The sequence below is a fragment of the Taurulus bubalis genome, assembly GCF_910589615.1.
Source record: "Taurulus bubalis genome assembly, chromosome: 5".
Classification (NCBI taxonomy): domain Eukaryota; kingdom Metazoa; phylum Chordata; class Actinopteri; order Perciformes; family Cottidae; genus Taurulus; species Taurulus bubalis.
The window spans coordinates 16,008,077-16,152,255 of NC_136593.1; the positions used below are offsets into that span (position 1 = coordinate 16,008,077).

The window sequence follows — 144,179 nt, forward strand, 5'->3', positions numbered from 1 at the left end:
AAAAAATGCCTCGACTCTCCCCTACATTTGCCCTGGTAAACAAAGTGTGTGGTCGAACCAGTAAAGCCACAGTGACAATGAAGGCTTAACCATTCTTAATGTGGCCTTTTGTCTCTTAATTGTTGTGTAACCACATACTCTCTTTTTCCTCAGGGACCAAACTGCTGCTCGGACGTGTCCGTGTCATTCCACTATGTAGACGCTTCACACATGTATTTATTGGAGTACTACACATATCACCTGCGTGCCTTTGGCTACAGATATCGTTACCAGCCCCCCACCCCGCTAGGGTACAATATTGAGCAGTCAAGTTCCCGGGCTGCTGCAGAAGAAAAAAAAGAGCTTACTTCTCAGGAGAAAGGGCAAGGCGAGGGGGATGATCCCTCCAGGACTGACAAGAGACAGGGTGTAGATCCCCCTCCTGCTGCCGGTAAGGACCCTCCTGCTGTTCCATCAGGCAAATAACAGTTTGACTGTGTGGGTGTGTGAAGGAAACTGCTTATTCATTCTGATAATCTTCGGTCCCAATTTTACATAAGTAGAAAAATAAGTCCACTTTGATTTGAAATGTCCCCCACACTCAAGTGTGTTTCTCAAGAACTGCTGCTAATGTGAATTGCGACTGCAAGACTGGTTTCAAGGCATAGAGGTGATTTATGACCTAATTTTTCAGTTTTTTTTTTTTTTTTTAAGGTGGTTTTACAACTGAACATATTTAGAAGTTGGGAATGGCTTTCCTCTTCACTCAATTGTTAATGAATTAAAGCACCTTTATCAATCAATATGAACCTAGTAAGTTCCAGAGCCAGTTAAATTAGATTTGTCAAATATTTTATCTTTTTCTCGACTATTGCAAATCCACCAAAACAACTTGACCTTGCAGTCTCTACAGCGAGGTAGCTTGTGGTTTGCTGGAGTGGTTTGACTTAATTTCACACAGATGATATGCCTTGTTAGTCAATATATTTCAAGAGCTGATCAGACAGAGCAGCAGTCGGATAACGTTTTTAAAATGAAATTTAAATGAAAGTGCCTCCCCTTGTACATTAATCAAACACCCATTTGTCACCAGGCATTTCTTTTGAGCATACTGTAATTAACTTGTTTCCATGTCAAAGTTTTCTGCATTCAGAAGTATTTTCACGATATAGGCAGGTATACACACGATCTGTGGAGGACTTAATCCTTTTTATTTGATTGTATGTTGCAATAGCTCAGAGAAGGAAAAAAAGTATTGTATTTATTTCAAATAAGTTGTATTTCCATGACTAGGACTGCAACTAACTAATATATTTTTTTCCAGAACTGAATTATCTTGCAATTAATTCCAAATACATTTCTCGACGAACTAATTGTTTGGTCCATACAAATGTCAGGAAAAAGTTACGATTTCCCAATTGACCGTTAAGATTTCCCAAAGCCTTCAAATAGTGTGTTATGACCAACAATGAAAAACAGAAAAATTATGAATGTATTACTTATTACAAATCCTCTTAAGAAACTGGACCTATGTGAATGATTGGTTGAGAAAAGACAATTAATGGATTATCAAAATAGTTGCATGTAAATTTTCTGTGGATTCCCCAATTGATGAATCGACTTATTGTTTCAGCTACATAAATGTTATTGTGAAAGTAAAGGCTCATTCAGCTGTGATCTTGCAGCCTAATCAAGTGTTATTGGACTAGAAAAAGTCAAACACGTCATATCCATACTTCTCCCAAAGCTAGGTCTTAAACCCCCCCAGCCCCCAATAACAGATATAAAGTTACTTTTAGCAGGAAACCATTGTTTGGATGCATTTATATTTCTCTATGACTAATATACATACATTGATGTGAACCTGATGCTTTTAAATGGAAAAATTAAAAGTCGAAATGACCAGCCAAAGATTTCCATGAGAGATGATAATGGACACACAGTATTTTGGCACTTGTTTTGATGATATTGGCATCAATCCAGGTAATTTTGTTGTTCAGTGAACTGCATACTTTCAGGATGTTTGTGCTCCACCCTCAAGTAATATTGATCTGGAATACACCTTCAGCCAGATGAGAAAATAGTTGTTCAAATATAATTATTTCATTGAAATGAACCTCAGACTTCTCTAACTCGTACCTGTGCTTCCTGAACCTTCCACTGGACACGCACACTTTACATTTCCCTTCATCTCTCCCGAGTGGGCTCATCAGCTTGTGCCTTGTCAATTTGAGATTGTATGATTCCTCAGCTGCACACATTACTTTGCACTGTGACATTACCATGATGAGAGTGACGCTTTCAGATGGAGTATAATTTTATTGAATCCTTCCAATGTAATGAATGTGGCCTTTGGGAAAGCCAGCGGATGACTTGTTCATGTCAGCGTTTTTTCAAAGAGCAAGAATCTTTCTCTCATTTTTTTGTTTCTACAATGTTGTGTAATTCTTACATTCTGGATGGATCAGACCTTTGGGTTTTTAGTTTGTACATTGTGCATATTTAAAAGCATTCATAACCGTTCCTTTATTACTTTGTAACCGAACAAAGAATTGATTTTGTGGGTGATGTAGTAATTACCAAATACAGAAACTGGCTTCAGGAATCAGACCGGATTCAGTGGTGATTCAGACAGAACAGATTAAGTAAAAACTGAATGCACTTTTGAGTGTTTATAATTGCTGTTTTTCTTTTTAACCACTTAAAATGTGTGAGGTAATGCCTTTTAAAAAAAAAACGTGTTTGCACTCTGTTTCCTTCTGTACATGAGCACAGAGCATGTTCAGTTTGTTTTCTTTATATTAAAATGGAAAAATCTAGTTTAAACCAAATCAGCATGTTTTCCACAATTGCTTCCTTTGAAATTAATTTTAATTTGTACAGCATTTCAGTAGGAAAGGACTTTGGTGCAGATTGTTCTGCAGGCCCAACACATCTGGTTTCTGATGCCAGTGATTCATCCAGTCCTTGACAATCTACTCCAACTTTCATATTGTACCTAAGGGAAAGGTGTACAGTACTGTATTTATATTTGAAATGTATTCATGTTGGTATTGATGTCTAAATTGAGTCGTTACACTTAAGTGTATCAATGAGTTTTGTGACCAGTGTGCAGGATCGTTTAGTACTTTAATCACTATAAATAAATGCATATTTTACTGTACTTTTGTTTTTGACCCTCGTTTAGATAACAAGTCAGAACAATTTCCATTGACAGTAGAAAGGTATTCATGCATGGTTAATATGGCTTTTTCACAACTTAGTAACTTTGATACATTGTCCTCTTACAATAAGCAGTGAGGATTCATCAGCGTGTGAGAGACTGCAGGTTTTACAGTCTGGAGGAGGCGTGACATCCCATTACGGAACACGTTGAAACCTAAGTCAAGAAAACAAGGTTGGTAAAAGATAATGTATTTGATTTTAGGGAGGATGCAGGATTCCTACCTGTGCCTGCCATAATTGATTAATTGGCCTCTCTTCGTTTGTAAATACTCCTCGACACATGGACACGCCATTCCTGTTCAGACAAAGAAAAAGAAAAACATTCCAACAATTTAATAATAAAACATTCAAGTAGTTATCTTAATAACTACGTTAGTAGTTGCAACTTTTTTACTACTGTAAGACTGTGAATTAATAAAGCTCACTCTTTGGTTGAGCAACACTTCTCCTTCCCATTAGGCCCACAAAACTGTCATAGTCGATGTCTTTAGATCTCTTCATCTCTGCATCTTCTCTGACGCAGCACTCCGGTTTAGCCTGAAAGACAAAAACATAATTTAGCCTGTTGGAAATGATTGGGCTTTTCACCTTCCCACTGTAGAAATGGATCAGGCCATAACTCACTTAAATAAATAAAAGAATAAATGAAACCTTTATTAGCCTATGAGGCATTGGCTTTGCATATGGATCATATACAAGAATATTCAACAACCATACATGACAGCACATAATGTAATTAAAGCATAAGTATCATTCAAAACAATATAAAAAGCTTCATATGGGGAAATCAATAAAGGAAATCAAGTTTTAAAAAAAAGGTTCAGAGCATGTGATCAAAGCTTGTTAAGCAGCAAAGGATGGGAAGCCTCTTTGTCCGCATCCTGCGCATATTATACCTTCTTTATCCTGAAGATAATATAAGACGAAGGGTCCCTTTATAGCTCCTATGGCAAACCTCTTTGATCCTAGAAATGCAGGAGTGCTCAGATCGATTTCCAGGTAACCCCAAGTTAGGGTGAGGCACAAAATCTAGAAATGAGAAAGGCCCTAAATGTATGTAGTCTTACCTCTGGCAGTGATTTGTAATTGTGTTCCATACATCCAGACCTCCCAGGAAATATGACAAAGACGATTAAAGCGACCAGTAAAGCACGAGTGCGGCTGCAGTTTGAAGTTCTCTCCATCATTCTGAAACCAATCAGGTGAGCGTAAACAATTAAAATTGTAAAACTAACTGAATGATGAATACAAGGCTAGTTGGATTTAACAATTGCTTAAATAAAACCTAAAGGTGCAAGAAATCAGGAGCATTTCAATTGCCTCTGATTGGCTCTTAACATGTCAACGATGAGCTGGCGGCTCATAGCTAACGGTGTTGACAGCGCTGTCGGTCAGGACGATGTTATTAGTCTCAACTGCCGTATGAGAGCAGTGCAGAGCAGCAGCCGGGACCGAACCGTTGGGGAATGCTTAAATGCACTAACATGCACTAACATGTGCTAATAGAAATGTGCGGTCTTCAGTTCTGATGAATACACACAGGTAGAGCTATTCTACTCTCTGCTTAAATTGACATTACCAAACCTGCAATCAATCAATTTACTCGCTCACCCAATAAGTCATGCAAGTAATTTGATAAATCTGAAAAAAGGCTGCGAAAAAGCTCCTTTATCACAATAATCTATTTCAAATGAATGAAAACAATATCTCTCACCTGTGTTGAAAAATCTTGATCCAACCGACAGTTTACTTGGTATCAAAGGAACTCTATGGCGCCTGAAGATGCTCTGCTCAGCAGCCTCTTATCTCAACTGGTATAGTCCTTGAGTTAATTTGTAATCCAATTAGAGCTCCACCCACCACCCAAACTCCCCTCTCACCCTTATATATATATATACACACACACACACACACACACACACACACACACACACACACACACACACACACACACACACACACACACACCCTTTCTCATTAGTCTTGTCAAATAATTGAAAGGCTTCGGGCCAAACCTTGAACGTATGTGTGTGTGTGTGTGTGTCCCAGGAGAAATTGAGCATATTATGTGCCTGTGTAAATGGACTGGACTTGGAAACAGTGTACGCCCTGTCAGCGGATATTGCTGTTTTGTCTACACCGTCAATAACTGGTGTGTAAGCAGAGCGCTAAATAACTCCCACACTCTCTGAACCAATGAAAGGACAAGCGGAAGCCTTCCAGCTGACCCTTTCCTTCCACAGACAAATACCCGAAAAGTTTCATTACACCCACCTGAAATTAGTACGGTCATATTGGAACAAAAATCATTCTGTCCAACAAAACAACAACTCATCCTAAAACATACGGTCTTCATGACGGCATTTACAGTGGCAGTTGTAGATGTCCTTTTTTAACCAAGCTATTTGCATTGAACGGATAATGAAACACGTTTTCTGACGGTCTTGAAGCTTTGACTTTTATCAGGAAACTACGTGTCCGTTGTGGCTGAAGCGTTCAGAAGAGCAGCCTGGAAAAAACGACTTAAACTTACTAAACTCTTTATAGCACCACTCTAATCCTGGTTTCTTGACTCTGTTGTTCTGTTACACTCCTCTCTTTCTTAATTGCTCCATTTAAGAAGATTTACATTGCAGTAAATATCTTACTGAAGTGCAAGATAAAACAAAGTGGGCCCGAGACATCTATTTACTAAAACTTGACATCCTGTCAAGAAGAAAGAAAAGGCCACATACAGGTTTGTATTTTACTACAGTACATTATGTGGTTGATACATTAAAAAGTGTCAAACAATACTTATTCCAATTCTGACACAGTTTTTAAAGTAACTTTAATTTCACATTTATTTCACAATTATTTCTGGATTCTCAAAATACTTTGTAAACTGCATAATACAAACGTTAAAACATTGTAAGTCACTCAACTAGTGCAACCAAGTTCACGAGTAAACTTTGACTACAGACGAAGACGTGATAATTGCACTGGGATTATTGGTGTGAGATCATGAGGCCCACAACAAATGATCTGATACTCCCTGGTGGTTAATGAAACATCAACTGTGTGTAGAGGCTCTTGCAGTCATTCCTATTTATTCCAAGAGTTAATTAAACTCAGCTCCTGACAGAAATTAATGTGTAAATCATCATACTTTATGAATCACACCTGCAAATTTTCAGATTGGTAACTTGGTGAAACCCAGAGGGCTGCTTTCTTATATCCAGGCTCCCTGAATAAAACAGGTGAGAACACAACATCAACCAACACCTTTAACTTTAACGTCCACAGTGTGACGCTTTAGTGTCAGTCTAAGGATGTTCACGATTTTAACTTTTTTTCTTCGGAGTGGCTGAGACCAGCTGCGGATTAGGCCTCCATACCCCGAGAGATCACATCCTTTCCTCTCCAGCAGGGGACAATGGAGGAGCAGCATCTCCCCCTGGATAAAATCTATAGAGAAAGATTTCCTTACCTTCCTTTCTCATTTTGGAGGAACCGAGGAAAGGAAAAGAGTGAGAAAAAGTGACCAAATTATCAACTAAATAACTGAAAGTGACTTTCAAAGACTTTCTTCCAATAGGTTTCTGATATTATCTCATATGAAATTATCATCATATATATATTTTCTGTATCTGATCGTAAACAGAATTGCCGACCTAAACAAGATAAGATAAAATAAGATAATCCTTTATTAATCCCGCAGTGGGGAAATTACAAATACAAATTTGTAATATGTCAAATTTGTATTGTTCCTGCAGTTTCCTGCAAAAACTCTTCAAGAAGGAGAATTTATTAAGCAATAATTTAACAATATATCACAAAAAGTAAATATCTATATACGCATTATGCACAATTACCATTTAAATCAAGCCAGTTCCTGATATATTTTTGTTAAAATGATAAAGCAAACAAAAGCGGACTTGATAGCAAGCAGTTGCCTTTTTACACATCCGGCAGTTATGGTTTAATTGTTTAAAAGTGCTGTGTAGTTTTATTGAGATTTTTCTATTTACTTTTTCAACTGATTTGGTCTCCACTAACTCTTTGGAAATATCTGTCTCTTAAACTGGAAAATGTTCACCAGCTACTTACAACCTTGTCTGTTGTTTGGTGCTGATGCTGCACCCTGAAACAAGCAGGGTGACACATAGAGGCTCTGACGTTGGCTTCAAATTTTCCTCATTTTGAGCTAATTTAAAGACCCATTGGATTATCTTAAAAATGCACGGTCACAAATCTGAAAAAAGGGCTGTTTTCATGTGACTTTCTTTTTACACAAGATACAAGGTTTTCATTGGACAGCGACAGCCTGCTCCGGGGCAAAGTCATGCTATTCTGGGTGCTCTGATTGCGAAAGAGATGGACTTTTACCAACAGCTTCTATGGTGTGAGTGAATGGGGCTTCAGAGAATAAAAGACATCCTTTTCTTTTATTCAGGAAAGTCTGTGATGTGTTAAGATGGAGCAACTATACATCAAGTGGAGTTGTGAATGAGTTTAGTCTTTACCTTAAATAGCCCCTCGTTTTCCTCACGTATCACTTTTCCTCACATGCTCACGGCATGAGGGGAAATTTCTTTCACATATTTGGGTCAAAAACAAAACCTAACGCCTGAGAGAGCAGCGGGACGGGGAGGGATGAGAGGATAGCGGGGCAGACAAACAAAACTGCTTTAGAACACATGGACTTTCCCCACGTGAATCAATATTCAAGCCCTGATCTCCCCGTTGAGCAATGAGGCCAAAGAGAAGCAGCAGCTGAAAGACAGATGAGACGGAGGGAGGGCTGTGGGATGTCATGTGTAAAGGAGAAGACTCTCATTGGAGGCAAAGAGAAAGAAGACTGCTGTGCATGTTTTGAGGGGAAAAAGGGAAACGCAAAGCATCCTCCTACACGCTGAAGCCATCTTGGTCGCACTGCTCCATTCTGGAATCCACGTCTGATTGTTATTAAGGTAGGTGCTGAACACACAGCTGCCACAGGATTTTAAAAAAGCAATTCAATTATGAAGTTGTGGGTGGAACAACATTTCTAGTTTTAGTTGTAGTGCAGGGTAAAGAGGACACGCTCAGTGTAGAGGCCCATTGAGGTATGCAGCTCTTTCTTGCACATTTTAAATATATAGATATTTTGTTTGTTTGTAATGGATACTACTGTAATTCACGCTCCTTTTTTGAGAGGGCTTTTTTTTGCAGGCTGAGTAGATTAAAATATACAATTTTACAATATAGACCAATAATGAATTGTGCCACTAGAAACATTACAGATATTTAGTTTTTTGTTGTCTAGTTTGAGGTAATGTGTAACTTGTATTAACTTAAAATAAAAATGATTTAAAGAAAAGAAACATTACAGAATCAGAGTCATGAGTCATTTCATATGTTCTTAATGTCTGCAGTGAAACAGGTGGAGACACAAAAATGGATAGCCAAAACTAACCATGAATCATTGCGGGAGAGTAAAAGACATACTCGATCAAAGGGTCAACAGTATGTGCAACAAGGACTTGTTTGTTATGTTGTTGGGTTGTTTTTCTTATTCTTTTCTCCTGTTGTAGATTTGGGGTGGGGAAAACTCAAACAAGACTGGAATGATGTCCTCCAAATTGAAGTGGCTGATTGTGATCCAGCTCCTGCTGAATGAACAGGCTTTGTGCAGAATCCCACCTCCTCTGGCGCTGAGAAACACTCTGCTTCCAGGAGCTGACGTCAATGAAGCGGGAGAGGAAACAACCAAACAGGATCATCCGTCTCTCCTGGGACCCAAACTCCAGCACGGTATCCCATCCGCTGTAAACCCTGATCCTGCACAAATAGAGGAGAGAGTTTGCTCTTCCGAAAATATAATATCAGTCCTCAGGGCGAAGCTTCCGCAGCAGATTCAAGATCACCTCCACATTCAGGGGAATGTCAGCTGTGAGGAGCTTCTAGCTGCCAGCACTGTGGACGACCCATCGTCCTCCATGTTCCCCCAGGAGCTCCTGGGTCTCTCTTTGGTGCCTGTGTTGGTGGTGGCAGGCTGTCAACAGGAAGCACAGACCCTGGTGCTCAAGCTGTACGACCTGCTGGGAGTGGCGGACACGGAGGAGCTCCTGATGGAGGTGGAGGGTCTGATAGAGAGGAGGGTGAGCAAGTCTGCATCCACGCCTGCACCTGCATCATCGCCTTCAGGGAGGAGTCAAGCGGGGCGCCACATGGAGGCTGTGATGTTTAACATCCAGCAGCTGACCATGGTGGGAGACGGTTCCACCCAGCATGAAGGCCATTGTGAGGACTGGACCAGGGTGACTGGAACCACACTGGCAGGAACAGCTATGGAAGGAGTCACAGGTGATCTAAAGGAGGCTGTGAGCGCCTGTGAGAGACTGGGAGTCCTGTGTGCTGGTGTGACCAGCAGTGGACCACTCAAACCTGGGAAGTACCAGGGAGTGTTGAAGAAAGGCAGCCACATCTTACCCTCCGAATCCCCAGAGTCTGAATGTTGGATCCGTCAGTGCAGAGTCGAGGAGGATGTTCTGACTGCCGCTGCTTCGGGCCGCCGGGTGAGGCGAAGCTCCCCGAGAAGCTGCATCAACAAAAGCGAGGAGCGTGTGTACAATGTGGTGGAATGGATTCCTGCAGTGAGCACCCTCTACAACCTCGGCACAGCTGTGTATTATGCCTCAGTCAACTGCTCTGAGACGGCCAAGGAGAGAGCGATCCTCAGTGCGGTAGACCTCGGCACAGATGCTCTCATGGTGGCCACAGGGGGGACTGCCGGGGTGGCGGGCTACGCCCTGGGCGCAGGGGTGAAGACCGGTGTGAAAGCGGGCGTCAGGTATCTGCTCAACTCCATGAAGCAGCAGGAGGACGACGTGCTGGTAAACCAGGTCAACTGGGAGGATGGCGTCATCACTGTCCAGTAGACTGAAGGGTCAATACATCAGCCTGTGAAGCTTTAGCAATAAATATCTTCATATTTAGTTTATACATTCAATAATAAAAGACAGTAACACAGGATCCATGTTTTTTTAACTGATACGGTTGATTTGGATTTACCAGGCGTTACATAATCTAGATTATTTGAAAAACAAGATTACGGTACATTTTTGTATTTTCTCAGTGGATTATCAGAATCAAGTTTTGAAATGGGGAAAAAGCTTTTTATTTGTGTGACTACACAAACTTCATTTTACACCGTTTGACACTGATTATTCTATATTGAAGATTTTTGTCATGAAAAATGTACTTGCAAATAAGGTTTAACAAGTTAATTAAGTAAGCTTTTAACCTGTTTTGCTTGTAGAAAAATAGCTAATTTGTGTATAATTGGTCAAATAGTTGAACAATGTATTATTAAGCATTAACTTCTGAAGAACCGGTCTCAGGAAATTAAACCTCCAATCCCTCAAGACTTTAATCCGGTGTCTTTTCTTCCGGTCATTGTCCTTCATCACTCTTGTTATTTTCTTCACTTCCATGAAGACGTTTCTCGGGTCAGTCACATTCTCAGCCCTGGTGTTAATTGCAGGGACAAGAGACTGAAAACTAAGTTTTGTAGTTTTATAAGGTTTTTTTCTTTCTTTAAATGTCAATAAATTGTATATTAAATCTATGTGTGAGCATTCAGTGACTCAGTATGGTAATTGTGCACACTCATTATTTGTATTGTAAATATTGTTTGTATTGTAACAAAGCACAGTTCCAGTTTGGCTGCTTTGGTTTCATGGGCCTTGTTCCTGCTGCTCACTGTCACACTGACATGACTACTTCGAGATTTAAAACAAACAAACAGACATTGTTAATGTTATTACTATCTAGACTACCGTACAATGGCAAGTCACAATTCGGCAGGGAATATTGCCTGTGAATGTCTATTTGAGGCCTATTTGAACCCAGGTGGCTGCCATCTCTCTGTTTAATTTGCATGCTCTCTTTGTTTCTATGTGATTCTTCTCTCAAAGTCCAAAAAGGGGGAAGTTACTTAGTGATGGCGAGATGAAGCTTCCTGAAGCATTAAAGCTTTCCATCCAATTGGTTCGCTCATGTGCCGAAGCTTCATAGAGCTTCATCTGCTCTACTGCGCCACCAAGTGGACAATACATGTAAAACAAGCAGAGTGATCATAACGACACCATGGCTTTGGTGTGTGAAGCTTTAAATTGAATAAATTATGTTTGTGACGCCAATACATCAATTATTAAGTTATTATTATTGTGTCTATCTTTATGATATAATGGCGGGGTCAAAATCAAAACTCGAAACAAATTGAGCGAGGGTTGTGATGTGACTGTGGGTGAGTGGTTAGAATATCCGACTTTCAGTCAGAGCATCGGTGTTTCGAGCCTCGGCTCTGCTAGTCCATGTTGATGAGTACAATTTTTAAGTAAAAATAAGAACTTTTCCACAGTGCTGGGCTTTTTGAGACTATTTCGCCTGCTTTATAAAATACCCTTTCACGGACACACATGAAGCTGGTACAGAGAGGAAGGGGTAAATCCATTGAGTTTCGCTGCCCCTTATATTTCAATTCGCACGGCAAACACACAAACCATTTTCTGAATCAGTCACGTGGTGCGGGCGGCTCGCGAGGCTTCGAATGTCACCACATACGTCATCGAGACAAGCCTCAATACGCGCTTCACCAAAATCTAGCCTCGACACGAAAGGACACATCACTAGAAGTTACGCAAACTCAAAGTGTTTGTTTGCATGTTTATGTGTGTGTTTGTTTTTGTGTGTATGCAGCCTTCTTCTTTTCCAATTCACACCAGGAACAGCACCCGGAACAAAAATAATTACATATGGATAGTTATGTATTTAGTTATCTAAGGAAATTACATGTTCGTAAACGGTGAACTTTGCTCTTTGTACACATATTTACCAGACATATATTTCTACACTTCTCAATCCAAGCTTGATGAATACAAAGTCAGTAGCCCCCAATAAAATATTATGTCGGCAATGAACATGCCGCAACTCTTCAATAGTGGAACAAGATTAGGAACAAACATTGTGCTGTTTAATCAGATCAACCCAGTACAGAACAAATAACAGCCTGCTTCCTGGTAGTGGTTAGGACTTTGATTAAAGGAGCTAGACCAGTTTAAGATATATTAAATAATGTTAAATATTATGTATTTTTGTCTAGAAGGAAGAAAACCTACATTTTAAACTTTTAAATGTGTTTCCCCATCTATCCACAGCACAGAGATCCCAATGTTTGTTTTTGATAGAATCAGGATCGGACCTCCGGGATCTGGGTGAGGTGTACTGTACAACAAACAAAAGGGGATTTAAAGCTGCCATTAGGACTCTGAGATCACAACCGCTGCATTACTTTTGAGAATGTGAATATTTTAACAACCTGACAAGGAGTTTACATTATACAAATTACACTTTGTTGACACTTTGTTGGTATGATAATTTGTATGCTCAATATCCTTAAACTGCCTTTCAAACAATACAAAAGGAAGATTGAGTTTATGGAGAATATTATTGTATTGTTAAATTAGTAATTATGCTGGGAATTAAAATAATTAAATAGTAAGTACTGTATCTGGGGTCAGGTTCTGGTGGGCAACTTCTAAAACAAGACTTTTCTCCAGCCCTATATGATGAAGTGATTAGTTTCTCCCTACCACATCTTTATTTATTTTCTATAATAAATAATTAACTAATTTAAACTAATGTCTGAAATGGTGATACAAGTCTGACATCTACTGGTGAGAGTGGGAACTGAAAGGATGAAGAACAAATGCAACTGTTCCCACAGAGGACGGGTAGTACCAGCTTGGTGGACAACATGCATTCCCAAATAATAACCCTGGAAAGTAAATATTTTTAAGTGTTTATAAAAAAGAAGATTAGATATTTACCTGATATCTATTGTAAAGACACACATTAATACAACATGTTAATATTTACACACATCTTTACAAACGGCTACTTAGTGGTGGTAAGTGATAGATTTTATTTACCGTTTTTTAAGTTTAAGTATGTAATAGTTTATTGTACTTTTTGCTTCCTTCTTTTATTGGAATTTTTCGTACAAATACCAATATTATCAATTAAAACAAACAATGATTTGGAATAGTTTGTTCAGGAATGGAGGACAACAGGAACTAATGTACAGGGCCGCAAGTTATGGTGGGGGCCAAATAAAATAGGAGGTAAACAACTCTTCACCACGTTCTCTCAGAAGAAAGGTGAGCAATAGTTTTGCGCTAGAGTTTGTTTTTGGAATTTGTCCGACAGCTGGGAAGCCAGCCTGGAAGGGAGGTTGAGAACTCCCTCTTCCTGTGTGATAATGATGAACCTCCCATAACAAAGAGATATGTGTGTAGAAGTTTGATAAGTGCAGCTGGCATGCTAAAGATAAGAGAAGATATGAAATGACCTTGGGTGAAAGCATGGGAGCCCTTAAGCTACAGTTAGTGTGTGTTATATTTCCTTGTGTAACAGCGCTTCCAAGTGAGTAAAATTGTAACTTAATACAGTTTTTTGTTTATACCTAATCAGAGACCCCCAAGTGAGTAAAATTGTAACTTAATACTGTTTTTTATTTATAACTAATCAGAGACTCTAGAAAGTAATGGTACCAAAGTAATGGTTTTGAGTCGGCTACACTGCCAGGTGTTTATATTTCCACCTCTCCACTAGATCTGTGCAAAAAATATATTCAGATGTTCAGATCGTCAACAAATCTTCCAAAAGCTTTGCTTCCCTTGTTGATTCTGAAGTATATACATAATGCATAGGTGAAGAAACCGTTAAGGTGAAATGAAGAAGTGGAGGATATTTATTTCTCAAACCAATGGGGGCATATAACTGTGTGTGAGTTTAAGTGGCTGCAATGGTTACATATTAGGCTACACACTAAATAATACAATTATATTCCAGTCTTGTTCACTGATCTTTCAGGTTTTTAAAGGAAAGGCTCCTCGGGCACAGCAATCCGTGCTCCGCCCTTGAGTGCGTCACACGCTCGCTGCGTCACTTTCACAACATCATTTCTCGGGAAATGTTTTATCCAGGACCGTAAGTTTCTATTTTGCTGACCACGCCCCTCACGACAGATTGACGTGAAAAATGTACCAATAGCAAGCGCGGATCTGTGAGCGGCTCGACCAATGAGCTGTCAGCTCTGCGCTCACTAGGAAACAGTTTGACCCAATCCGGGCATTTCAGCTCCGACGTGCTTTAACGGCAATTGTTTTAGAGCCAAAATGGCGCCCATGGTTAGTTTGAGGAGAACCAATTGGGAGGGATAAGCAGATATCCAATGAAACAGACAACTAAGTAAAAACATATCAAGGAAATAACACGCTGTGACTGCTCGGCAGTTGTTTTGTTTTAGTAACGTCGAGCAACGGCTGCAACTCACGTTAGCTGTTACGGAAGAAACACGAGATAGCAATGCGCCTGTCTTAAGTGACCAGTTAGCTGACGTTAGTTACGAAGATATTTCTAAGTGGACTCTGACAGACAGCATATAAAGTGAGGTAAGCGAACTTGTCGTTACTAATGGGCCCTTTCTACGCTGCTGACTGACAGTTCGTTCAAAACAAGCTAACGTAACATACAAATTAAGTAGCGTTATACTCGGCCTCAACCTCCGAATGGCGTTTTCAAAAAGATAATAAACACAATTTGTAGGCGATAAGTCACATGTTTACAGTCATAAAACGTTAGTTGTCAGTCACAGGGTTTGCACATAACTCCTTCAACTTTTGATGACGGACTTGTTTGAACCTGCCCCTTTTTAAATGCAATGACGCTGTCTTTTAATGCACACGCATTTAACGTGGCTCTCTGTTTGTGTGCATGTTATAGTTTCTTTAGGATGGCTCAGTGGAACCGACTGACGGACCTGCCTGCTCCTTACACACAGCAGCTGCACGAGCTCTACGACAAGGATGCTCTGCCTATGGATGTGAGGCACTACCTGTCAGCCTGGCTAGAGAAGCAGGAGTGGTAAGGCAGCACTCTCATCTCTTTTGCCCCTGATATCATTCAACCCATATTATACCATTCAAAGATTACAGTAAATTAGCATGTTTGTAAAACGTGTGCTATTTGTATCTGGTTGATTTTGTTCTTTAGGGAACGAGCAGCACGGGACCGTGATTTGGCCATGGCGCTGTTCCAGGTCCTGCTGGAGAATCTGGATATACAACACAGCCGCTTTGTCCAGGAGGAGTCTTTCTTGATGCAGCACAACATTAAACGCTATAAACAGAACTTTCAGGTTTGTCTGGGTGGTATTAAGGGAATCTTTTCCATAATGATGTCTTCGACTCGGATATCCATCTGATCTCTCTCTCCTTGCAGCAGAGATACCAAGAGGAGCCGTGTGTCTTGGCAAAAACAATCCTATGGTTTTTGGAAAAAGAGAAGGATATCCTGCAAAGTGCTGATCTGGTTGAGCAGGTTAGGGCAACATTTCATCAATGTATTGTGACGTAGATGAGTAGATGCTGACACCCTGCTGCTTATGGAACATTTCAATGAACTGCATATGCACTCGTAACAACTGCACACATAGTGCACAAGAAAAAAAACATTGCAGTTGTCACAGGATATTTTATACAAACTTAACAAGTTGTCATGTTTTGGCTGTTGACTCAAAGGCCAGCCACTAAGGGTGGATTTGCTGTGTGTACTGTTACTTAATTAATTAAGTTTATAAGGATATGTTCAAGGTGTCCAATGAGAATTTCCGTTATAGATTTTGTTTGCATTCAGTTCTGAAAAAAATTATTGCCAGGTATTTAAAAAGTGTCACATGTACGGAAAACAAACTTCAGGACTCAGTGTGTGGTTTTCCACCAAAATATTAGATATTGTAATTAACTGCCACTTTCACTCAGACTCTATACCTGCTCGTCCTGCTCCTTTGCTTTTCTCAGGTCGAGTTCCTGCATGTAGAAGAAGCCATGGAGACAAGGAGCCAGCAGGACCTTGAACGTAAAATGGCTGGCCTTCGGAATGACGTGCAGGTGAAGATTATGTTGCTTTATGCCATTTGTTTTGTGCTTTGTAATTTAAAGATATCACAGTTAATTCATTATTGTTGTTCTTGGGACTTTTGGGATATAGTGCATGGAACATACAATGTTTTGTCTGGAGGAGCAGCAAGACGAGTTTGATTTTAAATACCAAACTTATAAAATGGAAGGTAAGCAGATTCAAAAGTTCTGATTAAATTTCCATGCTGTGACAATGTTCTCTTAAGATGAGTAATAAAGTGCCTGAATCACAGCTATATGTTCTCTTTTGTTTTGTTTTTGTCTTATATGGAAACGGTGATCCCTCTGTGGAAACGTTTATGCAGCTGTGGTAGATGAGGCGGTGAAGAAGGACCAAAATAAAGTTTTTCAGTTACTTATCAACAGACTGAATGAATGTAAAAAGGTACACTATTCGCAATTAACACCTTCATCTCTCCTTAGTCCAATTCTTTTCCTAATTAAAAAACAATAATAATATTTTTTGTGTCATACAATTATCTTCTTAGAGCACACTGTCGGACCTCAATAAGCTCCTCGACAAGACTGATCACCTGGTCGATATATTGGTGAAAAAGGAGCTGGTGGAGTGGCAGAGGAGGCAGCAGAAGGCCTGCATTGGTGCTCCAGACAATGTGTTTCTGGATCAGCTAGAGAAGGGGTATGTTCATCTCCACCTGCTTCACACAGTTTGGATCTTTAAGGTTGACTGTAACAGTTATATCAATGATCCTTTGTAAATGAAGTGCAAGGCTGAAGAAATAATGACTGTTTTCTAGGTGGATTTTGAGACTTTCCTGATCTCACCGCTATTATTATCACATTCGTTGTAGGGCTCTTCTCGACTAAAGAAATTCCTAGTCGGGGAACACTCAGAAAGATTTTTTCGCCTAATCAATTACTTGATTTACTCGAGAGATCTGTAAAACTGAGTTCCTCTACAAAGAATCAAACAAAGCATCACTTTAAAACCTGTGTTAACCAGAGATGTGCTCACGTTCAAGTTTCTTGGAAATATGTTGATTAGCATGACTAAGACCGAAAGGCGAGGCGGGGGCAGCTCTAAGTCATGGTCTTTGTCAATTTGTCTGTGTTTTTTTTCCTTTTCTTCTTTTTCTTAAGACTTGTGTGGACATCATCACTTTTGCTCTTTCCCTCTTGTTTTGTAGGTTCACCTGTGTGGCAGTGTGTCTGTTCCAGGTGCGGGAGTTTCTTGGTAAGCTGGAGGAGCTGGTAGGAAAAGTGTCCTATGAAAACGACCCGGTGAAGGCCCAAAAACCCACAATGCAGAAGAGAACAGATACTCTTCTAAAAGACTTACTCAAGAGGTCTCTCTTTTAGGACACACTTTTGTACACATTCTTGCTCTCGTGTGATTTCCTTGTTAAATTTCCTGACATTATTGTCTAACTGTTTCTTGAAGTTCCTTTGTGGTGGAGACTCAGCCCTCTATGCCTCAGGGTAAAGGACCCCTGGTGCTGCGCACAAACGTCCAGTTCTCTGTCAAGACCAGGTCAGTGTGCCACTCCAGGAAATCACTACAATGCTGTGTATTCATTTAAATGTACTTTTAGTAAATGTTTGACTTAATCTATTTACATGTACAGACTTTTCTTCAGTACATTCCGACCAATGCCTTCATTGTGTTGTGGTAATCGGCATCAGTTTTCAGAACTACATATGCAGTTATTAGTACGCTAGTTGTGCATGTTGGACCACTGACATGAAGCGCCTTTTTGAAAGAGCGCTATCTACCTGTACCAAAACAAAAGGTTGCAATGGAGCTAAACCCACCTAAACTCAGTTTACTGGCTGTAGTGGGGTTTCATTCACCACATAAACATTACAGCAATTCTGATCTCATATGAACACAATGACCATGAGAACAATTATCATTTAATGCTTTTCTTCAAAGCCGTCTGTTATCCTTTTCCGAAATGTGACTTATTATTATTATTATTATTATTATTATTATTATTATTATTATTATTATCTTCAAGGCAGGATGAGTAGGAGTGTGAGGGTGTCTGTATTTGCAGATAATACTGCCTGTATTATATTGAACAACGAAGCGACCAGGTGTCAGAAGCTCAGTTTTTTTATTTGTATATTATAAACAAGGCGAAACGTCAAAAAAACAAAGCTTGTCCCAAAACAGGAGAGAATCTGGGTTTGGCTTCAACCCACTAGCGCACACCCTACCCTAGTCAGGGGGCGTGTGCTTCTGGTGTCCTTGAGCCAAGAAAGAGAGTTAAAAAACTGTCAACTCCTACTCATTCAGACTTTTAATTTTTCTAAAATCTTGCCCCTGATTTAATATTTCCAGGCTTCTGGTTAAGTTCCCTGAGCTGAACCACTCAATGAAAGTGAATGTGTCTATGGACAGGTGAGGTCCTCATTTACTTTGAGTTACTTTCATCACACACACAACAAACCTGCAACTTTAACATCTGACAAAAGATGTAGATGTTTTGTTGCAACCCTGTGGTCACTGCTCTGTTTTTCTCACTTTTTAAATTAGGGAGGCTCCTCAGATCAAAGGGTGAGTATTTGTTTTGCATAACTTTAACTTTCATATGAAGTGGCATTTCAAGGAGAACTGTTTTAAACTTTTGCATTTGATATGAATTTGTTTTTACAAAACCTTGTATGTCTGCAGATATCGGCGTTTTAATGTCCTTGGGACCAAAAGCAAGGCTTTGAACATGGCAGAGAGCCAGAATGGAGGCATGGTAGCAGACTTCAGGCATCTTGTGAGTGATGAGGATTTAAAAAGAGAATAAATATTAAATGACAATGGATAAAATCAACAATAAGTTAAAAAGCCTTTAATAATTGCGATATCTGAAGGATAAATACATAACTGACATTTTCAAGTGCACGCATAAAGGAGTCTACAGAAGCTAAACTGTAGTGATTAAGACAAAACATTTAAATTACAGGTGGAAATATTTTAGTTTGATTTATTTTGTACTCTTATTTGTCTGTAGACTCTGAAGGAGCAGAAGTCTGGAGGTGGCGGTAAAGGAGTCAGTGATGTGAGTAGACGTTAGCAATCCTGAATTACATTACATTGAATATATCTGTGCTTACAGTTTAACTCAAGTCATAATTCAAGGAGATGTGAACAACCAAATAATGATGTGTTTGTGTGTGTGTTTTTTGGTGTTGACAGATTTCTCTCAGTGTTACAGAGGAGCTGCACATCATCTACTTTGACACTGTCTTTGAGATGAAAGGCGTGTCGGTTGAGTTGCAGGTGGAGTTTCTTCTGCTTCTTTTCTTGTTATACGGCTGGCTTTATACAAATACTAACAATTACCTTCATGTGCTCTGTCTACAAATGAAGTATTATGTCCTTGTTTTTATTCTCTTGAGTATGGAAATATGACCTAAATAAAGGTTAGCGTTCCCTGTCACCCAATTTAGGCCTCCTCAATCCCGGTGGTCATCATCTCTAACTCCAGCCAGCAGCAGAGTGCCTGGGCGTCTGTCCTCTGGTTCAACCTGCTCAGTGTGGACACAAAGGTGAGATGGAGCTGTAGCCGCCAGCGGGTCCCTAGCGACCGAAGATCAAGGGGCTAGCTAGGAAGAGACGAGATATTATGACAAGTAGCGGGTAGATATTAGACCGGAAAAGGACCAGGTGGGAGACAATCTGCGAAGCAGCTACTTACTTTAGGAAAACTGGCGTGAACTGGTGTACGTGATGAAAGTGATGTGCCTGGGCACTAGTTACGAGAAATATTAGCTATGGGGATGGACTAAGGGGTTGGACGGTGGGCCGCACCTAAACCAAATCTTACGTTATAAATACTATGTCTGTTTGTTTGTTTGTTTGTTTGTGGTCGTGAGTTGTGGTAGGAGTTGTTGTCGCTGATACTTGCCCCAACTCGGTTTATTTGTGGTCTGTGTGTTACAAATAAATCTATGTGAATTGAACTCTGATCCAACCTCTCTTGTGTTCTGTGGGTGTTTGATTACTGAGATCCCGTTTGTGAGTTCCTGTGGCGCCTCACCAGCAGTCAGATAGGAGATAGCTACTAAGTTTATACAGCATCAGGTTTTAAGAAGATTATTCATCATCGATCCATAAAAAGAAATCAGCCACAACAACACCATGAAGCATGTTGCAGTGCTATGAGAAGACATTAGAGATGTATTGTGTATATATTTGTTAATGTGCGTCTGTTTTCTCCAGGATGTCGTGTTCTTCGCCAACTCTCCTGCCGCTACTTGGCCACAGTTTGGAGAAATGTTGAGCTGGCAGTTTCTCTCTGCCACTAAACGTGGTCTGGATGAGGATCAGCTGGAAATGATCGCACACAGACTCTTTGGTAAATGCTGCTTCGATATTCTGCTTCAGTTGCTTGCCTTTGCATATTTTCAATGTTGTTCTGTCTAAAAATAGGACTGAATTTGTTAATCAACCACTATATCAGGAAACACCTTGGTTACTTCAATGCACCTGTAAGACTTTATAAAGATGAAAAAAATAACTCAAGCCTCAGCAAAACTTCTAAGCTCCAGAGGCATTGATATAAAAACGTTGAATTACTGTTTGGACCTTTTTGGATGCCATGTGGAAGGATAGACATTATTTAACCCCACAAATCCCTTCATCAGTTTCTCAGGGTTTTATATTTTATCTATCCAGTTTCTCATAAGAACAGAGCGGATCATACATATTGTGTCTCTAATAATTTGGGATGATGGTAAATTGGTACTCTTTTACCATTTTTACCCAGATCAAACAAAAAGGATGGCCAAAACTTTAAAAAAATGTATATAGTTTTTATTTCATCATTTAGAGCAGGGGTCGGCAACCTGCGGCTCTTTAGCACCTCTGTTGCGGCTCCCTGAGGATTTTTTTTCTTTCTTTCTTTCTTTTTTGCCAGACTGTCATGTCAAATAGCTTTTGCGGCTCCAGACAAAAAAGAAATTGGTGGAAAAAAGGGCAAAATAGCTCTTTGGATAGGAAAGGTTGCTGACCCCTGATTTAGAGCAACCACTTGAAGTGAAAGAAGACACATTAGAAAAAATCTCAAAAGTGGTTTTGCAACTTTATCATATTTACAACAGCTGTTTGTGTTAAGAGTATCTTTAAAATAATGATGACACCCAGCAGGACTTATTGATTTGTATTATATTATGATCAAAAGGATTGCCCACTATAATTCAGTGTATTTCATGGCTTGTATGCATGTTTTATTTGTGATGATGTCAGTTAGTGAGAGTATAATGCTTCATTTATTTTCCATCCCTCCAGGAAAGCAGCAGAAATATGACACCTGCAAAGTGGCTTGGTCAAAATTTAGCAAGGTAAGAATACTGAATCCTAGTTTATGTTTTTCAGCATGGTTTAAGGGATTAGCATTAACCCTAATCACTTGACTCATAATATCTCAATTAGGGTGATCCCCAGACTTTTCCTCTATTGCCACCATCAGGTCAAAATGTCAGTTTGTTGGTTTATGACCAAATACCTAAAGAAATGAATGAATAGGGTCATGAATAGGTCTTGTTTGCCTCCTCGGACCGTGACCTCCAGCATTCACTGGGGCGTTTTGCAGCCGAGTGTGAAGCGGCAGGGATGAGAGTTAGCACCTCCAAATCTGAGGCCATGGTGCTCTGCCGGAAACCGGTGGATTGCTCCCTCCAGGTGGGGACAAACTGCCTACCCCAAGCGAAGGAGTTCAAGTATCTTGGGGTCTTGTTCACGAGTGAGGGTAAGGTGGAGCGGGAGATCGACAGGCGGATCGGTGCGGCTGCAGCAGTAAAACAGGCGCTGTACCGGTCCGTCCTGGTGAAGAGGGAGCTGACCCGGAAGGCGAAGCTCTCCATTTACTGGTCGGTCTACGTTCCAACCCTCACCTATGAATGACCTATGGTCACGAACTCTGGGTCGTGACCGAAAGAACGAGATCTCGGATACAAGGGGCCGAAATGAGCTTGAGCTTTCCACGCTGGAGGGATTATATCTCCCGGCTGGCCTTGGAACGCCTCGGGATCCCCCAGAATGAGCTGGAAAGTGTTGCGGGTGAGAGGGAAGCCTGGGTCGGCCTGCTGAACCTGCTGCCACCGCGACCCGACCCCGGATAAGCGGCTGTTAATGGATGGATGGATGGATGGATGGATGGATGGATGAATGAATACCCATCATGTATTTTCTGTTTCATGCTAATATGTATGTAAGCTATTCAACAAGTAAACATGATAACAGGATAAACATTACCTGCTAAACCTCAACATGTTAACAAGGTGACAATATTAGCTGACAGTCCCTTCCATATCCACCACTATCATGTTTTACATTTCATTCAATGTGACTCATTAGTTGTGCACCTCAACTTTTATCCATCGTACAATTTCTGTTCCTTTACAATGAGCATTACAGCGTGACGGTAGATGTTCATTGTTGATGAATACACTGTAGGTGTGAATTGATGACCTTTTACACACCCTTTGTTCCAGGAAAATACTCCTGACACTTTCTGGGTGTGGTTTGATGGCATCTTGGTGATGGTGAAAACATACCTTGAAGACCTGTGGAGGGATGGGTAGGTTTTAGTGCAATCAGGGTCTAAAGAGAAGCAGTTGAGCTAAAGTCTTTTAATTACTAGAAAATGGGAGAAGTTTCTTGTTTTATGTAAGACTTTTTTTTTTTTTGCACTGTAGCCTCATCATGGGGTTTGTGAACAAAGGCAAAGAGAAGTCCCTCCTGAAGAAGAAGCAGAGAGGGACGTTCTTGTTGCGCTTCAGTGAAAGTATCAATGGGGGAATCACCTTCTCCTGGGTGGAAATCACCATAACTGGTGAGATATTTTTGATTTCCAATTGATCCTAAAATATAGTTTCAAATTGTTCTATGGTAGACAAATCTAGTATCAACATCACATACTATCATCCTGTCTATTGTAGGTGAGCCGGAAGTGAAGACAGTCCAGCCCTTCACCAAGGTCGACCTCAGCCAGATTCCCTTCCATGAAATCATCAGGAATTTCCAGATCTTAGAAGCTGAAAATATCCCAGAAAATCCTCTTGTCTACCTGTATCCAAACATCCCTAAAGACGAGGCGTTCAGAAAATACTACTCTGAGAAGAGTGGAAGTAAGGGCAACAAATGTTTTGCTTGTACTTTTTACTTGCTGCTTAAATATTTTTAGAAACCAAATTTGCCCAAAACACACCTCATATTCCGTTTGCTGTTTTGGTTAATGCTATGTGAATGGTGTTCTGCCTTTCAGTATTCATGAGTACAATTACAATGTATTGATAGTGTTGGGGATGAATATGACACATTTATTTCTCAACTCATTCTCTTTCAGGTGACAGTCCTTACAAAAAGTACATCAAAACCAAGCTGATGTTTGTTTCAAAGGAGTAAGTGTATTATTATTTTTCTCCAGACTGGTTTACAGCAACTTGCTTTTTATAATAATACTTAATCGTCCTTTATATTCTAAATGTGCTTTTTATACAGAAACAACTACAAACCAAAAAAGGACTTGCTTCATCTGAGAAGTAGTGTTCCCATCCCCTTTTTTGTCATGAGCAACTGGTTGTAATGACTGTTTGTTTGTTATTGGTCATGTAGGAACACACTGGGGGCTAGGTCACCCAAGTCCTCTGACATGGCACAGGGTGAAGGCTTGGAACCAATGAATGCCCTGTGTGGAGAGGCAGCTGGTGAGTCATGGGCTCTCCTTGCTGCCCCATCCAGCTGAAAACCTCACCCAAACAAATCACTCTCCTTTCGTCACAGAGCTCTGGGTTTGCTCTCTATATTTTGATCCTGCACTGTGGGAAATCATTGGGGAAGATGCTGTCTAGCTAGATGTCAAGCGACAGCTATGAAACTGAACTAACTTATACGCCGTGGGGCTGTGGGCTGCTTCTACTGCATGCACATGTACAGTAGTCTGCTCTACTGAACATATTGTCTAACAATGATTTGCGCAAAACTGTTCATAACACATTTATTTAGTTGTTTATAGCTTTTTGATTCTACCTTCTGATGCTTGCATTCTTAAACACTTTGCTTGGTGTATGTGTTAACATCGATGGAAATACGTTCTAAAAATAAAAACAGTACATAGCCATAGGTTAAACAATACCAACAGTAATGCTTAATTATGAAATAAAAAATTATATGGCTGTACTATTATTGTTTAATTAAAAAATATATTATCACTAGGGGTAATTGTGGCAGCAATAGCATTTAATCTCACAGTCTTCAAGCTGCAGATCTATATACCAATTTGGTGAAAGCAAAAGTTCGGGAAATTTGGGAGATTTAAATGGTAAAATCCACCTACCAGCCCCTCTAAAACTCACTAATTATAAAAATGATATTTCTTTTCTTAAATCCGTACAAAATCCAACGTGTTTCTTATCCTATTTGACGGAGACCGGCTAGCTGATTCCCTGATGCCGGTCTTTGAGCTAAGCTTAAGATGTTTGCTGTTGGCTTATATTTAATGGACAGATATGAGTGGTATCAATCTTCTCATTTAACTTTCTGACAGAAAGTGAGTAAGTATTAATGCTGAACTATTCTTTTATGAATTACAAAAGGCAATAAGTCATTTTAATTGAGATATTTAAACAAACCAAGTGTATCAGATATCGTGAGAGAACTTGAATAAATTGATGAGCTGAAAGAAAAATGCATACAATTCACGAGAATCTTGTGCAAAATCAAATCCTACAGCATCAGTCTATACTTTCTTTTCTCCTGTTGGTGGGTTGCATAGCACATCACAGTTTTGTGAAAGCAGTATTACAAATATATAGAACTGTCTCAGAAAATTAGAATATTGTGATAAAGTTCTTTATTTTCTGTAATGCAATTTAAAAAAACAAAAATGTCATGCATTCTGGATTCATTACAAATCAACTGAAATATTGCAAGCCTTTTATTGTTTTAATATTGCTGATTATGGCTTACAGCTTAAGAAAACTCAAAAATCCTATCTCAAAAAATTAGAATATCATGAAAAAGTATACTAGTAGGGTATTCAACTAATCACTTGAATCGTCTAACTAAGTTGAAACACCTGCAAGGGTTTCCTGAGCCTTGAAAAACACTCAGCTTAGTTCAGTAAACTAAATCACAAGTATGGAGAAGACCGCTGATCTGACTTCTGTCCAGAGGACCATCATTGACACCCTCCATCAGGAGGGTAAGACACAAAAAGAAATTTCTCAAAGAGCAAGCTGTTCACAGAGTGCAGTTTCAAAGCACATACACAAAAAGTCTGTTGGAAGGGGGAAATGTGGCAGGAAACGCTGCACAACCAAGAGAGATGCCCGCAGCCTTAACAGCATTGTGAAGAAGAGTCGCTTCCAGAATTTGGGGGAGCTTCAAAGACAGTGGACTGAAGCTGGAGTCCAGGTATCAAAAGCCACTGTTCACAGACGTGTCCGGGAAATGGGCTACAATAGCCGTATTCCCATGGTCAAGCCACTTCTGAACTCAAGACAACAGAAGAAGCGTCTGACTTGGGCTATGGAAAAGAAGCACTGGACAGTTGCAGAGTGGTCCAAAGTCCTCTTTTCAGACGAAAGCAAGTGTTGTATTTCATTTGGAAGTCAAGGCGCCAGAGTCTGGAGAAAGGCTGGAGAGGCGCAAAATCCAAGTTGCTTGAAATCCAGTGTGAAGTTCCCACAGTCAGTGATGGTTTGGGGTGCCATGTCAGCTGCTGGTGTTGGTCCACTGTGTTTCATCAAGTCCAGAGTAAATGCAGCTGTGTACCAAGAGATTTTAGAGCACTATATGCTTCTGTCTGCAGAAAAGCTCTATGGAGATGAGGATTTCATTTTCCAGCATGATCTGGCACCTGCCCACAGTACCAAAACCACCAGTAACTGGTGTACTGACCATGGCATTACTGTCCTCGATTGGCCTGCCAATTCCCCTGACCTGAACCCCATAGAGAGGGTGTGGGGTATTGTGAAGAAGAAGCTGAAAGACACCAGACCTAACAATGCAAATGAGCTAAAGGCCGCTATTGAAGCATCCTGGACATCCATACAGCCTCAGCAATGCCACAGACTGATTGCCTCCATGCCACGCCGCATTGATGCAGTAATCCATGCAAAAGGATTCCCAACCAAGTACTGAGTGCATTAATGGACATTTTCAAATGTTTGATTTTGTTTTGCTGTTATAAATCTTTTTTTTTTACTTTGTCTGAGGAAATGTTCTAATTTTTTGAAATAGGATTTTTGAGTTTTCTTAAGCCATAATCAGCAATATTAAAACAATAAAAGGCTTGCAATATTTCAGTTGATTTGTAATGAATCCAGAATGCATGACTTTTTTTTTTTTAAATTGCATTACAGAAAATAAAGAACTTTATCACAATATTCTAATTTTCTGAGACAGTCCTGTATAACACAACCACGGCAGTAGAAACATTATCTTTCTCTTGTCCCTTTCTCTGCTCTCAGAACAAAACGGGAGTCCTCCCTCACCTCTGGAAACGTACCACACTGACCCCATGCTGTCTGAGTCCTTTGAAGCCATAGACGATGAGTTACTGAGGTATGTCAACAACCCCAACATCTTTGATGACGACATCTTGCAAGATGAGCCGGGGCTGCCTGTTTTCGGTCTTCCAGGATTTAACTGCCTGCCCCCACAATCCTGTGGAAGCATTTTCCAATAAGCCTCTGTTGTGTATATTTAACCAAACCACCGTATTATTCATTGTCCGCTTTACTTTTAGCTACTGACATTACAAATCTACTGTGAACATAATTGTTTGCAACTTTAATCTGAAATACTTGATGGCCCCTTTGTTAATTAATATTTTTGCTTTTTCAATCAGCATTTGATTGCATCTGTGCACTTTGAAATCATTAGAACGTTATAATTACATTTCATCATGTTTTATTATTATAAATAATGAGACCATTTGAAGACACAAAAGAGAGATCATTGAATTAGCTTGACTAATATCCACTCCATTAGTGTCCCAGGCACCTGTACTAGACACCACAACTATCATACAGCTGTTACTTTAAGATAAGACATCTAAGAAATTATATAAAACTGACCATGTAAGCAGAGTACGTTGCGCAAACTGCACATAATTTATTGTTCCAATGTTGGTTGTGAGTCCCTTTGTGGTTGCTTTATTGTTGCCACCTGCAGCTTTTGATACCTTGTTCTGACAAATGGCACTTCCTCCCTTTTTAAGTTATATGCTTTTTTATGAACCTGCTCATTCAAATCCAAATTAAACTGTCTCACCAATAAAAGGGAAATTATTGATATGATGTTTCATTGATAACTGAAATGTTGTAATTTAACTTTGAGAAATAGTTTGTATATCATGTTCACATTATCGTGTTGTTAATTCAACTGTAACACCAAACTTGTATACAAAAAAGGCATTCATTGTTTAAATAAAACCAAAATATGCAGCTCTACTGAGATTTGAAGTTCTCTCATAACTCTTAAATAAACCAAGTCTCAGCAAACCATCATGATAACCAGTATTGAGTAACATTAGGTTAGTGACGTTAGCTGACGGTGAAACGCGGACAACTACAAGCAGAGTACCAGATACATTTCTCAGGAGTTTGAAAACAGAACAAGATCTAAAAAGTCAGTGAGTACTAAACATCCATCGCCAGGTGGCCAGACACAACTTTAAACTTGCAATTTGTCTGTGTAACGTTAAGTTGTCAATTCTTGCTAGCTAACTATTGTGTCAGCTGGCAGTTGTGGTAAACTATCAGTTGTTGGCTGGTTGGTGGGTTAAGCTTTATCAGTAATCAGTAATGTTATTAAGTTACCTCTCGTTGCAAGCGAGCAGTACCCCAAGTCATTTATTTCATGTGGCTTCGAGGGGCTGAAAGTGTGTAACGTTAGCTAGCTAGATTGTGTTTTGCCTTTGCTGTGCTAGAACTTAAGTATAAGTATCTTTGACAACAGTGGCAACAATGGCGTGTTGTGTTTCTATTTTTGAAGCCACCAACCGCTTTGTTTTCTATGTGTGAAACAAGCGTTACAACCTTGAGGTTCTCTTGTGTTAGTCTTAAAAGATAAATCACATCTTGTGAGGGTGGAGTGTGGACAAGACGATGATTGCTATTTCCCTTTGTCGGTAATGTCAATAAGTGCATTTCTTGACACAACTCAAACATGCACAAGCACACACTCCACCCACATGTCATACTAAAGACCAGATCACATGAACACCTTATACCTTTTAGTCTTGTACTATCATCAGCATGTGTCAGCCCCTGCCTATCTCACTGTACAAGTGTGGCTTTGCCAGCTATTTGTCCCTGAAGGTGTCACAGAAACGTGGGTGTGGCAGATTACTGGATGCAGAGCACCTGGGGGGTATTCTTCATACCTGGCTAAACAAAGTCAAGTAAATGTCCTAATCTCCATCTTAAATTAGCGAGATGATTGACATCAGGCTATCTGGGTTTCTTCACGGCTGATCCGCGCTGAAACGGTCTCGTTAATTCTAGCCAGACGTCAGTCATCTGGATAAATGCGCGCGCCCGCTCCTCTTCAGAAGGGATAATAATGGAGCACTGACACCACGATGTTCTAACAGTACAGTGGCAAATAAACTCAGAGGAACCTCTTTTTATTTCTCTAATGAGAAGCAGTAGATGATCATGAAGGCATATGAGGAAGTCAATACCGTAATCATTCACAGCAAACGCGTTGCGAATATTCCAACGTTTTTGCAACATTGTTGCCGTGAACGCAACTTTAACAGCCCCCCCGCTGCGAGACATAAGCGTCGCAAATATATCAGACAAGTTAAATGCGTCAGTGCTGGGAAAATGTATCGGCTAATTTGAAGTGCTTCATCACCCAAATCAATCAGATTATATTTACGAATACATATATACTTATGAGGATATATGTACTGTATGCACGTATGAATCATGTACTATATATGTGTATATGAGTTTGAATATGTGTATGGGCGGATTAGTATGTATGTATTATTCATAATCAGAAATTCAATCAATTGAAGCAGTGAAAATAAATTATGTGTGATTCTCTGTATTCTCATCACGATCACCTTAATCATGTTCTACAATAATGATATGTATGGTGTACTAATAACACTGTCATATAATTATGAGTGCTTTCAACACATCCATACGTTTCTTAAGAGCTAAATAAACTTAAGAACAGCGGCATGCAGCGGCTGATAGTCTGTGTCTGAGAGACCGGCGATCAGCTGCGCCTGTGGTGATCAATGTCCGCGGCTCGAGAAGCTCTCGTAAATAAATTATTTCTTGCCGGCAAAATCTATATCGCCGTGTACAGGAAGTCATGATGATGTAAAGGATGGATCCTGGCGATCTGAAAGCACTCTCTCCCTATAAAACTAATATAACTAATATCGCTCCTTCATCAATGAGGGAGTGAGCTGCCTTTTGTCCGGTGGGAGTGTCCAGCTTATCCAGTGAATTTCAGTAAGCCTGCCCGGGAGCAGGTTTAAATTTTTGGATGTGTTGCTATGGTGATTTATCTAAGCTTGCTTTGAGAAACCTAGAAAGCCTGACCTACGTCATCTTATCCTGACAATTAGCCCGCTAACTCAGTATACGAAACCAGGTACGAGAAATAGGGCCCTGGTACGAGAAATAGGGCCCTGGTACGAGAAATAGGGCCCTGGTCCTGGAGCACCTAGGGAATAAAAACCCTCCTCCACTGTTGGTCTGGTCTCTCTCCGGCTTGCATGGACTGCCGGCTAATGCCCGGTTATGTCTTGGTTTGGTCTTCCTTTGTTTTCGCTGACAACACCCCACACCTCAAGCATTCACGTTTACATCACTAATGTTACTGACTGACACACTTCACAATGGTAGTCTTTTCTTAATAATAAATACCTTTTAATTTATCGTCATCCACTTTCATTTCCCATATTTGTCATCGCCTGAGAGCCGGGTTGTGACAGGTAATACACAGTTACAAGTTCCAGAATTACTGACATGTTCTGTTACAAAAGAATATCCTGTGCTGATTTTGTAACACAAGTGGTTTCTCATATGATGTAATAGACACTTAGTGGGGATGGTTGGCTAATTCAACATTCTGAATGCAACTCTGGGGATTATGGATTACACAATATAATTGATTCCATGCATGAAATAAACGCAAAGTAATACTGTACATTATTGTCAAAAAACAAACAAGAGTATAGTAAAACATGGAGGTTGTGAAATAATAGAGCCTGGAATTTTGGTCATTCAATTTAACTAGGGCTGCATTAATCTGACTTCCATTCCCGATATCGATACCTGAGCTTTGGGTATCAGCATGTCGAGTACCAATACTGGTACCAGTGCTTAATTATAAAGCTGTATGCCTCACTGTGTGGAAGTGACTGGTATCATTATTTTACAGCATGTGTAAGGCAACATCAGGCTTGACTTAAACATTGCTTTCCAAACTTTTTGTAAAACAAAATGTAACAAATAAATCCATAAACATACATTTGCTGAATTGTTATTTATTAAAAAAAAATTGTATCCAATACCAGATTTCCACATATCACCAATATCTGAGCTATTGAGTTAGCATCCGACTAATATCCAGTCAGTATTGGTGAATCTCTAAATGCAACATAAATGTAACAAAGAAAAGCAACCTTCAAGTTGAGAGCGGTGGAATGTAAGATGCACTATGTCTGTGTTGTTATAAGAGAATAATATTATACTGGGTTCAAGCTCCAGGAGTTTAGGATCTCAGAGGTGACCACCAGGTCCAGAGGCAGGTAAATGGTGCAACAGCCCTGTTGAGCAACACACCGTAGGCCTGTCGAAACTGCCGGTTCATGACAGCATAGAGCACAGGGTTGATACAGCTGTTCAGCCACGAGAGGTTTGCACAAAACATGTGCAGTACTTGCGGGGCGCGGTTATGTTTGTCGGCTATGTTAAGCAACATGAAGGGGACAAAACAGAACACAAAACACAGAAAAACAATTAAGCACATACGTGTTACACGCTTGAATTCATCTTCATCATCTCCTGAAGTTCCTGAGCGGGAAGAGGGTGCTGCAGTGGTGGGAGCAGGTGTGGATACAGGTGATGCCTGAACGATATCAGGGGGAGACTTGATGGCTGATGAACTTAGGGCCATGGCTGACCTCTGGACAGATTCTGAAGATTTTTCACAGGTCATCTCATCCGTATGTTTGCCTATCTCCTGGCTGCTTATCTCACTGCTACATGTCTTTGCCATGCCACTCTCAACTCCACTATCATCAGTCCCTTGTGCTAAAGAAGATGGTTTCTTTCTGGAGGACCGACGGCTTGGCCTGTAGCGCAGCAGAGCCTGTGCGGCAACCTGGACACGTCTGTAGATGAGGAGGTAGAAAACACCAACACAGCCCAAACCAACAAAAAAGTAGACAAAGAGAAGGATGGTGCTGTAGGGACGACCCCTGGTGCGATGGAAGCTGCATGTGCACACCTGTGGCACAAACACATAAACGGGCCAGAGTGGGGCAAAGCTGGCCAGGCCCAGTACCCACGCTGAGATCAGGAGTGAAATAAGACCACGGCCAGAGAAGACACAGTCAAACACGGCCCTTCTTGTGACCAGGAGATATCGGCTTACTGCCACCAGACAGAGGCTGATAATGGAGACAGCATTGGAGACGAAGAGGAGCAGTCCGAAGATACGGCACCAGAGCTGACCACTGCGCCATCTGAGGTGTAGATAGGAGTCCACTGAAATGGGCTGCAATATGGTGCAGTACAGGAGATCAGCGACAGCCAGGTTGACGATGAGCACATTGAAGCGAGTCCTCAGACGTGGGTCTAAGGCGAAAGCCAGAATGGTCATCAGGTTGCCCACCGTACCGATGACGGTCACAGCACATCCCCACAGCACTACGAAGTACCGGTAATGGACGACTGAAGGACTGTAGCAGGAGAAGAGGTCATCTTCTGTTTGGTTTGTGTGGTTCATCAGCATTCTGTCAACTAACAGGATTCAGAATGAAGGTTAGCTTTTTTGCAATATACTGCCGGAAAGTTAAACTCATATCGAAACCCAGCCCCCTCTTTGCGGTATCAATAGTGCCACTGGTGAAAGGGGAAGTTAAAGATGGTCGAGACAGTTCAACACTTCCTTTTGAACAAAGATTTGTATCTGACAGTTGTATTATGTTTTTGTGAGCCGGTTTAAGGATAATTTTCAAGTTTTTTTCCTGCAGTTTTAGGATAATTGATTGTTATGTCATTTACAACTGAAATACATTGTCTGCCAAGTACAAATACATCTTTATTAGCCATTATGAGGCATTCTATGGTTAGGCTGAATTCCCCATATTATGACTCAAACAATGAAATATTGCATACAGTAAAGCAGGCGTGTAATGTTAAAAAGACAATCATTTTACATTGATAACAAATACATTAATTTCTCACCCTAAGATCTGAAGATTTCTACCAGTCTCTGCAGTGATCTGGTGCACTGACTGTCTGTCTTCCTGCTGGTGTTACATGTTATGTGATTCTCTTCATTGCTCAAGTTCCCTCTCCATAATGAAATGGTAATATTACCCGTGGGGTTTTCCAGTTCATGTTTAAATTAGGTAAGCAATATCTTATGTAGTTCCAAAAACTTTTTTCTAATGGAATAACCAAATGTTGAAAAAATGTATTGTATTAGGTTTTTTTTTAGTTTTTTTTTACATTTAGATTATATTTTACATAAATGTAAAATCTAAATATGTGTATATATATACATATATATATATATATATATATATATATATATATATATATATATATATATATGTATGTATATATATATATATATATATATATATATATATATATACACACACACATATGTACATATATGTATGTATATAACAATCTTTACTTAAACTACTCAACAATGCTTGTGACACATTTATGAAAGTGAAACAAGTTTGTGTTTGTGGTCAGGTCAAGTGTATTTGTGGAAGCAAATATCACACAGGCCTAGCATATAGGCCATTCTGAAACATTACATTAATGTTTTAACTCCTCGTGTTTTTGGTCACTGTAAGGGACTGTGAGCATTATGTAATTCCTATAGCAGAATATCTGCTGCTAATATACAGTTATTGTAATCATACAGTCCATACAGGCCTTATCCATCTGTGCTGTTGGAACTGCTCCATTAAGACACAGACCTTTCTGCTCTCTGGTGGTCGGGTGCAGTTGACAAAACATGACTCACAATTTTAATTAAATCATTTCCATAGAAATAGATCTGTATGGAGACACATACAGTCATTTTATTATTGTGATTGTCACATGGTTATTGTGGGTTATTAGGGAAATAATCTAGGGATTCCTCAGGAAACCATTTGAGTGATGACAGTTTGACAGATGACAGATGACACATTAACTAAAGTTACACTGAAGATAATAGAGTACATTGTTTTGTTTTTTGGCACATTGTTTTTCTTAAATTATTCTTTTCACATGCATTGTATTTCCCATGGCAAACATGGATAGTGCTCCAGTGGGAATTACTTCTTCACTGCAACTGCGATGACGAATAAATGATGAACATATGAGACTTAATGCTTTAAGACACAATCTTTACAATTCTCCTGCTGCACCTGGACTTCCTGTTTCTGTCACATGGGTAAAAATAGACCATTCTGCACCAGTTAAACTGTGAAATTCTCGACAAACTTCAAATGCAGAACAAGTACTTTGTCAGTGACTAATTCATTTCCACAAATCTAAAATTATAGGCTAGGTGTTGTCAGTCGAATTAAGCTGAGATGAGAATTTAAACGGACACAACGTTTGCTGTGGGTTATATTGTACCATTACACATCTACACCCACTCATACCACGTAGTCAACCTTCCATTCCCACCACCAAGTGGCAGTGAAGCACCTGCTGCAGTTTCTTAAACTGCAAATGTAGAAGAAGTAGAGATGAATCCTGGACCACCCTCGACCTTGTAGCTTCCTTGAGGGACGGGGCCCCCTGCTCAACCAGGACACCCGCAATGCACTCGACCCGTCTTGAAACGAGGACCCTGTCTCATTTACCATGCTTTGTGGGCGGGACTTTTTAGCACTTTCATCACCATTCATATCTGTACAACCAATGAGTTTATATTTACATTATTTATTAAAGCATTTCATTGTAAACAAGCACACAAAATTGTTTTTGAGAGCAAAGTAATTCATAGATTGTCTCGCAAAATCCTATGGGAAACACGGAAATACATTATGTAATGAGTTTATGTATGAGTTTTATAGTAAAAGACGCTAAGACGCCATACAATGTGCCAGGAAATTTCACTTTCAGATGTTTATTAAATGAAACATTTCCATTCTTGCCCTAGTCTGTCACTAATCTTGCACCCAGACCTTTAACTAGGCGTCCATGGTTATCGTTAGAGATTATCTCTTCACATCCCTACACCCAAAAAACAAATAAAACGTACAATAAACAAAGTTCAAGATGAATTTGACTCATAGCATTATTGTCTTAGGTTTTTTAAATTCACTGTAGATTTGCGATAATATTGTTATCATTCTTTTAGGTCACGATAATCGTGTAGGGTCATTTGATAGTGTGAAAAAGCCTATAGTTCAGGGTGTCTGAAATTGTTTTCTTGCTGTATTTGTTAAACTACAAACATGTATGTGACACTATGATGATGAACTTGATACAGTACTATATAGTAATGTATTTTATAGGTTCTACTTCCACATGCACTTTCAATATTAGTGCAGGCAGTCTAAGTTTGAATCAATAATTGGACCAATATTTCCCTGTTACTCTGAGTAACATTGGTCTATATACATTTTTCATGGGCAAAAGAAAAAAAAAATCAAACACAGCCTCACATGAACATATAAAAACATTGCAAGTCACCAATCACCAATCAGTGGGAATCCTGCTCTTGCTTCCCTGCAAAGACAGACCCAACATTCAGCTCTTGTGTTATGTTCAAGTAACCGCATAGAAACACAAGTGTTCAGTTTATCACCTTAAAGTTGATGACTTCCACCATTTTTTATTTATTTAAGTGTAGCATATGTCATTTTCTGCAGTGATCTCATCCTCTATTTATCAGGCTTCTTTTTTGCATGTTTTTTTTGTGCATCCTCTTTTTAGTTTCCTCTATAAGATCTGTATTTTTATCTTAATGCTTGTTTGCACACTGCACTAAACAGTAAAAACTGAAATCACCTTCTGATCACAAATAGTTTGATGTTTTTGAGTGACATTACTTTAGAAGTGTATGTCAAAAGAGAAATAAACATTACTCACGTTATCATGTTACTAAACTACTGAATTTGTGATTTATTGTTGTTTCATTACACTTCAAAAAAAGAAGGAAAAAATCACCAGTCAACATTCCTTACAACCATAAACTCAGTTTAATGATGTTATTTATAATTTTGTTTTAACAATTATGAAGCCCCAACATGTACCTTTTCTCATGTAAATACACTACATTTACAGTAATGTTTCAATACACTTCTCCTAGATAACAATTCATACATTTGTAGACATTTTGTTTTTATTGCAGTTCACAAGAAAAGTTAGCAGGAGTGCTTAAAGTATTGCTACAGTTTCCGTTTCCTAAAGCGCCCCCCTAATGTTTCACAAGCCATCATGACAGTTTTACAGAGACAGTTCGGGGTCATGTAGGGTCGAGTACACAAGTCAGAGCAGACAAACTAAACATTTTTATCTCACTACGAGCCTATACTACCATTTTGTGTTGTTTTTTCTGCATACAACTACTCATCTGTGTATATGTGGTCCTTTTCTTTCTGTAACATATTGCTGGTGTCTAACATCCCACTGTTCTCCACACACTTTGTATGGGATCGTGATGTCTGTCAAATTAAATGTGCACATAATGTAAAGACCTGCTACTAAAGTCATACATCAATCTTTTCCCCGCTGTGCTCACAGTGTTGAAGCTATTTCATGAAGACACTGAAACCTTTCTGTGAGGTGCAAATGAAAATGATAGATCCTCATGTATTTGAGTCATTTGCATGTTGACTTTTCACCACAGACTTTTATGTGCTTTGTGGGACTTAACGCACAGTATTGTCAGTGGACATTCAGGGAGAATCATCAGGGTAACTATTTCATTGGAGACGGTGACACCTTGACCTTCCCTAAAGAAAGAAGAACGGCATGGGTGCTCCTTCTCATTCTATTCTTATTTTCTCCAACCTTACTGTATTTTACACAAACCGTTAGAATAAACACTGATAGCTGCATAGTGCACCAGTTGCAATCACTTCTTCACAACAAGTCTACTTTTGCCAAACTATATGGTTGTACACATCAGAGCAGTTTTAAGACATAATTCCTTCCCTTTTGCTGTTCCTCTTTAACTTCCTGTTTCTGTCCGACAGAGGTAAAAATAGGCCATTTCGGCCGACTGTGAAAATATAGACAGTACAGTACTTAAAAATGTTTACCAGTAACTGCAGAAATGGTACGGGTTTGTACCTTTTCTCTTTATAGGCCACAAAAACAAAACTGTACAGTGGTATAAGCCACTATACTGTGACAGCTACATTATGATATCAGCTAACATCAGAAGCAACTACTATATCTCACCCAGCAGGCGTATTTTTGATTACATTGAGGCTTTGGATATGTAATGAATCCTTGCAGAGGTGAACACTTAAAACATGAGAGAGGTAGGGTTTTGAGTCAGATACAGTGGATCATTATGTTAGATAAAGATAATTAGTGAGTTGCAGATTGGAGGATGCTCAAAGAAGTCCATGCTTAATAGAAACTTGTTTTTAAGTTCCTCTTCAAACTATCTGCAGAGTCTACTCGATGATTGGCAGATAGTTGAGTGATAAAGGGAAACTGGGGTGGATGGAAACATACTGTCTCTTTGAAATGTCTGCGATTCGGTATCTCTGCGTGTCCCTGTTAACGTAACAGTAGTGGTCTGCAACCACAGTATGCACCATGAAGAGTCATATGTTCACTGTTTTTATTAGGCTATAATGAAACAGCAGCCGGAGCCACACCAACTGATTTGGCTCTTGATGGCACATGGTTGCAGGCCTCCACTTCACAGTGTGCTTCTTCCTGATTCTTCCTCATTCTCTCACCGTCAGTAAGGAGCGAAGAGGATCGGCCCATGCGTGGTGCGGATGGGACCTGGGGCGGGCCTCAGCAGGCTGAGGGGTGTTCCCTGTAGGAGGTGGTGATGGGGATGGTGGTGGGGGGTTGGGCAAGGAGGACGTAGTGCCAGTTGATTGGAGGAGGCTGCGGCTGCCATCGCTGCAGCAACAACCAGAGGATTTGGTAAAAGTCCGGCCTGCAAAGATTTTGGAAGTTCCTTTGAGAAAAATAAAAATAGAAATAGATTTATTAATGCATGCGTGCAAGAGTTTTCCTAAAACCTAAATTACCATTTTTCTATGGGGGAAAATTGAGAAATATGGACTATGGAATATGGGAGACAAACTGAGTTTCTACCATAAAGTCTGTACGCTTTTTGTGCCGGCTGAGAAGAGGATTTGGTTTCCCCGCAACTCCATCCCGATGCCTCCGGCTAGATATGTGCTAAAAAATAAAATAAGAAAGCAGTGTTATTGGATATTGAGATTGCTGGAAGACAGTATAGGTCACTCGGGGTCTTTGGATCTTTGTGTGGGTTTCCTCACCTGTTTAAGCTGCAGCTCTGAGTTGACTCTGACGTTGCAGATCTCACAGTGGAAGGTGCGTTCCTGAGTGTCGGGGTCAGAAGACAGCTCCCCTCCCTGCTCTGGGCTGAGTTTAGGACCAAGACGTGGGTATGCTTTAATGGGTCCCAGTCCACTCCGAGCCTCCAGAATGGTTTTGTGTTTGGTACCTGGAAACAATGAGAAGAAGGGTATAATCTATGTTGTCAATTAAGACCATGCTACTGTAAAGTGTAGAGTGTAGACAAAATACCAAATTGACATTGTGGTGAGATTATGATTTCAACTGCCATTTCTACGATCGAGAATTAATTTGAAACCTATCTGTTAAGCAAACATGAACGTGTCCTTAAAGTGCAAAAAAAATCTGCAATTCCATGACGACTAGGAAAACTCTGAGGATTACGTGACCTCCAGAACAGATCCTAAATGCACCTTGTGGTGAGACTGATGGTGCATGTTTGTTAAAAAGTGAACACGTTCTAAATCTGTTAATGTCATGATACCCATTTGAGATATAGGAGGGTATTCCTAGAGTTGCATTTACTGCGTGCGACAATATTTAGTGTAGATGGGAGGTGGTGAGATCACTTATCTACACCATGCTGTGTTTTAACCAGGCAATCCTACCACTAAGTGGCAGCAATGCACCAGCTTTAAAATGCAAATTAAATCCATCATTTTTAAAAGGACATGTTTCACGGTTTCTGAATCTGCTTTTAAGAGTGCATAATACATAATGCTGTTGTCTGTACAGGCTTATTACTCTTCAAGGGTGTGCATACTCTGTGGTGTGATGGACCTACGAATATGTGCACTCCTAGTGAACCTACCTTTGTTATGTGCCTCCAGTTGTGAGAGGGAATTAACAGCTACTTTGCACAGGGAACAGTAGAGAAGCTTCTTGGCTTTCTCTTCCTCTGACTCTCCTGAATCAGGGCTGGGTGCTGGGGACGGGGTTTCAGGAAGACCAGCCACTGCTGGATCTGCAGGGTGGGTGCTGAGGGCCAGGGTTGGGGAGGGAGAGGATGGCAAAGGTGTGCTGACAGAAGTCAAGAAGGGGCACTCTGCATCTGAGCTCAGTGTGGGTGTTGGAAGGCGGCTAGGGGTCAAAGGTGACTTGTTAGAGTTGGGACAGGATTGGGTGTCATCTGTAAACAGCACAAAGTTTTCAGGTTAGTGAATAATTTGTGGAAAGTCAACAAAGAACTCAACCCTGAGGATCATGATATAGAAGTGTGAAAATAATGACTGTGCTTAAAACTTTGCCCGTGTAATTTTTTCTTCTCTGTTTTTTTTTTCTTCTAATGTCATAGTTCAACTCTATATAGAACTGTGTGATGAAATCTTGAATCATTGGATCTAGATCAGAGATTTGTTCACAGGTTGTTTGAATACCTGTTTTATTCTTTTCTGGTGTTCAGATTTGCCAGTTCTGATTAAATCATATTAACACTACATTTCAGAAGAAACCAGGACACTCATCTTCTCTGGTAAGTTTATATCCAATCACTTTACACAACAGCTGTATGCGTTTTTACTGTTTTGTGACAGAATTGTGTGTGTAACATCATATGTCACAGGTGATGCTCACCCTGCATATCATGATCAGACGAGGGACTCGATGGCGAGGGTCCTGGTGGGGAGGGCGAGGCGGTAGTAGGAGGGTGCTGCTTGTCACCCTCTTGGAGACGAGCTGTCTTGGATGTCTCGATCCCCTTCACTCTCCGAGCATGGCGGTTCCCCTTGTAGTGGGCCTCAGCCTGGCTCTGGCAAAATAACAAGACATATCAGAGGTTGACATTAATTTATGGATTTGATTTGGCACGACTGGATTCACATTTCCTCCTTTTAACAGAACATTTCATTTTGATGTCGGCAGTGAACACACATTATTATGTGCCCTGTTCTGTAGTTTTATATTGACATGTTTGTCTTATATGTAGTTATTTGTGTGGTTAGTTGTGCAGCCATAAGCAGTTAAATTAATTAGCTAAAAATGGACTCTTCAGATGTTCATTACCAAGTAAATGCAAAAAGCTTTCTATAACAGGAAATTAACCAAACCCTGACATCAACTCCAAAGATCTCCAGTTGAGCTATCATAAAGTTACCATCATTTAAAGACTGTGGTTGTATGGATGTGTAGCATAACCCATTAGAGTAGTAACTGAGTTAATACATATTTAACTAAGCAAACCACTATTTGTTTTCTGTTCCCAGGATAATCCAATATTTAATCACAAATTCGGAAACATATTCTGGTGCCCTGCATGTTCGGTGCATTAAAGTAAAGGGCTGTTGAGCTGAGGGTTTGCAGGTCTGATGTGCTGATGAGGCTGTCAGGGAAGATTAGCCCTCAGAATACTCTTGTCTTCCTTCACTACTGGTGTAATCACTGAACTGGCCTGCTGAGTTGATGGCGATTATTGAGTGTGGGATTATTTAAAGTGGACTGGATGGCAGTTGGTAACCAGTAACCGTCAGCTGCCGAGAGAGAAAAATGGAGCAAATCAAGAAGACCATAAGTGTGTGTTTGTCTGCTTGTCCTTGTATGATTGCACTTAAGATAATCAGTTTAAAGTAAGGAAGAAGGAAATATAAAGAGAGTAGAGCTTCCAGTAAATATTCAGTACGAATGTAGACTTTGTGTTTCAGTTTATCAGTTATGGTAACGGTTGACGAGTTATGTGTTGATGTTGTGATTCATAAGATTTTAATGAAATTAACCCTTATTTTTTATGCTGCTTATTGTTGGCATTTATTTTAGCAATAACCATTCAATATACAATTTTCAATTACATCATTGGCAACATTGGCATTGGTCATACGTTAAAAGTTGCAGAAACATCCAATATAGAAATAACTCTAAGATACATGGGCTGGGAAATCGGAGTTACCCTCCAAGTCCAGATATGTGCATGTTCAGATGAATTCAAATAAAAAGAGGGAGGTGTAGATATTGTAAGCTCCTCACTTATGCAGTAATACAAGATTGTGTATGACTGTATGTGCATAGGCCTGCTGGAATTATATAGGTATTATTATGTCAATAACAAGGCTGAGGGTCGGATCTGCGTAAGGCGCGTGACTGGTAGTAGGCCACATGTTTGGGACTCTATGGGATTGCTTCACTGAGTCAAGGGGACCACTGGGATGTGTCCATGAAGCCTCCGTAAGCCTGAGGTATTAATTGCCAATGTTCACCCAAATAGCCCGCATCCTGATTGGTGATGACAGAAAGGCAGATATAGATCTGACTGTGTAACCCAACTCCTCTGACTGCTGCGACCCAAAGCCCTGCAATTAGACAAGGAGATGAAGCCCTACAACTCCACAAACAAATGACAGCAGAGTTAGAAAGACATATTGAATGCTCCTTCTTCTCTTTGCAGTTCACACTTTGCTGCCATTCTTTTTTCCCTTTCTGCATATCTTAGTTGTTTTCTTTCAGCTTGAGCTTTGATACTTTCTCTCCCTGTGACCTTCAGTGTCAGATCTTAAGAAATCAATGAAGATGTTGCATCAATTCAAGCATAAAACGCTTGACAGGCTCGGGGTTGGGGGTGGGATGCAGCAGAAACAATTGGATGTAAAAGAGATTAACGCATCCGATCTTGAGGAGAGTGAAGAATGGTCAAATATAAATGATGTTGGGCATAGTAGGTAAACTGGACTGAGAGAAGCTGCGAAAGAGCCTATGAAAATGAGAATTAAGATGAATGAAGAAGCAGAGATGGGATTTAAGAGGGAGAAAATGAGAGCAAGTGAATGTCCCTGAAATCCTTTTTCTCTCTAAGCAGGATGTGCTTTGATGTTTTATCTATAAAGCAACAAAGGCACAGAAAGCCAAGAGACTGGGTCTAGAAAATCTACTGTACGGGGTACTGGCAGCAGCGACAGGAAGAGGGGATGGGAAGAAGCTGGAGAGGTGGAGAGAAGGAGAGGGGACAGATGATACTGTAAACCCCAAAGAGGGGGAAGCAGAGAAACGAAAACAGGAAAATGGTGAGCAAACCCTCTGGCTGAACAGAGGGAGACATACATGAAACACAATTTGGTTTGGGCCTGAGAAGAACAAGAAGAGAAAGAAAGAGAGAGAGAGAGAGGTGTCCAGTATGGTACTGCAGTGGTGACGATGGCTAATGCAGCATGGTGTGACGTCAGCCTTGCAGCAGAGCTGAGCTAAACACTGGCAGGCTAATCTGTCCTCTGTGGCCAGAAATGAATTGCATTGTTATGATTGCAACATGTGTGGCTGCAGCGTAGTAGCAGTGAGAAGCACCTTGGTCTGAATGGCCAATATCAATCTGCCTCTTTCACTTTGTGTAAGTACTTGAGAACTCCCATTTAACCCCTGCCTCCCTACGACACAAACACAAAAGATAATTGTTGGTATTGTTAATGTGCTATTCGTTTCATATGACCTGAAGAAGACTTGATGAAAAATAATGAGTGTTTGTCTGCCTTTGAACTGCTGCAGCGCAGCCCAGACAGCGTGAGTAAGCCAAGTACTGTACTGTAAGCAGAGTATTCCTTCATTATTAAAGAATGTCCACCGTGCTTTAAGCTCCCAGTCTCTCAGGTTACTGTGTAAAGTGCTGTAGAGCTGCAGCAGAGCAGATGCACACCGAGGCTCACGAGTAAAACAGCAGGCAGAACGAACAGGTGGCTCAGTATTAGACATCCCACTGCATCTCACAGAGGTGACACCAGCACTCACATACGTGCACATGCATTTTCACACATGCACGTTCATATTTACTCAAATGGTATGTAGATATGAACATGCTGTAAGCAGTCCCCACTCATACTCTGTATTCCATGCTCATGTAGAGCATGTGGGAACATGCAAGTCTGAGCAGGGGAGATATAATTAAGCAGTTACACGAGTTACACAAGTTTCAGATGACTCCCTCACTGCCTGTGTCCTTTATACACCATTGCATATAGAGTACAAGTATTTAGCACTTCATCACTGGAATGCATTTATATTTTTAGCCAGGCTTGTATGTCAGGCTTTTGTTTGATTTCTACTCATGTTTAAGTTAGAGGTTACAGTGTAGGTCAGAAGTACCAAGATTTTTCTATCGTAAAAAAAAACCTTTCAATGTTGACGAATACACAGTCAAACTCAGATAATTAGTTGGACTGCATAACAAATTCAGCTCAGGCATTTTTTCTTCTTCTCACTTCTAATAGAACTAACTGTAGACATTATTGTGGGCTGTTCTCCTGTGGCATAATTTAAGAGGTCATGCGTGATCAGAACATGTTTTGGCCCACCAGGAAATTAGGTATCTAATTTCTTATTTCTCCGTGCAATGAAAGAGTCTCTGACCATCAAGATATGTCCACTGTGCATGTGTACTTACAAACACATACAGACTGTAAAAGGCCAAGTACTTGACTTAGCACATCAGTCATGACATCTAGTAGCTGGGTTTTGGATGTCCACATTATGAGCTATTTGCTTTTCAACTTCAGTTAACACTACTCCCTCTTTAATGGGGACACTCTACCTCATGTTGGCATAGTGCTGTCTGTCAAGAGTAAATCGCATAAATTGTGCTCCATCAGCTTTAAGGTAGCTTTGAGGGCAAGCTTGTGTTAACTGTGGTTCAGCCACACACGTCCCACACCCCTCCATTAAATCTTATCAGAGTGGAATTAAAAAACACTCATTATACTCTCCTGAAATAGACTTTTCAAGCCTGATACACTGTTAAAAGAAAGGTTTTGCAAACTTTATGAAACTTGATTGCTGTCCTTCTACTTTTCTGACACACAACATCCCCTTAAGCTTTTGATACTAGAGCGCAGAAGGACATCCAAAAGGATACGGGACAGTCAAAGAATAAATTAAGAGGCAGGGATTTTCTGGGTCTTCCTCCCCCCACTTGTTTTTCTGGACAGGCTAAAATTGGAGCTGAGAAACTGTGAAGTTCTCACCTACTCCAGCTGTACAGTCAATCACCAACTAACTTTGACTCCAGCCAGCTAACTGTTTACACTTAAAAGGGCAGATTTACCACTCGAAATGCTCGGTACTTTTCTCATTCTCATTTCCAGCCAGCAACTGTTGATTTTGTGAGCTGAAATTTTAACTGCCTTTGGTTAAGCCCTCAGGAATGGCACTGGGCTGTGAAGCGATTCTGGCATAGTGGCCGTACGGGGTACTGCAATGTCACGTGACTCACACTAACCCCAAAAGCAATTTGTCCCATTCACAATCATTGGAAAAGGAGCATCTCTAAAATGGGGAAACCCTTTTACTGAGTGTCACTAACCCAGAAATGTGGGTATTCTTTTCATTATCAGAATTCTATCAATTTGTTCCAATAACATTTGGAAAGTCTAGCTGTACGATTAGATTATTTTATCCCATTCATGTGTGTGAGAAACCAACAGGAAGGCAGCTGTTGCATTCTTTCGGCTCAGCTGGAGAAGAACTTAGTGGTTAGTCAATTATTAAACCAAGCACTTATTGACGAGCTTGGTTTCTACTGCTGCAGTAAGTTAGTTAGGCGGACATGCTAACATTGCAGCTAACATTTGCAGATAGACACACTTTAATTAATTTCTTACACTGTAGCGTGTGTGTTTTTGTAAAGGCCATAAGAGAGACAAGTTCCTCCAAACTCTTTTAATGACAAACTTCACTCGTACTACTGCATGCACACTGCTTTGGCCTTTTTTAGGAATCCAAAGCATGACAGGCCTGCTCTGCCAGCTGCTATAAAAGCAGATTCTTCATTTGAAGTGTTTAAGGTTTCATACCTCTGAGTTGAAGCGTATTTGACAGACGTTACAGGAGATGATTGGCCGCTTGGTCTTCACCATAGGTGGCCCGAAGGTGTGCGTCATTACAGCTTTCTGGACGGGGTCCATCTGTGGACAGACAACCCAGAGGTCACATCAAAGATTTAACACTGGAGGAGCTGAGGGCAGTGTTTTCCGTTGTTCTCCTGACGGCAATCCAGTGATTGTGGATGAGAGAGAAAGGTGCAAGAGAATGACAAGGGGGAGCCGCTGAAGGGTAGAAAGCTGGGAGATAAAAAAGATTGGAGAAGAGTGAATTGAAGAGGGAGCAGTGATTGATGTGGACAGGAGGACGTGTGTTTTCACAGCAGCAGCTGGAGTTCTTGGGTGCCGTTCAAACGCTTTAATTCATGCCGGGGTTAGAAGGGCCTAATTACAGACCCCTATCGCCAAAAATGTTTACTTAGTATGTGTGCTAAAAACCTCTGCTTTTCAAAACATCATCCCAGAATATTATACAAAACAATTGTATAATTAAAACAATATAAGAGATTAAAACCATATTTTAGATTAAAAGGGACATTGGGGTCTTTTTGCAAGAACAGCAATCGCATTTGCCTCCAGGGAAATTCAAATTCACATTTTGATATATTTGAATAATAAGTACACTGAGTTATAAAACTGCAGAAATATATTGAAATTGTTAAAACAATGAATTAATCAAAAGGTATTTGGACAAGTCGAGGTTTATTAATATGCTGGGGATAATTTAAAAAACAATACCTCTATATACAAACATACACGCAATGTGAGTTAAAATAGGAGAAAGTCATTGACAGAGAACTATTTCAAATGAAATGCCAAATTTAAATATCAGCCTTTAACTTTTTTTTAAAAGTAACAACCAAGCTTGTGATTTTCAGATCCAGCACAGATATATACGCCACGTCCTTCTCTCATGAAATGTTAATCGTCTCATTTTTAGATGACTTGAATGGACTCGTGTGAGCTCTCTGGCCTGTTGGCAGGGTTCAACAACCACAGCTCTGGGTGTTGCTCTCATTAAGTAGCCAAAAGCACACTGCGGTTTTACTCTGCCTCTCATCTCCTGCTCAGACTGTGAACGTCTGCTGCCAAATGAGAGACTGTTTACACTCTCAAGCTCCAGGCACCAGGGGAAATGGTATAATTGGTCTGAAAACTTAACCCTTTTTGAATGCATTGTTAGGTATATTTATAGACTTTAGCCTTTTTTGTTGTTGCTCCTTTCTCCAGCTCGTTTTTCCAGTTCACCTCTCTCTTGTTTTCCGTTTTTCATGTGGAGACCTGAGGGGTTTACCATGAAGCAATTTTGACAGAGCCAGGCTTTCTTTGCCTTTGCTTGCTCGACAAGGGCCCAAGTCAGAGACAATGGCTACCACAACGGTAATCAGCTTGCCCATAACCTAGGGTTGCTGCACAAAATGGGCCTGCAATGTGTTGTGAATGCATGGCAGTGTGTGTGTGTGTGTGTGTGTGTGTGTGTGTGTGTGTGTGTGTGTGTGTGTGTATCTCTGTGTTTGTATCAAAGTTGATTATTATCTGTGTCCCAATGTGTGTGCGTGTCAACGAGCATGGTTAAAACAAAACCCCCTCTATCATTGTCCAGCTCTTATTGGTGGATGTTCTCCATGTTGATCTCTCTATATGCCTCATTGTGTGTATTTTGCTGCCATTGTTTTACCACCTGTCCCTACTGTTACGAACTCATTAGCCTATTAGTCCACGTTCTGTCTGCTCTTTCACTCTCTTCTCCCTCAAAAGTGGAGCTTTTGTTGCACCAGAAATGTACACTGTGTGTCATATGAATATCTGGGATTATTTACAGCTTCAGTCACTTCATATATACTCTCTAATACACTGCAAAGGCTTCGTAGCTCAAGATCATCCCACATTTTTTCATTAATGTCTATGTTGAAATCAAGATTTCAGTCTTGGTGGGAACAACAAATGTGTTTTAATACTACAGGTCCAATAGTTCTGTTTGAAATGCTACGTTATTGACCACTGGCGGCAGCAAACACATCTGGAGAGGCTTGCTCAAAGGAATTAGCAACTCATGTATCTGTTATCAGAGCTCTTTCAATGTATGCTGAAAGGATTCATTGCTTCAAGTTTTTTAACTTAGTTCCAGACCTCTAAATCTGCTTTGACAGCTATTAGAGAAAAACGGAGCCAATCAGAGCTTTGTAGGCCGAATTAAGATTAAGATAAAGGATGGTATGTCTGCCAGAGCCACACAAATATTGACAAGAATAGATGACATCCACGCAGCTTTACAGGCCTTTGTAAGTCTACTTAAAGAAATATCAGCTGTCAAACTTCACTTAATGGGAAAATTGTTAACCACTCCCAACATCAGTCCTGCAGCTTCTGTTTCTGCAGAAAAAAATGTGTGACAGATATGTCGCTTGCTACTGATCGGTTCAAAACAGAACCGTATAATAACAATAATAAATAAATGTATTATTGTAAACTAAATCATGAAGTAATAAAACATCGCAGTTCAGTTTGATTATCAAGGTAGAAGATAATTCAGTCATCTTACATGGTAACAATGACTCATGATTGAATCGTGTGCTCCAGATCAGGGTCCAGGATGTGCATGCTTGTTATGAATCCCTGGTGTATGGGTATGCAGTGGAGGCTGGATAGTAACAATGAAAACTACTACAAACACATCTAATGGATATTGCTTTTAAAAAAAAAAAAAAGACCATTAATGACATCAATATGGGCTTAGATGTATTGGAAATATGAACGATTATAACTTTAATGTAATATGTCTTTCCCAAACGAAGTAACTGACATAGAGCCTAATACCATGTCCATTCAACTTTAGCCTTACAGTTAATGTATTTTTCTCTGGAGTGTTTGAAATCAACAGTGTCTCCCTCTCTCCCTCTGCATCACCGTGCAGCGTCTATCTCAATACAAGAGGTTGAGACCTACAGTACTCTTGAGAATCTTTAAGTGTCTAGAAATGGCCTGTAATCCAGGTCAGACAGATATGATATGAAATCTCTTGGTAATTTATTGGACTCCACACTCCAAAGACTTTCTAGCTAAACTGGAGTATAACTGTGTTTTGAAACAATAAAAGCAGAATGTCTTTGGCAGTTTCCCTTCACTGTGTCCTTTCAGTCTCTAAGGACAAGGAGGCTGGTCGTCATGCTTTGAATGAGGAATCACTGGATGACAACAGTGTCTTAGACTTGTTTAAATTTTACTGCACTGACAGAGTTATTTGGATTTAGGTGCTCTGGCATTAGTTGACACATTCTAAGTCCTCGCTGAAGCAGGATGAATGATTAACCTGCGCAGAGGTCATTTTGCCTGAGTGCATAAAGGAAAGCTTAATGATATGTGTTTGTATGTGTGGTGCACGTGCTCCCCTGTTTGTCACCACGCTGACCTTCACATGAAACCCAATCTAGAAATGAAAAGGAGCCACAGAAAAAGCTGACTGTGGAGAATCCAGCCCTTTGCCTTATATACAATTGATTAGCTGTAACTCATTGTATTGCAGTAAAACACACGTCCGGGCATTTTCTCAATTATTCTGAAACTCAGCTGAATAAAAAGTAAACAGCTGTCACCTTATCATTTTGGATCATACAGGATAAATCCTCAACACTTTATCACTTCTCTTCACTCTGGAGACAACTCTCCAAAACCACAATACCAGCTCTGTCTTCTGTTAAGTGAAACAAGTCGATAACAAATCCCAGACACCATTTATGCACGTGTGTTTTTGCGAAGGTATGCCTGTGAGCACTCACTGTATTAAAGTTGTGGAAGAGGCCGATGCCGGCCGGATGAGGCGACTCCAGGGGGAACTGGAGGAAGGGCTTCATGTCCAGCGGGGTTGGGAAGACAGATGGGCTCCTGAGGAAGGCAGGGACCGGCCCCGGTCGGTTTACACTTCCTGTGGTGGAAAGCACAGATGGGGGCATAAGAGATTAAAAAATGAAAAAAGCATAATGCCCTATAATCAATACATCTGATGAAGCGTTCGTAATGATGAGAATCACAAACTGAAATCATTGCACAAGGTTTGATAGTGACAAGATGATTACAGCTACCACATTTTATTAAATATTTTCTGAAAGGAATAGTTCAACATTTAGGGAAATACACATACACTTAATTATGTTAGATACAACTGTCATAAGTGGAAACAGAGAGACAGATGGCTCTGGCTCGGCACTGCCTGATGGTAACAAAATCTGCCTTGCAGCACATCTAAAGATCACTAATTAACATGTTATATCTTGTTTGTTTATTCTGAACAAAAAGCGAAGTGTACAAGCGATACATTAATAGCTGTTTCCCCATGTTTGCAGTCTTTGTTCTAAGTATATATATATAGTTCACTAAAAGGTTGCTCAAATGGTCTGAGGAGTCTGGGATTATTCTTAAAATGTTCTGGGCTGTAGCCTCAGATGCCCAGACCATTCTTCCTGAAGGTCCTTTTATGGCCTGAAATTTCTCTGCGCAACCATTTTTGGCAGATGCGCTATTTACTGTAAGGAAGGCACAAAGCCCAAAGGGGGAGAGGTTTATATATATGATTGGGTGTTCAATGTCAATTAAGGAAAAAAAGACCGTGAGCCAATTAACCTCTTTTGTGGGCCGGTCAGAAAAAAGACGACTGGTATGCCAGAGGGCAGTCCACCCCTTGCAGGAACCTCAACCTTTTTCCAAAATGACAAACCTTTTCTTTAAATGTATAATATATTAGAACAAGTGCCTGCTGTAAAACAAGTTTGAACTGAAACACAATTGAAATGTATCTAACACTCCCCTTTTTCTCAATCTGAACCCTCCCCTTCTGCATACTTTTCCCATGTTGAGCCCTATACCCACCCACAGCTCTCATCTCTCCACCTCTCTTGCTCACTCTTCTCTCAGCAGTAGCTCAGCAGTGGTGAATGCCTGCACTTGAGGAGTCTTATGTGATGGGCAGGAGGGCTAAGCTCCTTAAGCTTCGCAGCTGGGGTGCTGCAGATATCCGCCTTTTCTCCATTTCTCCCTCTGTCTCTCTCTCAGCAAGCACAGTTTTCTATCCCCATTTCATAGTCCCTTATTCTGTCTGCCTGTGTATCCCACATCTGTGCTTCTCCTCAATCCAGCACCAGTTCTTCTTGCTGTTTTGTTCCTCCTCATCCTCTTTCTGTTTTGCTCTCTCCACTCCACTCCACAGCTTCCTGTAGTTCTTCTATTTAGCGTAAAAAACAGCAGGGTGCCTCAGAGAATTTGTATAATCTTTTCTTACAGATTATCTGCAATCGTCATCCTTTACTGCCAATGCTTTGTGACGACTACTTAACAATTTTGTTACATTTGAAAAGAAAAACTGGTCACTTATCAAAACGAGGGGAAGAAAAGGCTATTTTGGTAACAGCAGAGGAGGCTCCTTTCACTGACAGCACGGGAGACGTAAAGAATGTGCTGTCAGGAACAGAAATAGATGGAGGGGAAAGTCTCTCCTTCTGGCATTCCTCTTCAGACTGTCTTAGTCCTCGGGAGGCTGTGGCAGCTGAAGCTCAGCTTTCGTTATTGTCATTTGTGTGTGGCTGCTTTCGCATATGCTTCATGGGACGTAGGGCGTTCAGACGGTGGAAAGGAAATAACGGATACAAGTGGAGGTCATGGTTTGAATGTCCTTCAGACGTGCCATGAAGCCCACAGCTCACATGGCGGCCATTATCACCTCTCTAAACCGACCATATCAAGGTTTGTGCTGAGTGAAAAACCAGCGGTAATAACACACCTTAGTTCACACCAACATATGAACATGCAGGCATGAGTGAAGGCGGAACACCAGATATCACGAAGGAATAAGTGTAAGCACTTGCGAGATAAAAATAAGTATCATAGAAAGTTTGACGTGTTTTTCATTCCTGTGTTTAAAGCTGTAAATATTAAAGGATACAGATGGTATATTGTATTTTAAAAAACAGCAAATCCCATGAAAAGACCCAAAACTCACAGTGTGATAGTCCATCTTTTAATACGTTCTGACTTCCCGCACCTGTCAGTGGCCTCAGCCCCAAGGCCTTGTGTTCCTACTGAAGATGTAGACATTTAAAACCATGTCACAGATACATGCTTGCTGGGCACTGTCTGTAGAATATGTTAGTCAAACAGGAACAAATCATGTTTTTGTTGGGGAATATTTTCCGTGAGCTATTGAGTATTTACAGGACAGTGTATGTGGGAGTGACTCAAAATATGTAATGCAGTGCCCACATTCATGGCATGCAATATGTAAACTATGTGATGGCACCCTTATGTTTCTGAAGAGCTGCTGTGAAGCTCAAAGTGGGTGCTCTGGCCGTAGCCATCTTGGCAGTGACAACACAGCTCAACTCAAAAAATGGGCAAAGAGGTGGATCATCAGTGGGGATGAGCTGGGCATGGGTGATGCAGCAGAGCAGACAGCTAGCAGCGCCCACCTCAATTATGCCTGACTTTGAGCCTTGATATAATTCAAACGGATGAGTTATATATCGATTCACCAACTGTACAGTTGTCATGAATGTGGATTATTAGACTCTAAACATGTTTTTTTCTGCTGTAAAGTTTGGCATTGTTACATTGGGGTCTGTGGGGATTGACCCGCTTTAGGAGCCAGCCTCGGTTGGCCATTCAAAGAACTGCAGTTTTTGTCATTTCTGCTTTGGCTTCATTTCTCAGCCCCGGAGGTGGTCACTTGGTTCGTGGTATTAAAGGAACATGTCACTCAGTGCAAACGTGTGTCTCACTGATACAGAATATCACCAGACCTACCTTTTAACAATCCAAACATTCAAGGGTACGTGTGACATTCTTCCTTGCATCTATTTATCGTGTCAACAACTAGAAGTAGTAGAAGGAGTAGAAAATGTCTTAGAGGCAATTAAACATGTGGTTAACAAAGCATGTAGTGGGACAATCATGGTTCAGCTTTATGCATTAGCTCTGAGGAATCATCATTGTTCTTCCTCTTTGGTTAGTGAAGCGTATTCCTGACAAACACTTCTGATAAATCCGTAGCTCATTTTACGCCACATAACAATGTAAAGGTCAAAGCATGTCTGTTACTTATAAATCTGCATTTGCTGTGCAGACACTCACAATAGATTGATGTATTTAACGTGAGCACACTGTGTTTTCAGGGTGATTTTCTGCACCATCCCACAGCAGCTTGATATGGTGTGAGTGTAGTAGCAGCAGCAGCAGCCCCTGACCTACCCTCCTCCTGAGTGATTTACAATGACATCAGATAAGTGTACGCCACGACTCTTCAACAGCGACCGCGCAGAGAGGGTGCGCATTGATTGGACACATTCTGAGGAGCGTTAAAGTGTTAAAGTGATGCCAAGCTCTATAAATCCAGATCTCTCCGTCTATCGCTTCTTCTCTCCACAAAAAATGAACAGACAGCGCTGTCTCACCCAGAGCCTCATCATACTGTTTTTTTTTTTTCTAATGCAAATGTTTGGGCGAGAAAAAGATCAATGCCTGTGTAATAGCTTATTGAATTTTTGTGTAGATTGTGAGAGAGAGGTAGTTGGACAGCAATGAAGAGACGCAGAGAAGGGGGAAAAAAACAACCAGAGACAGAGTCTTATCGTCACAGTAGATTTCACCAACCCCCGACGTGTGCACACACAGGCGTGCACACACCAATATGCTGTGACTAAGGCCTCTCAAATTGGCAATTCATTTAGCCAATTTAGGATTAATGATCACAGAGGTAATGTCAATGTCAGTGACGTCGCTGAAGCCTCTCTGTATTCCCTGCCTGCCTCCATCTTGGTGCTCCATGATGGGACAGGAGACTGGGTGACATGCTGTCTAACAGAATGATGTCTGACGAGAGGCAGAAGCACTGCAGGGTCTCACCGTAAAAAAAGAGAAAAGAAAAAAAAGAAATGACGCCACTTTTAGTTCCAGCCCCACACTCCAAGAAGACCGGCGGCTTGGCACACGATACCGGCCGCCTCACACCTGCATCTAAATGGGCTGCTGTGCACAGAAGACTCTGAAATGAGCTTCATGTGGCAGATTAGCCGGCATAAAACCCTGTCATTGTCACTGCAGCAGAGACAACTCTGTGGCAGCAGCGAGTCTGTTAACCCCAAAACCACTGGATCCATGGGTTCTTGTTTGTCTTTGCCTCAGGTTTTGTGCACAAGGCAATGTGAAAAAAGAGCTAATCAACATTTGGTAGCAGATGACACCATTAGTTGGTTTACGATCGTCGTCTGTTCAAATGATTTATGACTCCTATTTGATGATTTGTTGCAGGAGAGCTGCACTGCCACGTTTTGGTATCAGGTGACCGTATAACCATTTATTTAGCAAAATAAATACTTGAAATGATTTGTTACATCAGCTCTCTCCCTGGTGGTGTACATGTAATGCAACTGTGTTGGAAGGTCTAACCTTTAAAGAAACATAGTGCTAACTTTGTCGTGATTGCAGGAGGGAAGATGGCTCTGTCTTAGTGTCGCATACTGCTGCTGTGAAGGACTGAGCATGAAATCCAATTTACCGCAGCTCAGCTTACCCTCAAGTCAAAGGCAGCTATTTCAACCTAAGCCAAGGGACAGGCGACAATACACACACACACACACACACACACACACACACACACACACACACACACACACACACACACACACACACACACACACACACACACACACACACACACACACACACACAAACGTTTGTAGTTTGAATGGACGATGCTCTAAAAGGAGTAACTTATAGGCTCAAAGCTGATTAATGTGTTTGTCTGTGTGAGATCTGGACAGTGAGGAGAGAACACAGTAAAGAGGAGAGGCGGGTTCTGGGTAGGAGAACGCAGTTGATTTCAGTCTGCACTTTGTTTTAATGATAGATGCTCTGCGCCCCAGCGGCCAGGCTTAAATGCCACCTCCCAGAGAACTCTCAGAAGTCCTCTTTTACTGGAAATGTGTCTGTTTTTATGCTCTGCTCTTGAGATCAGCCGGCTCTACACTCTGATTTCATGCAGCATTTGCAATTAATGAAGACTCAGGTTTTCCTCACAGATTTTTCACTGCTCTCATTAATATTTAAATCATTATGTAATAATTATAGTACATTGCTGTGTTTGGACTCTTCCCTTTTAACGGCTTATTTTTTTCAGGGAAATTCTGTCTGTCTTTTCATAGTGTCGGGATTATGAAACCTTACAAAGAGAAACTCCCCGATTGGCAAGGAAATGGAGATGACAAGCAAAGAGGAGCTTGGACGGAAATTATGGCAGTGGTGCTTAGTGGATCAAGTTGATTGAGCGTGGAAAAGAGGTCTGGAAGAGGGGGTAGATGAGGTGGAAAGAGAAGGAAAGCATGGAGGAGGGGGAGGGAGCCGCATGTTTTGAGGTGAGTCCAAGGTGACCAGAGGAGGTAAAGAGCCATGTTAACCTGCAGGTTAATGTACAGAAAAAATGCCATCTGTTAGCTGAAGAAAGCAGTTATACTCCACACAGTTTGAACGACATACTCTACTGTTTATGTGTTATAAATCTCATGGTAACATCGTCAAAGTGGAGAAAGCAATCCATTCGATGCGCTGCTTGTGAGGGGCAACCTTTGGCTGTCACATGCAAAATGTCACATACGCATGAACAATTTTGGGTTATTTTGTTGCCCTATCCGTAGGATGCCTACAAGTCATGTCTTGTTTTTAGCATGTACACTAATACTGAGACATTAAGTAAGAAGGCGGTTCATGAATGGTTAATTTTTATGCAATTATATTAACAGAAGAATCCTCATCTCCCTTTCCCTCCCTCCCTCCACCACAAATAACATTAACCCATGAGAGTAATATTAATAAACCAAGCTAAATACAAATAACTTACAGGACATTCATACGATCAAATAGCCATTGGTTACATGGACTCATATTAATATAACATATACAAAATGATAAACAAAAGATGTGAGAAAAAAAGAAAATTCATGTTAACTGTCTTACAGCCACACTTCTTCTCATAAAGAAGCAATTATTTTTGCTCAAGTTAAGACAGTTTGATGCTATCCTGCCATGAAGACTGATAGCATCAGTTGTTTCAGCAAGGGCATCAAAACAACATCAGTTTACGTTTAAGTGCCAAAGCCCTCTAGAGACCGTAGTAATGATGACAGGAGCAGGAGGAAGTCAGGTAACGTTGTTATAGAGCGACAAAGTCCACATATGGAAGAGGCAGGATGCCGCTGTTAGTTTCCCTTTTCAAACCATCAGACTTTTAAAAAAACACCACGATCTTTCCATTACCAAGCGTTTACTATTGTAACCACAGAGACGAAGGTCCCCTAACCTCAACAAAGAGACCAATATAGACCAATAACATGTTATGTTGTTTAATTTGATGCAGTTCGTGCAGTATAGACTTTGCATCTGTTAACGCCCACTTGCTTCTTTCCATGAGCTTTATATGTAATCATGCCACTTCTAAATTTAGCCTTCCATTCTGACTTAACACACCCTCAAAGACTAGTGTTTCTATTTGTCTAGTTTTTAAATGCTGTCAAAGGTTAGCTCACCATGCCTCAATCCACATCGACTAAAATATTATCATAACCAATAGTCACAATAGACATAAATATGAAGGTCAACACTAGGTTTACAAATACGAATTTCCCTTTAAGGTACAGAAAGGATGATAGACAGTACATATATGATTTTTACAGTATATTTATGAAGTTATATTAATATAATCCATCTGTGCCTTTTAGTTATGAGTTAATACTGGATCCTGGAAAGCTTTGTTTCAAAAATAGGGTTGTGAATATCTGTCTGTAGCTCCTTTCAGGCTTCACCTCTTTAGGGAGGCATCAGAACAACCTGGACCTGGCTGCCAACCTTCTCTTTCACTACACTGCGGTCATGATGTAGCACAGTTTGAGGCAAACAGAGAGCGCTACCGCATGAAACCATGCAGAGCAAAGTAAGAACCATTAAGAGATCCACCATGTCAACATGACCTGCAGTCCTGCCCCACATCATTATTCTGTGTGTCAAACCATTTACACACCTGCTGGGAGCTGGCAGAACACACCACTGCAGATATAGACCTACAGAAACCTGAGCATGTAAAGTACACAAGCAAACACACAAAGGCACATGTGCAAATGGGTGAACAAATATACAAAACAATGGCATCAGACGAACAGAAGCCAGGTGCATGTCCTTATGATTTTAAACAATAGAGATCACACACGCAATTCGCACTTGATCTTCAATAGACATAAAAATCCAAATAGAACAAAAAGAGAATCTATGCAGCTGATCTACATATAGAATATTCTTTTTTTCTGCAGAAGCTGAAATTACAGGCTACATTTTGGGAGCTGATTGGAGTTTGAAGGCCAGAGTGTGGTTTTATACTATAGCTTGGTCTTAGGTTATGTAGGGTAAGAGTCAGGCTGGTGGCCTATGCAGCTGTGGTCTGCATACCTACAGAACAACAAAGAGACTTTATGCTCAGCCGATGTGCCCTCTTGCCATTTTTGGCATCCTTGAAACTAGTAAATTACACAAGTGTTTTGTGTTTCAAGGCCTTCTAATTTTAAAATTATGGTCAGCAAGTCATCTTAACTAAATGCCAAATATGTCTTTGTCATTACCTTCTAAAACTACATATATGTCAAATGTTTCCCATATGAGTAAGATTGTCTGGCTTCCAAAACTATTACTGTTATGATTGATGTGATTGTTAACCTAGTTGGTTAATGATGGCATCAAATACACATAATTGATAATTAAGTTGAGATTTTGGGGTTTTAAGTCAAATATCCCAGCAACTATTCAACTGCAATTAAACACGGTGAAGATATCCAGATCACGTAGCGGATAGCCCTGATGACAGAAATATCAACAAAAAAAATGTTTCGAGGAAAATGTCTTTACAACGTTTGGTTGAATTTGCTTGTCACATCGCTTGTCACATTCATTCCACGGGAGGAATTGTAATAACTTTGGCAAGGCCATAACTTGACCCAGAGTTACAGTATCTGCACATGCTCTGCCCAATCACAGCTGGATGTGTTTTACAACGTGTAGGATGTGCATAATGGAGGTAATTAAAACGGAGTGGTGATTGCTTTCCCAGATCCTCCTGATAGCATCAATATCATCCATCTTTCTTGACACCATATTTACAGTTGTGTGCAGAGGAGCACATTGTGCTCTTATGGGGCTTAGGAGACTCGTGAGAGAGAAGGCAAAATAAATCTTTGACTCTCGTTTTTTTTTTTTGATGTGATATCATGAGGTGCCCCCTCTATTGGCTGGACCAATATCAGCCTGATATCATTGTGGCCACGGTTGATGATGCCTTTCGGTAGTGAATGGAAAACGTGTCTTCTGTCCGATGTGCTTTGGTTGTCCGTCCAGCCACCCAATAAGAGGTTTTGGGTTGCTAATAATAGTTAATCATCTTTTTCAGATAATAGTACATAATACATTGTCTCTTTCAGGTTGTTTTATAAATTCATAAATGACAAATGCTCTGAGGAGAGACTGCATATGGTATACATGCTATAAATAAAGCTTTAGAGTTATTTGACCTTCCCTTCTTGCTGGTTTGTCCATTGCATTAGTTTCCGGCTTCACTGACGTATGAAATATGTGTCAGTTTGTCAAACACACAGAGCACATTTCTCCGTTTTAAATGTCAATACTTTTCATCCCTCGCTGAATTGCCTCGATTCAAAGGTCACGTTGTTTATCAGAGACAACACGCACCTGTGATTCTTTTGGGGGACATTGATGAGTGGGGAGATTTTGTGTATATGGATTGCTTCCTACTGGTTGAGTGAACATTGATGCAAGCCACGGATGTTTTTTTATAGTGCTGAGTGAGGTCTTTGCTTCAGACGAGAAGAAGCTTTAGCCCATTTTTAAATAAATAAAGACCTCAAACCTCTAGGTCTGAAATATTCATCATAGAAATCACTAAGTTACTGGACTGCGTTCCACACTGTTCTGCACCGAGGGAGATGAGCCCGCTTTAGCACATTTCCTTCATACTCCATTGCTGATTGTGTCGACGTGTTTGAATTTGGCCTTTCATTAAATAAATACAGTATTTAGATGGAGAGATTTCTCTGGTGATTGATAGACGGAGAGTAGACTTTGTCTCTGTGTTTGTTCCTCCATCTTTTCCTGACAACACTCTCCCCGTCATCGCCTTTCATAGACACTATTTCGGTCTCTGGACTTACGTCTCTATCTTCATAAAAGGAAACTAATACATATATAAAACCCTATCGTCCCGTGTGGTTGTGATCTTATGTCGGTGTGTTTAGTGTCTAATGCTTACAGAGTTAAAGCTTCAGCTCTGGAGAAGGATTACCACACGCTCAAACTCACAGGAAGATCCCAAGCAGGAGCAAGAACAAGCAAACAAAAATAAAGTCGTCAACTATTTAGTTAAGACAGACGCACATTTAACAAGGTCATTGTAGTTAATCAAATTTAAGACGATAAGAAAGCATTAATATTCATAAACTGACAAGAAGAGTCTACTGTTTATGACTGCGTCATGTTGATACAAAATGTATTAATCGAAATAATCCACATTTTAGACTTTAAATAAAAATCCACACGATGTTCTTATTATTAGGTTACTTCTGCAATATTGCCCCCTTATGTATTTAACTTAATAAGTCTAAACACATAGAACAGCTATTTCTGGAATATTTTGTAGTGATAAACATCAACAGGCTTAAACTAAAATGCTTTAAAATTCAAAAAGGTAAATTACTGTATCAATTATACTATTTGAGTACTCTGAGGTCAAGTCAAAGTTAAAATTGTTGCATTTATTTTGTTACATTTTAACGAAAAGGCTTGTTTCAGTGTTTTTTAACCTAGAAAAGCATTTTTTAAGGAAGGTCCACTCTACAAGCATATGGCCTTTTGAACTTTTCTGTCTAGTTTGTATTTATTTTAATGCTCTTTTGTGTATGTGCAATAATGGCATACACTCTAGAGACAGTCATGTGCACATGCGTACTTTATAAAAGTGACGACTGCAGGATTCATGAACACACAAATGAATAAGAATGACGTTTTATCAGGGCAACAGGAGGGAAACCCTTTCATCATTCACTGGTCTTTTTTTCTTAATCATGACGAATGAAGTAAACGCATCAGCTCAAACGCATCTGAGTTGGCGACAGCAGCGCATGCGGCCAAAAGTTTGTGCCAGAGATGAGTGATCACCTTGGCAGAAGAGGAATGTCACAGGAAAAAAAAAAAAATCAATGGGATTAATAGGAGCAAAGAGAGAAAAGATTGCTGATTTAGTCTTACCCAAGAGCATCCTGTAGATGTCCACCGTCAACTTCTCTTTCACACGTTTTTTTCTTGCTTGACTCTTCTCTCCCTCGATCAGCTGTGCATGTGACTCAAACCTGCAGCATCCACTTCTCTGGCTCTCAAAACTCAGAGTGAGACAAAAAAAGACATCCCAACATCACAACCTTCACTTTGCGTCCCTGCGCTCTGTCTCTTCTGTTCCCCTCGTCCACATGAGATGCTTCTCCTTCAGATCTCGACACTCGTCTCTTGCTCAGCCAGCTGTTGCCAGAGGAGGAGCACGGCAGCAGCCCCGACTGCAACACAACATGCACTCAATTTACTGCAAGGAAGCCTGTAATATATTCACTGTTATATATTCACTCCAGCAGGAAGAGCACCAGAGAATACAGCTGAGATGGAGCCCTGCCTCCCTGAATGAACCTCTGCACCACAGCCTCTCTCTCTCTCTCTCTCTCTCTCTCTCTCTCTCTCTCTCTCTCTCTCTCTCTCTCTCTCTCTCTCTCTCTCTCCCCCTCTCTCTCTCTCTCTCTCTCTCTCTCTCTCTCACTCTCACATATTTTGGGGTTGGGTATAACCTAAAGGCACCTTGCATTCCTGAGCTGCGATTGGCCGAAGGCTTGGCCAATGAGAGCAGTCGGTGCGGAGCATTTTCTTGGGGTGTTTGAATGAGGAGGCAGAGTGATAATGCTGCTGTCGATTCTGCTCTCCATCTCCCTCTGTCACCCTTTTTCTGCTGTTTACTATTGACGTTTTCTTTTCCCTCTCATGTCTCTCCTCGTCTCCTCGTGCCTCACACTGACGGCATCTGAAACACGTCTGCCCCCCATCGCCCCCATATGAGGCTGGATGTCTGCTCTGGTCTCCCTTTCTACCTGTTTGTTGAAGGGTTGGGTGTTACATTTTGAGTTCACACTGTAGTTGCCTTTCCACTGTTTGCACGGGGGGAAAAGCAGACACAGAAGAACGATGGAGACTGACAGCTCGAGAGACTCGATGAAGCGTTGGAGGAAGGAGAGCAGAGATTGAGGTTAACACACTCTGACTGAGGGTGAAAGTGTAAAGACATGAACTGTGGAAGATGTGATGGAGCAGGAGGATGAAGGAGCATGCAGACAGCTGTTTGACAGGCAGAAAGTGCTGAATGAGCTCAAAAACTGATCTTATTTAGTTAATACTTAGTACTTAGCTCAATGTATTCAAAGCTGATCAAAATATTTCCCACAAGATCAGGTAGCATGAAGTGATCTACTTCTACATAATTCATAGTAAATAAATACAGTGAATCAGATAATGCTTGTGTGTCAGCCTGTGTGTGTGTTTAATCTTGTGTGAACCCAGGATAGGGTGTGTGTGTCTGAGAGAGAGGGATAAGGTTCCCTCATTAGTTGAGTCGGGCTGAATAATGCAGGCGTGTGTATTGTTATGGCCAATGGGACAGGTGCTAATGTGGCTGTCTGAGGGTTAAGGGGCAACCCCAGCATGACTTTAATGGATGTCACCATGGGAAACTGTAATCGGACCACTGGACTCGGGTGACACACCGTTCTGCATGTGTGTCTCTTTAGTGATGTAGCCTCTAAGATGTTCACTAATTAAAACACTTCTTAGAGAAAGAATGCAGCGTTTCGGGGATCTTTTGGGCCGTTTTTACATTACCTGAACACCACTGTAGTTTCCAACACATTTGTGAAACTGTAGTAGCGTGGACCGCAGAATTAAAAACCGTGGTACCAACAGCTGCCATCTGATTTCTGTTGCTCCGAAGGTGTTATAAAGGTAAGGATGGCATCTCAGCGAGGCAGTTTTAAATGAGGCGGCTCACGTTAACCGCCTTGAAAAGGAATGAGTGCAGGTGTCAAACTATAAAAGAGTAAAGTTTGCCTTCTGTTTGTCCAAGGGGCTGCGTGCTAATTGCCAAACTGCCTTGTTGGCTACATTATGGCTTGTTCATTAGACAATAAATAAAAAGTCCAACTGATTTCAACATGTACATCTTTTTATTCAGGGTTTTGAACTGAGCTCTTATTGTATCATTGTTTAGCACCCATTGTGATATTACATAGAAAAGCATGATGTGGTTTGATAATAAAGTTCTAATTCATCTTAAAACTTGTTCAGGAAATAAAAATTATAATAAATGTTTTTAAAGAGAATGTGGGTTTTTGAAGTATGGACTTGTTTCTGCCTTGCAGGACTATTTTGGACAGTAATTGAATGCATGCTGCAGCATGCTCTCTGGGGAACAGTATAACCATGTTTAGCCGAGCAGTCCAGAGTATAGACGTAGAGGTGGATTACTTTCCTCTTGTCACTCAAAATAAACGTTGCTTTTGCATAAAAAAGATTTAGTGATTTTGTTTGTATGAGGATTGTAAGTAGTGCACATACTGTACAGTCAGTAGCCCTGTGTGTGTGTGTGTGTGTGTGTGTGTGTGTGTGTGTGTGTGTGTGTGTGTGTGTGTGTGTGTGTGTGTGTGTGTGTGTGTGTGTGTGTGTGTGTGTGTGTGTGTGTGTGTGTGTGTGTGTGTGTGTGATTATGTGCATGTGACCTCAACCATCCTATCATCCTATCATTCTGCCCCAGGAGGCCATAAATGTGTCGACAGGCTTGTTGAACTCTAATTTTAGCCTTGATCATTAGCAGCGTCCTGCTAACAGTTAAGGAAGGCTTAATTTTGTGTAACACCGTAAAACGGCCCTATAGCTTGCAGGTTAAAGTGGCCGTACAGGTGAGGAGATGAAAGCAACTTGTTAACAAATAACTTACTGCCATATTCTATCCTGCATGACAAGTATGATTTAGTAATGCACTGCACAATCAAATTGTTAATTAACTACTTCTTTACAAATGGAAACCAATGTTTTAACTTAATGTTGTCACTTCTTTTTTTTTTACTAATTTTACTAGTTCTGTTGTTTGTGCTTTGTGGTCAGAGTGTCTGGAGGCTCAGGTAAACACACTTCATTTAAAAGCAGCTAACTCTGGTTCAAAATCTCAAATAAATGTTCCTGTTTAACAGCTGCAAAGAGGTACAGCAGCGTGTGCACTGGTTGTTCTGTTAGCTGTTAGCCAAACGCACCGCAAACCGCTGGCCAGCAGGTCGTCAATGGCAGTGGCAGATAAACGGGAAAAAGCATGAGTCATTGCAATCAGGCGAGGTCTTTGAGCTTTCAGCCATAACTGACAACAACCAAAACCAAAAAGTTTATTCTTGACATTGGGAAACATTTTTTCGTGAATCTTTCAACTACATCAGAGTCAGGTATTACAATCATTCCTGTTAAGATGACACTGGACAATTGTTTGAATCTTGCAAAAGAAGAAGTGGAATCACAACTCCCTGTAATGTAATTCGCCACGTTTCAACCAACTACAGGTCTTCCTGGGTGACATTCCTTCCTTGTATTGCATTGAATATGTTTCCAGCACATTTGAATCCCAAGCCTATAATACAGACATTTCTTGCACTTCGTCACACATTGCTCATTATTCCTCCTGCGTCTGCCAAACTCTTCCAGCCTGCTGTGATGCTGATGAAAGAACAATTTGGCCAAGAATGTCAGAAAGTGCACAGACAGTGCCCTCTTTATTTAAGCCTAAACTCTTTCTCTCTTTTTTCTCCTTCACCCTTCCTTCTTCCATCATTCCTTCCCCGCATCATACCAATGATGTATGTGAAAGGTCGGGGGTTAGACCAGGTCTAAGTGCAAACTCTTGTCTGACACTGAGTGCTGATGTTTGTTAGAAACGGCCCTAGCTTTCATCAAAGAGAGAAACCTTCAAAGCTTTGGGGAAGACTGTCACTCACTCTTTGTTTCTGCTCAGAATATTGCAATAATGAGGGGATCCTGGCTTATCCACCTCTTAGTTCATTTTAAAGTGATCAAAGGAGGAATGCTCAGGTTTTGCATCGCTCAGTAGTCGGTGATAATCTTACCTGAGCCCCACATTGGTCGCTTCTGTTCTTCACAAGCTCCAAAGTCAGGTAGAGAGTCCAAACGTCAGTGTGTCAGCCAGCATAAAGTAATATAGACAGAGGTCCTCTTGGGGGGGAATTAGTAAAAGTACGCTCACGTTACTGTGAAGAGATAAATAAACTGAGCGACATGAGTGCAGACCTTGCACCAGTCAGCTGGAGAGCAGAGAGGGAAATGCTCGACATTGGCAACCGCATGCCCTCAGTGTAGCTGCATCAAACAGCAGGCGGCTTGATGTTCAGCTTCTTCATCTTCCTCACAGACTCTTTTTCTTTTCTTTTAATCTATTCTGTTGTTTCTCTGTGTTTTCTCTGTATGTTTTTTTTTTCTTCTTCTTCCTGCCGTATTCTCTTTCCAGGGCGCGAAGGAAACAAGTGCACGGAATTCCAGAGGCTAATTCTGCCTCTTAGGACGGTGGAACCTAATATGTGAGGACAACTGTGGGCAGAGAGAGAGAGAGAGAGAGAGAGAGAGAGAGAGAGAGAGAGAGAGAGAGAGAGAGTAAGGAAAAGGAGGGGTAGGACAGACTGGGTACCCAGCGACGGGTGGCAGATCAGACGAATCGAGGGTTGGAGTGTGTGTGGGTTGGAGTGTGTGTGTGTTGTAGGAGCAGGAAGGTGGCAAGCCGTTGAAACTTGAGAGACATGAGGGAGAGGAAGCAAATGTTAACATGGCGAAGCAAAGGGAAATATGATTGGCGGATAAAACAAATGGCTTTCAGGCAGATTTGTTATTTCTTTTTTTGTTTGATGGGTTTCCACACAAATGACTCTGCCCAACAGGTTTCTATCTCAGACCACTATCAAACCATGGTTCAATGCTGCTGTATGTCTGAGGGGGGAAAGTCACACGCAGCTTTTTGATTACATGCACATTTGTGAGTTGATAGACAGATGAGAGAAATAGTCCTAAAACTGCAATTGCATGCAATTAGTTGTCTTGGTCACAAAGCAAAATGGATAAAAAGTGGTGCATTTGTACAAAACTTGTAAACTAATTTGAGGTGATTTAATTACCTTTTATTTCATTTGATTAGTATGGACACACACACACACGCACGCACGCACGCACGCACAAACACACACACAAGCATGCACACACGCGCACACACACACACAGTTAAGGGGAACTGCAGAGTTGGGTGATAATGATCTCACTTCGAGTGACACCTCTTTGCTGACACAGTCATTTGATCTGCGGTTAATACTACAAATATTGTACGTAATAAGTGCATCTTTGAATAAAATATACAAAGATGGAGGAAATTATACATACTGCCCACTATTATAAGACTCTCATGAACTCCTTTCCTTTGACATTTTCCTTTATTATTGCTGCTAATAACACATAACCTTGTGGCTACCAGATGTTAAGTGATCAAACATAGTTAATTTAGGAAACTCGTTAATGAAGTGCTTTAAGCTGGTTACAGTAATTTGAGCAAAGTGTGAATGAAAATATATCCCTAACTCCTTTTAACAGCGTCCAGATGCAGTTCCTTTTCTACAGTCACATCGCTCAAAGAAAAGCATCAAACATCTGGAGGAATGTTTTTACCGTAAGTGGCCTTCTTTAAAATGTTGACCTAAAACACGCTCAGCCTCTTAGTCACCCATTACGCAGTTCAATTAGTGCTGGAATAGCTTGGATGACGACATTAAAATGTGGATGACTGTGAGATGAACACAGTCACACAAAATTCCCAAACATGATACCGTTGGGCTCCTGTGTGCTAGCATGTCAATTCCACTCCGCTGCCAGTAAGTGTTAATTCAGATTGGATATCCTAAATGTGCTTGCAAGGGTTGTTTCAGAGAGGCAGGAGAGTATTAGGTGGAGGACCAGAAGCCGAAGCTTAAAGGTGAGACTGACGCATGGCGCAATGTCGAGTAAATGTCAGCCTAATTCTGATATGCTAAAAGTCCTATGAAGAAGAAGTCAGCTCTGCTCTGCCTCCTGCGATTTACAATTTACCTTACAGAATATGGTGGATAAAAGTGGGGTTAAGTACAGGCCACCAAAGCTATACGAACATCTTAATGGCATTCAGATATATGAAGTGCTTTTGTGTAAATGAAAAAAAGATCTTGTTTAAAAGTGTGTAATGCTCGCAGTAAAAGCAGTAATAGCACACTTCTGAGAGAGAGATACCAATGTAAACCCATAACCTTGTCTAATTTGAGGCAGACACCTTCACTTGTATTTAATTTGCATATTATGGACACACACACACACACACACACACACACACACACACACACACACACACACACACACACATACAGTCTCTGGCAATATGCCACACAGGGGTTAGGTTAAGGGACAGTGGGGAAGGACAGAAAACTGGAGCAGTAAGCACATATCACCAGGGGGATACAGTTACACACACACACACACACACACACACACACACACACACACACACACACACACACACACACACACCCCTCACTCTTCTCTAAACCACTCTCTCTCTCTCTCTCTCTCTCTCTCTCTCTCTCTCTCTCTCTCTCTCTCTCTCTCTCTCTCTTTGCAATAACATGGTTACAAGAACACTCACCATTACATCCAGAGAAATGCAGGACGTTGCTTTCCACTTCCTCTGATCTTTAAATGGCTCATCAATATTTACGTGGTCTCCCGTCCCCTCGACATGTGGCGCTGTTTGGGTGACGTAACATCTCCTTCATCCAGCTAATTAAACTACCGTAGGCCACAACCATTCAGTTACCCTTTTACGACTCTCTGTTCACATAATGTTTTTTCCTAGGTTGGCCTTTGTATCAGATAATTAATAATCCACAAGGAGACTTTAAACATTAAGACAGAAAGGCTTTCTACTCTCCGAAGGAGTTTAAAGAAGGTCAACTGTTGGACACTTGCTCTAGAAGATCATTAACTAGTTCAACATTACACTTCATGTCTTCCCTAAAATGAAAATTGGCCGTCATTAAGAATATGAACCCAGAATTGTTCTTTCAGAGATACAGATCAATCAAGAAAAAGCTACATTTTCCTGACATTATTATAAATAATTATTTTTGGTTATTGTACATGTTTTTGAAAAAGTGGATGTCAGATTTATGGCATTCATTATTCTTGTTGTATGATCTCCCTCCTGTACTTGCACTTTCTTGTTGATAAACAACACTCATGTTGTGTCTGTATAAGAAGTATTCACATCATTAAGGGGAAAAAAGTAAGTCAAATAAAAGTATATTCAAAATATTTTGGCATTATTAGTAAATGTTATTTCACATTATTTGAACAGCAGCAATTAGCTAGCCAGTAGGGCACACACACAGGAACTTGAGACACTAGAACATGTTCATGTGTTTTGTAAGTAAAATTATTATTAATCAACTAACTATGAGAGAAATAGTGTAAAAGCAGAAAAAAGGTTCCACACTCAAATGTAGCGGAGTTGAAGTATAAAGGAGGAGCAAAGTATTATTATTATTATTATTATTATTATTATTATTATCTGTATGTTGGACAGGAGAGAAACGTGTTTTCAACTCTTCAGTATGTTTGCACATGTTGAAGAATTGACAATAAAGCTGACTTTGACTTTGACTGATGCCACCTTTGAATGTGTTTTTTCATATTGTGGGGATTCAACACTTTATTTTATGATGAAACTAATACAGTTTTGTGTTTGACTCGCAGAAAACCCCACCTACATCAGAATCACTTGTCTCATCTTTAAAGGCATCATCAGAAAAAAATCCAAATTAAATTGATCAAACAAGAAGATTTACCCCAAATAAAGGTTTTACTTAAATAGAGCCAGTAGTGATGTATTCCAACATTGCTTTTGGCTCTTTTTCAGCCCACTTCATCAGCAGTCCTGGAGACTACTGTCTGCTTTTGTTCTGGGTTGTTTTCCACCTCAAGAAATAAAAGCACCGACCACATCCTCTTCCCTATTAGCCCTTGCTCTTCAGTGCCTCCTTTGAAGATGTAATCAGTCAGATTTCCTTGATTAATCCCTTTTCATGTCCTTTCACGGTAAATAATAACAGAGTTGTATATGATCGCTAGCTGGATAGAGAGGACAGCATGCAGATTTCTGATTGAACCGAGTCCCCAGGTACCTTCATTAGCCTGATTATTCTGATCCAAACACACTCCATCAACCAGTTTACATGTAAATAGGTTAATCTTATTCCCACTCCTCACTCACTCTGCCGGCACGCTCTGTTTAGCAGATGACATTTCATCTCATGTATCCTGTTTTATTCCGTCTCTACCTTGTGCAAGTGAAATGCCAAATATTTAGTTTGAACACAGGATTTGGTTTTGAACTGATAACTGAATTTCAATCACTCATTAAGTTCAGAAAAGGCCAAGTAGTGAGAGATCGTGTCTCTTTTTCCACAACAGTATTTCCAGAAGGCCTCATTGAGACTTCACAGTTACAGCAGGTTGTCTACTAGGGACACCTAGTGGCCAAATACTCATCTCTCACCCAACTGATGATTATATTTCAGAAAAAGCATTTACCACTTGGTGGCAGTGTCATTCTACTCTCCTCATTTCTAGAGTAGTTAGTAACAAATCCATCTGCATAGCCAAAGCTCTCCTTATAGGCATAAACAGGCCAGGATACTACTTTTTTCCTGAATTTCCTTTGAATTAAAATACTTTTATTGGTCCCTGAGTAAGTCTTAAGCTCCATTGGGTGCTTTGTTGTGGACTAAGAGCACAATAGCTGCATACTGTTGTGCTGTAGAGGAGATGATGAGCTGCTGTCCCGACTGCCCCTCTCCCTTCAGGATTAGTGAGTTAATGCAACCATTCAGACACTGAGCTCCGATCAGCTGCTTAATACTGTTTTATCCCAAATAAGGCAGCCATGCACGCACAATGTTTTCTGTGTGGCTCACAGACACATGCATACAAATGCATATACCTACTAAATCCAACACATACACTGGATGTACATTATATTATTTAGTTGACTTGCAGGTAATAATCAGGTCGTAAGAAGATGCAATATGAAAGAAAGAAAAACTATGTAGTGCTTTGTTTTATCAGTTCATCATTTCCAAATTTCTTGAACACTTTATAGGGATAGGAAACATAATAAGAACAATATAAATTACCTTGAAAGCAGTTCTCATTTCAACCCAAGTAACTATTAATTTATTATTTGAAATTATTCTCCATACATCTTGAATCGTACGTATAGCTGTAGACAAATGTAACATTTGTGTCAGATGACTACAATACTTAGTTACACTTGCAATGAACTTTCCTTCTGTATGATTATCACCAAAATACCAGGAAACTAATTAGAATTTGTTTAATAAAATGATTGATTGATGAAAAATAATGGTGTAAAATAAGATATTACATTTTTTTTCCTTTAACCTGCAGGAATGTGCCTCGCTGAGATTCAAAATGGCTTTTACAGAAGTGAGATAGTAGTAGCACATGAAATATCTCTGCTGCCATCATGGGCTCATTTAGATCATCTTGAGTCACAGTCAGAGGGGTCAAGGGTCAAAAAGGACAAATTCAGCCCTTTCTTTGTCTTGGGTGAAAAAGTGGCCTTTTGAAATGGCAAATCTTTTCCCCCCTAAAATGTCGGTCTATCAACGGTCTATCATCTATCATGTGGATAAATAAGGAATGTCCCACATATCTAGGGACAGACGTTGTGTCGGAGGGTAGTCTGTGCCTCTAAAGAGCAGAGAGATGGCCTGTATTTTTTGTTTATCTTGCCCCTACAAAGTTAGGCCTATAGCTCCCCTAGTAGTGCAAATGCACTACAAACACACACAGGCTTATACTAATCCTTGTGAAAACAAAGTGATATATTTCTCCCAGCGCAGGTCAAGCGTGGGATGTTCGTCAGCATGTTTATCATCAGGATTATGAACATTCCATCCATAATATAACCTCTAACATCATACTTACCAAGCACTCACTGTTCTAAATGGAAAGCTGTGGTGAACAGTGTTCAGAAATAAACCCGGAAGATGAGTTGACCACCAATAAGATGATTCAACTGACAACCATGACTCTTTCAGACCATTCCCACAAGTGAGCCATGACCCAGTGTGACCTTGTGACCCCCTCTGACTGACCTCTCAGTGGGTGGGCCTCACACTGACCAGCCTGGACCATGAATCAACAGAAGTGGCTGCTCTTAGATCAGATCTTTGTTGTTTTTTTCATTGTTGTCTCCACTTTGACAGTTACCGATATTTTTCTACTTAGTCAATTTATCTATAATTTCATCTTTTCAACCTGTCACCCCTTAATGTTTTTATATTACTTTTCAATCATTCGATTCACTCCCCATAAAAAAGGAAAGTCAGGTATCTCCAACCAAATAAAGATTTATCGCGATACAGTATTACACGTTCTTGTGTTCCTGAACGTATGTGTACAGTATATATGAAAGGTCAATGGTATAAATGTACAGACATGTGTTTGTTGCATATGTGAGTGTTAAATTGTGGTCTGAGTGGATGTCAGGACAGGATTATGCCATCCCTGTGTCAGTGAAGAAGAACGCCTGCATGGCCGGGCAGCCATGTTAATCATAAATCTTTATCTTACAACCCTGCCTCGCACATCCGCCCTTTCATTAAAAGACGGCCAAAGGATTAGTGACGCTAAACCACAGAGATCAGGGGAGAAAAATGAGAAACAAAGTCGCTCGCTCTGGTGATGCTGAATTTATATGAGACAAAAATAAGTCTATCTATCTATCTATCTATCTATCTATCTATCTATCTATCTATCTATCTATCTATCTATCTATCTATCTATCTATCTATCTATCTATCTATATATCTATCTATCTATCCATCTATTTATCTATGTATCTGTCTGTCTGTCTGTCAAAAAGTAAACACAACACTTTAAAACTTGACCTTTAAAACATTTTAATAACATCAAATTTTCCAAATGACATCAGAAATGAAAAAGACAAAGAAAAATTACATTTTATCCAACGCAAATTTGTTGAAAATTAGACATACATTTTCATAATATTAACCTGAGAATTTCATTTTTGCTTCTTGATCTTTGTTAATCAAAAAATCTTCCTTCTGTAGACAACAGCTTCCAAAGATCAGCCACATAGCGTAAGGAAATTTCCCTTTGAATATGTTTACATAAAACATGAAATACTGTAATGCACAAAGAAAAAGACGCAACAGTAACATAAGAGATAAACTATCAGTCTAAGTAGCAAACAAAGAGAGGCCATGGCCACAAATATGTACAAAAGGACAACCAGACACACACCTGCACATCATAACAACATCCATATACACTGTATTAAATTAGAGAATAAATAAAAAATACCTTTAATTTATGTAGAATATCTGATGTTACCAAAGCTAAATTAGAAGTGCTTGTATTACAGTAACAGGACATTTGGACCAAATGGCAAAATCAACATTTACTGTTAGGACCCGAAAAATATTTGGTCATCAGTGTCTTAAGAAAATGTTTAAGTCAAGTGTTTAAACAAGTTATTAACATTGTTTAGCAGTGCTAGTCTATGTGCACACATGTAAACAAACCATTTTTACTCTACAGTGCCTCTACTAGCGGACTGTCTACTGGGAGAGACCGATCCTTCAGTCAGTGTTCATGAAGGAGCAAAGAGTGAAGACGGGCAGTCAGGTTGAATTGATGGGTGAAACAGAGTCCTAGTCTCTGTAGACGGAGGTTATCTGTCGCGGGGGCATGTGCTGTGGATGGTAGGAGTCATAAGGCCCCTCCAAGTGTCCGTTATAGCCTGTCTGAGTCTGATACAGGCCCTGGTCCACAGGAGAGGGGGAGTAGTGGTGAGAAGGTGGGTAGTGGGGTGAAGGCTCCTGTTTGGGCATCAGGTTACTGCTGATGCTCAGAGGTGGTGTAGGAGGGCCGTCGTACGGAGGGGTCCCCACTCCTCCAGCATTATACTCATTCGGCGAGTGATTCTCATACACTCCTCCTTTTATGGCCCTCAGGTGAAGCAGGTGAGCAGAGTCAAACGTGCCATACGGCGGACTTGGCAGTCCCGGAGAGGAGTAGCTCACGACACCACCGAGAGGAGCAGGTGCTGCCCGGACTCTGTGTCTGTCCTCGGGCCTCGCCCCGGCACCAGAGGCTGGTCCCAGCTGCAAGCAGCCGGCCACCAGGTTGCTGGTGGGCTGTGAGAGGCCCTTACACAGGGTCTCCATGAAGGCCCTGCTCTCTGTGGAGAGGCCCCCCTCCAGGGCCTCGGACAGAGCGCAGATGTAGTTGCGGGCCAGCCGCAATGTCTCGATCTTAGACAGTTTCTGTGTTTTGGAGTGACATGGCATAATGATGCGCAGGCTCTCCAGTGCATCATTTAGACCGTGCATACGCGAACGCTCCCTTGCATTAGCCTTTACACGTCTCGCACGGAATCGCTCCTGTCGGGCCTTTGTCATCCGCTTTTTCTTGGGCCCGCGTCGTTTGGACTCGTTTTCATCCTCCTGTCCCTCCTCCTCGTCCTCCTCGTCCTCCAGTGCATCCTCACTCCCCATCTCTCCGTCCTGTTGCTCTCCATCTGCTCTGTAGTGTGATGAGACTGATGCGTCTCCATCAGGTGAGCTCATGTCTCCGTCCATCCACTGCAGAGGGCTGACGGGCTCCTCCCCCTCGCCTTGTCTCACAAATGGTTTGATCATCATGGTACTCTGGAAATAACACAACATCTTTTTCAAACACATGTGCTGTGCAAACAAAAACATATTTTAAATCAACACTTACAACCACAGCAGGCAATGGTCAAAAGTAACTATTTACTGCAAGTAATGCAAAGTAAAACTAAGTACTGCACTTAAGTACAACTTTGAGGTATTTGCATTTTACTTACATATTTCTATTTTATACTCCACTACTTAACAGAGAAAAATATTGGTCTTTTACTCACTTATAGCTACTTTGTATCTTTAGATTTCACATACATAATGACCAGTTTATAAAATATGTGTTGTCATAAAATATGTTAAATTGTCAATTCACCAAACGACAATCAAACATTGATGCATTAAAATATTTCAGCCATACTTTTACTGAAAGCATGTGATACTTTGTCCAGTCTGTTTTAAACTGTTTTACTCCATATAGTTTTAGACAAAAAAAACTGCAAACTCTTGATGCTATCTATGACTGCTATAGGCAGTATGTAATGATACTAAAATTATGTGGAAAACTACCACAATGTCAGGTTAACACCAGGCTGAATGGTGGTTAGTATTCAGGATGCTGTTCATAAATCAGTTGACTGAATAGTTTCTCTTCCATGGCTTGTTTGTGATAAAGAATTATGACAAAGCAAAGGATCAGGACTAGAGCTACAGCTGCGAGAACACTGAGGTCAAGTCCTCATTATTTTTTTCTGGGAATTCGATTTTTTGTTGTTGTTGTTGAAACGAACAGGATATTCACAAACAATTTAAACATACACATGTGGGTATTTCAGTATTTTAAGACTATAGTTTAAATTACTTTGTGGGTAATACAAAATAAAGGATTTTGTATTTCTGTAAATTACAGAAAATATAGTTAACGGTTTGAGGAATACAATACTATAAAAAACTAAATAACAGGAACGTATAGAATTCTTCTTTTTTGGTGTCAATCACATTTGTATGCATCGGCAACGATGCTACGACCCTGTAAATGATTTAACCTGGAGCCTGCTGTAAGTATACCATTTCATCCACCAATGATAATTATAAGAATGTATAATGTCTGTAATAGTAATAAGTATTTTCTGTGACTCTCAGCAGTCCTCAAACTGTTTCAGCACCGGACAGTTCCCTCTTGTCGCGCGCTCCACCGACACGCGCAGGGAAACTTAAACTATGTACTGTATACCTTTGAGTGATGCCTCTTTGCATTTTTATACATACATTATGGGTTTTTATTCAGTTTCTCCACCCCCTCTCTCGGGGTAATCCCGGTCAACTTGTCAACTGATAATGCTCCAAGCGAGATAAAGTCACTTACAGGACTTCAATCTGGGGCATCGCAGGATTTTCTCCGTGATGAAGCGACTACCATGGGATTAAATGAAACATCGACGTTCCCAGATCAGTGACAGACGACTCAGATTGAATCGAAATCAGACAGAAATAATAATGCCTCGCCTCAAAATTGCGTGCAGGAACTGCTATTTGCTAAATATCGACTAAAGCAGATACGAATAAAGCTTTTCATTTAATTCACGCGGCGCATGTTGATTTTATGTTTTAGTTGACAATCCTGTGACATACTGTTTGTCAAAAACTAAAAACATATAGCTGATGTGATTGAAAATACACACAAAAACGAGTCCTATAAACTCCTCCAGACTACATAAATTCCTTAAATAATTTGTTTAAACCTCTTACCCGTGTTGATATGTCCCGGGACCTCCTCGGGAAGTTGGCAGATGATATGTTTATTTCACAGTTTGGTCTCTCTGTCTACTGTCAAACAGTGAAGTGTCTGTCTGTGTCTCCCGGTGCAGAGCTGTCCCACAGAGTCTCAGTGTGGGTCACTCTGCGGGGGCTCTGGTTTTAACCTCCACGTTAAAGCTCCTCCTCTCTCCCCCATCCAATTTATGTTGACGCGCTTGAGCTCGCGCGTGGCCGGCCCGTGGCTCAAGCGCCTGAAGCTCCACTCGCCGCCTCGCGCGCGCGCGCGTTTGTGTGCGTGTGTGTGTGTGTGTGTGTGTGTGTGTGTGTGTGTGTGTGTGTGTGTGTGTGTGTGTGTGTGTGTGTGTGTGTGTGGAGGGTCAGGGAGATGTGCATAAGCTCTCTGAAACTCTCCAGACAAACTGGAGAGGCCCAGGCCTTTGTTGCTCTGGGAGGGCGGCCGCCAAATCCGCAGCACGTTTGCATTGAACGAAGGAGCGACGCGCTCAGTCGGCTGAGCCTAACTGTATGTGACAGCTTGAAGTTGCGTGTGAGCAGGTGTTTGCTCCATCCCCTCTTCCAGCCATCCATCCCTCTGCACTGCGGAGACAGGCTGTTGAACAAGTTCATCTCACCCAAGAGAAAGCTCTGACCAGACGGGGTAAGTTTGGTCACATGAGGTGTGCAGCTACAGCAAAGTGTCTCTGGGACTTATTAATAGCCTCTTCTCTCTGCAGTATGTAGGTCCATGCCTTAAATCCCCCGATATGGAATGTGCTAGCAGGAATTCTAGCACTGCACATACTTTACATGAGTTATGAAATACACTCCATTACAATAGCCTTGAGGTTCTGCCTTCAAATTCATGATTTAGGTAAAAGCACCATCAGCAAAATGTATAAGTAGGCAAATCAAAACTAAAGTAAGTAAAAGTAATGTATGCAAATTCCCACTTTAATACTGTTATATTATTATGGATTATTAATATTATTGCACAATATGTCAAATCATTTTATATAAGGTATATGTAAAATATGTGAATAAAGGTGCTGGAACTACAAATGGTGATGCCATAGAAGAATCATTTTTGGTCAAAAGACCTTTTTAGAATACTGTGTTTTTTAGTAGAAATATAAAGTGGCCTACAAAATGTCAATAATCAACTTTAAAGTACTCCACCGATTAGCATTGCAGTCCTATAATAATGTCAGAGTATGTGTATACATCCATGTAAAGTATTTATATTGCTGTGGCAGAAGCAGTAAAATCACCTTTTTTTATTCCACACATTGTCCTTTTTAAAAAACTGGCACCTCCATACAATATAAGTTTGTGAGTGTAATAGCGGATATACTTCCTCAAGCAGAGACGAGGAGCATGGCTACTAAGGTTAGATCATTTATTGCTAACTCCACACTCCCGGATTGTTTCATGTTTCAGTCTTCAAGTCTTCTGCCGCAACTGACGCTGAAGTGGCATCACTTAAGTCCATTTATCAGACATGACACAGCTCCCTCTGCAGCCTCAAAGGGCGTTATACTAGTTTCATATACTGTAAGTAATACCCCCTCAGACTTGTAAATACACTTTGATGTGTTTCCCCTTTTTTAAGTGTACTTTGGTAAATGTACTTGGTTACATTTCAACACTAGTTTTCAACAGGCAAAAAGCTGAATCATCATAACAGCAAAGTTATCATTGCTGGATGTAATAATGTATGTTTATAGTTTCTGGATTCTCTTTTAATATCATATAAGTTAAGAAAGAAAGAAAGAATCCTTTATTAATCCCCTTGTGGAAATTCTTCTCTGCATTTGACCCATCCCCGGATAGGGAGCAGTGGGCAGTCTTGTGAGGCGCCCGGGGAGCAGTTGGGGGTTCAGTGTCTTGTAGGGACACTTCGACATGTGAGCTATGGGGGGACTGGAGATCCAGCCGGCTACCTTGTGGTTGTGGGTCGACCACTCATCCCCCTGAGCGACAGCCGCCCACAAAATCATCAATAAATTTGACATAACATGCCAAAAGTACCAAAAATTGATTTGTCAAAGGATTTCACACAAACAGATCAATTATATCTGAGGCTTTGCACTGACCAAGAAAGACAATGTTTGTGGAGTGTTGTAACAATCAGGAGGGGCCTAAACAACCAGTCAAGGATTTAATAATACCCAAAATATTCTCATGTTTCTATTGCTATGACATTTGAGAAACGTATACTTATAAAGTAACTCAAAGGGGCATGCTGTGATGGAACTAAAGATAACTGTGTCTTAACAGGCCTAATTTATACTTCTTAGTAGAATAATCCCATGTCCTTCTTAGTTTACTTGTTAAGCCACAACCAAAAGGCTTGTGTCGCTGGACAATTCAACTGTGACCCATTACATTTGCCTAAAATTATAAACTTTAGGTTGTAGATTTTCCATATAGACACACTGATTCAAGTGTAAGGATAAATCAAATAGTAAATTAGGATTTTGGTCTTAATTTGTCTGAACCACACTAATGTTCTGTGACGAAGACATGAGCAACAACCGGATATCTTGTTGACCCTCATCATCGCTGACCGGGGAACAGGGAGGCAGATCATTTGCATGATTTAGAAACAGAGCACCTTATGCTCAAGCAGAGAGGCTCGAGTCAGGTTACGAGGTAATCTGCATGCCCAGTGTGCTTCTCATTCTCCGTTCATTCCCAGGCCGACCACCTTCCCCACTGCTCCTCCCTGTGGGTCTCTGCTTTTCCTATTCCACACCTGCAGCCTGAAATGGGAATAGCAGAGCCGGGCCTCTGGCATCCCAAGAGTGGGACTAGCAGGGGAATATGATATCTGAGGCCTAGTGTCCCCATTGCACACACTCATAACACTGGGATTCTAACATAAATTAGAATTTGTAATTTATTTTGGCTCAGGGGAATGCTAAATACAACATATGCCATGACAAAACTGGTCTTTCACCTTCATAATTTTTCTTTTCAGTTTGTCTCACTTACTCTATATCTTAGTCTTTATATTCCACAAGTGGTGCTCAAGTGTAATACCGTATGTATGCCATACTGTCCCCAGGTCCCTCAGTGCTGACCTCACACGATGAAGCTCTGCTGCAGATGGCCTTCTCTTAAACATATCTCTTATTTTAACAGTCTGTGGCTCAGATGCTCGTCCATCCTCCACTGGCTGCTCAGCTCACTCAGCATGTTCTCATTGCTCAGAGGACACTGCCTCACCTTAACAAGGTATGTTCGTGAGATGGGAATTGAGTTTATTCTAATCATAATATGAAGGACAGATAAAACTTCACTCCAGTACACACACAAACATGACCTTCCCATGAATCCCCAGTGTATTTGTTTATGACAGCGGGGGGAAAGTGGGTTTTGTCCATCTGTCATACTGGAAGTCCTCTGAGAGATGCCGACGCCACGGCATGAGGAGTGAGTGTATGTCAGTGTGTGTTTGTGTAGTTCATATTTTGGGATGTGGGTTTCTTGCATACCAAAGTAATCAAAATAATGTGCTTCTTCCTACAATATCAGCAGCCTTGGATATATTTTGATTGCAGTGATACTATGATGAGGTGAGTTCAATGGATCAAGATTTTACCTCTCACTCTGCATGTGTGTATCCACTTCAAGTGATCATACGGTCATCAAATTGTTTGGAAAGCACACAAAACACTCTAGAGAATGAATGTTGCTCTGTATTTCATGGTCTCCCATCAACTTTAGAAATGGCCGGCATTGAAGCCAAAACTTGAACCTCCCTCCAGCCCAGCACCGACCCTGGGTGAAGTTGACCATGTGTCCTCCTACTAACCATCTCATTGATGGACCCCACTACTGGGTAAAATAGACCCCCCACCCCCCTCTGCCTGAACCCCTAAACCCCCTTTACCCTTCCCTAAACCCTCTGTTGGCCCCCCGTTGTGCTTGCTCATTGGTTGACCGCCTTCAGGCGTCCCTTTTCCACGGGTCCATTGTCTGGCCCCATAAGCAGCTTTGTTTCTGCATGTGCAGCTGGGCTAGCCCGCGCAGCCATTAGCCACAACACGCTAAAGGGAGAGCGGGATAATATAATTACAAAACAAAAGTCAGGTGGCTCACGAGATCTGGCAGAAGAAGCCCATTTGGGGGAGATGCGAGGACACGCTGGCGGGTGGCCAGCTATAATTCGATTATGAAGTTGTGTGAGTGACAAAAGAAACAATTGAATCTTTTTTTTCTTTTATTTGCCCCACTGTGGTTTAATTTGATTCCACCGGGGCTTTAAAAAGAAGGCAGTGTGAAAAGAGAAGATTTACTCTTCTAATTTCGAGTCACCAGCTCAGAAAATGTAATGTGCTCTGACAAAATAGCGAGAGAAATTCTTCCCTAAGCTAACTTTATTGTTGCTGCAACACTTTGACTGCATGCGAGTTCCAAATCAGATAAATCACTGAAGGCCACATTTTTCCTGCGAACTGACTGGTCTTGTGCTCTTGTTTTGCATGAATGCACAAAGACTGCTGGACAATAGGATCAGTGGCAGATCCATCTCCTGTAATACTTTCTTCAAACAGGGCTGCAAGTGTGTCCCCCTGTTCTGTCGGCAGACCAGAATTTATCCTGTTAGTCACCCTAGATGAGTGAAAGAGTAAAATCAACCCCCATCCCAGCTGGACGGACACACACACACACACACACACACACACACACACACACACACACACACACACACACACACACACACACACACACACACACACACACACACAAACACACACTTAACCCCACACTGGGGAGTTATACACACAGCTTTATGGACAGCTGATAAGAACAGGTTTAGCTGGTGGCTACTGTTTGAAGCAGGTCAAGCAGAACAGGATCTGTTAATGTCTTTTTGTTTCTATAGTTCATACCGCTAAAGACTGCATTTTTTTGTTTTTTTGTTTAGCTGTTATATAAGACAATAAGCAATTGTGTCAGATGCACATGCTCTCACTACTGAAGGGTTGGTGGCAGTATTGTGCTAGCTCAGGGTGTGTAAACGCCCATTTTTTGCCCCATTAGGCACAGTTTGATCGTGCCCCTGGGAGAACATCACATTCTCTTGGTCTGTAAGACTGCTCACGAGAGGTTACACTGCGGATTAATGAACAGTCTGGTTTACTGTTTTCTTTACGCAAGTGGATATGCATGTGTCAGAGTGTGCCACTTGTGAAAAGAAGCAAAGCTATAGATGTTTTTTCCTACTTTATAAAATAATTTCAAAAGTATAAGATGTTGCGATGCATTTATGTCACCAAATACTTTTAAACAGAAAAGTTACATTACATTTATGAAAATCTCTCACTGAGAAAAAGTGCTTCTTTTGTGGATATTACTTTTCAAAGTGTTTATTGTGGAATGAAACACAAACAGACTTCTCTGTGAGTTGCTTATGTTTTATTAGATGGCAGCTTTAGCTCCTAGGGGTTGCAGGAAAGGCAGAGCCGATGTACTTCTTTCCATTGCCGTAGGAAGAGTTATCCCAGGTGTAAGTTTGGATAATGAGCTCCTTCCCTCCCAGGCTCAGACGACACCTGGATGGACAAGAAAAAAAAAGTGAATCGGAACAACACATGGTGGAAAACGTCACAAGACAGATGAGACAAGAGTTGTACTCACTGTTTTCCAGGGCGAGTGATGTAGCAAAGGCTGTACAAGGCAAAGTCATATTCAGGGCTGCAGCCGATGACTGCAGAACCGACCTGCTTGAAGTAGCCCTCCCACATGAACTGCATCCCCATGACATCAGGGTAGGAAGTCCACTGAGAGCAGGTGAAAGAAAGAAAGAGGGTATGTGAAGGGAGTGCCGCACATGTCCTAGTTTAAGTCATCATATTGAGGTCTGCATTGTGATCCTTACGGGCCCATTGAAGCTGTGGCTGTAGTAGTTCAGCTTTCCTCTTTTCTCCAGAAGATAAAACTGGATCCAGTTGTGGAAACCAGATATCTTTCCTCCTTTGACCTCTCCTATGACGGAAATAATTTTTTGGAATAATCACCAAAAAGAAAATTGCAAAACATCTGTGGTGTTTGGAAGAAATCTGCTCTATCCGAACCTGCAAAGATGTGTTCAAAGCCGCTGGAGTCCATCTTGTTGTTGTTGCGGGAGTACAGACCAAACCACATCATCTTCAGGTCCTGAATGAACTCGGCCTCTGACGCATAGATGCCTTAAAAATACAAAATAACATCCAACAAGGAATTACTGTCTGTGCATATCTGGGTATGTCCTTTATCTCGACAACCGTTCATTCGATCTGCTTCACACTTGAAAGTTGCATTGCTGGGAATTTGTGTTGAATTTAGTCGATGAGTCAATATTGAAAAACTTGGAATAAACGAGCACTCTGTGCAGCAGCGGGGGAACTTCAAGGCTCTGCAGTCCAGCATGTCAAGCGACAAGCAATTAATATGGCCATTTGGAAGTTACCACCACTAGGTGTATTTCACCAATGTTTCTGACTGCGAGTTACCACCTAGGTGTATTTTTTTGGAGCGGATTAAGTGATTTGGGGGACAAATGCAAACGCTGTCTTGCTTTGCTTTTCACCCTTTCTGTAACTGGTAATGTTGGCATTCGTAGTGGGAAAAGGTCTTCTTTTTGCAAATGTTGCCTACTTTTAACGGTGCCAATTAATTGCCAACATTGTTCGCAGTCCTGCCAATAAATACAATTTAAATGGATATACTTTAAAAAAAAATTAAGACTGAGATCAAATTGTAGCCCACAGCTAACTAACTGTCCCCATGGCAATATTAGTATGGGGTTATCTGTCAAAGCATTATGGGAACTGTATCCCCAAATAGTAGATTGAGGGGCTCATAGTCTCAGCCTTTGAAACCCCCTGCAATAGAACACTAGCATAACCGACCTGTGGGCACTCAACCAGTGTCTGGATGTGTACTTGTACACGTGGACTTTACCTTTGGTGTGGAGGAAAGCAAACAGCTCTCTGCCCAGCTCGGTGTTGGACATGGTCTCCTTGATGAAGGCTTCCTGCTCAGCCAGCTGCTGAGGACTGAAGTCCTCCGTCTGTCCGGTCATCCTGTCGTAGTTGTCCAGCACAGCAAGGAGAGCAGCGTAGGTGGGTCTGGAGAACAGAACCTCCTCATTCAGGTATTGGAACATGCTGGAAGAACAAACACAAAACACCAAAAAGGGGGTAAATACTTTACAGCAAGAAGAAGAGTGCTGCGCTAATAAGATAGTCTTCTCACGGTTTAGAGGACAGATCGTTCTTGGAGCTCGTCTGAGAGTAGGGCACCAGAGCCTGAGGGTCAATGATCAACTCTTGGGCTGAGGCCTTGTTTGAATCCAGAGCGTAGAGCGCCTCAGAGAGAGCCTTGATCTCAGCATCAGTGATCGCACTACCTCCATCTCCACCTCCACCTCCGTCACCTGCAGAACATCACAAACACACACAGATAATTACTTTATCATGTTAGAGTTAAATCTGCCTTTTTATTAGATAACGGCGATAGGATGGATAGACTGGAAAGTGGGAGAGAGATGGAATGGCATGTCCCATCATGTTGGTGTTGTTAACCTGGAATAGTGATTTATGCATTTCTGTAGCAGAGTGCGGTGGAAAGTTATTAAGAAGATTCAGCTCAGTTCCATTATATGTTACTTTACTTCTACTAATAATGTACTTGCATTTATTTTATAGGTATAAGAAATTTGTAGTAAAGATGGTTGAGCTTTAAAAATGGGATTTAAAGTGTTAGACACAAAATATAATGGACATTACAAATGTTATAGCACATCCCAGATTTCAATCAAGCAGGCTGTTTTTTATGCTCTTAGGTCCAAGTTACTTTTCAATTGAATATTTTACATACATTACAAACAGACCGTATTCAGTAGACACATGTGATGTGAAATATTGTTAGAAGATATAATACATTTGTATACATGTATTATTAAACATACCTACAGTATATACCAAATAGTTTGTGCTGTTAATACTTATGTATTTCAACTTGAGTAAATAAAAGTAAGACTTGTAATAGAGTAAATTTATATTACAGTATTGCTACTTTTATCTTATTAAAAGATCTTAGTACTTCCTCCACCACTGAGTATTACTACTGTTGAAGAAGGGAGCAGGTTATGTTGAGTGAAGTGTTTTATAGCACACCAGCGACACCTGCTGGTCAAAAACTGAAAGAAGATTTGATGATGAGAGGTTGGTCCCTCAGGCCAACTAAGGGAGGAAGTATTCAGGTCCTTTACTTGGGTAAAAGTACCAAAACTACAACGTAAAAATAAACAAAATGTACCTGAAGTTTCAAAAGTAAAATGACTAGTGATTGATATGTTGATGTATAGTAAATCATATTATTAATACTGATGCGTCAATCAGCAGGTAGTATTTGCTATTGTATCTGGTGGAAATGGGGCTAATTTAAACTTATTTATGTATAGTTCGACACAGCTACAGTACAACATGGGTGACAAAGGGTCAGATAAATCGAGGGGTCCAGAACAAAGTTGTGACATGATTTGTATGTAATTTATTTACTTTTCTCTAATCTTTGCTTTTTGTGAAATATTAAATATTTAGATCAATCAGTTATTCAAATGAAACTTTCTGAGAAGTTTAGAAAGATAATCTCTTTTTGGTGGAACTGCGGACAACTCAGATGTACGATTGAGAACCTGATCTTCAGTGCAGTAGCATTGGGCTGAAAGTTCAACTGATTAGATTCAGTGTCCACCCTGGGAAAGTGACCAGGTGACATAGGAGCTGCTCAGGAAACACAAACAGCTAGAAACTAGCTATCAGTTGTGATATACCGTCTGGCATGTGAGGCGGGAACCGCTATAGGCAACACGTGGTGTCTTACTGTCACAGAGGCTTGCATAGTCGCTGCAGCAGTTGTTGTACTGGGGACACTTGGAGTTGCAGTGGCACTCGTTCTGATTGTTGTATTTCTCACCACACCTGCCTTTACAAGATGTGGCTCCAGCTAGAAGGTAAAGAAACAGACAAGTGATATTTTTCGCCAGAAGTCTGCGATGTGTGATGGATTATTTATAAAAAAAAATAATAAAAATAAAATAAGCGTTTGTCACTCACCTTTACATATTTCCGAGTAGTCAGAACAACAGTCTTTGAATCGCTCACAGGACGGGTTGCACTGACAGGACAAACTATTGTCTGATCCAAAACCACACCGACCCTGACACGAGTCCAGAGTGTCTGAGAATCAACAGGACAGATTGGTTTCTTAATGACAGTCTATTGTAACTGTATTACATGGTTATACATACATCAGTAATAATAGGTTCTGTGTTAATAGCAGAACAATATATCTTACTGCTGTGTCCCTGGTGGAACAGGGTTACCCAAAGTGCCAGTACAGCAATGACCTTCATCTTGGCTCAACTTCAACCTGAAAACAAGGTGAACATGGTCCTCCTTTTAAAGCAAGTTTCACGTGACCAAGCCAAACGTAACACTTGCTCTAAACCATCCCATAAGTCAGGAGGTCACTTCTCTATGTGTGTGTATAGTGGATAAAATGTGTTGTCAGGTCTGATATTATAACGAAAAAAGAAACAAAAATGCTACTGTTCATAATGGTAATGAGCATTTGTAAAGGATTAGTGATTGATATGTTGTAGAACAAAAGTGTAAATCAACTTTTTGTCTGCTGTATCTCAGCTCTGTGAAACTGCACACCTGCTTAGCACAGAGGCGGCTCTTTAATGTTTCAATATATCAAGGTTTGTGTGTGAGCTGATAATAACTGTTGTCTTAGATTTTAAATATAATTTGTGTTACATTGAAACTACATTTAAAGCTAAATGTTTTTTTTAGCCTATTGCATTTTAAGGCCAATACTAAATACAATTTATATTTAAAAAAATAAGTTTCCACATGAGCATCCCTCCGACCAGAGTGACCAGATGCTGTATTTCACAGGATTCTTTTTTAAGATCAGTACTCAGAATAGCTCTCCCGCTTCAGGGACCCTGGTAATGTTGAGGTCACTTGTTCACATGGCAAATACCAAACATCAGCGATGCATACCGGCCCTTAAAGTAATGTACACTGTAGTATACAGTGAAATGTTTAGGCCTATTATATTGTGAGGCTTTCAGGTGCTGTCAAACAGACAATTTCAAAGTGTGTGACTCTTGTTTTTAAACAATAAGAAAGCGCCTAACAGTAGTACAAGAACAGCATTGCAGTTTCTCTTGGGAACTGCTGCCTTTGTCAGTTCAAATCACTATTGTCTCCGATAACCATGGATGAAATAGAAATTTGATTTCCCCCAAACAGTCAGAAACAATTGTCACGGAGGGGGAAAGGCGAGGACCCAAATGCCAGAGCAACGGTTTCAAAGTAAATTTATTTCAATAAACAAAACTTAGGATAGGCTTCAAATCCGACAACAGGACAGAAGACAAACAGACAAACAGGGTTTAAATACAAGAGGAGGGTAATGAGGAACAGGTGGAAACACTGAGGGCAGCACAGGTGAAAGGAATGCACAATCAGGGAACAGGGCAGACAGACAATCACGGACAGCCACAAGGGAGGAAGTGCAGGAACACAGAGGACACACAAGACAAGGACTTCACAATAAGACAGGACACCAGACAAACCAACATCGTGACAACAATGAAGAAAGGGGGACACCATCCATGCAGTTTTTAATATTCTTTAGGCTTACATATAAATGGTTTAAGATCAAGTTAATTTGTAAAGGATACAATACAAATATTAAAATCTGAAATCATATTGCTGGCAGAGATCTCCATTAAGTGAGAGTCAGACAAGGCTGGATAAATTATCACAATATATGTTTCTTCAACAAATATAAAAGTAAAGGCTTTCCAAGCTAGTTTTTGCAGGTAAAAGTCTGATTCCGTTAGACAGATGTTTGGAATGCCGGGCTGAAAGCCTAAACTAAATTCAAAAAAAAAAAAAAGTAATGTGAGCATGAAAGATTCATAAGCAGACCAAAACACACTTACTAGAAAAACAAGTAAATGAAAAACAAATTACAGAAAAGTAATGCATCCTGAACCTTGACTTGTTTCAGTTGAAACTGCAAACCAAATTCATGAATGAACCAAATTGACTTTTCAACATTGTTTAAATGTTGCAGCTGAGGCTACAAGCCTGATCTGAGTCATTGGCAGACTCAGTTCTGACATTACTAAACTGCCAACACTAAAGTACAAGTCTCTGTTGCATCAGACAGGCAAGTAGAAGTTTAGTTTAGTTGGACCCCATTAGCTACAGCACAGCAGTAGGTCCACATAAAATACATAGTGTCAATGCAACCATACAATTTACATTATAACCATAACATTACAGAATAAACAGGAAGATCAATTAAGATAATTAAGTATAAAATACCACTAAGTATTTTTATTAAATGTAGTCTCATTAGTTACATTACACTACTGAGAATGTCAGCATGTAGCTTACTGCTTTAGTATTGTGAGGTCAGGATCAAGCAGGGTGTTAAACGCATCTGTAGGTTTCTCCTAAACTGTAGAGGGCGCTCCGCAGTAATAAGCTGCTCTTCGCAGAGTAATTTGTCCCTACTCGGCTTCCTTACCCAACGTGGATTTCAATGACATTCTGAGCTTTTATAAGTCAGTTCTCTGCAACGGGGTTTAAAGATGTCTTTAACCTTTTTATTCAGAACAATTACAAGAGACTTTGCAAAGGTGAGCACATTAAGCTATACACTTGGTCATGTTTTTATCATTTTACCTGATGCTCGAGCTGTCAGAAGCTGGCGTGTTAGTTAGCTTCCTTACTTTCTGATTCACCAGCTCAACGTTACTGAGTCAGTTTCAGTGCGTTAACAACCTTTTTGTTTTATGTTTGTTTAGAAATCATCGTGGCTGGATATCTCTGTAGAATATGTTATCTAAAAATGCCATTTGTTGATACAAAGTTGTGCATGCGACTGTCAACTAAAGACAGCAGGCCTAGGTCACTGACATGAGTGTTACACCTTCTCCCATCCGTCTTCCCCAGGTCAGTGTTTGTCAGCATGCACAGTCGTTACATACAGGCTGTCAGCTCTTGGCAGCTGAGAAAGCCCTCCTGATGACGCTGCGGAAAAACACCGGCTACACTTTCATTAACTGCAAGAAAGCACTGGAGAAGTTTGATAATGACGTAACGCAGGTAACTTTACCCCCTTCTCTCAACCTCTGCCTGCACTCACAATACAAGTGTGCTAGAACAATATCTATATGGTGACGAGTGAAACTAGCAGCTGTGTGACTGTTAATGTCATTTCCAATCCTTCAGGCAGAAACATGGCTACATGAGCAGGCCCAGAAGGAGGGCTGGAGCAAAGCAAACAAGCTGGAGGGTCGCAAAGCCAAAGAGGGACTGGTTGGCCTGTTCATTCAAGATCAAGCGGCAGTTATGGTGGAGGTAAGGCCAGTGACACAGGGGTTAATAACCAGCACACTCACTAAAGTTGATCATTTTTCTGTTTGTTGGATTGGCATTCAGCAATATCTGTTGTCTTTCTTCTTGTCTGCAGGTTAACTGTGAAACAGACTTTGTTGCCCGTAATGAGACGTTCCAACAGCTGGTTAAGGATGTAGCATTTGTCACCTTGGCTCACCACCGGAATAAAACCCAGAGCAAGTCAGGATATGTTAAGGTAAACCCACATTGGGCTTCTGTTTGTACCGGGGGAGACTTCTGTTCACTGTGGAGTTGTATGCTGGAAATAACATGTAAATGGACACTTAGATGATGGATAAACTGATGTGGCATTATATTAATATAATGTTGCTATATAATAGGCCTTAATAAGACAATATATGTAAAACCATAGGTGTAAATAATGAAAGTAATGATGGCTGAATTCCATTTAGCTGCTTCAGTTGTAGGGTCTGGTATTGTGCATACTGCTCACACTGTAATGGCTTAGAACAGGGGTGTCAAACTCATGTTAGTGAAGGGGCCGCATGCTGCCCAATTTGATCTCAAGTGGGCCGGACCAGTAAAATCACAGCATATAAACGCATACATAATGACAATATTTCTCTATGTTTAAATCATTGGTGAAGGTTTTTGGATGATAAACCCTATTTTAAGGTATTTTTACAATAAACTAGAAACATAAAGACCAAAAATTCAGACATCAGCCCACTGTTTACCTGCCTGGGCTCTCCTCTGCAGATTCCCTCGCAGTTGAGCAATATTTATAGTAATGTCAGTGGTCTAATGAATTCTGACTCTGGGTCAATGTATAGCGTGCCCTAGGGCTGGGCGGTATGGCCAAAAATTCATATCACGGTATTTTGTAAGATTCTGGCGGTTTCCCGGTGTATCACGGCATTTTTTTTCCAAATAAACACATTAATTTATTGACGTTGAAAAGGACCGTCACCGCCATCGTTATTCACCGCTCGCAACTGGCCAGCAGCTGTTTTGATTGGTACATAGGGTGCTAACATGGAGGGATTTAGGACCCAGGGGAATACCTTGATACTAGTGGCGCATGCGCAGCCATAGCAACTATTGTCACTCTTCAGCCGGCAACAACATTTGATGTTTACAGTCACATATACGTGTACAGCGGTCTGAGCTACTTACGTCTCACGGATATAAGTTGACTTAGGGTGTGCAAGACATGACATCGCCAAAAGGCATGATGGGTAAAGCCCGCCCATTGTGCTGCACAGGAAAAGACTTCTTCCTTCACAAGAAAAGTCTTCCTGTGTGGGCGGTGCCATTTACCCAGCATGCCTTTTGGCGATGTCATTTTTTGCACACCAAATGAGTTAACATGAGACGTAAGTAGCTCGGTCCGCTGCTCATTCAGCTTCATGCTGTGAACATTAAATGTTGTTGCTGCCAAACAGCGGCGACCGGTATGACGGTATGTGAACAATTCATACTGTACGCACAACTGAGATTGGTGTACCGGTTCAACCGGTATGTCGCACAGCCCTAGCGTGCCCGTTTGTCAATCAGTGGTCAGTAGTTCGAGGCTCAGCTTTCTTTCTTTTTTTTCTGCAATTTTAACAATCCCGCGGGCCAGACTGGACCCCCTGGCGGGCCGGATCTGGCCCGCGGGCCGTATGTTTGACACCCCTGGCTTGGAACATAGCAAGCCAGTGTCAATGTAGTACCACAGTACCATCTTTCATACAATGGCAAAGTGAGCTACTCATCTGTGTTAATTAAGCTACAGCATTCATTATGTTGTCCTATAATGTGCCTGCAGTGATCATGAAACTACGTCATCAGAAAGGATTTTGTTCCAGTCATCAGTGATCTGCATCTTCGACCTGCTTTAAGTCATGCGATGTGCACACACATTTGACGATATTATCGAGACAGAACTGTAGCCTAACTCTTAACAGTTCTTAATGTATAAAAGTCTTCAGGAGGTCGGTGCAGATAAGCAATATATGACTGCATACCACTGAATAAAACAGTTAACTCAGGTTGTCAGGACACACCAGCTTCGTGTCCTTTGCTCTGCTTTGATTCTGCTTGCACTACATTTGTTTCTAGAGTGCCCTGGCAGGTGATGAGTTAAAGAAACTCAGTGTGGATGAAGGATCTTCACTTTCTGATCGGGTGGCTCTCACAATTGGTCAGTAAGAAAATGCTTCCTTTTTCATTAATGACGTTCAATTCATCTCTAAAACACTGTTTTAGTTTAAAAACACCAATGCACTACACTCCTTCAAACAGCACTTTAAGATAATTTTATTTGGGTTTTTGCCTGTGATGATAGCAGTGTGACAATTCTAAATTTAAGTAGATATTGTCCTGTACATTAGTTTCCATGCATTCAAAATGTATGAATCTGTCCGGCTGCACGGCTTCACCAAGTGAGGGTTTACTGTGGCAAAAGTGATAACAAAATATAAAAAAAACTTTTCATTGATTTTTGGATTATTGTTGCAGAAAATAAGTTCTGTGTCAAATACCAGTTTATGATACTTTACACATTTGGTTCAGCAAGATAATCTTCACAACTTTTAAGATTTTTGAAGTGGGAATTGCCTGAAGTAAAAAGCTAATGTTGGGCTTTAAAAGAACTGCACTTCAGTCGCATGACTTAACGCCACACCCACTAAGCTAAAGGCGTGATGACATTTTGTCGTCACTCAGCCACTTGTTAGCAAACACCTTTTTTAAGTAAAAGCTTCAGAATTCATGAGTGGTATTTACTGACATATTTCATATCTTAGAACAAAACTCTAAAATCTCCTAAACCTTATTTCATGCATCTTACATAAAAAAATATTAACTTTGAGACGAGGGAATCGTAAGTGCAAAAATGCAAACTAATTTCCAAGTTTTAGGACTCATTCCTGCAGCACTCTACTGATGTTCTAGCAGTCAAAGTAAATCAAACATGACATCATTGAATGTCTTTGCCATGTAGCCTTCAAAATGTACAATTTGTTGTCACTGAACAGCAAACAAAGGAAGAACATACAAAACATGTTTGGACCTAGCAAGAATTGTTTACTTTGTACTCGAGAAAGGAGGGTCAAAATGAACCATGCAGACCATAAACATCTATGAAATGAAGCAAAGCTGAAATTAAACATGCTTCTCCTCTTTCTCCTCAGGTCGACTCGGTGAGAACATGTCAGTGAGGCGGGCGGTGACGGTGGACGTGCCAGCTGAGTGGCACATTGGCTCATATGTACACGGTGGTGTGCGCGGCCAGACTGAGGTGGCCATGGGTCGGTACGGCGCCCTGGTCGTATTTCAGGGGGGAGAGAAGGAAGATTTGGAAGTTCTAGGACGTAAACTGGGACAGCATATTGTGGGAGAGGCCCCTGTGTCCCTGGGCAACATGGATGACCTGCCATGTGGTGAAAGTGAGACACGCCTGCTGCCTCAGACCTTCTTGGGAGACCCCAGCAGGACTGTTGCACAGTTCCTCAGAGGTCAACAGGCTCGAGTGCTGGACTTTGTCCGATTTCAGTGTGGCGAGACCGCCAGTGAAGAAGCTAAATAAAGGAATGACTAATTATTTTGGATACATAATTACCGTGTGTCTTTATTTAATATTAAGATGAAATGCAACTACCCATCTATTCTTGAACATTCATACAGTCACAAAGTGTCATTGTAAATTTGAAAGCTGAATATGTACGTCTGCCAGCACTGGTGCCTGATGAAATTACGAATCCAACAATAAAATGTTTTCATTCTGGAATCTTAGTCCATATTAATTTGTACATGCTACTCAGTATTTTTAATTATAAATTCCACATGAACATCTTAATCAGGTAAACCACTGACTTGCTTTAATCGACTGTCATAATGTACATCTTTCATGTTTTCTTAGTTCCTTTGATCCTCACATGTATTTACATGACGTTGGAAGAAAATGTTAATGTCTCGATGGAAGTTGGATTTCTTTCAACCCTTTCTCCAAGAAGCTTCTGCAAGGGATAAATTAACAAAAGACCCCCCCCCCCCCTTTTTCGTCAAAGGGCTGCAGAAGTGCATGCAATCAGTGCTGTTGCTACTTGAATGAAAGATAGTAAGACAGAAAGCCTACAAGGTGTCACTGTTCTAAAATGACAAAGTACAAACCTTTGACCTTTTGTCCATCTAGCAAACTCCTTCTTATTGACAACTGAGTTTCCCCCACTCACTCAGAAAACCTCATGTACCAGAAGCAAGTGTGTAATCCAGCACAGGTCCACTGAATCTTTTTGGTCAGCTTTCTCTATTAGAGCTACAAACCTTTGGACCCAGCACTATCAGACGATTTTCTAATCTCTAGTTTTAAATCAAGGCTGTAACACCAATCGTGACCATTTACCACAAAGTACTCAATACAATGTATTGCATTTCACTTTTTGTATGATGCCTTACAGAAGGTTAGCCAACTTTGGGATATGGTGTGCCAGTTTTAAACTTCATTGTTAAAGCTACGATAAAGAACTTTAATTTTGTGTAGATTTTGAGTTCTGTGTCCGAGCTCCACAGTCCCTTGGTCTGACAGTCTGATCCGATCAGACCTGGTTCTGGTTCTCACGTGCCTCCTTCCCTCCAGAGGCCCCAGCAGTGTGTTGTTGCCAAAGCGGGTGTCATTGATGACAAGCATTAATGTATATAAAAAAAGGCCATCTTCTTGCTAGTGGTCATTAGTGGTCTCCCATTTACTTCCTCATCTTTAATTAGTGTGTCATATCACAGCAAGGTAAACATTGAGTTTAATTATGACACCCCTTTAAAATGTGTAACTCCAACAGATTTGCAATTGTATTCCATAAAGCAATATGTATACTGTATACATATACTGTAAATGGGGGTGTGATATGTTGCAACTGCACCCCTGAAATCCAGGCCTGTGATTGGCTGTTAAGCTGTGACATCATCAGATGCGCTGCTAAGAGGAGCTAGCCGGTGTCCTCCTCATTAGCTTAGAGAAAACACAAGACCCTCGCCCGTCTTTCTACAACGACTTCAAACCGACATGGTGAGTAAATATATGACTGCAGACTAACTAATAAAAATGTCTATTGTTAAACGATTTGTACTGAAGGACAACGTCGTTCTTTATTCATACGATTTAGAAAACTACTAATGTTGACCCAGTTAACACTCCGCTAGCTGCGCATCTCTCCCGGCCTGCTTCACTCATTCTAGCTTTAACGTTAAGCCTTTTGCCCCAATCCTTTTATCAAACTGCACGTTAATGGAAGATTAACTGGAAGCATTTGCACATTACACTAACGTCAGTATGTTATTCTTCTGTGCCATTTTTAACCCCGCCTCAACCAGTCTGACTTCACAGAGGACCAGATCATGGGTGAGTCAACGTTAACATCTGATTAGCAAACGGGATTTATCCTTCTAGTGGTTAAGGTTATATAGCAAACATATCATCGCCTTTTATTCATTTTAAATAACGTTCGCTTCATGAATTCGTCACTCTGACCCTGTAGCTCGACCGTTGTCTCTGCAAACTGCTGAACTCCTTCAGGTGACTGACAGCTCAGAATAAACTAAACTCTTTCTAACTGTGTGTCCAGTGCTCGTCACGACTTGCACATAACAAATACTATGTGAATTAATCACGAGTAGTGCCACATAATGCTGTACTAACCTGGGGAAATGTGACCTAATAAAGCATCTTTGTGTTTTTGCATGCTGATGCTGAAATACGCACCTTAAATGTTGGCAGTCATGATAAAGACGGGTTGTAATGTATGGATCACGGGGTGGCTCACGCATCATTCTTCTGGTTACAAGTGTGCCTAAAACTATTCTTTTATGGTACTCACTAAAGCAGTTTGTTAGAATAAATATTCCACATTGATGTAGGACATCAGCTACTTTGTGGTGGTGTTGAACATGACCAAAGTCTTGTTGGAGTTGCAAGCAATTTGTGCTTTTAAGGGTCGCATTGTTCCAACCACCCACTGACCCTTTTGCTGTAAGCGATGAGTATGTTTCAGTTTTTCCTTCAAAGTGTTTTCTGCCTTCTGACCTGTTACCAAGTATATCAAATACTAATACTAATATTAAAAGCTGCTAAAATACAATATCAGGTAGAAGAGCGCCATTATTTGTGAGGTGAATGCGTAGTCAGTAAGCCACAGTAGTTAAAATAAGCATGTGCAATATGTGTCAGGATTCTGCCACTGAGAAAATGCAGAGACATAACTGTCTCGTGTATCTAATGTCAAAACAAAGCATGCAGTGGTATCGGCTGTCTACACAAACAACTTTTTTCATTAAAGTTACAGTTTTATCTGTGGGGATATAAGCTCTGTGTTGTGCATATGTGCTTGCTTGTGTCTCCAACGTTGGAGTATTATTTCTATACTGTACAGCTGAATGAGTGCTACCTCTCTGTCTCCATATTAGAGTTCAAGGAGGCCTTCCTTTTGTTTGACCGGACGGGTGAGGGGAAGATCACCTACAACCAGTGTGGTGATGTTATGCGGGCCCTTGGACAGAACCCCGTCAATGCTGAGGTGCTCAAGGTCCTGGGAAACCCCAAGTTAGAAGGCAAGCCTTTGATTCTCCAGCTGCAGTTATATTAGACAAATTCAATCTACATTATCGTTGCCTTGGTTAACAGATAGGTTGTGTGTACAATTCTAAACCCTTATTACAAACTCAGAGAAACAGTATGTGCTGAAATGCCTTTTTACACTTGTTTGGGGTACAGACATGATCATTTAGTACGGTAATAAATGTGCATTCAGCTGAAAGCTCTGGTAGTGTAAAAACTACATTTGGACTTCCAATGTTTGCCTATGCTAGGAATAGAGAGGTTCTCAAGCGTACTAATATCCATACAAATGTGATTGTTTTTATAACTGTTTTGGGGGCATTTAGAATTTAAAGAAAAACACCTTTTACTGATTGCCTTTCAGACATGAACTACAAGATGTTGGATTTTGAACAGTTCCTGCCCATGCTTCAGGCCATTGCTAAGAACAAAGACCAGGGATCCTTTGAGGATATCGTAGAAGGTCTGCGGGTCTTTGACAAGGAGGGGAACGGCACAGTGATGGGAGCAGAGCTGCGCCATGTTCTCACTACACTAGGCAAGTCGACAAAAAACTGAAAAACACAAAGATGTGTCATTAATCCTTATCTAGTTTAGCTGACCTATGCATGTCTTATCATGAGAAGTACAATCCCTTCAGGCACTTATCTGTACCAAGAACAATGTAAACAAGCATGCCGTCTCCTGTTCCTTTTCTCTATGTGGTCCTAAAGTGCAAATTCATTATTCTTTGTTTGTTCCAGGTGAAAAAATGACAGAGGAGGAGGTGGAAACACTTCTAGCGGGACACGAAGACGCCAACGGCTGCATTAACTATGAAGGTAAAACGGCACAGTATATGGAGAGATGCACTCAGATGACTCGTACTACATACACTTTAGTATGCCAGGAAAAGCAAATGCATTATCCCAAAAATACCAGGATGCCCTATATGCCCTAATGGTTGCATTTTGCAGGATGCAAGTTAACTGGCTTTTCTGGCTATTCTGACCCACAATCATCAGCGCAGAGGATATACGAGTATGAGGGTCAAAGATCAAGGTGCAATGTTATGACAAAGTAGTTTGTCCTGTTGAAGAAAACTTTCTTTGAGGTCCAATTTTAAGTTTACAACAAAGCTGTAAAATCGAACCAAAGTGAGTTCTGGCCATGACTATATGGATTTACAGGAAGTAACAGTTAAACAAAAGGTGTGGGTTGGGCTTAGCTTCTCAGGAAGGACAAGGGACCTTGAAACCATCAGCACCCAAGATGTGGGGGGCATTTTATATTTGTTATAAAATGCCCCCCACATCTTGGGTGCTGATGGTTTCAAGGTCCCTTGTAAAGAGTTTATATTAGGAGCGAAACGGAGCAAACCCGTCTGCTTCGAGCAAGCAGGAAATGTGGCGCAACTACGCGGCCGTCATAGGAGCACTAAAAATTCTCAATACGAACACACAAAAAAAAGAAGAGGGAATCAAAATGTAACTTCTAGGACTCAGAACAGATCTGATATCTTAACCTGCTTCAGGTTTTTGGTCCCTTTGCTCGTATCCCCACTGACACAATTGTTAGATGTTTTTTCCTGATTTTGTCCGAGTGTTTTCAGATTTGACGCTGATGCGCTTCTCTTTCTTTCTCTTTAAACAGAACTCGTCCGGATGGTGATGAGCGGTTGAGGATTCAGAAACGCACTTCCAGCTTTCATTTTATTCCTGAATATTTTTATATTGTTTGTCTTGTCCTTCCATCCACATCATCCTACCTCCAACAAGTCTTTTTTCTTTTTGACATCTTCAATTTATTTCGAAAGTGCCTATTCAGTCTAATGTGAAGAAACCTTTTCATTTTCTCATTTTCCAAATATTATTTCAGCCTCGCAGGTACACTCTACAGAACGGTTCCCTTGATGATTTTACCCATTACATCTTTATTAACCGGTCAAGTCTTGTTGTCAGTTTTTGATTTTTTTTTTTTGGAATGGATATGATAATGTGATACGTTTCATCTTCCTGTATTGAATAAAAATCCTAGTTTCCAAAGTGTCTTTCAGCCTCCAAGTCTTCAAATATGTCTTTATAGGGCAATCACATGACAAAGCATGGTGCATATTTCATGTCAATTTATCATGTGCTGTATAATATCCTTTATAAACCATCTTTTGGGATGGTTCCAATTGTCAAAATATCATATTCAGAGCTCTGAAATCTGCATATTTTATTGCAAACTAACTTTTTTGTGTGATAATTTGATGGAGTACCATACTTTCTTTTTTAAACAATATTTTATGATATATTGTACTGTACCTTTACAGATTGATAAATTAACCTTATCAATCTCCTTTAGAGAAAACAAATGTGATGTGAAACACTTAAATGTCTTTAAGCATTTATTAAACAGAAACTTGGAATAATTCAATTGAATGGACAGAGCTTGTCACCACAGATGGTTCGGAGGTCTGACCCCAAGAAATAGTTCAACATGAATTTCATACATCAACAATTATTATTGAAATGTTTGCCCTTTCCCCTCTCCCCCTGCTCCTCCTCAGTGTCCTCCTTCCCACCAGACAAGCCTTGATGCCTGCCTGGAAGGTGTTGTTTGGCTGCGGCCCTGAGTCAAGAGTGAGAGAGAAAAGGAGAAAACAAAAGTAAAGGAACCCAAAACAAACCGAGATCCACCGGTTATTGCCCCACTTGGATGGCTCCGATTAGGCTGGGTCAAGATGAACTGAACTCTCCTTTCAGAGTTCAGCACTATTCACATTTAAGAATAAAGCCCTTATGATAAATTTCCATCACACTCAGCAGCACCCCACTGAGGAGAGAGGTCTTCTCTCCCCTTCAATTAACCATGGTCTCACCGACAGCTATATATCGTGCAGTGGAAGAAGGGTCAGGAGTGTCTTGTTTCATGGAGCCCTCATTATGTTGTTTGTCCTAAGTTCTTGTTAATGAGTTTTGTAGACCTCAACTCATTTATGTTGAACATATTTTTTTATTCTTATTTGTCACTTTGTTCTGATTTTGTTCCCCATCGTAATACTATTATTATTGGGTGAATAATGATGTTTCTACCTTTACCCGCCCTCCCAGTTGTATGCGTACCCTAGTCCTTCACAATGACGTACCACAATGTTTTTGATATATTTTATGCCAACATTTTTATGAAATTTGTATGATATATTAGAAACTATGACTTATGTTGGCCTATGGCTTTTTTTTAATTTTATCACATACTGTGACCTTTTTATGCCTTCGTGCCAGCTACTGCTGGAGGCATAATGTTCTTGGGTCGTCTGTCCGGCTGAATGGAATTTCTTCAGATTTGGCACAAATGTCAACTTGCACTCGTGGATGAACTGATTCAAATTTGGTAGTCAAAGGTCACCTAGTTTTGGGCCATAATTGAATAATGAATAATGCTAATTATTACAATTTCACAATGACTACTCAGATAAAATTATAAAGTAATACAATTTTGACAAGACATGACCGTAAACTGTAGCAAGACTGGTTGGCAGAGGCATAGGCGGACATTCTAGTTATGACATACTATACTGTGACATTTTTTGTGTACAATGACTGGTAAGTGAAGTTTTTATGACATACAATGCAATTTGTTATGGCATACTATACTATCATTTTTATGACATTCTTAATGACTAACTCTACTATGCCTTTTTGATGTTTTTATAGCAAACTTTATTGTGAATTTTTTTTTTGGGAAATTACATTTTCATGGCATACTATACTATGACATTTTTAATTGCATCTTCATGAAAAAATTAAATGGCGCAGAATTTACACATACAGGACAAATGCTAAATTATTTAGAATATAAATAATAAAACAAACCACCACACAATGACTTCCTCTTCACATCTTTATTTTTACCCCAATATTTTGTAATTAAAACCTGAACCCCTTTAGCTATGCATTCTTGTTAAATACAAACTGCCAGAGTAACTGTCAGTCCGAATGTGATAATTTACTGAGGAAAAATGTTTTCTACTGTATAATAACCAATGCAATTGCTGCTACCTTCAGCATAGTGAAAAACTTACATAAACTGAACATACACTTATTTCATATCACAAAATCCACACAATGTAGTAATAACACAGATAAAAGAAGTCCATTTATGCTCACAACTATGGTGAGGTCTGCAATACTGGCTTGACGGACATTAACTGTAAAGTTTCACCTTCTGACTGGATTATAATTCATGACACTGAAGTGACATGTTGTCGTGTGCAGAAGGAAGCTGTTCCTTTTAATTCTTCAAACTCTCTGACACACGACAAATGGCACTGTAAATAAAACTGAACGGTAATGTGGTTTACAGATCTTAATGGCATGCGTTCACATCCACAAATGCTCACAGTCACATCTCAAGACGGTTCCAACAAACCTGCCTGACTCATACACAACAGTGGAGAGGGTAAATATAAGATACAAATGTAGTAATATACAGGTACAATGTTGACATATGAAAAGTAAGGAGATGGAAAACAAAGTAAAAAATATAAAAATTGATAGGATAAAAAGTGAGGATATTGTTGCAGATATTAAGGACACAATTCTTCATTGTCAGCTGTTTAAGGTGCAAACTCCCTTGTTTTTTGACAGGCTTCACATTTCTTCCATGTGTAACTTGAAATGCACCAGCGAAAAACAAGCTGCTAAAAAAATCTTCTTAATTTCCCAAGCAACCACAATACAACTCACTGAATAAATGTGAGATAAACATGATTATAAAACATTTTGGTTGAGCAATTAAAAAAAAAGTCAAATTATTAATAAACACTCGTGCAGTCACTGGTATAATTATCATTCCCAGACTTTCAATCATTCCTTTTGAACAAAACTACATTCCTCACAAACTCCCGGATGCTTTAGTTCATCCAGATTTGAAAAACATGAAGCTCCTCACTGACATGTTATTCCTTAAGTGCTGTCGAAAGGATGGACATTATTAAGATATATTTAAAGAGAGGCCTTCTCAGGATGATGATTTCATGCTGTCAGAACTTTCAAATATTATCATTACAGGGCAACACAAGATGTGTTTGTAACTACAACAAAAATCCAGTTTACAGTACATCGTCTCAAACTGCATCCAAACCAACTTCATTTCCAACTGATTTCTAATTAGTTTTCATTCATATCAGACATTTATCTGGTTTTAGACATGGGACCTCCAGGCCAGACCCTCTAAGTGACTGTTTGTCCATGTAAAACAAATAAAAGTAGAGCGGAAAAAGTTACATTTCCAATCAAGTTTTCGAAACCTTCAGCATGAAAAAGTATTTAAGACAACAAAAGGATGATATAAGTGCTAAAGTTAAATCATCGACGCTTCAAGTCTTTCAATGAGACCTTGGGAAACATGTTAAAAGTGCATTTTTGTCTTACATATATTTGAATTAGTACCTACAGTACAAGGGGGGGAACTCTAGAGAGATTGCGAAGCACAAACTTCACAAGCTGTGTCAAACTGTTGCAGAAAATAAATGCAACAATTGCCAAAACACTGAAAACACGAGATGAGTCTTTTCTCTTCTTTCCTTGACTGGCAGCATGTTGGAAAGACCCTCTTAGTTCACTCTGGTGTTAAACTTCAAATTATGAAATGAGATGTTGCCGTCAAATCGACCGCACAGGACGAACAGCTAAATTTAAAAAGTACATCTTTTTCGACAGAGTTAAAGTAGAGCTGGTTTGATTTATACGTTATAATTTTTTCTTTCTCACGTCAATTGTCCTGTTGGAAGAAAAACAAACAAAACAAATAAAAGAGCTGAACATGTAAAATGTGTTCTTCTTCGGTTTATGACTTCTTCATTTCAGATGATACCGGCAAGTGGTCTGAGTCATTCGGATTCTCAGGCTGTGTTTGAGTCTCTCACTGTGGAGGTTGGACTGGAGCTGAGGGATGGAGTGTTTCCCCAGGAGGAGGGGGGGCGGGCTCTGTAAGGTACAACAGGTGATGAGGAGAAATACGTGGTCCTCATTAAAGTCAACAGGACAAACAATTCAACGCTGATAATAGTGTATGTGTGTTGAGAATTTAGTATATTATATATTAACATCCATCCAAAATATATTTATTTAAAAATATGATGATGGCTACACAGATCTGAGTCGAAAAGTAGGGATGAGAGAGCAGAGTATGTATTTAAGAAGCTTTAAACTCACCATGGAGTACAGGAGTAGTGCTGGAGCTGGAGCTTGACTGGGTAGCTGGGGTTGCACCTGGAGGGCAGGGGGGCGAGGTGTGAGCACCCTGAGGGGCTTGGGACTCAGGGGCCGGGGCAGAGGCTGAGGCTGGAGGCGCGGGACTGGGGGCCGGCTGCGGCGCTGGTGTGTTGGGGGCTTGCTGACTTGCGGTCGGGGGTGCTGGGGCTGGTGCTGGGGCGGCCTGGTTGGCATGAGGGCCGGCGGCCTGGCTGTGCTGCTGGTGCTGAATCTGCTGGAAGTGCTGCTGGCGGGCCCTCATCTCAGCATATTTCAACTGTTCCATGTGGAAGGACTGACGGTCAGCCAGCAGCTGCTGACGCTGGTACTCCAACTACAAACAAAAAAGGTAAAAAGGTTAAAGATATTGTACTGTATAGGTTGACTTCTCTCGTGAGATACTACATATCCCAGAATCCCTAACTCACGGCCTCCCTCTCTCTGTCCATTATGGTTTCCAGTTCTTCAAAGTGTCGCAGTTTAATCTCCAGCTTCTTCATTTGGGTCTCCACCAGCAGAGCCACGAGAGATTTAATCTTCCTCTCTTCAACTGCAGCCAGGTGCTACGAAGAAAGTGAAGGAGAAACTTAGATTAGACAAAATGTGAAAGTAAGAAAAACTAGAATCATAGTTGTATGACTCTGCCATGCAGTTTATATCTATGTCTGTCAAAAATTACATTACTTCATAATTTTATCCAATTCAAAATTTGTTGAAATTGTCATAATTATCATTAATATGGTCGTGAATTATGTCGAGAAGCGTGTTTTGTAAGTCACTGTGACCTTTGGCCACCAAATTCTAATTATTTCATACCTCAAACTCCAAGTGAAAATATTTGCTACTGTATTTGTAATGTGCCTATAGTATGTCATAAAAATGTAAAAGTAAAACAAAGCATTGTATGTTTTGTAAACACATATATAAAAAAGAAAATAGAACGACATCAGAGAGAATATACAAATACAATTTGAATGTTCATAAAAAAGTAATAGTATAGTAAGGTAAGGAAAATGGGGTAAAAAGTAATCAATAAAAAGCAAATTGACATTATACAACATTGTCATTTTGTTATGACAAAATATACTTCACTTTTTCCAGCCATCAATATGTGTATGGAATGTCAATACACATTACTAATTAATAGTATATATCATTAACATCATAAAAATGTCATAATAAATGTCAAAGTGTACTATGTTGTAATATGCAGTAATAGTACTGCAGCATGCCATAAAAGAAAGTCAAAGTATAGTATGTAAGGAGGTTCAGACGGACGGACAGGCAGCACAAAGACATGATGCCATGGCTGCAGACGCAGAGGCATAAAGGTGATGAAGGAAGCAGTACCTTTATGCCCAGAGATAATGAACTGTACCTTGGCTTTGACAGCAGCAGCAGCGAGTGCAGACGCGGCAGCAGTGGCAAGGTTCCCCTCTCCAACGTCACGCTCCACCTTAGCCTTCCTCTCTCCTTCACTCTCTGCTTCTCGTTGTCCTTCCTCTGTGCCCTCTTTCCCGTCCTTCGCTTTCTCCCCATCACCTATGAGAAAAGAAAAGTTTTTTTTTTTACCTTTGTCAAGAACACACTATTTCCTCTCTCAGACTGTGATGCATTTTCATACCAATCTCTGACTCGGTTTTGTCCGTCTCCCTCTCCCTCTCTCCTTCTGCTTCTCTTCCTCTTTCTTCTTCCTTCTTCCCGTTCTCTGCCTGTTTCTCCTCTTCCTCAGTCGCTCCATCTTTGCTGTCCTTTATGGGAAAGCAAAAAACACAATGAGCTTCGCAGCAGTTCATCAGCAGAACTCACAAAACAGACTCTTTATGTTATATCGAACATGCGTCATACCTTGGACTCCCTCTTCTCTTCACCTGGTTGGCTGTCACTCTTACTTTCATCACTGCTTTCATCTAGAGAGAAGGCGAGTGCAAAAGTGTTTCATTTTTTTCAATTTTGTAGGTGGATTGGTTGGTCAATATGCAATTGTCCGACCAAAATCCTCATTGGTTGGACAATCGCTTGTGTTACTTCAATAAGAAGAAAAGCGCTTCTTCTTCCAAAATGTTCGGGGGCAGAAGGGACTCGGTGTGTTAGAGAGAAAAAGGGAGACACAGACTGAGCTCCCGTCTGTAATGATTGGCTACTTGTTCTGCTGCTATTACTCAAAAATAAAGAACAATGTAAATTTGTATTACATTATTACATGTCATTTAGCTGACGCTTTTATCCAAAGTGATTTACAATCATTTACAATAAATGTACAATAAATGTAACAATGAATACTCTTAGATCCTTCCACTACTGTGGTGGGGGAGAAAGAGAGCACTCTGGACCTCTCCAGCTGTAGCTGCTCTCTGTGGGAGGAGCCCTGAGGAGGATGTCTCTGTCTCTCAGATCTCTGTCCTGACACTTGCGCTGCTATAATGCATTAGGTTGATGGTTTTCGGGTCGGGATCTGTTGATTTTTTTGCAGGTTTGTCGGTGCAGATTGGCTCTCATAACAGGTCGAGTGGGTGCGGATGTTAAAAAACACTGACAGGTGCATCACTAATATTAGATATTACATTACATATCAGAATCTCCATATTTCAGTATGGTTGGTCTAATAAATAGCCTAATATTTTTGTTTATAATACAACTGGCTCATTCTATTTATGGGAATCATATAAATATGGGCAGTTTAGCACTGGTCTGCTTTGATCATCTAAGTATAACATAATGAGTGGGTTAAAATTATTTGATAGACTACAATTAGCTTTTTATCTCTATTTATAATTGATTTAGGGTAGAGTGAACAGTGCACTGTGGCCACTGAGTTAATCTTGAGAAACAAGATGTGTGTGTGTGTGTGTGTGTGTGTGTGTGTGTGTGTGTGTGTGTGTGTGTGTGTGTGTGTGTGTGTGTGTCCATCCTACCAGGTCTGTCTCCCTCCTCCAGGCCAGTGCCTGCGATGCCACTTCCCTCCAAGCCATACAGCGGGTCCTGTCGGCCACTGACCCTCGCTGCCTCCTCCACCCGCCTCACGTGAGCCTCAACAAGAGCTGCAGGAACCTCCTCCTTCATACGAGAAAACTCCTCTAAGAGGGAGAGGCAGATCAAGGTTTTTGGTTACGAAAGAGTAATCAATAATGACAATCCAAAAGAAGCTCCTTCTCACCCAGAGCAGACTTGGCCGCAGCAGAGGCAACACGTGGATCGACAACAGAGGCGAGGAAGGCCACCGAGCTCATGACAGGGTTTCCTGCCTGGCTGAAAGGTACTGGTTGGAAGGCTAGTGGTCCCAGGGACGACGAGTGTTCCTCTAGGTAAGGGTCTTCAATGGGCAGCCGCAGGAAGTGCAGGATGCATTCATCCTGCGTACGGCTGCCCACGTGTTCTGAAACCTTGTTCCAGTCGTCCTTGTACATCTCCAACCCCTGAGAGAAGTGGGGACTACATTTAGCTTCGCATTTCTACTTTCTTATTTTCACACGATTGATTTAAGGGATAACTAGTACCTCAAGTAGTAGTAGTGTTTCTTGCTCGGTCCACTCCCTCATAGAGCTCGCTGTGCTCTTGCTCTGTGCACAAATATCAACACCACTTTGTTAATATAGGAGCTTATTGTAAACGTACAGAAAAATAATCCTTCCTTCATGCATTTTCTTGGACTTGTACCTTTATAGAACAAGTCTTCTTGCTGTACATGTCAGTTCGCAACCCAAAGTTTTGCAGATCTGCTGGTTTCTCTTTCACTTTATCTGGGAATGACATCATCTGCTGGGTAGCAGGCGTCTACAGGTGCACAATGAGAGGACATGTGTAAAACAACCCAGAACATGTATGCATGTTTTATTTGTGTTTGTGTCTGAGAGTGTATGTGGACCTGGGATGTCTTGGGCTGCAGGGGCACCAGACTGGACGGAGTGTCTGCCAGGACGTGGAAGTGAGAAGTGGGTGGGGGACCCATGGGTGTGGGTCGGCTCTCAGAGTCAACCTGGTAATTGATCAGGCCCCACTGCTCCAGGAAGGCATGCACTCTGCAGCACAAGAAACACACAGTGATCGCAGTTTGACCAAAAACAAGCGACTGGCTAAATGCAAAGTTAAAACTCTGGATTGAGTAGAAATATTCCCATTCAGCCTCCAACTACCTCATGATCGCACACACGTCTCCTGCCAGGTTCCTGCGACAGGCCGTGGACGTCAGATATTCCTGAGGGTTCAGCCGGTACGTGTCAATCATGAAGTTCCTGTACGCCAGGTAACTGAAAGAAGGAGGTGCATAAAAAGATATTTTAACTTACTGTTGTATCATGTGGGATTGCTTTTTGAAATGTGTGTCAGATAAACGTTTCAGATAATACCGGATCTTGTTCGGTGTACGGATCGAATACTCACATCTCTGGGGTTTTGGATTTGTTCTTCCCATTGAAAAACTCTGGCAGGGCTCTGCGCTCAATGGCATGAACACTGGGGGGGAACAATTAGGACATCATGAGGACTCACCGCTGAAATACGTATGAATATCAGTCATGTGCTCTCTAGTGCTGAGACTATACTGGTTTTTATATCAAATAAAACTGACACAAGCTAATCTCACCTAGTTCTTACTTTTCACATATCTGAATTCTATAAATACATCAGTAACATATCTGGAATCAGATTACATCAAACATTTTCAAGAAGAATGTCTTCTTACCTGTTGTAGTCAAACCAGGCAGCGTAGCTCGGTATAATAATGTGATGGGTTTGCTCGGTCACGTTGTCCTCGTGAAGGTCCGAGCCTTTCACTGGTTCACCCTTCACGCTTGGAGAGCCTTCCTCCTCCTCCTGTTCAGACACACACTCACGTTGATAAATGCGTTTACTGCCCTCACTGTCCCCACATTTTCCTGCAGTTTTAAAACTACTTTACCTTGCCTGTTGTTTCCATGGACTCATCCTCTTGCTCGTCTGTTCGAATCACAAAAGAATGGTCGGTGAATATAAAACAAGGGCAGAGAGACATAACATTCACTGAATACAAAGTGAATAGAGGACTTATTTACAGTTTGAAAAGCGCACTTCTCCTCCATGCAGTTAGAGATAAAAGTCGTGTAAAAACAATGTAAGGCTAAAACCCAGATACACGATCAAGTAATACATTGCTGAAACAAATTTCTGTGTTTTCCAGTGTTTGCATATAAAAGGGATGCTTTATTGTAAAAGTAGTTAAAGGTGGCCATGATGGAGATGAAACATACAAAACTTTTTGCTCACCCATATCTGTTCCTCCCTTGACTGGCGTTGAATCAGAGTCCTTCTTGGTGTTATCTGTAAAAAGAAAGTATAATGTCAGCCAGTAACAGACAACAACTACGTTTAAGTCTTGAAGGAGGCAACATAGCTTTATTTTAATGATCATATATGGTTTTATTTATGTATATTTTGAATGTTTGTGTACTTGTTTTAGGTGGATTTCCCTCTTCTGATGCTGGAACAGGTGATGCTTCGTCCAAGTCTTTACTAGGATCCTCCGGTTCCTCCTCCCTTTGGCCCCGTTTAGACTTCGTGTACGGGGTCGTTGGTCTGTCCACACAGACACACATACATAAAAAACCTTATTTTACAATACTGCATAATGTCTCTGACACAACTGGTTCTAATGGCTGATGAGTGTGACATCATTGCAGAAAGACACAACTGGTCACCAACCCTTTTTTGGTATTCTTCTTCTTGCTCTCCTGAGGCGGAGGGGTCGGGGAAGGTGACGGCGACCTCTTCCTCTTCTTAGCACTGCCGGGCTTCTTGTCCCTCCGCTCATCAGGAGTGGTCACCTCATCTGTCAGGGTCTTGGCTGAGATCCTCTTCCTCTTAGGGCAGCCCTCGCCCACTTCATAGTCCTCCTCATTCATCCACTCGTTATACTGGTCCAGGTCTAAAATCCACTTGGCATGGACCTGTATACAGAGAGCATTGTAAGCACTGAGCATGTCAGCGGGAAATGAGTGAAATGTCACCAACTTATTTCATAGTTAAAGCAGTGTGTTTGACACTTTTTTTTAGCAAAATCTTCTAGAAATCACCTACAGTCAATTTCAACATGGCACAATGTTATCTTGTACACACAGATTAAAATGCCATGCCTAGAAATGTAATAAAATCTTTAGTGTATCCACAGCAAAAGTACTGCTGCTGAGAACATTAGTGGAGGTGTTTTCTGGATCCTATGTTGGTTTTGTGGCTGAAACATTATTGCATTTGGGCAATAATGGCTGCATTAAAAAGAAATTAAATATGTTAGTGTTCAATGGAAGTTTTGTATGATTTATGTTTCCGTAAAAACAATTATACAGAGACTTAACTACATTAATGAAGCAGACACTGAATGAAGACAAATGCAGTTAATCTTAATCAAGTCACTTTGAAGTTGTGGTCTGAGGGAGACGTTTATGCTGTGAGTAAACAGAGTGGCAGGATCGCGAACTAACACAATGAGCTGATTTTTGTGTGACAACAGCTCCAAACATTTTAATGCTTCACCGCGCCTACTCTCATGTCTTAGTGAGTGCTGAGCGCCTTGAGCGATTGATGCTCTAAATACACAATAAGAGCTACTGACGCTGCCTTTAATTCATGGTTCAGCAAAGTGCCAGAGTAATTCAAGTGCCAATTTACCCAAACACTTCATTCTTCAATGTTTTGCACAAAATATGAGCTATTAATCCAAATAAGGGAGCTATAACCTCTGCGCACACTCAACAGTCCCCTGACAGATTTGTATCATAAAGAAACGGTTAAGACACATACAATTAACTTACATCATTTACATACTCAAGACTTAAAGACGTTTTCCAAAATTGTGCTCATAAAAATTATGCACAGGCATCAAATATTTTCCATCTGATGTAACGATGCATCATGCACCCATTAAAAACAGCATATTTGATTTGAATATGTTACAGGAAGGGCAGGAACAAGTCAATGCAGCAAATATATATATACTGTATATTTGTTGTAGTTGAACAGTGTGAAATATGTTAAATATCTTAAATGTATGGGGTATGTAAGCAGACGTTAAAAAAATATTTGTTATGAATTTTTAAACTAAGAGAGGATAAAGAACATAGATTATAAAAATTGGGAATGGATGACACAAAAACAGAGACAACAAACTACAAAAAAGTTTCTACAAAATAAGTACCTTCCTAGGCTTTTCTGGGCTGGGAGGATCCTCCACAGCAGCCTCAATCTCACTAGCTTGGATCCAGGTGTCGTAACTAAATGGTGAGAGGAACAAGGTCAAAGTTCAAGGCAGAGGGAAGATTACAGGTTTGGGCTTGTAAAAACAACTCAGGTAGACCATTGTGTAATTTAAGCAACATTTGCAGATCCACTCTACAGTGTTATACTTCTCCAGTTAAGTGTAAAATGTTTCTATTTAAAAGTAAAATGTTGAATGGTGCTCTCTGTAAACTCAGCACCAACCTGTCAGGAAAATATCCCCAGTGGAGCAGCACTTGCTTATCTCTCTTCATCACTGGACGCACCCACTCCTCTGGACCAAAAAGAGAAAGGGAAATCAGCACAAAGCTGATTGCATCAGAATTCACTAAAATAAACAACAACCTGAAGCCTCACCTTCCTCCAAGCTGGTGGGAATAGGAACAACAACATGGGAGCTGGAGGCCTTGTCCTCAGTTACTGAGCCCTGCAACAGATAAAGTCACAAGGAGATTACAACAGTGTGTTTTCTGTCTGTAGCACTCAGACTTTTAACAAAACAAAACACACACCTGATGTCTTTTTATGATGTCTTTCAGTTTCGCAAGCAGTTTTGGCTCCATGTCAGAGCTCAGGAAGATGACTGGCCTACTCAGGCAGTTGTTCTGAAATGAAGAGAAATGCAACAGATGTGTCAGAAAATATATATATATATATTTATTATCATGTAATCTAAATTAAAACTCAGTCAGTGTTGATGAGCTCTCCAGATTAAGAGAGTTGAGGGATCTTGTAGTGTAACTGCAGGACTGATTAAACAGGATTACTGCTCAGGTCACATGACTGGGTGCCCTTCATTGTTTCTTTCTGTAAATCTCCGGCATCCTGATTCTCAGACACTTCACAAATATAATGGAATAATCGTAAGAGACATGCAATCTCTCGAATATAGTTTTTCCTTTACAATTATAATGCTGTGATGCCTACAGCAAAAAACAAACAACGGAAATGTATCAACTGACCCCTGTTGAGGCTCACACTTGATTTCTTAAAAACAACCATTATAATTGTGTCAAATTGTGGAAATGTTGTAAAAAGTGAGTGATGTGAAAGAAACTTTCTTAATACAAAAAACTATTTTAAACACTGCTATTACAATTTAAAAAATAGAACGGGAACCATTTACAATTGCATTTTTCTCTGAGTAAAGCTCAGTGGCAAACTTACTTGCACTAAGGACTTCTCAATGGTCATGAACATCTCCACATTTCGGTCCATCCTCGACGGATTCTGGAAGTCAAACCTGCGCCTACCAGGAAATTAGACTGGAGTTAAACAAGAAACAGCAACATAGCCAACATCCAACTGTATACAGAGCATGTGTACACATTATTTTCAGTTTGTTTGTTTAGTAAACAAGTATATCAGCTAAAAAGAAAGTCTTACCATCCCTGGTCACTCTTGAACTTATAGGCAGAAGCCAAGATGTGGCAGAGAGCCCCACCTGACTTGAAGTCCAGAAAACACTTCATCTGCAGGAAAACACAACCGTTTAAAATGCCTCAGTGGGATAAAGTTGTGTGTTGGTGTGTAAATGACAGTTAAAGGACACATACTGGCAGCTTGGTGAGCGGAGGGTTGCTGACATGTCTACCGAACACCTCCTCCTGGAACTGGAGCAGCTGGACCACCAGGCTGGACAGAGACTTGTTGGTGGGGGGCTCGGCCTGGATGTACTGAGATCAGATAAGATAAGACATCTCTCTCTCTCTCTCTCTCTCTCTCTCTCTCTCTCTCTCTCTCTCTCGCTCTCTTCATTTATATATATTTATATATTTATATATATTTATATATATATATATATATATATATATATAGATATAGATATATATATATATATATATATATATATATATATATATATATATATATATATATATATATATATATACTGAGAGGACATCAACACAGAGAGGCTATCAGTGCTGAGCCACAGAGAGGACAGATCACAGTGAACAGTGTACTGATGGCTCAGTTGTTTAAAAAAAACTGGAGGGAGCATTTTTATTAATTAGGGTAAGTGTAATATGTAATTATGTAATATGTGATAAGGGAATTAAATGGTAAATATAGTTAATTGCATAATTATTGTTGTTGCACTCTTAAATAAATAATGCAGTTATTTGGTTAAATGAATGTGTCTATTACAGACAGGCCATGGCTTCAGTCAGCGCTGCGCGCCACACAGCCAACATCTGGATCTCAGCTGCATTACCGTTAGCCGGGTAGCTAACTAGCTCGCTAGCTGGTTGGCCGACTAAAGTCACCTCTTTTGCAAAAATACCATCCTCGCAGGGCAGATTGTGTGCTGCTTTTGCATCGGTTTAGCTACAATAACGTGCAGGGATGCCGCGTTTAGCGGCTGCATCTGTTGCAGCTGTTGGCTCAGCATCCTTTTGTATCCCGGCTCGAGAGAGGCAAACAGCTGGACGCTCAGCAGCACCCTCCCTCCTCTCTTTGTCACTGCCGCTGCCCAATAGGTAAGTACCCGCATTTCAGGGTGAAACATGTCAGCTCTGTGTGTATGGAGACAAAACATGCGGTCGGTACCTTTTTGTAATTCTTTCCCAGCCAGACGCGGACATTATCAAACTGAGAAATGGTATCAGACGATTCGAAATATTTTACATTCGGGCCGCCGTCTTTCTTCCGCACCGCCATCTTTGACTGCAGACAACTAGTCAACGTCGCCTGCCGCCCAACGGCCAAAGCGTGGTACTACACCTGGTGACAAGTGTAATACCGGCCAATGTCCAGCAGGTTGCGCACTCACGTAGGGAATGAATTAAAAAAAATACTTCTTCTTGTGAGAGGTTTGAAAAGCAGTGGCCTGCATCATGGTTGGAGAAGAATAATGAAAAACCTTATTGTTAAAACACTACACGACACGTTAAAACACTGTTCAAGAAAATGTGACTGTAACAAAATATAAATGTTGGTATCGAAAATAAAAGCAGGCTACTCATCATGCAGAATGTCTCCTGTCAATTACTGCTGGTGGTCAATATAATATATGAATCCTATTTGATGACAGTGGTTTTGTGTTTTATATGTGCGTACAGGAGCAAAGTCTTTAGGAGCCAAACAAACATTAGACTGGAGCACGATAGCAGAATAAATCCTCATGATAAAATGGTATTAGAGAAAAAAAGATGAAACGCTGTATTCACTGTTTGTGGTCTATAGGGATGTGTTAATAAATAATAATATTGTTTGTGCCCTCTATAACTACGTATATTCTGCATATGCCCGGTAAGTTTCCAGTGACCTTTTTTCTAAACTATTAGAAAAGAAATACAAACGCCTATAATACATATCATATCATTTAACAGCTCGTCAGATCTCGCTGCATCTGTACACATTTGTAAAATGAAACAATTTACAGAATCAACAGGTATTCACCTCAAAGCACTCATGGATACTGTAAGTGGCAACCGAAAGAAGTGGGTCTAATTTGAGTATGAAGCATGACTTGTATGACAAGAAGTAACTTCATGTTTCCTCCCTGAGAGTGATGGTTGGCTTACTTTTAAATCTTGAATATATAATCAAATAAACCATGCATTCTGCACTCTTGAAATAAGACTTAAATAATTCAAACATTTAAAAAAGACCAGGTTTCTGATTCAGAGGCAGTGAGTGCACATATTGTATTTACAAAAAATATGATTTAAATCAATTTATTTGATAATCATATGAAATAGGTATGTACTGGCCACTAGGCCTTCTATCAATTCATTATTTTTGATTGTGTGAGACCTGGACTCGGAGAGTGCTCTCTTTAAAATATATTCAGTTGACAATTTTTACTGTAGTTATTCAAGTCCTCTATGTCTTGCTAGTTATTTTAGTAATCTCTTTAATATTATTAATGTATTTAATTATGTTTTTCCAATTTATTTGACTTTGATTAATTCAGGAGAGTCATGGTGTGGCAGTTTTGGACCAAGGGGTGACAAATTCAGTCTTTGGAGAAATTACTAGCAAGATGAGAAAGACTAATGAACCGGTCTGCTACACAAAATATATCTGTATCTTTTTTCACTTGTATCTAACATTTATTTAAAATATAAATAAGTTAAAACAAATTATACATTAATTTTAAAACATAAAAGTGATTTCCAATATCAGCACAGTTAAAGGGAGGGACAGCCACTAATGCGTCACAGACTGGATATTATATGAATATAGACAAAGACATAATTATAATCCTAAATGCATCCTATAAGCAAAAAAAAAAAAAAAGCTGACATGAGAGATAAGAAAAAAACGGAGCAAAATATAAACCAACGGACTGCTTTCATGTCTTTGACCTTTTTACCGGTTCTCAGTTAGTCAGGGGCTCAAATTAACCTTCATTAACAGAGAATAGGTGTGTGTGTGTGTGTGTGTGTGTGTGTGTGTGTGTGTGTATGTGTGAATCTTACATGACCCAGGCTAATTTGTGAAAGTCCAGAGACAACATTGAAGAGAGTAGTGCTCCTTGAATTCCTCAGGCAGTCTGTGTGTTTGTATTTGCTGTGTGTGTGTGTGTGTGTGTGTGTGTGTGTGTGTGTGTGTGTGTGTGTGTGTGTGTGTGTGTGTGTGTGTGTGTGTGCGTGTGTGTGTGTGTGTGTGTGTGTGTGTGTGCGCGTGTGTGTTGTGCACTCGTCTGCGCTGAAGGAGAGAAAGTGAAGCCTATTGATTATTTTAATCCTCCTATTTGTGAGTCTGTGATCCTCTCGGCTCAGCCTTCCACAGAAGGATTGCTAATGGGGCTGAACGCTTCCCTCCTCAGCCCTCTCTCCCTGTCCAATTAACTTAACGCTGGAATCTGCGAGGAGGGAGTGTGACTCAGAGGGTGGTGGTGGGTGCTGGACACACTGCTGAGACACAACTCTACCAACACCCTCCAGTCCAACATCTCCCAACCTCTCATTTGCACCAGTGAGAACTTCCTGTTCCAGAATAGTACGTCTCACCTTTAATTAAAGATCCATCTTCTTGTTTTATTCTGGTGAGGTGAGAAATCCATTCAGACAGTGTTTCATTTTCACAGGGTGGCCTTGCAGAGGGTAAAGCAGTAGTAGGTGAAGAAGTAAGTCTTTTAATGGGAAAGCTATAAAACAAGCTGCTGCTGCCGCTGTAATTCTGTCTGACTGCAGATATTTTAATAAGAATTTGTCCAATTAGTGTTTCTGTTCAACCCTTCTTGAAGCTTCAATTCAGAAAACCAAACCTTTAATTATGGACTCGCTAATAAAGGCGTTGCTGTATTTCACAAAACTGATAATAAACCTGTGTTACGCCCCCACCCTTAGGCCGCCCTTTGGGGAGAAAAAAACTCCACCACTGACCCAACCGCACCTTTAAAACAATCAGATCCATGGAATTCATTGGCCTGAAAATATACAAACAAGACAAAACAAAATACAGGTTGAGAGGCAGCAGGACCAGCGTCCCCACGCCAGAGGCCTCTCCCTGCTGCTGCCACAGGAGCTTTTTAGCACTTCCTTCATTCTTAGTCCAGGTGCATAAGAACATTGAGGATAAGTTGAGCTTGTTAAACAAACCTGGGCGGAGCTTAAAAATTACAACAGCGCAGGGAACAAAGACAGCAATAAGTCTTAACACAGGAGGTGGTGTCAATGTTCACAAAGTCACAAGGCATTGTTTTGTGCAGTTTAAGATTGTATGGCAACCACTTCTCTAAAGCGAGCGACATCACATCCAACACAGTAAGTGTCAAAAGGATGAAGTTTTCTCCTAAAATATGTTATGGCCCTGAGTGCTAAGCTTTATGTGTCTGAGACGTTGCTCATGTAGTAAAACCAGTGTCTTCGATTTTGAGGGAATCTAAAGAACTTCACAATTTCTCTTGACTTCACCAGATCTTTAATTATTGACTCATTAGTGCAGATGTCTGTTAACAATGTGGAAAAATTAAAGAACTGCAAAACCTTTTAGACCTGGTTATTACACAAACATCTCTGTAGTCGTATCTGTGCCAGAAGTTGTTAGCTTACATCTTAATTTTCTGTGTTTACTGACATTCATGTGTAGAAGTTTAGCTGCCCACAAAAATATAAAATAATATTTAGAATATTATATTTACCTGAAATACTTGAAGTTTATATTTTTACTTCATGCATTACATTCTAGAACTCAGTTTGACATGAAAACACAAACAATTAGCACACATCATGCAAAACCTTATTAAAAATAACAATAATTAGGAAATAATGTCCACAAAGTGAGACAGTTTACCACATTATTCTTTATCAATGGAGGAAAAAAATACATGGCAGGTAGGTTTATTGTTGGCTCTTGGTGGAAATACAATATATTTGTCAGCTGTTTTCATATTCAAACCTCAGATAAGTTTGACAAATGCTAAAAAAATCTTGAGATCTTTGCAATAAAAAATAAACACCCTGAGCAGTGAGAACTTATCACAACATGTCACCAGCTGAGTTTTTGAAGAGTACAAAGAATAAAGAAAGCAGTGGTTTTACTCAGCGACGGCAAAATAATCCTGACTTTTCTTTTCATTTTATTGTGTTTTATGGTCTTCAAGGGCAGAGGAAAATCTATGCTGACTTTATACATAACAAATACACACAACCCAGCTTGCAAAGTACAGTGACAACAATGAGTCCACACTGCTCGTGAACGAAGGTAACAGCGCCAGAAAACACACACAGTAGGATGCAGCATGACACAGAGGTTATGCAAAGCCACTCAGGAGGAATGTCTGTGTACGATTACACAACGCCGGGAGGGCTTTTCAATCACAGGACAAGAATGACCAGAAAAGTTCACATCCAAATCTCATCGGGGTAGTCATGCTATCAGGCTTCAAAGTTTGATCTGTGTCCCTTGTTGGGCCAATATGAAACTCTTTTTCCATGGCACTAAAACTACAGCAGATGTGCTCAAAGGAGTATTATATTGTACCCGTCTAAGCATTATATCATCAAAAAAATAGAATTGTTAAATATAGTAATTTGGTTACATCAACATATTTATAATGTATTCTGGATGAGCAGCACAGTTACATGCTTTGGTTGTTCGTTCCCTCATGTTTCCCACCATAACGAATGAACCTTGGTCTCACTTTTGGGCCTTTTATTCACAGTAGAGTCACATTCAGTTACATACAAAGATTCACAATCAACAACCTCAGTTAGCATCTATATTTCTTAAAGTGGTCGTCAGATTGCTGTTTGTATCAGCTTGTTTGTATCGCCTGGATTCAACACGTGTCTCATGCATAAAAATGAAAAAGATTGTGTAAGGCACAGACAACCTACAGGTATGGCAGTAAAACATCAACAACAGTCACCTGTATTTTAAAAACATTTGACATGGGTTTATTGACAGTAAAATTAAAAGAAAAGTGTGACACTTGGTGAGATATACTTATTTGTTTTTATGCAGAGAATTAGATTAAGAAAATCAATGCTACTCTCTTATCTGTTCAGTAAATATGACGCTCCACCCAGCAGCCAGTTAGCTAAGCTTAGCTTAAAGACTGGAAAAGGGGATCCAGCTGTTGTAGACAACCTATTCGACCCACCTTTTTTTTACACAGAACCATCTAAAAAGCCGCTGTTGGAAACTGGGGAAAAGGGCATGCACTTTCAAAAAAGTACTTGTTGGCTTCAATAGCTTCGGAGACCCCTTCTCACATACCTTTTTAGGGTTTAGGGAAGCTGTGTTTAACCATTTCTGTAAGTTTACGATCCAACATTCACACACATCTCACACTGTGATTGGTCAGCTGTGCAGAGATGAGAAAGGAGCCATGGTTTTAACTTTTTTTCTCCATTTGTTACACAACAATTTCAATTTCAACTCCATATTGGTACGATATCACATACCTCCCCTCTCTAAGTCTGCTGGCTTTTCACTTGGCCTTCCAGTGCAACCATTCGGTTGATGGATATAAACACTTTTAATTTCCAGCGTGGTCAGACAACACATCCTACTACTCGTTCTCTGGTATGACCCTGCCCTATTGCTATAAGCTAAGCGGCTGCTGGCCATAGCGTTATCGTGAACAGACGAATATGAGAGTTTCCTTTGTCTTATCTAAATCTCTGCAAGAAAGCAAACAAACGTATATAGCAAACTATGGATGCCAGATGTAAGTGTGACTGAACAGGCTGTATAGGAAGCCTCAGCTCATTAGCAGGACATGATGAGGCACTGCCGTGAGCTGCGGCTCAGGGAAAATCTCAAAGCTAAACCTCAGTATCAATATACCGTGTGTATTAAGGGACTGTTACCAACAACTTGACATCCCCTCCCTTAACAGGAGCTGTAAAATGTGCAAGTTAAACTAACAGCAACGTGATGCTTTCATGCTTTAACACAAGCAGAAGGGTAAACACACGTATGCTCGCACACGAGCATCAACACAAACATACAACACACTGGATTATGTTCATGGTGTTGGCTGTATTATCAGCTGCAATCAATATATTCATGACTTTTCTCATTTGGAAATCCATCTCACAGTGAAGGCGAGAGGCGGCATCCAAGTACACACACTTTGTTTTACAGTCTACATTCAGAGATCATTCCAGTCGATTTCAGACCGGCGGCTGAAATGGTCATCTTGTGTAACAACTCATCGGAGAAGTTCAATTCATGTGAGCACACATTGTGTGTCGCCAATGTGAAATGTGAATCCGGTGTTTTAGTCACGCTTACACACACTGTACATGGCACAGAATAATGATTACATTAGTGTGTGTGTGAGAAGTAAATGTTAACTGGCAATATATACAATACTGTATTCATTTTTACACAATTTCTCTATTTGTTAACTGTGGTCATGTAATTACATGTTTGTGTACGGAATGGCATTGAAATGACAAATCACACTAAGGAGGCATGGTGGTGTTAGATGAAGAAAGGAGAGGAAACTGTTTCCTTGATTACAGAGAGAGAATATATAAATGTGAGTATACTGTCAGTCAGGGTAGATGAGGAAGCCAGAGAAGGTGCTGTATTTGTTGGTGTTCCCGCCGTGGACTTTGCCCCCGTCCAGCTGTACGCACACTTCGTCCCCAACATCCAGGTGCAGGATAACACTGTTGGAGGCATAGTCGTAGTTCTGATCTGCATCTTGAGCAATTGCACTGGCTCTCACCTGCAACAGAGACAAAAAAGTAAATGCTGATAGGCTGCAAAAATGGAAATAAATAAAGCAATACCATCAAGGAAGAGTATATGTGATGTCTTAAGTGTATTTTACAGTATGTTGAGGTCTTCATTGAAGCTTGTTATAGTTAACATATTCGGCTATATTTATATTTCTTGGGGAGAAATTGGGGAGAGGTTTTTATGTTCAAATATTAAACATCTTTAAAATCCAAGTAATTTCAAAACACATAAGAAAAAGACTTGATGCTTCTAAAATACAAAACTCAGCTAGATGGGAAATGGTAACTCTCCACTGACATTATGTGATTGTTTTAGGCTCAGCAGCTTTTTGAAGAGCAGATTTACATTCAGTTAGAACCTCTGCATATTTTACAAAACTGCTAGACTAGCAGAGAGAATGAAGTTTGATGAAGGAGGAATGTGGAGCAGTGTTTAGAATTATAAATTTGGGATGATGATGTAATTTTTTATCAACCAACGTATTTCAAGAACTGGCCTGAAAAGTGGCCCAAACTGAACACCTGCCACTCTCATTATACATAACTGACACAAATATGGTACTTATTTGCTCAGATGCTGATATTGGAGAAGCATTTTTTACCTTCGTCACTAAATATAACTGAGCCATTTCACTCAACTAAAAAAAGGTGTTTTTGTTTGTAATGACTATTCAAGGCAAGATAGCACCGCCTGCCACTACTATATAACAACCTATTGAGGCATTTCATTTTTTAGAACCTTTATGTCAACAAGGTTAATTTAATTAAGAATGAGAATGATACATTTCTATTAAATACATAAACACAAAAAAACAAAAACAAAAATTCTGATTGCTTTAATGTAAATGTGATCATGGATGAACGATTTTTACTGATTAGTTACGAATCTCTCAGCCATGTGTCTCTACAAGCCTCTGCTCCCACAAGCCTCTATGCTCTTATTTGATTGTTGGTCCTCTCTTGTAGCCCCAAAACACTAATACTCACGTGCAATGGGGGCATATTCACCTCAGCCATCTAAATATTAATTACTGGATTAAGAGAAAAGTCATGGCAGAAATATGGCTTTCTGTTTTCAACGAGAAGAACGCAAATATTATGTAATCTAGTGATCTAATCTATTGCTACATATGGATCATTCAATCCAGTGTTTTATAGGCTGATGATGTATTAAGTTTATCTCTTCCATTTTATCACACTATCCCAAACCAGTCTGCTCAAGCTATCTGGATGTAACCGATGCCATTTTATTTCCTGTTTCACTCTGTGATCTTGGTGTAATGTCATCAGTACAGATGCCTTCCTGTCCACTGGGTAGATAGATGAGATGTGCAGTGATCTTTGGCCTAAAACCTCCATTTGAGACCACATCCTTTCTTATCCGCTATCAATTTTTCCAGAGGATTGTTGCTCTCACACCTGATCCACCTGTTGCAGAGAAGAGTCTGATGGGGATTGCGAGGATTGCATCAGGGAGGACCAGTTCAATTGTCGAGCAATTACTGCAAACACAATGAACGTGCAGACACACACACACTGGCTGCTGCTGATATATGGACATTGTTTTTTTGCAGCTGGACTATAACAATTGCCAATCAATGCCATTAGGTAGTGTTATGTCACAGGTATTTATCTTATTTGTCAAACACGTTAACAAATATACGTAATAATATAGGTTTACAAATATCATCAAAGAAACATATATATATATATATATATATATATATATATATATATATATATATAATGCTAAACATGGACAATATGCATAGACAACGACAAAGGACAACACCATAGCCTCGAAATGACCAAACAATGTAATCAACAGCCCTATAACACAGTTACAACAAGAGCTTGTCATCATGAGCTTCATACAACTGGCATTAATGTCTGCCATCCAGAAATTGCTTGTATTCAAAACCAACACACAAAAGATACATTAGCTGGTTTGAAGACCACAGAACCTGGAGCCTGACACACTTTTTTTTTTAAAGGAATATGGTCTGGAGAGTCATTCTTCACTCTTTTATCTACATCTGGACAGGTTTATGTGTGTAGTTGCTGATTAAACATGATGCTGGGTCTGCAGTGGTTCGAGAAGCCATTTTGGAGGAAGTCGTTCCATCTGACGATTACTGTACGTGTTTACGTAGCAGTTAACATTAATATTAAACTGCTAAATGCAGAATGTTCTTTTACATGTTGCTATTGAGGAGAGGTTTCATTATGACGTGGATGAAGGCATACACCTGCAACAACCCACACAGTTGCTAAATGTAATGTCATGGTTCAAACTCAAAGAATTGTCTTTTATTCATTTGAACATGGATAAAGAGCTGTTTTTCTGACGAATAGGGCAGCGGTTTTCATTATTTAGGGGTTTCTGTTTCGTTCCAAGTATATTAATTGGGTAAGTAACCAACTATTCAAGCAGAAGATCCATTTAATAGTGGAAAATAAAGTACACAACCACAAACATATTAATGAATGGAAATATGATACCCTCACTCCATCCTTGTCTGAGGCTCTGACTAGTCCATCATCTCCACCAGTCATTAAGCTTCCCTGACTCTCTTGTCATCACTTTCACAAATCAAATAGGACTAAACTATCCGTTTCTCCCCATCCTCCATCAAACGATACGTTTTTTTCCACACATTTCATCAATTCAACTCAATTTATTTCTCCATGCAACCATTTCTTCAATGTAGTGAAGGTGAACATTTTTATTCCCCTCCTCGAGACAGAAATGAATCGATACATTTCCTTTGTTTTAATTCAACTCACATCACATCATTAATTGTTGTCTCTCCCTACACCTCACGCCCCTTCCATCTCCCCTCTCCCATTCGCTACACCATCGCTATCTCTTCATTCTGGACCCATCTATCCATCTTTTTGTGTCCTTACACTCCAATTAGATGCAGGTCACGCACACATTTTCTCTCCCCCGCCATGGCAGTGTTGGCGGGAGCAGCGACTAAGTGTGTCCCTGTCCGGTCTAAATCGGATTGATTAACGGCGTGCTGCTGTGGCATGTCTCCTGAGGACCCCTTCTCCCTTCTTCCCCTCCTCCCCTCGCAGTATCCCTTACCCCTCTCTACCTCCAGATGTGTCAGGGCGGGCTATACGCGGCTGCAGGCTACAGTAATTGGTAGTCGGATAGCCATGGCAGCGCCCTGCCTAATAGGTCCGACTCCTCAATAACTCCATACAATCACAATAAATGGGGGCACAGGATAGGCTACAGTGGTCAAATGGGCCCATGAAACACTAGCAGGAGGTCAGGATAACACACACACACACACACACACTCCATCCATCCATCTCTCTCTCTCTGTCTCTCTGTCTCTGTCTCTCTCTCTCTCTCTCTCTCTCTCTCTCTCTCTCTCTCTCTCTCTCTCTCTCTCTCTCTCTCTCTCTTGATAAGAGGCAGCTCTCTTTGTTTTTTATAAATCTCAAGTGAACACCTGAGGAAAAACTACGCAGCATATGAGACATTTTTTTATTTTATACTGTTGGACTGTTTTACTCTGAAGGGACTGAACAGCTCCCCCGAGGAGACCTAATAGGGTTTAGGAGAAATACAACAGTAAAGAGATTCTGACATCTTGTACGTCCAACATCTGTCTACATGGTTGAGCGGCAGGATTCCCCTGACAGTATTCTCAGCTGAGTTAGAGGCTGCCAGGCTGCTGTAACTTCCTACGAATGCAGTATACGATTACAATTAAAACTAGTATACATCTCTGTATGTGCACGGACACCATTATTATAATCCCTCCTGTTAAACTATGTGATTAAACTACATGCAGCACATTATAAGGACTACTGGGTTCTGCCTTTGTCACCCATGTTTAAGAGTAAGTTGCAGTGACATTCACACCACCTCACTGAAATTCCTTTTAAACATGAACATCAGCTAATTATATTTGCCTGCCAAACGGCCACAATGTTATTCATGGCTTTTTGTGGTTGACTTCCTTATGAGACACGTAGGTTAACTTAGACTCGACTCCACTAGACAGTGGAGATGCTGACATTTAATGTGTTATATTCATGATTAATTCATGGTTGCATTCTCCTCCATATAGTAACCCAGTGGACAAGTTTACACATTTTATCCACATATTTTGAAGAGTGTGGCATTTTAAATATTATCACAGTCAACATCAATATCATTGCCACAAAGGAATATGAGTTGATCCTGAATCAACAGTCATCTGAGTTGTGCTCAATTAAACAAAATGAAAAGTAAGGTTAAACTATTTGTTTATGTAAAGGTACAAAGAAAAGTAAATATGTGTAAATAGTATTATTTAAGTGTTGTAAATTGGATAATCAGTGGTGGAACATAACTACACAGATTTACTCAAGCATTGTGCTGCAGTAAAATGTTTAGTTACATATTGTGCTTTAGTTTTTTTCTATTGTATATTCCACTACATGTATCTGACATATGTAGTTACAAGTATTTTTCATATATATTATTGATAAAGATTAAACTATCTGTAATAAATAAAGTAAAACTATAGCTCCACCTCAACCAGCTACACAAGTATAAGGTTTTTCTGCATTCATGTATCAGTATTGAGACAGTATTGAGACTCTTTTAGACTAATTAAATAATAATATATAATTCACAGGGAGATTTTTCTGTCCATACTTTAACTGTGGTACACTGTAAAATCTGACAATTGAATCATACTTTTTGTTTTACATATGCGTAAACCAATTGCCTTCAAAAAATAAACTAGGTAAATGTAACCATTATTCTAAAGGTGTTTACTTTCAGGTCATACTTGTTCTTTCTAAGGGTACAAGACGTCTGTACTTTTACGATTTGGATTTAAGACTTTAACTTGTAACTGTAGCTATTTTTTACATTGTTGTATTGGTGATTTTCTTTAAGGATCTAAATACTTCATCCACCATGGTGGAATATATTTTCTTGAACCGAGCCTGACTGAGCTGGTGACATTGCAGAGCTTTGTGACACTAAAGCCAGCACAGATGTATCTGCAGGTTTCGGCTGTCAGCAACAATCACAGTGAAACCCTGTTTTCTTAAAGTGCGCAGGAGGCGCCGGGGCTTTGGAAACAACAAGAGGGAAAGGCAAATCAGGATTATTGTCAACAGTGGCGGAGATTGATAGCGACAAGGGAGTGCATTTCTGTCTGTTGGCTCAACGCTGTTCTGACTTGATCTGCTGCTGTTAGGGAGAAGGGAGACCCGCGGGACAATAGAGAAGATTACACTGCCTCCACTTTTCATTAGGGGGCAACATTAAATAGGGAGGGAGCGAGACTAGGAAAGCTGGAAGAGAGAGCAAGAAAGAGAGAGGAAATTGACAGCATAGAAATAATTCACAGACACTACTAAATGCTCAATAAAATCTACATTTTCAGATGTTAACTTCTGATTTGTGTGACATATTTAAGGGCTGACATACTGTATTTCAAATTTATGTCACCAAATATTTTCATCAATTTTATGTGTATTGACTCAATATAAACGCTTGTGTTCATAACATTTACGTCTCAGAATATTTTTTTAGAGAAGGAGGGCGTGGAGAAAAGAACGATTGGAAATACAGACGGGTGAGCAGCTGCATCCACTTTTAACAGTCTAAGCACAGGATTCACAGGAAGCCAAAGTTGAGGGAGGCTTTGAGTGATGGGGAGGGAGCCTGTTGGATAACAAACTGATCAAGCATGCCTGCTTCAGAGGGGGGCTGTCCGTGTAGTGTTTTATTTTTTCAGTTTTGTTTTGTTTCACAGTGGTGCCTTGATCCTCTGGTAATAAAACTGACAGGATTCATTCACTGTGATGTACAGACCTCTCAGAGCGAAGCGAGGCGATTGAGACGCGGTCTCTTAAACTTACCTGAGGGACCTCTAAGGGTGAGCTGGGAGATAGAAGAAGGGCAATTGAAATGGCCTTTTTTTCTAAAAGCCACTGTGTTCTCTCGGCCTCCACCCATATGTACCAGCCCGAGGTATCCTGTTTCTATTATGCAGGTCGACGTGTAACACTTCTGCTGCACTGCAGACTCACACTAATTGGCATACTACATGTTAATATTTTTGCCATGACACTCAAGACCCAAGGTGTCAAGATGTTGATTAAAAAGTCTCTAATTGGCTCGAGACTGAAACCTTTGAGGGTAGAGGGGATGCCTTAATTGGATATGAATGGGTTCTGTGAACGGTCTACCTGCAGAGCACCAGCTAGACGCAAAGCCTGTGCTCTGAACTTAAATGATATTCCTTTATGATCTATTGTTTACGATCTCTTTTCAACTCTGTGTGTTTAAAAAAAGATATGTGCACAGGGACACAAACAGCAGGTAATTTAAAACCTGTTCACAGGGTAGAAGTTTATATTCCTCTGATTCTGAAATGGGAATCCAATATGCATTTTATCTTTGTTCGTGTCAGCTCTGCTACTATCAAACACTGCTATCTATGAAAGAAACAAAATCCTGCTTCCATGATGAGGAGGAAATAATGGTATAATGGGGAGGCAAAAGGAAAGCACAACAAAGACACGACAGAACACAGTAACAACCAGCCAAGTCGTTTTAGTTTGCGGAATATAATGGCCTCAGCCATTATAACAGAAACATTATAAAATAATGGCTATGTGCATGAACATGCACATAAATATGTGTGTTCTCAGAGAAAAAGACAAGAAGAGAAAAGAAGGGCAAGCTGCAGGGTATATGAGAGGACCCATACTGTTTACTCTTCAAGAAATACTGCCTGAAGGGGTGGACTATTACCTTTTAATACAAAATGTTCCCCATTATAATTGTGTCTGACACTAAAGCAATGTACCACACAGAAAATGTGTCTTGATTATTAATTATTCTCATAACACACAAAACCGTTGGGGAATAAACACAGCTCCCAAAAGGCACACAAAAAAAGTCCAATGAAGTTCCACACGAGGCCCATATTGACACCTTGACGTACTGTAATCAGCAGCTCCTCTCACAGAAGCCACATTACACCTACTGGAGGCGAGCCGCTCATTTCCTCTAATTGAGCCGAAGCTTGTCATCACCACGGCTTTTAAGTGACATATTAAATTATCTAATTAGCTTTGCTTATCTTCCTATGTACTTTACACACATACCATGATTGGTTTCTGCATTGTCTTTGCTGCTTGTTGCATGAGAGCCAGTCCAAAAGTTGCCAGTTGTCTGCTAAATCCAACCCGTCTTATTTAAAGAAAAGACGTTGACTACTGCACATATATTATTCTAACCTGGACACCATTTTTAATTCATCTTTCCTTCTTATGTTTTCATCTCACATTGATAAGGCTGAGCCACTGTGTTGGGCTTTAACAAGGCACTGCTTTGTCCACCAGTACCCTCCTCCAGTATGTCAGATCAGACCTGAGAAAATGAGATGAGATGCTGAAATGCTACCACCACACTGATGTCATCCAAACTATTGTGTGTGTGTGTGTGTGTGTGTGTGTGTGTGTGTGTGTGTGTGTGTGTGTGTGTGTGTGTGTGTGTGTGTGTGTGTGTGTGTGTGTGTGTGTGTGTGTGTGTGTGTGTGCAGGCACCATAAACCGACCAACTGACCAGCCCAGTTTCTCCCATATTGGACCAGCTATAAATATTCACAGTCCCTATCCATGCTCATCGTTGTAAAGGGCAAAGTACATATTGGTGGTGAATTATGTATCCATTGAAAAGGTCATCTACTTCAATACCAATCTTTTGATGAGTTATGGGACACGATGAGTGAAGAGGATTCCTTGCATTGAGTGATTCATCTCTGCAAACTTGGTACAAACTTGCACATCAGCTACACATTTCGTTAGCCAACAGCTGCGTGAGTCTGATTTGTTTCATATATGTCAGTCATAGCTTTATCCCATCTCCTCAACGCCTCCCTTCACCAGAGGACAGAGGACACTCTCATGTTGCCTATTCTCTCATCCTCCTATGTCCACTCTCTTGTGAATATCCATCCATCTCTCTGTCAGCCCACTTGTCTCCTGCCTGTCCCTGCAGTGATCTCTCCTCGGGATGTGTCTTATTCTCAGCTCCCTTTGACAAGACATTGATTAACACAAAGCATATCAGTCTGACAATTGTTATACACACACACACACACACACACACACACACACATACATCCATGCTGCGAAACACACTATCGACTGCTATACCGAGTTTTAAAGGAATAGTTTGACATTTTGGGGAATATGCTTATTTCACTTTCAATGTTGCTCTCTGGTAAATATGTAGGCCGTGATCGTTTAGCTTAGCGTAAACATAATTCCAATGTCAAAGGTAAATTGTCATCTTTACGCTTCGTTTTTTGTACAAAAAACAAACAAACACGATATAATGTGTTATTGTGTTTGGCTGTAATGCAAAAAGCGTGTTTCAATATTTTAAGTAACGAGTATTGTATGGGATTAAAATTTGAAATTTAGCAGCCAGTCAACAAGGCTAACATTAAGCTAGCTGTTGATGGTGAATAACAACCTCAAAAACATTGGCCAGCTTTATATCAAAATATTACATTTTCTGTTTCTACGGGTGACAATACAGAATCTGAGATGTGGGTGTGAAGGCTTTTGCAGATGTTTAAAGACACCGTTGAAGGAGCTATGCTATAACGAATGTATGATTTAATGAGTAATGTAACTAATTACTTTTACAGCTGAGTAGGAATTTTTTGCATCAAACTTTTTCACTTATTCTCAAGGTTTTCCTCATTGACCTAGCTGGTTCACAAGAGCACTTGAAGAAAAAAAACATCAGGTGCAATGAAACTGAGGGCAAGATCAGCACTGAATTGGGTTAAATAATTTAGTTGATGGAAAAGATAATTAATGAGTAAGGAGTCAATAGCCAGTGTGGATGGTAAAAATGTGTGTGTGTGTGTGTGTGTGTGTGTGTGTGTGTGTGTGTGTGTGTGTGTGTGTGTGTGTGTGTGTGTGTGTGTGTGAGAGAGAAAGGAGGGGCACAGGTGGAGGGGAGAAGATCTCATCTAAAAGCTATGAAAGATTTATCAGCCAGTGAAGACAGGAATGACAATGTCTGTGAAGGCACGCAACAAACCAAGTCCTCCAATTATAGCTGGCATTTAACTGTCTGTCCTCTTTACTCTGCACTTTATGCCCATCCCGTCAAATCGATGAAATAGGGAATAACTGTTTTTATGGACTTGATAAGGCACAAAAACGATCCATAATACAATGATGTGGGTATTTGATTTGGGAAGTCTATAAAACCAAAGTAGTATGAGAATATCTCATTTTACTGTTTAACCCTAGCTGTTTGCTCATACAGTATCTTAGTTTGCAGAATATTTAAAGAATATAAAATATTCCAGTTGAATCTGGTGAGCCCACGGGTCACGGAAAGTGCAATTCATTTTTGGTGCAGATTCAGTCATTTAAAAAGAAATGTATATCATTGCAAAGTAAAATATTTTGAGCATTTTTTCCTGTTTTCTCATGAACTATTGTACTAATTTAGATTTAAAAAGATGGCACATCTGTGTGATTTGATGCAAAGATGCAGTGGATTGTGCAGTCTTTCTGGAAGTGTACTTTCCACATGTAACAACTAAATTGATGAGTTATTTCATTAATTTTTCCACATTCTCTTTTTCCAGCTTTTCAAATGTACAGTAAGGATTTGCTGATCTGCTCTGTATTGCAACATTACAAAATGTAATAGAAAAAACAAGCAACTAGAATATATCACTTTGGCAGATTGATGTACATGTTTTCCACAATCTTTAAAAATATTTCTCAGACTAAAAAATGAATCGGAAATTACTGTTAGCAGCCATAATTTCATCGTCTCCATCTAGATCCAAATTGCAAAACATTGTCATTGTGATATCATGAACATTAATGTGCCAGTTATGTGGGTAAAATATAAAAACTAAATGCGCTTGCTGTCAAGCAATGTAAAACAAATATATATATATTCTGATTTTGACACCAACAATAATTAATAGCCCATAACCTAATTTTAACCAAATTTCACTGAAATGTGTTGACAGGTTTTTAAGATGTCATGATAACTAACAAACAAATTGAATCAAAGGCACATGTCAGAGGGTGAAGCTGCAGTGAACCACAGCAACCAGGTTTCCCCAGTAGCAGGACCATCATGTTGCATTGTTGAATTGTATGAAATGGTGGGAAAGCCAACAAGGCAGCTGCATGTCCTTGTTGCTGCCACAGGGGCTACTGACTGAGCCAAGGTGCAGCGGGAACTTCTTTGTGAAGCTCATCAATGGCCGGTGATAAGAACCGGCAAGCAATGGCATGTGTCTGGCTGCAGCTTTTTTTGTGTCAATTGCCCAAGCTGTGGACTTTTAAATAACGTATATAAAAGTTAAATGCGAATTTTGCACGTTCACATAATAAGGAACAATTTGAAAGTGGGCATTTTTGTGTGTTTATGTGGAAGGTTTCAATGCTAACTGCTGAACTGTCCTCTGTTGAATTCTTATTGGCCTACTCACCGTATCTAAAGTCTTCTAAGACGTAAAAGAAAAATCAGTGAACGGCAGCCCAGCGGGTTAGCTCAGTAGCTAATTGCTGTCGGCTCATGTACCGTGTAAATTATGTGAGAAAAGACTGTTGTACCTTGTTACACTGACTTGTAACAATGCAAAGCATGTTCTTTCTTCTCTGGTAATCCCCAGGACGTCACTCTTCTGTTCTGCAGCACACATGTCAGAATCAGGGCTCCTCAACAGAGTGAGGGCTTAGCACTTCAAGCTTGTCACGGATCTCCAGATGGAAGCATTCAAGGCTTTGTGCCAGGCATTTCTACTTGTTTATTTATTAGTGTTAAAGTCAGAGTTCCTCAGAGGACAGTAGCCAGCTGTCGCATTTTGGCTTTGTTCCACTGAGACGTGTAAGATTGTTATCCTCTTGATCGCTTGGCTGTCACTCACTCTCTCTCTCTCTCTCTCTCTCTCTCTCTCTCTCTCTCTCTCTCTCTCTCTCTCTCTGCCTTTGCGTGCAAGTTGTGTACAACTGATTACAGATTTCATTTTCCATGTTAAGTTGTTCTTAGTCCCACCTCTGTATACTTTCATCCTGCATTTGTTTCCTCTTCTTTTTCAACTGTATTTCAACTGTATTATTAAACAGATGGTTGATAGATCTTCACTATACAAGAGTTGAGATCGTTTAATGTGAATTCTGCTCAATTAAAACAAAATTTGTATTCTTTTTGATATGTTTTGTGGAAACTTTCCTTTAGATTTTTCTTTGTCTGAAACATCCAAAAATAATGCTCTCAAAACTCAGATGTTAAAAAACACCTTCTTTTTTCAACATGATAAAAAAAACATTTTCTTGTCAAACTATTTCACCAGGGGAGGTTCGATATCCGGCTCCTCCTTTCCACATTGACAAGTGTTGTTGAGCTTTCCAGCACCCCACTACTCCTAATGCTTAGGATGGTTTAAATGCAGAGGTCAAATGCAAGGATGCATGTGTGTGTTGATTGAAAGGAAGTTTTTCACAAGGTTAATGTTTTTTGTGCATTGTCCATGTTCAAAGAAAGAAAGATAACATGTAGCTGTGTCAGATTAGAAAACTGTTTTATTTTTGTCACTTTTGTGTTTTATAATAATATAATATACAGTACATACATATATGTGTATATATATATATATATATATATATATATATATATATATACACATATATGCTATATGTGTCGTCCCTGCATTATAAAATAGTTGCTGTTGGTGGTACAGGGTGATACCTAATCACTCCATCATTTTGTTGGAGAGTTTGTCTCAAAAGGTGGGCCTGTGAGATCACAGTATCAGAGAGACACTTCACACACACAAATGACACACAGACACACTCACCTGTCCGTTCTTCTTCAGGTCAGCCCACATACTCGTCCCATCACCTCCTCTCATCAGGACGTGATAGGTGAAGTAGTAGATGCCAGGCAGAGGGCAAGTGAACTTGCCGGTGCTCGGTTCGTAGTAGTTCCCTACGTTGGTCACAACATCATCAAACTTGAGTATTTCACTCCCTTCGTGCTGTTTCCGGAGGCCTGCGTAGAAGGCGATTTTGGGACTGTAGAAGGATGAGCCGTAGCCTCCGGGTCCAGGCCCAGGTGGACCAGGTGGGCCAGGCTTGCCGGGCTCTCCTGTGGGGCCTTTAGGACCTTGAGGACCGGGAAGTCCAGGTGTCCCTTTGAACCCCTGTTTCCCCCTGCGGTTTGAGAAGTCTGGGGGCTGAGGGGAGACGGCTGTCAGCTCTCCCTGTGGGGGGGTGAAAGTGTCACACACCATCTTGCAGCTCCCAAGCATCTCAAAGTGCGTTCCCCCTGCTCCGGACCCTCCCCCCTTGGTGGTGTGGACCAATAGGGGAATGGCCACCAGCAGGACCAAGACCATGGCCACGCCGACTCCAGCCCCGATGACACGTTTCTTGCGGCTGAGCCGGGAGGCGGCCAGCGTGAGGAAGTCCTCCTCCCCCTTCGCTGGAACGTTTGTGCCGGCCAGACTGAAAGCTGAAGAGACTGTGTTGAGAAGGTGGAGGAGGGAAATGTGTGATTGTCCAGGACAGATGGGAAATAGGGGACTATTCTAGGATCGGGACAGGCAAGTCTCAGGCGGGAGAAAATCTGAAGTCAGGAGGAGAATGACAAATAGTTTTTTTCCATTTCTTGGTATTGAGAATATTAGTTTTGTATCCTTCTTTTTTTCAGTTTCTTCTGGTTCACAATGTCAGAGGGCTGTCGACCTATCTAAAGGTAATTCATTAATTTGCAAGACAAAAAAAACTGAAATATGTTGTAATATTTCTTTTAGAATAAACATCACCATTGAGATGTTTATTTTAATGCTTTTTTAAAAATCCAGATCTTATGGAGGATGTTATGAGAAGCTTTCCGTTGATCAGGCAGAGCGCTGTCAGGTGGGGTCTACAGTATTCCCACTGGAGTTCATCTCACCCACCACATATAGGGAGGGCGCTTTACTTGTCTGTCGAGGAATGAAAAGAGAAGAACGTGGACACTGCTAAATCTCTGCTCTTTTCTTATGTTGTTGTAGCCTGGATCAGATGTATCTCATCAGTCTACTCCTCCATTCAAAGTAGCTGCATATTTGTTACAGGTCATAAAAAGGCAAACGCAGAGGAAAGGGCAGGCCAAATTGCATTGAATGTGGAAACTTGTTTTAAAGGCAGCTTGGATGAAGCAGAGAACATTTTTATCACAGGAGACCACTGAATCTAGAAGTAAAAGACACACACACACACACACACACACACACACACACACACACACACACACACACACACACACACACACACACACACACAGACCTACTCATATAATTATATATGCACTAACAAAATCAAACCTCTTTGCTAACACTTATATGTAAGAAAATGTACGATTTTTTTTTTTTTTACAAATAAACCACTTAATTTCGTAATTAATGAATATCTATACATTTTCAGCAATATACAAATTATGAAACATATAATACAGGATACAGAGAGTTTATGAAGCTTTACTATGAGTATTTTGTTTAAACATATTTGTCATCACTGATAAAAAAATAATAAAGACATAGGAACCTCAGTAATAGCATAATCAAACGATGACAGCTTATTATTGCAGGCCTACATTCATTATGGTAACTCGACTTTAAAAGAAACACATATTCAAATATAGGCTATATATTTCCCTTTTAATAAAACAATAGTAATTTTTAATTTGTATAAAGTAATCAATTTAAACAGAGCAAGAGGAAATAAGGATATCACCAGCAAACTTTTGTCAAACTAAAATCAGCTTACCTAGTTCTTTCTTTCTTTCTTTCTTTCTTTTCTTCGCGATTCCCAGTGGTGTTTTCCTGCTGCGGGTTCAGATGGAAACGCCGCAAGAAAACTGATCCAGGACACCGGAACGAAATCCTTCCGAGACGGAGCGCGTTCACTGTCGCATCGGGTGAAGTTGCGGCGCGCTGCAAACTCAAAGTCACACTAATATTTAAACTTGCAGCATCTCATCCAGGACTCCTGCATGGTGGCCGGAGCAAAACGTCCACAATACTCAAAGAGGCGCTCGCGTGCAATCGGAGCAGACACGGAGTGAATAAAATGCTTAAAAAAAAGAAGAGTATTAATGATGAGGCTACAATTCAAAGTCGCGTGGCGCTCGTTAAAATAGAATCACATATTCTGAAGAGTTACTTTTACAGACTTTACGCCCTTCAGAAATCCCGCTGCAGCGCGACTTAATTTGCAGAGCAACAGTTCACTCACTTGTTGTATTTTCCGTCCTGCGTCTCTCCTCTCAGCATCTGCCTACTACTGCTCCCCCGCCCTCTCTCCGTAACACACACACACGCACACACGTACACACGCATACACACACACACACACACACACACACACACACACACACTGAGATTCACCCTCCCATCCTGCATGTGACCTTTTCACAAATCAAAATGACCACATATGTTTAATAGTTTAATCAAACGTTGTCGTTTTTTGGACTGAATATTTATTTGCACCAGTTAGAACCCCAAACAGCTATTGTAATAATACAATGTAGTGTCAGAGTTTGAAACTACACCTGTCACTTACTGTATACATGGATCATTTCAAGGTTTTTTCTTATGTAATATTTGTATAGTCGTATATATGTATAGTATATTTTGGAATTGCCTTATGGACAGCCCGTCACACACACTGTAAGTAGAACTGTATTATAGCCTTACATGGCCAAATAAAGATTTTTTTTAAGTACCAATAATATGTGCAGCTTCTTTTGGAGCTATGTTTGGCTGAACAGCAGATGTAAGAGACTGAAGTGTGACTACAAAACGTGGGGCTACAGATGTGAGACTGACACTCATCAGGAAGGATGTTGAAAGGAGAAGGATAAGGCGAAAGGAGGAGAGTGGTGTTCTAGGGTTGTTGTCAATGTCTGTGTTTCTGTAGCTTTCAGACCTCGTTAGAGATGAAAGATGGATCGCTGTTGACAACCCCCTCTCCACCTCCTTCTCCTCCTCCATCTCCTGGTCTTCTCCTCCTCCATTCTCTCTCTATATCTGACTTTACATTAATAGCATTTATTAAGTAATTATTTTTCCAATTTTACATTGTTTTTTTAATATTTTGGAGTACTAATGCATTGTTATAGAGCAGGGGTTCCTCTGAAATATGTCTTTAATGTGTGTCTTTCTGTTGTGTTGCAACACACTTAGTTGTATCATAAACACACACCTGACATTATAAACACATCTGTCCACAAATACAGTATTTTGCTCACATTTTCACAAAGATAATGGTCCGGGGGCATTTATTCGCAGGCCAGTAAACTAATGTAGGCAACCCCCCCAGTCCTCTAAGGCACAAGTGCTTGCATGTACTGTCAGTTCTGCTCCTTATTCATTCATCTCCCAACTTTACTGAGCAGAAGAGTGAAGCAGATATTGAATATGGATCAATAGATCACTCCCCAGAATGCATACTGTCAGCCGACTGAGCCCTCAGGCAGATGCCAAGCCTCTGGTCACATTTGCATTTGGAGAAATAAAATAACTATTGCTTGCCAGAAAGCAGGAAGCTGTGTGGTTTCTACATTTTACAAAATTGGCAAATCCCGGATAGAAGCAAAAGAATTGTCTATATTGATGACTATGTGCTGGTACACACACAGTATACTGCTTGCTTGCATCCCCTGCATGCCTGGCTGTGCTTCTTTATGTGCCGTTATGGCTTGTGTGAGTGCCTATATGCATACATATGTGCACATACACATATAATTTACATGTGAGCTCTGACACATGGGTGGCACACTGAGAGGCTCCCTGCATTTAAATTATTATTGCCAAGAAGGGAGGACAATTTAGAGAGAATGAGGTTTTTAGTGCCCTATGAAATATTAACTAAGCCGATGAATATATCAGCTGTGAAGCGATAATGTCTGTCTCTGACTCTGTTTCCTCGTGATATATGATATCATGTTCTTGTCTATAATATAGCATCCTCTTATGTGTTTAATTAGAGTTCAGGTTTACAGGAAAACATTGTTTGATCTTTTCATTTGATTTGTACAATACTGAATTTTATCTGAAAAAATATTACTTCATAATTGGTTATTATCAGAGATCTTTGTTGCATCTCCTATTTCCTTGACTCTGATATCTCTTTTCTGACCTTCCCAAAATCTCACATTTACTTAAACCACGAATACCTGGAACGATAATAGAACACATGTGAAGATATCTGATCAAATACAGACAATTTGTATGATCTATAAATCAGTGGAAAACAGTCCAATTCAAATTCATGTATATACATTATATGCCCCTATATGTATATATACATGCATATAGACAGATAATTTAATTTCGGATTTCATACCCTAACTCTTCTGAATACCAACATCTGTTTTTTTTTTCATTAAGTTATCCTTATTTCAATCTTTAAGAACAAAGAGAAAGAGTTCATCATACATATATAATGTCACATACAGCATATACACAGATGTATATGCTGTATGTGACAGTACAAGAAATTAAAAACACACTTTAGAGATTGTTGTTGCATCTCACGGTCTTCAGAAGATTTTCTCAGTTTTTATCAATTATCTACATGTAGAACTTTGGTGGCACAAAAACAGGTTGATGCATAATTTGAATCATTCAATTCTTCATCACAATTATGCATTACTGTAAGCATAATACATCCTCTTTGGTAAAATCATCCCCTGTTTTATAACAGCACTCCTGGAGCTAAGGAGAGTTACGTGTCTGAAGCTTCCCAACACGGCAGTTTGAACTCAGGTCTCTGCAGGCCAATAGGCTGCAGTGTTACTGGATTTATGGTCATTAAAAACAGCTTCCACATGTTGGAATGAGTCATGCCAGCATATCAACTCTGGTTTTCCAGACAGCAGCATAACATAGATAAGGCTCGACATGTGTGATTTATCAGCAGGACAGTCGCTCTCTTTGCTTAGAACAATCAGTAAAACCAATCAAGGCGTGAGCAGAGAGTCAGCATGTAATCAAAGAGGTTACCATGATATTAACTAGCTCATTCAAGGTGGAGGTGTTATCCACCGAGAGAGACACAAATACAAGCCAAGTAAGTGGCGGTGGAAAGGGCTTAACCTGACTTGCAATCTCACAGGTCAGAGACCGAGCAACAACGAGAGAGCAAGAGCCTGAGAAGGACGAAGAATGGAGAGGCAGCGAGGGTAATGGAAATGTAGGGGTCATAGCATCACATTGTGTACAGTGGGACATGGGATTGTTTAGTGTGTGCGTGCATCTACCCAGCGTAGACCCAGTGTAGTTTAAATTGTTCTGCATGGGGTGGCGAGACATCTCACCAGATGTTGGTTCTTCAAATGTGACCTATCTTTACGTTTACCTGACATGGACCTCTTGTGTCTGCAAGTAATAGCTCCTGCCGTGCGTCAGCATTATAGCACCTCTTATGATAAAGACCCACTGCAGCTTGTTCATCAACAAATATAATGTCTCCCACCATTTATGTGACTTTGTGGCAAGCATCAGTCTTTTCTTGTTTGTATGTGAAATCCTTGAGGCAAGGGATATACAAACATTTCTCCACACCATGTATAGTGGGACCGTTAGGGAGGAAGTCAAAGAGGATGGTTAAGTGTGTTACTATAAGACAGGAGAGTGATGTTTGTATCCTAATTCCACCAATTAAGTTGTTTGTACACGGATTCAGGTGAAACATCCGTTTTGGTGCTTCTTGATGTTGGTGGAGCCTTTAATACTGTTGACCATAAAATACTTCTTGAGAGACTGGAAAAGTGGGTGGGACTATCTGATAGTATTCAATTGATTGAGATTATAAATGATGAATCCGAACGGATCACCATGAGCTGTGGAGTCAATCTTGGGGCGGCTATTATTTAACATGTTCATGCTACCTCTAGATCAAATCCTACACAAACAATACACCGATTGACTTAGCTCTCTAATCAAGTAACTATCGTCCCTTAGACTCATTATATAAACGCTTCGAGCTATTAAAATAACTAGTTACCCATCAGTTGAAGATGGGTAATTATAAAGATGAAAACCCAAGCTATAAATCTTAGTGTTTTTAAAGAGTCAGATATGAGCTTTAGCAGTCAAATCAATGCAGTAATTAAATCAGCATTTTATCCTCTCAAAACAAATAGCAACAATTAGATATCTTATGTCCAGTCTGGTCTTCCAAAAGAGAGTGAACAATGAAAATTGCTGTCAAAGTAAAAGTAATGAGAGAGAGAGGAAAAAGTAATGCATTATAATTTGTAAATACCTCTTATCATGAGTCATGGCAAGCAGGGCTGCCTCTAAGTAAGTTTCGTAGTTTAAATACAAAATAAGTCAGCATAGAGGACGGGGTGGGTGGTCAAACAAACACAACCAAGGAGCCCGCTGTTCATGTCCTGTGTGAAAATAACAGTCAACATTGACTTATTCGACTGTACTTTTGTACAAAACGTAAATACTTAGACGTTCTTTTTTTGTATTCAGAGCATTGCCTCCCAAGGCTCTCAACATAGCGTCTGCTGAGCCGAACAATGACAATGGTGCTGACGGAGCCATTAGTGTTTACATGAGGGGAACCGGGTGCTACACTTCCAGCCAGAGCCACGTTATCAGCTGCAATACACATACATTTGTTGCAAAACAAACCTTTTATATTTCAACCCAAACCCAAATATTTTCCTGCACAAAATTTGTACAGTATCATATGAACCATTGTATGAGAATACGTTGAACAAGAACCAGGAGAACTAAGCACATTACTGCAGTTCTGCAGAAAATACACAAGAGCATATTGTTATTTACTTCATCTGACTATTTATTATAATAATTACCAAGAACAAGGTTGTTTAAAATCATTATCATGATTTGAAAAGCTACTGAGATCCAAACTTCTTGTGAAAAGATTATTTGACTTTTATTTTCTGATATATTCTTGAATTCACTTCAATATTGTCAGCGTTTTTTTTTTATTCTCATATTTGATTTATCCATATCCAGCAGGCATTAGAGGAAGTACATCCTATGGTACCTCTGCATTGTTTTCATCATTCAACAGTGTGCTTTTTTGCTTAGAATGTTCATATATAGACACTTCCACAATCAGATAACATTTTGAGAACGCTCACCTCCTTAAATGACTGGTTTGAAGTTCAGTATAAGGTTAAGACCATAACTATTATTGGGTTCTGGTCAGGGTTAAATGTTCAGGATAGTTAAGGACCTGGGATTAAATGCTACTGTGGAAATTCCTCGAAAGAGTAGGAAAAAAAGATGTGCATGTGCACGAACCCCCTCCTCGTGTACATCTACCTCTATGTGCAGATCTGATTATATACCTTGATTGCGAGTGACAGTGTGCAGATTGAGTTGCACAGCCTCTCTAATTCTCTCCATTAATGAGTTGCGCTCCACTCTGCTGTCCCGGACCCCATCTATTAATCACAATTTGTTATCTGTCTTGTGCTCTGCACACCCACTCTCCCCTTTCCTCCTCTTTCCTCCCCTCCAAACCACACTATCCCTCCTTTACCTCTCCCATACCTCCCTGCTGCTGATTCCATCTCATCCCTTTATCTCCCCCTGACTTACTTCTCCACACATTCTCAGCACAACACTCGTCCCTGAATTTTCTGTCTTTCTGTGTGTTGTTCTTTGCTCTGCACCTGTTCCCTTTCCTGCCGTTTTTACTTGCATCTCCATCTTCAGCTCTTGCAGTCCTTTTTTAACCCCCCCTCCCCCTCCCTCCTCTCCAGCACTTGCGTCTTGCTCTCCTTCCACGGCATGGTCGAGCATACTGAGTGGGTTTCCCCCCTGAAAATCCACATTTTAATTCTGCCAGCACTCCAAGGTTAAGTAAGCCCTCTCACATCGGTAAATAATGATTTATCACTGCAATTCATATCCGTATTGGTATTCTGTAATTAGATATTTTGCCATAGACATATGGCTGTTTAACAATATTTAAAAAAAATATGGTTAAGCTTACTTTAAAGCCAGCTCCTCCTCTTCTTCGAACTCATCAGTGATGTTTGTGACTTTATAAACTCTCAAATGCTTGTAGTTTTAATGGTGCAAGATTTAATTTCTAGTGAAAACTAGCTGTATCTAGTTCAGCTACAGTGACACGTTAGGAAGTTGAAGGAAATCCGGTGTGAACAGAAAGAGAGACTAAGAATAAGAGTACCATGTACAGTTCATTACTCATGGATCAAAAGCAGCTCCCGAATCCCTACTGAGCAACTGTGTCAGAAATCCTCTACCCCACACTGAACATTAATTAAAGCTCTTGTCTGTCCCAAAAACCTGCTGCTCCCACCAGGAGCAGAGCTGTTTCCTGAATCCCTCCAACATGGGAAACACAGAGCGAGACTGCGCCGGATGAACGAGACACACACACAGGTCTGGAGCAGATGTGAAGCAACATTATAAACGTGTTAATGTATTAAATCTGTGGCATTTTTAAACATATGAAAGTCAGTTTGTGCTCTCTTCTGACAACTTAAACAGCCAAGTTGTTTTCATGTTGGGTCCACAGGAAGAAAATTGGGGTTTCAATTTCCTGATAAGAAAACCTCCAGGGGCCTCATTACAGACACTTCCTAAGTCTGAAACCCCATCTGATCTCAGTTTAAGATGACATTTAGTATTTATAGTATTACTGAAATGTATTTCCTAAATGCATCTTGGGAAAAAATCACATTTTAGGGCAAGAATTGTATTAGGAATGTGTTAATGGATATATATCACGGCAATGTATTTTGACTTTGATTAACATGCTACACACCGCTACGGAGAGGCCAACAAGGAGGCCTGCAGGCTCTGCCAGTGGTCATAGAGATCACACATGTACTTCAATGATTTGCTAAGGGTGACTTCCTTTTCTGTTACGAGGCCCCTGAAAAGCATCACACACATGCTGGTATGGCATGCACTTGAAACCCTCATCACTAGAGCTGCAAAAAAAAATAAAAAATAATTTGAGCTTTGATGATTAAATAATACCTGACAGAATCATTACTGTATAGTGATCATTATTATGCTACATGTTGTGACGATAATTACAAAAAGTGTTGAAAAAGTACAAGAAATTAAACACTTGTTACACTACAAGTGTTACTCAGAACAAGTGTTACTCAGAACAGCACAATAACAATCAGTGTTGATTAGGCGTATCAGAAAGAGAGTGATACTGTGGCGAGATGTGTGTGCAGTGTATGTGTTAGCAGGTTTGACACATTACTGTTAGAGACATCAGCACTGTGGGAAGGATATGGAGTTATAAAGGGCTGTCGTGCAAATCTAGTCCATTTCTGAAAATATCGTAAAACATTACAGCAGATATGATGATAATGTACAACGTAAGATACGTAACATTTGAGTATAAGGCTTTTGTTTTTTGCATCCCTAATATCAACTGCCACTTAAGCTTCTTAAAGCAAGTGAAGATGAGGATCCATAAAAAATGACCCCCTGGGTGTCATCTCAACTGATGGCTGGGATGTGAAAACATACATGGCAGAACCAAAATTAAATGAAAAGCATCTTGTGGAAACAAAACAAAAAAATATTGAAACAATGACACACGGATGTGAATGTCACAATGTTAATGTGAGGATGTTCTATAGCATTAGCATTTAGCTCAAAGCACCGGTGTGCTTGTTTGTGAGTCCTGCATGAGTCCAGTTTTGCAAACCCACAACCGCAGCACTCACAAAGCTTAGTACTGGAACCAACCTGCTACACGATCATCTCCAAGATCCGACCGCAAAAACATGGCTGCTGATCAGTGTTCCCTCTAAGCTGTGCGCGTGCGCAGCCGCACAGGCCAGTCGATGTGGCCGCGCAATAGATTTTTCAGACCGCGCACATTTTTCAGACCGCACAAACGATTTTTTTTCAGGGGTTAAAAATATTTTTTGCGCCAGTGTTTTGAGATAGGAGTGAGCCATCTTCACAATAATAAGATCTTTGATGTGACGTGTCGAGTCTTCTTGGCCAATCAGCGTCAGATATACTTTCAGATATATTTAAATATGAAGAATATGAAGTTATTAAATTGTTTATATAGGCTACCTTTAGGAAAAATGACACCATGTCAATTTAATAGGCCTATACTTATTGTTAAGCACTGCATTAGCATTTTTCTTTCAATGCAGTTCCACTTAAATGTTGTACCTGCTGAGAAATGACTAAACACCTTTGATACTTTTATTTTTTATATATATCATCATCAGTCATAACCAGTGAACCAGTCATAACCTCCCCTTATTGAAGTTCAACAAAGATCCTTTAAGTTCAACTAAACTGACTGGTAAAACACCATCATTAAAATGTTCCCAAAGTCCAGCCATTATAAGGGATATTGAATAAATATCAACCTTGTATACATATTGATGCATTTGCTGTCATCTCTTTGAATCCCCTATGGCTAACGCAGGCTTGTGGTCATTTTCGGCAGGTCGCGTGGTTGCTCACAGTGCTGAAATGTGCGCTCAGAAAAAAAAAAAATTGCTCAGTGCTGAAAAACATTAGAGGAAACATTGCTGCTGATAATGGTTGATAATACTGGCTGATTTAGATGTTAAATACCCAATCATTTTAATTTTTGATTTCTCCAGACATAAGACTAGTGCCAGCATTTAGTTCATTTTTACCCATGACTGTAAATTTATATAAATGTAGATTTTAGCCATTATACAGCGAATGGGATATGCGGCCGGTTGCAGGACTCTGTGCTGAGTTCAGCCTCACAGAGCATGACTGAAGACGCCTTAGTTCACGGACATTTACAGGGTCACATTCGTTCACAGAACATTGACTTCCCCTATCATTTCAGAAAAGTGAGCTGCACATCCAACCTTGCACTGTATTACACCCAGCTACAGTACATGGTAGATGGATTTGTAATAAGATGTCCGGAGGTGATATGGTGGAATTTAATCTGATATTCATTTGCAAGAACCTGTCAGGAGATGCAGCCTTCTGTCACCAGAGATAGTGGCTGTGAAAACAGTCAACAGTTCATTTAACCCACCAAATTGTCCAGACACCTATACCCACACCCTCACATTCCCACATAAAAAAAATGAAGTTGTGAATAATTTAGCAGCAGTGATCCTCTCGCTGCTCTGAGGTCACTGCCTCTCTAAACGATGACAGGAGATGGATCTGGCAACTCTGTCTGGTGGCTGCAAGCATGTCTTATTCCCTGGGACTGAGTGACAAACCTGGGCTGGATGGGACCCTTGTCTTTCTCGTACTGTAGCTGTCTCACAGCTTTTACTTTCTCAGTTAACAAATACTTCTTTCTGTGGACCGTGAATCTCGCACAAATAAAATCAGTCCAGAGGAGTTGAGTTCAACAAGGATTGAAAAAAAAGGAAAAAGAAATGGAACACAGCAACCCGTGACAAAGGACAGAAAGACAGCCGGGGTGGAAGAGAGAGCGAGGGATCATCCAGTAGGGATGACAGGGGCAACAGAGAGAGGAGAGAAGAGGAGGGAGAGATAGTGAAGCGAGACATCGATGACCTTCTTTTAGCTCTTAAACCATGCTGTTCATGCCATCGCATCACTCAGAGACAAGAACACCTCCTATGCCCTGCTGCTGCGACATGAACATGACAGCGGCTGTCTGATATACTGGACAATGCTCTCTAACTCTCTCTCACACACACACACACACACACACACACACACACACACACACACACACACACACACACACACACACACACACCGTTTTCATTTTGAGGGTTTGTGTGATCTACACATCAGATTTTCAAGTATTCCTAATTTGACTTTGCCTCATGATAACAGAATATATCCAGACTGGATTATTTATGATTTAATCCATTATATTTATTCAAGTTTTGTATGTACGTGAAGCACACAAAACACATTCAATAAACACATTCAATAAACACATTTTAAAATGTCTACATTTTTCAGTCCGTGAATCAACCCACGCACTTGCATTGTCATTTTAAGGTTTCCCTTTATCTAAAAAGAAAGGAAGCTTGATAGTTCTTTTAAAACACTGTCTGAGAGCTTACCTTTACAGTTATGTTGGGGTTTACTTTATCTATTTAGACAGCAGTTTGTGTAGATTAAAGTTTAGCGATTACTTTGTGAGCCCAGAACAAATCAGAGCTCCCATGAAAACTAAAAGCACAGAAGTGTGGCTACGATCAACTTTCGTCCATATCCACGATACTCATTGATCAATCCTGTCTCCTAAAAATTACGTTCCCCCAGAACTAATACGCATTCCCAATTATGTTTGATCAGAAACGTATCTCCTCCCTGATTATGTTTGTGTTTGACGTATTACACATACGTTGATTATACACGTATAGCTTGATTAATTTACAGCAAGTTGCTGGCAGCAATTAGCAAGTAAGTAGCTGCATTCTAATTTACAGTATGCTTACTGTAAAATTAATCACAGTATCTATGGAATACTGTAGTCATTTTTACAGTAATAATCCAGTACCGTCATTGTTATTACAGTAGTATATACTAATACTGTACTTGTCATCACTAACCGTGTACAGTTTACAGCAAATCCTAGACTACTGTAACATGCATCACTGTATTCATTTTAATACTGTAAATGAATACTGTAAAATAATTACATACTGTAAAATGAAGACACAGTTTTTTTCAACAAAAGTCATTTATTTTAATATTTCAACATTTTAAATAAAACATTAACATTTTGTTTTTAGTTTGTAAAAAAAAAAAGTTTTGTAAACAACAACATTTTTTATGGTATTCTTGAACATACAACATTTTAAATGTTCCTCTTTCTTCAAGTTACTATGACAATTTAAACATGTTTTAAAGTCATTTGACAGTAAACAGTAAAATTCAAGGACTGGAAGCAATACAATATTCAGGTCAAGGGGGAAATGTATAAAACAATTTGAACTGAAACAAGTAATTGTAGTACAATAAAAAGTCCATGACTGACTTTACTGTATTGAACTCGCCTTTTCGATGAACTGGAGTCTCTTCCTGAACTGGAGTCTTCTTCCTGGGCAGGAGTCCTCTTCCCTGCAGTGGAAGGACAGAGAGACATTGGTTACTGATTCCCATTAGAAATACCACAATATGTTTCTACTATGACGATGTCAGCCTATGTAGTGTTTTGTCTGGTACTGGGATCTTACCAACATGATGAGCCTTGAGGCTCAGCAGGGACACCTGGGCCTCAACATCAGCCTGGTGGAGGTTTCCTGCAACACAAAATAAACAGACAATAGGACCGTATTTATTAGGAGAGACATGAAAGAATATCTATTATTAAGAATATTTATTTATCAAATAAAGGTGTATTTAGGGGGAAAGTGAGAAAGTGAGAAGATAAGCACAGTTTAGTCTGGAAGGTGTGGTTCACATTGGGGGACAGGCACATGAAGCAGGACAGAGATGGTTCCCATAACAAACACCTGCTTTTATGGTTTAAAGTTTGAAATGTGTACAACTTTATATATGGGGCTGCAAACAAGTGTGTGTGTGTGTGTGTGTGTGTGTGTGTGTGTGTGTATGTATGTGTGTGTGTGTGCGCGCGCGCGTGCGTGTGTGTGAGAGAGAGAGGGGGGATATGATCAGCAATTGTATATGTGTAAATGTCTAGTGTGGAGGATATCATATGGTCTTGAGGCAATCAGATGTAAAACACAATATTTATGATTGATTAAAGTTGCATATCGGTCGGATTAGACCCGAACACGACAGGAGGTTAAGCTAGCAGCAACGTATCAACGTTATACCAGCTGGTACAGTCTGCCCTGTAGAGTAAGCTCAGAAAACACACGCCACCATGTTGTGCTGTGTAAAAGTCTTACCTGACCTGTTGTGTAGTTCTGGTTCACCTTCAGTGGTGCTCGGTAACGTTACCCACGTCGCATTGTGCCGCACGGTAGCTAGCAAGAGAGAAAAGAGTCAACACTTCTCCATGGAGCTAGCCTTAGCTAACGAGCAGCAACACACACACATACACACACGAAGACGGCGTCACACATAAAAGATTCTAATTAATTTACACGTTACACTAAACGCATGCCATGTATCAACTATATGAAGCCAAATGATTTGTATCACAATATAAAGTGCAAATACTATATTTTGGTAATATTAGTAACACTAATGTTAGCTTACTAGTGCAGGAAAGTGTCCCTGCTTCCCTCTTAAAGTCACGTAGCGTTACACGGTGACTTTACTTGAGAAGACTGTGTTGTCATTGTGCTGTAATTAATGTACAGTTGCAAATTGCTGGCAAAAAGGAAATATGAAGGAATAATAATGAGCTTCGTTACCTTGCTGTTGCTGAAGTTGAAGTGAGGACTCTGGTCAGAAATGTTGTAGCTCTTGTTCCAAAATGTTGAGAAGCCTCTCTTTCCTCTCCGTGGTCGAGAGAATAAGTGTTCATCGGCACACAACTTTATAGTCTACTGTCATCTTTTGTGTAACACAACGGAGGAAATACAATGTCGCTTCCCCCCTCTGTCTGAGTGACAGCTAAACCTAACGTCTGTGTTGAAAATAATGTTAAAACAAATTATGGTGTATTCCCGCTCAAAATTACTGTATTGTGATTCACAGCAACAGTTATTACTGTATTGTGAGTTACATCAACATTCATTTACAGTAAGATTCACCCGGGAATGAATTTTGACCATGATGCATTGCAGATCTACAGCAAAATGCTGTAAAGGAGTTCTACAGTAAGAATATGGCCAGTATACAGTAATATTACCGTGAAAACTACAGAAACTTGTTACAGTGCACGTATAGGTTGATTATACACGTATAGGTTGATTATACACGTATAGGTTGATTAAACACGTATGTTGATTATACACGTATTTTTGTTTTATTGTTTTTATGTTTGTGTTTGACGTATTACAAATACGTTTATAACTGTGTGTTTGTGTTCTTGTTTTCTATGAGGGGCCGTTTAGGCCATAACTATTGAGACACTCTCACACATACTAATGAAACACTCGTACATTCACTATTGAAACACTCTCACACTCACTACTGAAACACTCTCACACATACTAATGAAACACTCTTACACTCACTATTGAAACACTCTCACACTCACTACTGAGACACTCTCACACATACTAATGAAGCGCTCTCACACTCACTTCTAAAACACTCTCACACATACTAATGAAACCTCTTGCACTCACTACTGAAACACTTACACATACATGCATACTCTGTAAACCTATGCACGCTCATATATAAAACACTATTGTTGAACACTTATACATTCATAACTGAATCTCTTGCATATATTACAAAGAAAAGTTTAGATACATGTGCGGCTGATCGCGCTGAAACGGTCTCATTAATTCTAGCCAGAAGTCAGTCATCTAGATAAATGCGCGCCCGCTCCTCTTCAGAAGGGATAATAATGGAGCACTGACACCATGATGTTCTAACAGTACAATGGCAAATAAACTCAGAGGAACCTCTTTTTTATTTATCTGCTGAGAAGCAGGAGATGATCATGAAGGTATATGAGGAAGTCAATATCGTAGTCATTCACAGCAAACGCATTGCGAATATTCCAAAGTTTTTGCAACGTTGTTGCCGTGAACGCAACTTTAACAGCGAGACATATGCGTCGCAAATATATCAAGTTAAATGCGTCAGTGTTGAGAAAATGTATCGGCAAATTGTAAGTGCTTCATCACTAAATAAACTTAAGAATAGCGCGGCCTGCAGCGGGTGATAGTCTGTGTCTGAGAGACGGGCGATCGGCTGCGCCTGTGGTGATCAATGTCCGCGGCTCGAGAAGCTCTCGCAAATAAATCATTCCTTGCCGGCAAAATCTATATCGCCACGTACAGGAAGTCATGATAATGTAAAGGATGGATCCTGGCGATCTGAAAGAACTCTCTCCCTATAAAACTAATATAACTAATATCGCTCCTTTATCAATGAGGAAGTGAGCTGCCTTTTTTGTCCAGTGGGAGTGGCCAGCCTATCCAGTGAATTTCAGTAAGCCTGCCCGGGAGCAGGTTTAAATTTTTGGCTGTGTTGCTATGGTGATTTATCTAAGCTTGCTTCGAGAAACCGAGAAAGCCTGACCTACGTCATCTTATCCTGACAATTAGCCCGCTAACTCAGTAAACCAGGTACGAGAAACAGGGCCCAGATTGAGAGACGGTTGTTTTTTTTGGTCATCACTCTCTCTAAAACACCTCTCTTCTCCTGGGTCTTGCTGTAGGCATTGAACGCAGCGAAGCACCCTATTGAAAAAATCAACGATGTCATCGCAATTGCCAATTACGAATAAGGCCTGCAGACTGATCAAAATATATAGAAGTTGCACCTTCATATTCAATCACAAAAAAAATGATTTATTGAAATAACCCTGAAATGTCACGCTCTTACACGCTGCCAAGCGGGCCAAGATTGGCGCTTTGTCGCTGTTCAAAACATGCACTCTTTGCTTCCGCCTTCCGGTTTAACCGAAGCACCTTCCGTATGCTAGTGAGATGTCATTCATACATACTACTGAAACGCTCGTACATTCACTATTGAAACACTCTCACGGTCACTACTGAAATGACTTGCATGAATACATGTGAGACGCTTGCACATCCTCATGTAAGAGCATACATATATATAACTACAAAACGTATACATACACATTTGAAACATGTATACATATATATGTGAAACACTTGCACATGTATCTAAACTTTTTATATCTTTGTAATCATATGCAAGAGATTCAGTTATGAATGTATAAGTGTTCAACAATAGTGTTTTATATATGAGCGTGCATAGGTTTACAGCGAATGTATGTAAGTGTAAGTGTCTCAGTAGTGAGTGTGAGAGCGTTTCATTAGTATGTGTGAGAGTGTCTCAATAGTTATGGCCTAAACGGCCCTTCGTAGTTTTCTTGCTTTATTTAAGCATATTTTAATTTTTTAACTAGCCAGTGACAGCCGGCCGGGCCGGGCGCCGGCCGCACCGGGAGGCGAAGACCGTTTGCCCGCCGTTGTTAG

At 40.3% G+C, this 144,179-nt stretch overlaps 11 protein-coding genes across 11 annotated transcripts in view; 5 read left to right on the forward strand and 6 right to left on the reverse strand.

Moving 5' to 3' along the window:
* The window catches only part of c1galt1lb (core 1 synthase, glycoprotein-N-acetylgalactosamine 3-beta-galactosyltransferase 1, like b), a gene marked incomplete at both ends in the record, with an annotated part of 5,754 nt that extends 5,289 nt beyond the window's left edge, over positions 1 to 465 (forward strand). The window contains one exon of the mRNA XM_079218741.1: positions 154 to 465. Coding sequence (XP_079074867.1) covers positions 154 to 465 — 312 coding nt within the window. The remainder of the gene's footprint in view (positions 1 to 153) is intronic.
* An 8,327-nt stretch (positions 466 to 8,792) lies between these two features.
* Positions 8,793 to 10,628, forward strand: apof (apolipoprotein F; the record flags this gene model as incomplete). Its single annotated transcript, XM_079218742.1, has 1 exon — positions 8,793 to 10,628. One exon carries the CDS (start codon positions 8,793 to 8,795, stop codon positions 10,104 to 10,106), a length of 1,314 nt encoding a protein of 437 aa, XP_079074868.1. The 3' UTR covers positions 10,107 to 10,628.
* Positions 10,629 to 14,545: 3,917 nt separating this feature from the next.
* stat2 (signal transducer and activator of transcription 2) lies at positions 14,546 to 27,629 on the forward strand. Its single transcript, XM_079219007.1, has 24 exons — positions 14,546 to 14,684; positions 15,016 to 15,156; positions 15,286 to 15,430; positions 15,517 to 15,612; positions 16,092 to 16,181; positions 16,282 to 16,360; positions 16,517 to 16,596; positions 16,700 to 16,851; positions 17,360 to 17,518; positions 17,614 to 17,703; positions 18,517 to 18,576; positions 18,712 to 18,732; positions 18,850 to 18,943; positions 19,181 to 19,228; positions 19,366 to 19,449; positions 19,620 to 19,718; positions 20,392 to 20,527; positions 21,460 to 21,512; positions 22,665 to 22,750; positions 22,869 to 23,005; positions 23,112 to 23,300; positions 23,519 to 23,573; positions 23,788 to 23,879; positions 26,646 to 27,629. The coding sequence occupies exons 2-24, from the start codon at positions 15,026 to 15,028 to the stop codon at positions 26,861 to 26,863; spliced, it is 2,394 nt and encodes a 797-aa protein (XP_079075133.1). The 5' UTR covers positions 14,546 to 14,684; positions 15,016 to 15,025; the 3' UTR covers positions 26,864 to 27,629.
* A 3,292-nt stretch (positions 27,630 to 30,921) lies between these two features.
* On the reverse strand, positions 30,922 to 32,166 carry gpr84 (G protein-coupled receptor 84; the record flags this gene model as incomplete). The annotated part of the gene is made up of 1 exon (XM_079219020.1): positions 30,922 to 32,166. One exon carries the CDS (start codon positions 32,164 to 32,166, stop codon positions 30,922 to 30,924), a length of 1,245 nt encoding a protein of 414 aa, XP_079075146.1.
* A 5,154-nt stretch (positions 32,167 to 37,320) lies between these two features.
* On the reverse strand, positions 37,321 to 62,998 carry LOC306737038 (zinc finger protein 385A-like; the record flags this gene model as incomplete). The annotated part of the gene is made up of 8 exons (XM_079218743.1): positions 37,321 to 37,548; positions 37,689 to 37,775; positions 37,877 to 38,064; positions 38,728 to 39,045; positions 39,489 to 39,663; positions 44,675 to 44,785; positions 48,478 to 48,623; positions 62,986 to 62,998. The coding sequence occupies 8 exons, from the start codon at positions 62,996 to 62,998 to the stop codon at positions 37,321 to 37,323; spliced, it is 1,266 nt and encodes a 421-aa protein (XP_079074869.1).
* Positions 62,999 to 70,701: 7,703 nt separating this feature from the next.
* LOC306736872 (neurogenic differentiation factor 4-like) lies at positions 70,702 to 71,694 on the reverse strand (the record flags this gene model as incomplete). The annotated part of the gene is made up of 1 exon (XM_079218557.1): positions 70,702 to 71,694. The coding sequence occupies one exon, from the start codon at positions 71,692 to 71,694 to the stop codon at positions 70,702 to 70,704; it is 993 nt and encodes a 330-aa protein (XP_079074683.1).
* Positions 71,695 to 78,850: 7,156 nt separating this feature from the next.
* Positions 78,851 to 82,819, reverse strand: endou (endonuclease, polyU-specific; the record flags this gene model as incomplete). Its single annotated transcript, XM_079218744.1, has 9 exons — positions 78,851 to 78,971; positions 79,057 to 79,199; positions 79,298 to 79,404; positions 79,494 to 79,607; positions 80,362 to 80,567; positions 80,656 to 80,836; positions 82,288 to 82,410; positions 82,521 to 82,643; positions 82,762 to 82,819. 9 exons carry the CDS (start codon positions 82,817 to 82,819, stop codon positions 78,851 to 78,853), a joined length of 1,176 nt encoding a protein of 391 aa, XP_079074870.1.
* Positions 82,820 to 84,999: 2,180 nt separating this feature from the next.
* Positions 85,000 to 89,599, forward strand: tsfm (Ts translation elongation factor, mitochondrial). The gene is made up of 6 exons (XM_079218556.1): positions 85,000 to 85,132; positions 85,449 to 85,601; positions 85,728 to 85,856; positions 85,969 to 86,091; positions 87,960 to 88,041; positions 89,033 to 89,599. The coding sequence occupies exons 1-6, from the start codon at positions 85,085 to 85,087 to the stop codon at positions 89,425 to 89,427; spliced, it is 930 nt and encodes a 309-aa protein (XP_079074682.1). The 5' UTR covers positions 85,000 to 85,084; the 3' UTR covers positions 89,428 to 89,599.
* A 1,272-nt stretch (positions 89,600 to 90,871) lies between these two features.
* Positions 90,872 to 94,414, forward strand: myl6 (myosin, light chain 6, alkali, smooth muscle and non-muscle). The gene is made up of 6 exons (XM_079218376.1): positions 90,872 to 90,903; positions 91,209 to 91,236; positions 92,298 to 92,441; positions 92,813 to 92,986; positions 93,192 to 93,269; positions 94,081 to 94,414. The coding sequence occupies exons 1-6, from the start codon at positions 90,901 to 90,903 to the stop codon at positions 94,107 to 94,109; spliced, it is 456 nt and encodes a 151-aa protein (XP_079074502.1). The 5' UTR covers positions 90,872 to 90,900; the 3' UTR covers positions 94,110 to 94,414.
* Positions 94,415 to 98,236: 3,822 nt separating this feature from the next.
* smarcc2 (SWI/SNF related BAF chromatin remodeling complex subunit C2) lies at positions 98,237 to 108,575 on the reverse strand (the record flags this gene model as incomplete). The annotated part of the gene is made up of 26 exons (XM_079218527.1): positions 98,237 to 98,402; positions 98,631 to 99,003; positions 99,098 to 99,232; positions 100,048 to 100,211; positions 100,294 to 100,420; positions 100,518 to 100,579; positions 101,585 to 101,746; positions 101,827 to 102,085; positions 102,167 to 102,229; positions 102,327 to 102,443; positions 102,535 to 102,688; positions 102,803 to 102,916; positions 103,050 to 103,121; positions 103,351 to 103,481; positions 103,567 to 103,604; positions 103,911 to 103,964; positions 104,095 to 104,219; positions 104,346 to 104,590; positions 105,835 to 105,910; positions 106,119 to 106,188; positions 106,272 to 106,341; positions 106,427 to 106,519; positions 107,082 to 107,163; positions 107,301 to 107,386; positions 107,471 to 107,590; positions 108,465 to 108,575. 26 exons carry the CDS (start codon positions 108,573 to 108,575, stop codon positions 98,338 to 98,340), a joined length of 3,168 nt encoding a protein of 1,055 aa, XP_079074653.1. The 3' UTR covers positions 98,237 to 98,337.
* Positions 108,576 to 114,873: 6,298 nt separating this feature from the next.
* c1ql4b (complement component 1, q subcomponent-like 4b) lies at positions 114,874 to 127,494 on the reverse strand (the record flags this gene model as incomplete). The annotated part of the gene is made up of 2 exons (XM_079217778.1): positions 126,952 to 127,494; positions 114,874 to 115,053 (listed from the first exon to the last, which is right to left on the reverse strand). Exons 1-2 carry the CDS (start codon positions 127,489 to 127,491, stop codon positions 114,874 to 114,876), a joined length of 720 nt encoding a protein of 239 aa, XP_079073904.1. The 5' UTR covers positions 127,492 to 127,494.
* Positions 127,495 to 144,179: the final 16,685 nt, after the last annotated feature.

What these genes read in the sequence shown, in the direction of transcription:
- stat2 (XM_079219007.1), top strand. Translation starts at nt 15,026, where the DNA reads ATGGCTCAGTGGAACCGACTGACGGACCTGCCTGCTCCTTACACACAG. An exon ending in GAAGACCTGTGGAGGGATGG is followed by an intron (nt 22,751 to 22,868) that starts GTAGGTTTTAGT and finishes TTTGCACTGTAG; the next exon opens with CCTCATCATGGGGTTTGTGA. An exon ending in GGTGGAAATCACCATAACTG is followed by an intron (nt 23,006 to 23,111) that starts GTGAGATATTTT and finishes TGTCTATTGTAG; the next exon opens with GTGAGCCGGAAGTGAAGACA.
- myl6 (XM_079218376.1), top strand. An exon ending in CACAGAGGACCAGATCATGG is followed by an intron (nt 91,237 to 92,297) that starts GTGAGTCAACGT and finishes TCTCCATATTAG; the next exon opens with AGTTCAAGGAGGCCTTCCTT. An exon ending in CGGCTGCATTAACTATGAAG is followed by an intron (nt 93,270 to 94,080) that starts GTAAAACGGCAC and finishes CTCTTTAAACAG; the next exon opens with AACTCGTCCGGATGGTGATG.
- tsfm (XM_079218556.1), top strand. Translation starts at nt 85,085, where the DNA reads ATGTCTTTAACCTTTTTATTCAGAACAATTACAAGAGACTTTGCAAAG. An exon ending in TTGATAATGACGTAACGCAG is followed by an intron (nt 85,602 to 85,727) that starts GTAACTTTACCC and finishes CCAATCCTTCAG; the next exon opens with GCAGAAACATGGCTACATGA. An exon ending in GCAAGTCAGGATATGTTAAG is followed by an intron (nt 86,092 to 87,959) that starts GTAAACCCACAT and finishes ATTTGTTTCTAG; the next exon opens with AGTGCCCTGGCAGGTGATGA.